This window comes from Pyxicephalus adspersus, chromosome 11, assembly GCF_032062135.1.
Source record: "Pyxicephalus adspersus chromosome 11, UCB_Pads_2.0, whole genome shotgun sequence".
NCBI lineage: Eukaryota > Metazoa > Chordata > Amphibia > Anura > Pyxicephalidae > Pyxicephalus > Pyxicephalus adspersus.
In genome coordinates this window covers 15,687,009-15,807,728 of record NC_092868.1, presented here as the reverse complement: position 1 = coordinate 15,807,728, position 120,720 = coordinate 15,687,009, and the positions used below count along the sequence as shown (strand labels likewise).

Here is a 120,720-nt window from a genome sequence, read left to right as displayed (position 1 = left end):
ATCTCATGAGCATGGACTTCTGCACTGTGGGACTTTCATAGAATCTCAGAAACCCAGGAGGCCGTGGTGGGATACAGTAAAGTTGGGTCCAAGGTAAGTAGGAGGAAAGCTTTATAAGTGGTTGATACATTTTAATATTTGGGGGACTGTCAGTAAAACTGACCAAAGTCTGATTGTAAAATTACATTTATGTTCTCCTAAATATAAGAAACTGCATAATTTGTCACCAATATGCTTCGATGTTGGGGGAATCCTGTAATCACATTGCTGGTGAGAAGGCACTGAACTTGTTTGCAAGAATGTGTATAATTTTGTATTATTTCAGAGGATAAATATAATTACATTACTACAAGTAGATGGGGTCCATGTTTATGCTGTGATGACTTCAATGTTGTACATATAACATGTCTAACTATTGTGTGTCAAATCAAATGTAGCTAATGTTTATTGGAAATTACAAACCTATATTAAACTGTTTTGTACTTTTGTTTTGTTTGTTTTATAAATAATTAGGTTTCTTTTGCACAGACTAAGGTATGCTGCATGCCTAAATGGTATATAATAGAAGTTAAAGAGACCCTGTCATCACACCATTCATTTCAAGAATAGTTGCCTGTAAAGCCTAACTTGTGTAGACAATTTTGGATGTGGTGTCAGCAGCCCCAACACCCTCACATCTGTCACTCAAGTGACACTCTAAACAATTAGAAGAGGAGAGGGCTTTGAATAAAGCTGTGACAGACATCCAAATTCTGTTACTGGAAATTATCTTTTGTTACCATTTTAGCAACAGTATATAACGTTATCTTCATGACTGGCGTATGCTAGAGCCTTTTCCCACTTACCTGTACCATTTTTCCCCTCCCCTTTTCTTCCCATCACTCTTTGCTTATAATTACACACTGACACCTGCAGGTATGGTAAAACGTGGCCCTAAGGCCATTTATTAACATAATACTTTAAATAACTCAACACATTACAACTATCAAATATTTAACCCTTTAAACTTTTTCCACTAACAATAACCCTCTCAGGTGGCAGGTCCTTGACAGGTATTGACTCCATTTTAAACACATTAACACCGGATCTGCGTTTACCATTGATATATTTTTCATGCTCCCAGGCGCCACTATACAGCCTCGGGAACGATATCAATCCCTCATCTCCAAACCAAATTTAACAAATTAACCCCTAGTTAACCAATTTTAGAGACCCCATACCAAAGATGGCTCTCCACACTTCATAAATTTCTACCCATGTACACAAAACCCCTGTCCTTGAGGACCGCACACCTCCTTACCCGATCCTCCCAAACTATTCACACAGGGCCTGAATCTCTTCACCTTCAAAACTGGCAAATTTCTGATCTCTACCCTTTCCTTCTCTATTTTATAAACTCCATTTTGCCCTCCCTTTGTTTTTCATTAATACCTTTTTTTCATTATTATCCTGACCTCTCTCTCTGATCACTCACACCCCCTTTATTACAAGAACTATTGGCCTATCCCCCTCAGTATCCCCCTCGCCTATTTTTCTTGTCGCAGACTTTTGGGGTCTTACGTGACAGTGGTCATTCTCAGTCGAGTTTTTAGTGATCTGCCATAGTAGATCATTAAACGACATTAAGGACAACATGGAGGACTGCTGTAGACATGGTAGATTCACATCTGATCAGGATTGTTCATCTTAGGTGACAATTGTCTAGCATGTGTACATAGGGAGGGTGCTATTCTATTCTTTATTGGGTATGGACATTTTTATTTGTTGAACTCCAGCATCTTGCAACCATTTTGCACTGCTCTACATTTTCACACCCTTCATAAAAAATAGATGCTTTCTTTGCAAAAAACAATAATTTTAATTATATCAACATTAATATCAGCTTAGAACTACACACATTAGTATACAGACTACTGAGCTACCACTCACACATGACACTGCATAAAGTGAGTGACAGTCCAGGCAGCTAATAGATTAGGAGGGAGGGCCATGGACAGCACCGGGGAGGACTTGATGATTTTGGTAGTCCATGCTGGAAATGAGATTGGATTAAAAGAGTTGCAGGTGCTTCTGATGAATATATGTGGAAAACAATAAGTGCAGGAAAAATACTTTAAAATTTTAGCTGAGGATATTACTCTCCACCAGTGGGCACTTTAAGGTAAGACTGAGTTTCAAACTTAAATTTAGTAATGAAAATTCTAATGTGACCATTAAAGTCTAGATTTATGGCTTCTTATACTATAATTTGTTGGTTCCATCCTCAGCTTGACATAGAGATGAGAAGACTACAGCAAAATAGCAGTAGAACTATCCTGTACAACTGATGTTAGGGGGAAGATTCTGCAGACAGGTCTTAGAATCATATCTACTCACTTTTGCTCTTCCCCCAATCATGCAATCCGGTACCCTTTCCTAGGTTACAATACACTAGTACCTTTAGCACCCTTTAAATATTAATTCTCCTATGAAAAGATTGGGGGGGGGGAGGAGATGGAGAGGTCCCATCATGTCAATCATTTATCTATAGCCATTATTCTGATCCATCCCTTTTTCTGCATCTATATGGTTTTTTTGTGATTGTGTTTAGACTTGCAAATCCAATGGTCACGATCATGAACTCTTAAAACCTTGTTTCTGTAAAGGATTGTAACATCTGTACTCTGATAACTGTGATCAAGGATGAATCTGAACAGATTTACCAGCAAAGAAAGAGACCTGATTTCCAAAAGGATGTTTGAAATAATGAAAATTTGAGAAAAAAAAAAGCCCAGCAGCTTAGAAACGGAAATCTCCTTGTCATTAATTACAACACAGGACTCCCTGGGGATAGCAGAAGTTGCAGCAAAGCATGCTGATCTGTCTGCCTGGATTAATTTCAAATACAGTTCAACCTGTAATCTGCTCTGAAAACCACAATATTCCCCAAATTCTCAGAGCCAAGAGATTAAAAGGCCTTTCTGTCTGGTCTTAATCATCTTTTACTTAAAGCTGAGGATGTGTTCACATTTAGCACTGTAAAATTTTCTTTTTCATGTTAGCACCTGTGCCAAGACTATGGATCCTAAACTATCTAGATATTGCTAACAAGTAGTAAAGAAAACTGTGAGGCTTTGCAGATGGATGACACAACCCAGCTACCAATCAATATGTAGTGGGTTAAGGGGTATAGAACAAGTAGTAGATGTCAGTCAGATAACAAAGGAATAGGTCCATAATAGAGTCAACAATCTGTTTCTTTACATATAGACTAATTGATAGTGTGTTAAGGCAGAATTTCATGGCCTTATTGTGCACACTTCCCAACTTCTATTATTAGTTTCAATACTCAAGCCATATTGTATATAATTGAAACCCCTCTATTTTGGAGTCACGCACAGGTACTTTCTTTTTCGTTGCACTCCACTTTTTGGCCTACAACTAACTAACAGACTTGCGTTTCCATTGCATCTACAGTGCTAGACAGTCTCTGTATGGTATAAAGCCTATTTGAATTGATTGTAAATCAAAGATTTTAGATCAGGCAGGTTCTGATATTCCTGTGCATAGCTAATGAAAGACATTGTACATCTAAAGTAGTCTCAAATCTTCATGTGGTTCATGTGCCACTACCTGGGCACTTTTTTACTTAGTTATCTGTAAAATTTGTATTCAGCCCTGGGTGTAATTTTGTTATAGCCACCACAAACAAGCACTAAAATACACAGATGTTGATGTAAAGCATTTTATTCAGGCAATCACAGCAATATTTCCATAATTCAGATTCTGTGCAACTTGAATTCTGATAATTCCCAAAGAACCAAAAACCTGTACCTCAAAACATGGCTTTATATACATCACATTCAAAAGCTGCTAACAATCTACTTATTTATTTTTACAAAATTTCTTCATCACCGGTATAAAAATAAATCCTTTTCCAACATTATTTCAGAGACAAGTAACTATATGAATCATATGGGTCAGTACTGAGGGTACAACATTGTGATTTAGCTGAACAAACCCCAGAGCATTTGCTGCTTCTATATTACAGTCTGAATAACACACATACTGACATGATTTAGTTTGCTCTCTTTAATGCTGAGCTCAAAAGGGAATTTCAGTTATGGTTAAATTCACCAATATAAATTCTTTATATTGTTAATTTTTTCATATAATACTAATAATATGATACTGGGAAAGTACTTGATACATCAACATGTTCCAACCAACTATGGTAAAATAAAGGGCTGTTTTGAAAAGAATATAAACATCTTTTTTCCATTTATAGCTGAGATATAACTTGCTACTGAAGGTTGCAATTTTTTTAGATCAATTTTAAAGTTTACCTAGTATGGTTAGGTTAGAACCTCATGCTAGATCAAAAGTAGTATGTGCAAGTGCTTTTTGGTGTCAAAATACACAGAAGTAAAGTTTTCTGCAAACACCATAAATAACTATTATTATTGTTAAATTCCTATTGCTGGATTCTGTATTTTGTCTAAAATTAAAGATTCAATGTAGCAATTCAACCACAGGCTTTTCAGGCATGTAGTTACAGATATTTCCAACAATACTTACACAATGAAATCTGGATTTTTTTTTAGCCACAATGCTTTTCAGTGCAGAAGTACAAAACTTACAGTTATGGTTAAAAATGTTTTTGAATTTTCATTATACCACTAGGTGTATACAGAAACAAGTATGTGCACAGAATAAAAAATGCATATAACACAGGCTATCCTAAAACTGCAGAATGATAGTTTTGTTTGAAATAGGCAGAGCTTGTACCAAGATTGCTACTATATAAACTCTTTTAAATGATAGTTATATATGTAAGTTAAGTTCTTTGAAACTGTGACCATAAAACTACCCCACTTTCATCTTCTCCACTTCCACTTCCGCTTCCACTTCCACTTTCATAGCCACTTCCCTCATGAGAACAGTGGCGGCACCCACATTGTGATGCTTCCAGAACTGTCAGAAGAGCTCTTGTGCCATCTGGGCAGGGCAGCTCGAAGTTCTTAGGACGTGTTGATGTTACAGAACAGCATCTACAGTGAGAAACAAGGGACCACACGCTGTCGTATTTAGTCTTGGAGTGGCAGTATCCACTACAAGAGGCAAGGATGACCTGGAGATAAATCATAGAAATGAAACTATTAGATATTCTCATGTATATTGTACAGAAAAGAGGTTTGCTCCCAAATCTAAGCAGAATATGGGATTCATTAAAGATTCAAATGTGAGAGGCAAGCATGACTGCATGGAACACAGCTTACCATAACCACATATTCCTACAAACATGCTTATACAGGTAGTCCCAGTGTTACATACGAGATGAAGGATTGTAGGTTTGTTCTTAAGTTGAATTTGTATGTAATTCAGAACAGCTACATTATTTTAATAAATGCAATTAGGACAGATGTTTGTCTCAGCATATTATTAGGCAACATGGCGTCAGTTACCTTATAAAAACGTCACTGTGAGTTAATCACAAACAAAGCAAAAAAAACTTTATGGAGCCTAGACAGTTTTTCTTGGTCAATAAAGAATTACAAGAGCTTAACAAGCGTTACAAGTCATGCAAATCCACCCCGCAAGCCTCCGTCCTGCACACGAACGAGCAGGGAAGCCCCTTTTATATCCAGGAGTTGTCTGTATGTCGGAAGTCCTTAACTCAGGGACTAGCTGTATAACTCTGTAATGTACCAAGAACCACCAGTGTTACATATTGCCATAAATGTCATGCTGGCCAACTGCATCAAAGAAGGTTGTTTGTCTAGTCAGGTTTGCAATGGCAAAAAATATCCATGTAAGACTTGCAAAAAATGCCTGCAAAACCATACTACCAAAAGGAAATTATGTAAACTACTTTGGCTTCAAAAGTAATGTCAATGTAACATTTATTTGGTGGCCTATTGGTGAAATTAGCAAATTGTTCTGTTTTAGATGGTGTGATAAAGGTGCTTGAGCTGTCGTGGTCAGAGAACAGAATAGCAACATAATAAACACATTTATATAAGGATAGTGCCAAGGGCTGATGTCTACTTACATTGGCACTGCATTTTCCAGATGTTAGTCTGACTGCTGTGTTTACTGGGTGGCATTCATCTCTCTTCCTCTCTAAACACAAGGTGAAAAAACAAGGCAGCATTATAATTCCAGAAATAATTTACTTTTTTAGGAGGTCGGACTGATGGTCTTTCCAATTCTGTTGCTCAAGGAGTTTGTATTACTTACCACATTTAAGCTTTGGACAACACTGGTTATTCTGGTGCACTGTTACCAGTCTCTCATCAGGTCCACAAGATGGAACAGTTTTGCAGGTACATTCTGTTGAAAAAGAATACTAAATTAAAAATACTCCTGTCACCATGTTAATTTAAAAAAAAGACTAAAAACAAAACAATACTAAAGAGCATACATAGCAAAGAAATAGGGTAATTATAAAGCCAGTAATTTTACAATCTGATAAGTTCTTTCCAGTTAATCACTTAGTCCCTAAAAGTTAGAAGAAGCCCTTGTAAGCGCCTTCTAGATAGAACAGGGCTGAGAGTGTTCTTCCCACCCCTAGGGACAATACACGGCCAACCACTGATCATTAGCACTCTTTTACGATGATAGAAACAAATGTGTGACCCATCGCTTTACAACGATAAAGTGCAGCCAATAGACAGGGAACTTCGGTGCATAACAGTAAATGTTGCTTTGGTTGAAGAGAAAGCTAAGTGCTTAGATGGGTGGGGGGTGCTGTACTTAATATATCTTATGTATCATATCCTACTAATCTGCCTCCAAAATTGCTTATCAGAGCAATGATAACAGATTTTGTGTGAAGTATATCTTTCCTAATATAAGGCAAAGTGTGTGTGCTTTCCATGGGCTACAAAGATAAAGCTCTTTCTTGCCTTTTAAATCTGTGTCAACGTAAGAGGCATTTTTCAAAGCCTGACCAAAACCAAACCTGCCCACAGGCGCAGTAAACTGTAATTTCTTTTTACTGTGCAGGCAGTGGTACAGCACACATCATCCCACCCTGCATTTATGGGGAGCATAACTAAATGCAAAGTAGCAAAGATACTAATTAGGTCACTAAAGCAAAGTGCACAAGGTGCAACAGGACCCAATTTAGCTGAAATATTATTGGTTGCTGTATGTTATAGAACATGTCCTCATTGCCCTTTGCTATTGCTTATGAATAACCATTATCCTTTGCTTGATGATCCTAGTACACTTCAATTTTACCAAGCAATCATTGCTATGGTTTGAAGAACTATTGACATGAATGTATTCAGTAAGGAAATATTCAGTTTTTCTATTTTTCTTTTCTCTGCACTTACCACATCTCTGTAGTGGGCAGCATGGATCTGTTGGATTAATACTTGTAACTAAATTTTCATAATCCTTGCATTCCTTGATTGGGCAAATTCTGTTAATACACGGGAGCTAAAGAAGAAAAAGCACATTATGTTACAGAAAGAGAAAAACACTTGGACCTTGCTGTTTATTAATTAAAAACAAGCTGAGCCATCACTTACTGTAGTTGTTGAGATGATGGTTGTTTTCTATAATAAGAATTAATATAAAACTCAGTAAGAAAGAAACATATCACAAATACCATAAAAAGCAAAAAGGTAAAAAATTACATCAAAGCCCAATGTTATCATATTCGCTAAGCAGTGTTTTTTAGAAACAAAATGACTAAACTCCAACAAGACTTTTTTTTTACCTAGAACCTTTGTCCAGTTTTTGCCGCAATATCCCTATTATCGAGATATCTCCACTGGAGACAGAACAACTAAAACCTGGCATTGGTTCTAACTTCTTCACAAAAAAAAGAAACTGGATTGAGTTCTAATTAAAAATAATAATTTATCTACAGAGGTTTATTTATAAATCTGGCATTCATCAAACATTCTGCAAAATCTTAAAGGTACATGAATGTGAACGCAATAAATGATTCTCCACTAGAGAATGCTTGGTAAATGTGAGATTCGCTGCTTTATAAATATGTAGTAAATGTTCACTACATAGGAAAACATTTCAACCAGCAACATTCCTATAACTTTTGAAGACCCCCAAAAAGAACTTCTGTTCTTCAGTTCCTGTCTATAAAGTATACGTTTTAGATGGACTTAAAGTAGTTGATGCAATAACACAAACACTTTAATTCCCACAATAAACAGAAATGCGCTTATTTTTGCTACAGCTGAATTGGTTGCTGTGCTCCATCAATATTGGCTATCCTTGGAGCCTGGCAGCTATGTGGTCCTTGGTGTAAATCCAGATAAGAACTACATGGAGTTAGTACAACCATGCCAGTAAATTATTTGGCTTAATAAAAAAGTATCTCTAGAGCAATGGGGTCAGTGGGACAGTGATTAGAACATCAGACTGACAAGATTTTTTTTTTTTTGCATAGGGTTGAAAATATACACCAAATAACCTAGTTGCACTTGTATTAATTATTAACATATTATACAGTCCTATACAATATAATTGGGAACATTTAAAAATATTGTGTTTATGATTGTGGTTGATAATCTGTCACATTTCATATTGTGAAGTAAAATAAAGAGAAGAGGTGCTTACAGCTGCAGCTGAGAACAGAAAATAGTCAGGCAGTGACTATTTGATTGCATCTGTAATTTTTGTTGCAAAACAGAGCCACAGATTCATGCTAACATTTTCCATGCAAACTTCATGTTTTTTATTACTTACTCCTGAGGATATTGGTTCAGGTGTTGGTGGAGTTGGTTCAGGTGTTGGTGGAGTTGGTTCAGGTGTTGGTGGAGGAGGTGATGGGGTTGCTAGAAAGTAAATAAGAATCTGTAAGCCCTATAAATTTGTAAATCACATTAAAACAAAATCCACATACTGTACATTATTACATTAGAATTCCAGATTTTTTTTTTCTGATGAGAAAAATAAGATCCCCTGCAAAATTATAATTACAGTGTAGAATGTAGATTCTCTCTTCATTTCCTGTACCATTGACACTCAAAGTATGTCTCTGAGCTAAACTTTCCTTTGCTGTGGTGTGTGTAATGTATTTTTTATATATATTTTATATACCTGCTGAGATCTACACAACTCCGAAAAAGTTAAATAAAGTATTTTTTAGAAAACATCACTAATCCTCAAAGAGCTAAGCTCAGTTAATTTAAAGCCATTATTTGTAATTTTTAGAGACTCTTTAGTCACTAGCAAGGTACCAATGGATTGGTGTAAGGCCAATCCAAAGGCCAGTGTGGTTCCTATCTTCAAAAAGGGAGCAAAGTCATTGCCAGGTAACTACAGGCCGGTTAGTTTAACATCCATAGTTGGAAAGATCTTAGAGAGTTTTATAAAGAGCCACATAGAGGAGATTCTGCTAGAAAATAATATTATAAGTGATAGTCAGCATAGCTTCAAGAAAGACAGAAGTTATCAAACAAATTTACTCTTTATGAGGAAGTAAGTAAACAGGTAGACAGTGGAAAAAAAGTTGATATGGTGTACTTGGAATTTGCTAAAGCATTTGACACTGTACCCCACAGTGGTGTACCCCAGGGTTCAGTGTTGGGACCTTTACTGTCTAACATTTTTATAAATTATATAGAGTTTGAGATTAAAAGTATCATTTTTGTGATGACACCAAACTATGTAATGGAATTAAGTCCATACAGGATGTTTGACTGGGCAGCCAAGTGGCAAATTACATTTAATATAAATAAATGTATGCACTTGGGAGCTAACAACATGCATACTTCATACTGTCTAGGGGGAATACATTTGGGGGAGTCAGAAATGGAAAAGGATCTGGGGGTTCTGATACATCATAGACCTCATACTAGCATGTAATGCCAAGCCGCAATATCTAAAGCTAGTAAAGTTTTTCTTGTATTAAAATTGGAATGGACCACAGAGATGGAGACATAATCCTGCCCCTGTACAAAGCATTGGTCGAACCACATCTGGAATATGCAGTCCAGTTTTGGGCACCAGTTCACAAAAAAGACATTGTGGAATTGGAGGGAGTGCAGAGAAGGGCAACTAAATTAATAAAAGGAATGGAGGAGCTCAGCTACGAGGAGAGATTAGCTGAACTGAATCTATTCTTGAGAAGAGACATATAAGGGGGATATGATCACCCTGTATAAATATATGTAAACTGTCCATATAGAGAACTCTCTTCCCAATTATTCACATTGAGATCATTACAAAGAATAAGAGGGCACCTTTTGCATCTGGAGGAAAAGAAATTTAAGCTCCGGATAAGGAAGGGATTCTTCACTGTTAGGTCTGTGAAAATGTGGAATCGGCTCCCTCAGGAAGTAGTTTTAGCAATTACTATAGATTGCTTTAAGAAAAAGCTGGATGTTTTTCTAGAAGCACAGAATATACCTGGGTATTAAGGCTTTAAATTAAAAATAACAGTGACTGTCAATCCAGGGAACATTGGATTGCCTCATGGAATCCGGAAGGAATTTTTTTCCCCTGTTAAAGCAAATTGTACCAGGGATTTTTTTTTGCCTTCCTCTGGACCAACTATGTCTTATAGGGTTTTATATCTAGGATATGTTTATTTCCCTAGTGGTAGAACTTGATGGACTTATGTCTTTTCTCAACCTAACCTACTATGTAACTATGTACCTATTCTTTTCCAACAGAAAAAAGAATATGAGCAAGGTGAACGATGATGGGGGGGTCAAGAGTTTATTCATAGTGCAGCATGTATTAAAACTAAGGCTGGTTCCCCAACGTTTAACCTGAGGTTTTAAAAGCCCATGCTTGAAATTCCCATAAATTCCAATAAACTTATCTACACCATGGGGCAATCAGTTTCCTTGGAGCACATTTTTGAGCATTATAACGCCCCTTGCAACGTTTTAAAAACAAAAATGTGGGGTTAACCCTGGTTGATTTCAAAGGGGACATTTATTAATGCTGGAAAACAAAATTGCAGTAAAACCTGGCAAAATGCGGCATACATGTTTTCCAGCGGTTTAAAGGCAAGCTTTAAAATGCCTGAATTTTAAACATGGGCTTTTAAAGCCTCCAGTTAAAACCCTGTGGAAACAGCTGCTTTTTTGGAAGTTTGTACATGAATGAATTGTTAAACATTATAAATAACACAGTATTATTAATTCAAATACATTCTGAGAATATTGACATTTCACAGAATGTCACAATTAACATCATTTTATTGATCCCTGAAAAAAAAGGGTTTTAGCAATGTACTTACTACATATGTATGAGGGACAGCAAGGATTTTCTTTGTCTGGCACCTCAACTGGCACTTCACCATCCTTACAGTCTGCTGGTAGGCACCCACTGCTGTCACATACCTGCAGGAAATCACAAAATCAGATAAATTATTTTTTTTGCAAATAATGTATGCATGCCTATATGAGCTCCCTGTGCAGGTACAGCCTTTACTGAAAAGGGTTTATGTCAGAGGTTCTGTAAACTTTAGAACAGATCACAGTTGTGCTACTGAGGCCAGTAAACAGCTGAGGCAGGATGTTTTAGTGTAGATCAGTTCAGGAAGCTATGAAGGGTGGTATAGTTCATTTTGTTAAAGGTACCCAAACATTCTAAATTCCAGAATCTTACTTTACTAACCCTTAACCCTTCACCGCATCAACCCTTACAGACCCACATTTACAGTTTTGATGCTAAGAGCTCAGTGCTGAATACCACTGATGTGGCACTCATTAGTTTTTATGCTATCCTATCAGCTGGATCACCAGGAAATAGAAAAATAACTCACCGGTTCAGAAGTAGTAGGAACCTGTAAAAAAAAGGGGGTAAATAAATAAATGAACACAATATACTTAATCATTGGCAGCATTACTAGAACAAATATGCTGAAAAAAAAAACACAATAAAAATTATTTCACATAGGTGTTGGCACTATATGTTTCCTGTGTGTTTAACTAATAGGTGCCAGTGCTTCTCAGCACTTCTGTATAGGTAGATGAGGCACACAAGGATACGGGGTGTCTATTGGGGAGGGCAGGAGAGGGCCATGCTTATTTCCAATGGAAATAAATCAGTCTTTGCATGTCACATTCACTCTTGCAATCTGTTGGGTAAAACCTTTGGATTATACTACTAAATAAATGAAGACAGATGACCGAAGAAATATGTGGTAACAAGCATAAATTGAATACAAAAATCAGTGCAAACCTTTTCAAGTACACATTCACGTTTAGGCTGAACTCCAGGTCACACAATAATGCAACTATATATTCATGAAACATTTTTATTGTATATTTCTAAAGGCCTTTAATTCCACCTGGTATTAACCTCTTGCATTCTCAGTACAGAACAAGAAGGCGATGTAGCTATATGGGGCCTGGCAGCACAGAAGGATGAGGAGTCCGGCATAATAATGTTTTATACAGGAATCAATAGCATTTGGCCAATATTATTAGGTTGTACATGATGTACTTTTTTAGGTCTGCAATCATTTTGCAGAAGACATAATTACATATATTATATTCGTTCTTCAAAGTTATATCTTCATTTTGCACATTTCTATGAAATGTACTTAATCAGCTTGATAATCAAATGTACCACAATGAAATTTTGCACATTTAACACTTTTTGTACTTACGGGAGTTGGTTTAGGCACTGAAAAAAAAAAAAAATATGTTATTACCACTTAGAACAAACATATACCATACATTACATACGTTATATGTACAGCAACTAAAAATTAGCAGTCAAACAATGAGATTAGAGAAAAGGTATTCAATGAGATTGCAGCAGTGCCACATGACCAATAGCAATCAAACAGATTTGAAAATGACCCGAGTCTAATAAATGATGGATGCAGATGGTTTGTAGCACAGTGCTATTTAAGGAGCCCCATGACACGTAAACACACAAGATACACTCGTTAATTCCACATGTGGGAAGGGGGGGGTCCTGGCAAGTTGCCCAATACTTGACTGGTTTTATTTGCTGTGAATGTTTCTAAAGTATTTTTCAATTATGTTCTAGGGAGAGAGGGTGAGAGGGAGAGAGGAGAGGGGAGAGAGGAGAGAGAGTTTTTTTCTGGAGTTTTCAACTCCGGAGTCAAAACCCTGTCACAGTAAAATGTCCTTCCCTCCTCTTATGTAAGTGCACTCTTTTCATCTAGTAGTGTCTAATTACTACCTGTGCTGGTCCAGATACTTCTCCCTTTCCATTATTTCCTTACATAACAAAGGGAAATACTAAAGAGTATATGGTGGGGATGCTGACATCACATCCAAGAATATTTCAGGTTTAAAGCAATGACAGATGACCGGGTTACATTGAATAAATTGTAAGCTTGTATATAAAAGATCCTCCTCTGCTTCTGTATAATGTATACTTTCTGGAATCTGATATGTGTTTTGCATTGCTATCCAATATGTATAGTAAATAAAGGATAACAATAAAATTATTACAATAATAATAATAAATTGTTACGGCTAGAAAGGGTGGGCATCTAGAGGCACCTGGAGCCATTTCTTGTACCCTATTTTTATAGGCAATGCTGGGCCGTTCTATCAAACCCACCCAATCCTATCTCCTGCACCTTCCTATCCATTTCTCCATAATTGAAACAGATTCTGAGACGTTCTTTGTTTGTGCCCCTTTGACTGATAATACTGTACAATATGTTTACAAAAACGAATATACTAAGGTCATCAGTATTCTGTACTTGTTTTTCTTGTTCTTTTTGCGTGCTAGTATTGTACTATCTACTTGCTATAATGTGTTTTGTAGAAAAAAAAAATCATAAAAGGATGTAACAAAACAATATTCTTAAAGTCATCACTTACTGCAGAAGATTGCCTTGCAGCAAATGTCGCTTGAGGGAACTTCAATCTTATATTCATTATCTTCACATACTGGTTCAGGGGGGCAGCTTACGTCTCTACACTCAGACTGCAATATAGAAAGAGTACAATACAATTTGAGTGGTCACAGAGCATGTTATGAAGCAAGAACATTACCACTAGGCTTTATAGGAAAGAGGAACTATGAAAATAGAATGCAATAAATTGCATTTGGTATTTTTACTGCATTGTTTATTCAGCACAAACAATGCTTAGTTGACAAAAATATATATCACAATGATTTAGAATCTGTATTTTGTTATTTTGTACAGTCCATATTTCATGAAATCCATTACTTGTGAGTATTTATTCTAAAAGTTTTCTGTACTGTTTTACCATAGTAGATACTAAAAAAAACTATTGCAAGGCCCCAACTTATTATATTTTAAAGTGGACCTACCACTGACAGATTAAGGAAGCCACCATTGCTAAACTCTTTTAGCTAATTTCTTGGATGTAAAGCTGATCTTTGGTGTTAGTGGTTTCAGTCAAACTCCCCCTAAATCAAACGTGGATAACTGTGATAAGTTGTGTGACTATTAGCTGAACATCTGAGCTGCATACTCATTCTGGTTCAGTGATTTACAAGGTCGGTCAATGGGTATTTTCTTTGGGAATCTCATATGCTTATGTTTAAGATTTATTGTAATTTGTTTCGAATAATTTTCAGAGTGGGCATCTAAATAGCTTCCAAATGATAGTAAAAGCTGCAATGGAACAATAAGGCCCTACAAAGGTAATATTTGTACATTCTATACATAAAATATGCCAATAGAAGCTAATTGCTACTTTTAGCTAATGAAGCTAATAACATCACACTGTAAACCGCCCAAAAATATATTTTAGTATTAGATGAACAACATTGGATTGGTTTCTTTACTCTACTTTTGGGGACTTTGGTGGCCATTTTTTCCCTCCCTAGTTACAGATACCACCTCACTACTTCCCATTACAAGAGTGCCCTTCTTACTGCACATTGTGGGATGTACAAGGAAGTATTTACCAAAATTAGGAAAAAAATTAAAAAAAATAGCATGGCACCCATTTTCAGCTTTATTATAGTCTATAATAAGCTGGTGCCAAAAACTATGATAGGAAATGTGAAATTATGCCAATGTAGGATCTCTTTAAAAAATGCCGATGTCTACACTAGGGATGAGCGAGCAAGATTTTTAAATTCGATCTCGCAGCAAATCGGGCTGTTTTTGCTTACCGAACATGTAAGCGAGAATGGCCTTGTTTCGCCACAAGTTCGTGTTCACAGGATAGCTGTGTCCTATCTGTGTACACATACTACTGAACTCATATGACCTCTAAATGGAGAATCTCCATTGAGAGGTCATATGAGTTCAGCAGGTTCCTACGCTCCCTGGGCTGTACCCATCGGAAGTTCAAGGAAAATTTTCCTGTCAGAGGCATTCTCGCTCATTCCTAGTCTACACAAAGTAAAGTAAATGCTTTGTGTATTTTTAGCTATAAAACATTTTTAACTTGTAAAAACTTACAGGAGGTGGAGTTGGTGGAGGTGCTGAAAAAGATAAAAAAAAAAGTTAATATATTAATTGGAATCAGAAAATGTAAAATACAAACATGGGAACAAAGCAAAGTAAAAGGTACAACAATAACCAATCATGAATACATTTTCAGTGATCTCACTTAGTAAACATCTAATTTGATGTTTTCACTCTGTTACTAAATGAAGGTCCCAACAAGTTTAGCATGGAAGCCGGATATGCTGGCATGAGCCCCAGTGTGAATGAGTAGAAAAATCAACTGATAAATTACATATGGCCTTGGAGAGCATCTAAGACCTCATAGTTCATTCTTTATCATTGTATAAATGCAGGCATCATTATGGTTTATTGCCAGAATAGACCATCTCACTCACAAGTCTAGTAAAGTTTAGAAAGCTGGTGCTCATATAAGATTTAACTAAAAATGCTGTGCTGTAATCAGATATTTTATTTATCCTGAATGGTTTCCAAGGGTATGAATTATGGTATTTCAAGGTTCAAGTTCAGATAAGGGTTATTAATACCCTCCTTCTGTAGGTTGATCACAATCACCCTGCTGCATTGAAGACACTTACGACATTCAAATTCTGGGCAACATTCGGTGTCAGGGTTTCCAAGCAGCACTGGTGGCCTGTTATCCCTACATGTGGGAATGCGGCATTCTTGTTGGCAAACTGCATGTAAAGAGAAGAAACTGTTAATTGTATCTGGAAGTTTACAACAAATCTATATTCAAAGAACCATTCAAAGCTTTTCTAACAATAAAGGAAAAGTATATCCAGGATATGTATGGTCATGTGGGTCTTAAGCACCTTAGCACTAACCCATCTGATGGAGCAGAAAGAGTTTTTGTTTTTCTAAGTCTACTTCACTATTAACTTCCTAGTTAGACTTTTCTGTATTGTACCGAAAGTGCTACCCCAGAGAAGCCATGGCTTCCATACACTTCATTGATAATGGCTAAGTAGCCTAAAATGGATGCAGGCAGTTTGAAATAATATTATACTCTAACTGTGTGCACAGCTGTCCCAGCCATAAAAATGATTGTTTGCATGGTGCTGTCTTTAAAAGAGGAATTAGATGGATAGATAGATAGATTTGTAATGAAAATAAATGACTTCTGTTTTTAGATCCTTTTACTGTCTGAAGCTTGTGCATAAAGTGGGCAGTTTGTAAACAAATATTATTTTCTGAATTTCTCTTTAAGTCATATACATACAATTTTTTGTATTGGTCAACTTACCACAGTCAATGACTGGACAGCAGCGACTGCCAGAAGCAGGTTCCACTACCACTGGGACCTCACCCGTCTTAATACAAGACACAGATGGACAGATCACGTCCTGGCATGGTGGCTTTTAGGAACAAACAGGCAATTATGAGTAAGTATACACATATTTTCTAATATCTAATTTCTGTAGCTTTAAACGGAGAAAACGATAATAAAGTGCAGTTGAATTTGAAAAAAAAATGTTGTCTTGTAGGAAACATCTAGAAATGTTTACTGTGCCTAAGCAGTGTTCCCAAAAAGGTACTCTTTGTCTTTGTCTCACAAACAAAGCAAGGAAAAAAACTTTTTAGAACCTAGACATTCATTAACTTCTAGGACAAGCTGTGCTTTGATATGCAAAAAGAAACTTCAGAGTCTGTCTTGGTCATTTAAGTTACAAGAGCTAGCAGAAGAGCTCAGTTATAGCTGTGTTTACCTAAAGATTTCAAAAGAAGTCATGCAAACCGCAAAAAAATATAGTACAAAAACAGAAAATAATGTTTTATACTGGTCGAAAAATAAGTAATTACTTACGGTAGTGGTTTCAGGTGGTTGTGTTGATGGTGCTGAAATGTAAAAAGAAAAATGTCAGCTCTACGTACCTATAGAAGCAAATTATTTTATGGTGCAGGATTGCTGAACTCACTATATAACCAATTAACAGTTTTCCTTTTCTCCAAAATTAAAAGCGCAGAAAATGTTTTAATTGCCTGCCAGTAAATCATGTTCTTAAGCAGCAGTATATGAAAGTTTATATTGCATGATTTTATGGTCCAGCTATGACATGATGAATAGGGAAAAATCCCCAGATGTCCTCCCTGTATTTCCTAGTTCTTTCTCCCATTAGAGGTACTGAAAACCCAGTAAATCTATTTATTTGATGAAAAGATTTGTTGAGATTTGACATTGAAAGATGGGTGTGCGGTGTGATTAGATTTGATGCAAATTATTATTTTCTCTTTTAAAAAACTTAGTGCAAAATATTTTGCTATCAATATGAAAATTAAGAGTTTAATTCAATTTTTTTTAAACATTGATGGCCAACAAAATTTAGAATTGAGTTTGGCAGAAAAATATATTTCTAAATAAAAAAGGTCAATTTTCGGACCTAAGCATAAACTAGTGAATAAGGTGGAATGTATTAACAATATTATTGAACTGTGTGAATAATTACTTTAATTATTCAATCATTTGCAATTACATAGCATTTTGTTTTTTACATGGTTAAATAATTAAAGAAACATTCACATGTTTATTAGGTATAGATTGACAATTCCTTTAGAAAATCCCTTTTTTTAATCACATTTTCACAGAAGGCTAATATTTACCACAATAATATGATGGACAACAATTTTCTTCTGGTTTGTAGGACACAACGACAGTGTTTTGGCCACAATCAGGAGCTGGTGTGCAAGGACTACATTCTATAACAAGAGAGAATAATATTTTAACAACTTAATGTAACACATAATGCTTTTCTTGGATTAAAGACATCAAGGTGCTTGTTTTGTCTTCCAAAACTGTCACAACACTATATACAACACAACACTTTTATCTAAGGGCTCCTTAGATGAAAAGAAAACATTATGTTTAGGTGGTTCTGTTGGAAAAAATCCTTTACATCCTTCCTCATTGAAAGATATAACCGGGATAAATAGAAATATCACCAAATCATTCATAATTGTCAGACAAACATTTTTTGACTCCTGAGCAAGTGAAAACTATATTTTTATATAGTTGGTGCCAGGAATAAATATTACGTTTTCTAGAGAGGTATGAATATATGTCAATTTTGGGGATTTAAAGAGGGACAATATATAAAGTTTCAAGAAATATTTTTTTTAAAGAATTTATTAGTTGGTCATAGATTAAAGGTTTTATATCAATGCTGAATTAAAATTAGATAATTAGATCCTAAAATACATAAATATGAAATAAATATTAAATATAAATTTATCTTGCATTGGTCTTCATGAAAACTTACCGCATTCATATTCTGGACAGCACGTATCTTTGCTAGGAACAGGTACTGCCTTTTCTCCATTGCGTAGACACTGAGGCACTATACATGTAACACCCCAACAATGATCCTGGAAAGTCACAAATAACATAAATAAGTTGTTGCATGGACATAGATTTTGTTAGGCTTAGGCCATATAAAAAAGAGAATTGCTGAGAGACTTGCCAAGGGAATTCATGATAACTTATCGATTGCTTGTTTACCTATGATACAGGTTCTAACCTTTTCCCACTCTGCAAAAACAGCTATTCAATCTGTTTCTTTTTTTGTCACAGAAAATGATCTTCCCAAAGACTCAATATAATCCATGAACTGCCAACTGTTTTTAAAGAACCTTTCCAGAATCTTTTTAATATTTTGTCCCTTTTGGCAAATTCTAAAGATTAAAAAATAAATATTTCTCTGGGACTGCTGACCTGTACACGTGATCCAGGCCATGTAGTGCAGCTTTTACCTAAAATTATGTCGTCAGTGGTAGTTTACTTCTATTATTCTACTATTCTATGCCATACCAGGTTCTATTAATTGTATTGCTGCATCTGATTTTACTGAACAACTACTTACTGGTACAGTTGTTGGAACTGGAGGGGTGGTTTGTGGTGGTGGTACTGTAATAAAGGAAAATGTATAAAACTGTAAATAAAATGATAATTGCAATAATATATCACACAGAATAAACTATGAAATTATATATGTAAAAATTCTTAGTTATCAAACCTATATTAGTTTGAACACTAAACATGAATTGTGGTACTATATCAAAAGACAAAATGTTGCTAGCATTGTGTGTTTGGAAAGTGACATTTTCTTCCATCCTCTGACTCCAGGATTTTTTTATAAGGCAGATAAACACTGAACATGACAGCACATTAATCACATTCATTTACCGGCTAAATTTTTCTAGTTGAATGTTTTCATACATTCCATGTACTACAAAGTAGAATTTTCTGTCAGTAATAAAGAGCCCAATTTATTAAAGCTCTCCAAGGCTGGAGAGGATATACTTTTATCAGAGAAGCTGGCTGATCAAGCTAACCTGGAATGGATGTCTTTAAAGTAATTTGCTTTTCGCTGTCAAATATTTTCAATCCTGTACCATATATATTCCAGGTTTGCTGGATCACCCAGATTCCCTTATGAAAGTGTATTCTATCAAGCCTTGTAAAGGTTTAATAAATCAGGCCCAAAATGTGAACTCTGCATATTTCCACCCTTGTGAGCCCTAAATCTGGACTGCAAAAATAGATACATTTGGGATATGTAATCCTAATTTATCCTAAAAGCTCTCTAAGACTGGAGAAAATGGACTATCATGGGAAAACCTGGGTTACATGGCAAACCTATAATGGATATAGTCCAGGGTTGAAAAAATTGCCAAATAAAGATGAAATATGACTTTGAATATGTTACATTTCAAAAAATTAAACTACCATCCCAAAATTCAATACTGCTGCTTTTCTATAGGCAAATAGGTATATGAAAATATATATGTAAGAATACATAATATTACAATGTCACGTCATATTTCATCTGTAGACATTATTTTGTATTTAATTACGGGTTACATCATTTTTTTCAGTCAATGAGGTCCTTTATTCTATAATATTCTGTGTAAAATATATTTATGCACACTCCATATACACACACTCCATGTATATATATATATATATATATATATATTTATATATATATTATATATATTAAATAAATATATATATACATATATATATATATATATTGCACACATAAAAATACTTACAACATTCATATAGACGGCAACAGAAATCAGCTGGATTTTCTTTCTCTAAAAGTGTCTCATCAGATTTACAATCTGGGCGTGGTTGGCAATGGTGATCTTGGCAAGGCTATGAAAAATAATTCCAGGCTCAAAGTTAGTTAAGTAAAAAATAATGTTGTCCAAAAAATTTTTGTACAAAAGACCATTCAAAAAGACCAGTGATACATGAGAACAGATTCAAGAATTATAAAAGATATCTGACCATTACCAAACAGACTGCAAAACTTTACAGCATTAAAAAAGCACAGAAACAACGGCTCTGATCTATTAAAGCTCCCCAAGGCTGGAGAGGATATACTTTAATTAGTGAAGCTGGGTGATCCAGCAAACCTGAAATGGATCTGGTACAGAATTGAAAACATTTGCTAACAAATAGCTAATGACTTTTAGGAAATCCATTCTAGGTTTTCTGTATCACCTAAGTTTACTGATAAAAGTGTATCTTCTCCACCCTTGGAGAGCTTTAAATCAGGCCCAGTATGTCAGTAACAAGTATTTGCAGTACAATTTGACCTGACACTTTTCATATAAGTAAAACCCAGAAAATTATTGTTCTTCTGACAACTGTTTTGCCAATAAGCCTGTTAAATACGCTCAATATTCTATGCTAATTAATATGGTATGATTATACTCTAGCTTATGTGTTAACAAATAATACATTCATTGTGTTGTAATACGAAAAAACATACCGAAACAGGAGGAGGTGTAGGCTGAAAAAAAAAAAAAAAAAGTATAAGGAGTTATTACTACAACTATTGATAATAATAACAATAGATATAACTCTATACGTAACACTCTTATAACAATAAGAAAATAACAAATTTCATTTTGTACTCACAATAGGTGTGGGTGGAGGAACTGAAAAATAAAAAATATGGAATCATTACTCATCATAGAAGCATGTTATTTAAAATTGCATTCAGTAAATAATAAAATAAATGAAAAAACAAGGAATTCAATAATGATTTACAATTTTGCTACATTTGTTTTGAGAATTCTGATGATCTTCAATTAACCATGACAATGTTATTGAGTGGCAGGGAAGCAAAGGGTAGATATGAAGAGCTGTGATGAAGAGAATATGTGTGTTAAAAAATGATTGCTGTTTTTTTCTTGGTTTACCCTGCATCAGGTTAACTTTACCTATTTTGTTAGTTGTGCATAAAAATATGAGAGGTGCAGTCATCATGGATTTTTTCTTTAGATCTATAATGCTTAATCTATATCACTAGGTCCCAGGTTCGAATCTTGGCCAGGGCACTTTCTGCATTGAGTTTGCATGGGTTTCCTCACACATTCTAAAAACATGCAGTTAGGTTAAATAGTTTTCCTCATAAATTGCCCTTAGATTGTTTTATTGACATATGACTTTGGTAAGGACATTGGATTGGTAGACCCTTTGAGAGACAGCTAATGACATGACTATGCACTTTGTGAAGTGCTGTGTTCGGCAAATATGCATGGTTGTGCACTATAAACACAGACACCCCCTAGCCCCACTATATTATATGAGAGATGATTAAGTCCTATCACAGTACAATGCTTTGGAATTTGAGTTTGGCGGGTGGTTTTTCCATTTTAATCATGACCATTGATGTGATTGTTTTCAATGGTGTTTATGTAACTTCTGAAGACCACTGTTGTATAATAAAGGGGGAAATGAGTCAAGCTGGGAATAACAGAGATTTCCCTAACCTGAGATATAAGAAGCTATAAGTGTACCCCTCTCTATACAAAATACAGTAAATTGATGGGTTACCACATGATATAACATTACATACCACACAAATAATCCTTGCAGCATTGACTGCTTGATGGAATTTCAACCTTAGTTTCATCTTCATTACATACACGCTCAGGTGGGCAATGCACATGGGAACATTCACGCTATAAATACAGAGAGAGACATACATTTAATACATTTATATGGTTAATTATACAAAATGTATTTATTTTATTATAGAGGCATCACATAAATTGAATGTGTTATTCCTGTGTGTGTTTTACTACAAAACAAGGTAATCTATAGATTCCTGCAAAGGACAACAAGGCCCATTATAGAAAAAAAAATTCTAGAGAGATAAAACCCAGCAAGTATTGAGAATGGTATCTTCTAATGGCAGCCAATTTGACAAATTGCATAGAACAGAGACTAGTATACAATGTTATAGAGATAAACCCCCTAGGGATTAGAGTTTTTAGCTGTTATCAACTTGAAAACCTGATTCTTTAGAATTGGTAAAACATAAAAAAGGTATTTATCCTCATAAATAGTTATCTCTATAACATACAATAAGTATATACCAAAAAGTCAATAACATGTATACATTACTTGTTGAAGGTAATTATAAAATGTAAAAATAATTTTGCCAATTTTACAAAATTAAAAAATTCAAACTGCAAAAATCAGTTTGATCAAGAGTTTAATGAATATATTGTATCTGTTGTAAATACCATCTACAATACCAACTTTTAGAGGGAATAAGAATATTGTTGACAAATCAGCCTATTTATGTTTAGCTTGAATTGTTTATCAGAAAAAATAAACTTACTGGTGGAGCAGTTGTACTAGAAATTACGGGTGCTAAAAGAAAAGAAAAAAACACACACAGGTTAATTTGTATCAAATATGCTGTTAAAGTAAAACATTATAATCATGAACAATATTGTTTTAAAAACACAATGATTTCTATTGATAAAAAAGACTTTCACTCAAAAATTTATTTGTGGGAATCTGTGTTTGAATGGCAATAACAGATTTCTACCTTGTTTTAGGGAATGTCAGATTCCCTGTTTTATAAATAGAGACCAATGTGTGCAAGTATAGTAATATTATTTGAGGTTATTATAAAGGGGTTGTTATTTTAGGGTATAGTTGGGTTATTAAACTGTATGTATGAATATTATATGTGTTATAGCAATCCATGATCCTTTCTAGTGAACCAGTAAATCCCAAAGTAATGCTTGTTTTATGCCTTTGCTCCCTAGGTGCACCACAGAATGCCCATGGTAGCCTTTTTCTGAAAAATAAACCAGCTCACTAACCAACACAAATGTAGGCTAAATGGTAAAAAAAAAAACTGGACATTTGGCACATTTGGATTCATGTAGCATGTATTCCATAGAAATCTGTGTTAGCACATTATACATTTTATAAGAGCAGAGAACTTGCTTATTTGTATACAAGTACACTTTTTACATTATTAAAACTGTGTGTTCTGGTATGTCCTCCATTTTTCTTTGCTTCTATTTCCTTCCACAATCCATAAGTATACAAGTGGAATAGCTTCTTCTGTCCATACTGAGTCTAGAGTCTATGGGCCTGATTTATTTAAGCTCTCCAAGGCTGGAGAGGATACACTGTTGATTCAGCAAACCTGGATTGCATTTCTTCAAAGATATTCTTGGACTATATCCATTCCAGTTTTGCTGGATCACCCATCTTCACTGACGAAAGTGTATCCTCTCCAGCTTTGCGGAGTTTAATAAATCAGGCCCTATGTATCTACATGACTGTTTTAGGGACATTAGGTAATGTGATAGGAACATCAGACTGTAAGCTCTACAGACAAAATGTTTTGTGTGAATGTTCCCATTGCAGAAAATATAATTATATACAAAAGCCTAAACGAGTGGTTCACAATCTCTTTCATGCTTTGAAGACACTTACAGCATTCATATTTTGGACAGCATTCTGCTTCAAGGTCTCCAAGCAGCCATGCTGGGCTGCCATCATCACATGTGGGAGGAGGACATACTTTTTCACACTCTGTAGGTAAACATACAACTTTTAGTACATATAAATATTTCATTTAATGAAATGCCTTGGTCTGACACAATATCATGATAGATTTGCACAATTACATTAAGTCTGGAAATCGTTAAAGGTGTTGAATGGCATTTTTAAAAAAATAGACACTAATAACAGTTTACATTCTAACAGCAATATGCTACTATTAACCCATGTTTGTAATATCAACATTCATGTGAAATGTATAGTTTATTTTGTTTTTTACATTTTTTATATGCTATTATAGGGTACAATTAATACACAAAAATTTTTTTTGTGAATCATCTTACCACATCCAATGACTGGACAACAGTGATCGCCAAAAGGAAGTTCAAGTACCACTGGGACTTCTCCTGTCTTTGAACAAGTTTTCGGTTCACAAACCACATTCAAACATAAATCCTTCAGGGAACATAAATACAATGATGTGTAAGTTACATAGTTACATAGTAGGTTAGGTTGAAAAAAGACCATCAAGTTAAACCACTTGGGAAATAATATATCCCAGATATTAAAGCCTATAAGACATAGTTGGTCCAGAGGAAGGCAAAAAAAACCCTGGTACAATTTGCTTCAACAGGGGAAAAAAAATTCCTTCCTGATTCCATGAGGCAATCGGATGTTCCCTGGATCAACAGTCACTGTTATTTTTACTTTAAATCCTTAATACCCAGTTATATTATGTGCTGCTAGAAAAACATACAGCTTTTATAAAACAATGTATAGTAGTTGCTGAAACTACTTTCTGAGGGAGCCGATTCCACATTTTTACAGACCTTACTGTGAAGAACCCCTTCCTTATCCAGAGCTTAAACTTCTTTTCCTCCAGATGCAAAGAGTGCATTGTACTGATCTCAAAGTGAATAATTGGGAAGCGAGTTATCTATATGGGCAATTTTTATATTTATACAGGGTGATCAAATTCCTCCTTAACCTCTCTTCCCAAGGGAGAATAGATTCAGTTCAGCTAGTATATCCGCATAGCTGAGCGCCTCCATTTTCTTTTATTAATTTAGTTACCTTTCTGTGCACTCTCTCCAATTTCACAATGTCCTTTTTGTGAACTGGTGCCCAAAACTGGACTGCATATTCCAGAAGTGGTCTGACCAATGCTTTGTACAGGGGCAAGATAATGTCTCCATCTGTGCAGTCTATTCCTCTTTTATTATAAGAAAGTACTTTGCTAGCTTTAGATATTGCAGCTGTTAATAAGTCTATGATCTACCAGAAACCCCAGATCATTTTCCATTTCTGACTCCCCAAAGCTATTCCCCCTAGACAGTATGAAGCATGCATGTTGTTAGTCCCAAAGTGCATAACTATACATTTATGTATATTAAATAATAAATAAATGTAAACATGTATAGGGTAACTACAGTAGTTATCAGTAAAATTTCAGTGTTCAAGGAGTACTACAATTTAGCAGCTACAAACTCCTTTTGGCAATCAGTGATGAAACATAGCCATTATGGGACAATACCAGAACTTTTACAGAATCCCAGAGTCCAGCAGGCATACCGGATGTCCCCTTCCCAACAGTACCTACATACACACTGACAGCATCATCTGGACCGTTGGACACTAAAGGTCTCTTTAGGCAATTTAATTACTGAAAATCATTGACTGGGTTTCCTTTATTTCATTTGAACCAATGCTGGAGCTTTATTTAAACTACTTAACACTGGCCTTCTTTATTCCACTGATACTACTGATTGGGGTTTCTCCCATTTACAAAACACCAATATGGATCTCAATCCTATTGACACCAATGATGTTTTTGTTAACTTACTGGAATTGGAGGTGGAGTTGTGCTGGGAACAGGCTATTGGAAAAAAGAACAAAAGCTGTCAGGTTCAAAAATGTGTAAAAAGGAAACAAATAGCAAAAAAATACCTGTTCATAAATCAAACCTAAAAATACAATAAAACATGAATATACAATGTCAGTAAAACAAATCCAGTATGAATTTCAGGGTAACTGGACCTATTAACCAACATCAATTATTAACCCTAAATCTATATCCAGAATGCAAATGTTCAAATATTCAAATTAAATAAAAAGCAAATAAATTAATGTAACAAATTCAATGCACAAGTGACTTACAGTAGGGGATACAGGAGGTTGTGGTGGTGGTGTCGTTGGTGTTGCTGGAAAAAAAATCATGAAATCTATTAACAAATATTCATTATTCTTAAAAGTCCAAAAAGTTTTGTCATTACCCACCCATGCACAGTTTCCTTCTTACTAACATCATAGCTTTTACAGAGTAGTAAACATTTTGATTTGTTCAGCAATTAATGTAAGAGTAGCAGAAGAAAATGTTTTTTTTTTTTTTCACAATTGGCATATATGCCTGGCTATTAGAGCCATGCATACACATGGATGTCTTTATTGCATCACAAAAAAGGTTGTTGATCTTGTGAAGTTACATATTGAGAACATTCTTGGGGCTCTGTGTATAAAAGAAGGGATCTGACATTGCCTTTAACCTTCCCTGGTGGGAATCTTCCAGGTCCATGAGTTCAAATGGCAGTAAATGATTCAAATCAGTTTGAAGGAATGTCAGATTCTCATTTAAAAATAGAGCCCTTGTGTCTAAGATACAATACTGAGTCCAGATGCTTAGCTTCTCAAGCACTAAGGGCCACATTGTGGTGAGGCATGCAGTCTGTTTCCTAGAGGTACCAGGGCCAATTGGGCAAAAAGGCATCTAAATTCTACATAAAATCCCCCAGGTAAAGTATACTTGCTACTTAGCCTGGTAGGGACAAAAACCTATGGTAGATACACATGGTTCTTTTTTTAAATTCCCTATTAAATGATGCTATATTATGATATACAACACATAATGAGAAAAACAATGCTTATAGCAATTGTAATACATGTTGGGGAAAGGATTAGGATTCATTTTTGAGATTATACTTACGACAGAAGAATGTTGGACAACACTCTTCTTCAAAATCAAAAGTCATGCCTACAGTGTCTCCATTGCAATCGGGAGCGGGTAAACATGGGCTACATTCTGTAAAAAAATTAGGAAATATAATAACTTCAACAACTACATATTCTCCTGAAATTATTAGCACCGGGCTGAACTAGCTAAAAGGGCATAAACTGGAACTTCAGTAAACAAGATTTTCCTGCAGTGTTATAATCCTGGTTACATAAATACATGCATGCTCTGAATTCACATTTCTTTTTGGTGATCAACTCCCTTCCATAGCTAAGAAACGGATTGGCAGTTTAATTGTTGTAATAATTTCCTGGCTCCAAAATGATACATTGGGAAGAAAGCTAATATTTCAGCCTCATTGAAGTCAATGTGGTGCTGGCTTTAAAAATGTATGCACGGATATTGTTCAAATTGCACTTACCACATGTATATTCTGGACAGCAAGGGTTTGTGCTGGAAACAGGGACGAGTTTTTCTCCATTGCGTTTACACTCAGGCACGCTACATGTAATACCCAAACATTCATCCTGCAAAATTAAAAATACAACTTAGCTCATAACTGTAATTTTGGGGATTGATCTATTGTGTAGGACTTGTTAAGAATGATGCAGTAAACTGGGAATATACCAGAAAAAAAGGTTCCTATTCTTATAATATTATAATATTCTAAAGTAGTGTTTCTCAACCAAGGTTTTGTGAAGCGCTAAAGTTCCTATGAAGGTTTGCTAGGGTAGCAATTAGAAAAGTGTGCCCTGCTTCCTGTCAAAAAGGTTGCCATTATGGTCCCTGAAATGCTCCTACATAGGGCAATTTCAGACCCTCACTGACTATCTTTTATAGTGACAAACCAATGAAATGAAGGTAGATTGCACTAAAAGTGACATAGACAGCAAGGATAACCTTACAGATGTCTTAATTCCTTCCCACTCAATCAAAAAACCTAACCAGCTAATTTCCGTCTTATAAAATCAGACACAAAAAGGATAGACAGGAAAAGGTAAGAGTTTGTAAAAGAACTGTATGATTACTTGGAACATTTACTTTCTGTCTTGTCTATCTGTTGTTTTGTTTTGTGCATAATTTAAAGTTAAAAGCATTTACACACTGGAATCTTATTAAAAAAAAGATGTTATTATTAGGATGTTATTAATTCAAATATTATGTTTTAACCTATGGTAGTAGACATACAATAATGACAATGAGCCTGATTTATGAAAGCTCTCCAAGGCTGGAGAGGATACACTTTCATCTGTGAAGCTGGGTGATCCAGCAAATCTGGAATGTATCTGGTCCAGGTTTTAAAACATTTGCAAGCAAATAGCAGATGACTTTGAAAAAACCTATTCCAGGTTTGCTGGTTAACCCCGCTTCACTGATGAAAGTGTATCCTCTCCAGCCATGGAGAGTTTTAATGAATCAGGCCCAATGTCTTTACAACAAACTGAACATGGAAAAGACACATGAAGCATGTGAAATTGTTAAAAACAACTTACACTAAGCTTGGGAAAAAAATAAAAAAACTTAGTTGACATTTTATATATTGTCTCAACTAATGTAAAAATGTTTTTAAAACCCTGATTTACATGCATTTATATACACTGTTCTTGTTCCAGTATTTGGACAAAGTTACACGTTCCTAGATGCTTTTCAGTTCATAAAGGTGAATCTGTTGATTTTATTATGGGATGTGTGCTTACCGGTTGTGTTACTGGAACTGGAGGAGTGGTGATGGTTGGTAGTGGTGGTACTGTAACAAAATATGGAAAAATAATATTAAAGAAAAAATACTAAACCTACAATAATACACAATTTCTAACTTACTAGACCATGTTCTAATTTAGAACATTACACTTGGTTATATGCAGTATATATCCATTTCTTACACTACTACCTAAAAGAAAAATACTTACAACATTCATAATTGGAGCAGCAAAGATCTTCTGGGTTTAGTTTCTCCAATATGGTCTCATCAGCTCTACAGTTTGGTTGTGGTGGACAGGTGTGGTCCTGGCAAGGCTGGGATCAAAAAACAAACAATCATTCTTTCATAATGAATAATGTAACCATTGAAAGTATTAATCCATTGTCAAAAAAGAGTTTTGTAGTTTCATAGTCTATTACATACAGTATAATAAAACTAGCGGAGCAGTATTATTAAAGAAGTAAAACTTTATTTTTGCCTATAGAAGAATTGCAGACAGCAGGAAGAATTTCAGATTTCTGTTGCATAAATAATAATCTGCATGTCAAACCTTACCTAAAAAGCTAAAACCAGGTTATTTTCATACATTATGTGTACCAAGCATTGCATTCAAAGGTGAGTTGATAAAAAATAAAATCTATATTGAGAGAGCTTCCATTGATGTCCTTTCCTCTAAAAATGCTAAACTGCTTCCAAACTTTCTAAAACTGCTAAGTACTAACCAGGACAAATATGCAGATAAGGAGACCCGATTTCCATTGTGTGCTTTTACTGGTTTAGTGATTTGGAAATAATTAAAGCTAGGGCATGCTCTTTCATTTCCCTTCAAGAAATTCCTGCTCAACTTACTGCGTAACCTAATTTATACACTTGCAGCTTTTGCATTACTCAATTACATTTTCAGCATCAAGAGCCCATTAAGAGCTGTTGTCTTCAAGACCTTTATATGATTCTAGTACATACAGTTCTGAACAATAACATGCCTATAATAAAAACACTTTCCAAATATCATTGAAAATAAAACTTACCAGTACTGGTGGAGAAGTAGGCTGCAAATTGAAAAATGTATTTTTGTTAATATTAGTTATAACTACAGGAAACACTGAATCAACAAATATAATTGATACTAATATTTAAAGTGTAAATCTGTACTTACAGGTGGTGTTGGTGAAACTGAAAAACAAATTAAAGTAAAGATTTGGCATTACTATTCATTATAAAAGCAATATATCCACAATGAAATAAAGTCATAAGAAATAAAGAAAATCACTGACAATAGCACAAGCCTATTGATTTAAAAATATTTGCAATTCCAAGTCCTAAATTGGAGAACTTGGACAACTTCTAATTTATTAAAGAATCACCGTGAGTATGTTAATTGAACCTCCATTCTAAAAAACAAGATACAGAATTTTGTAGCTTTTGTTATAAATGTCTGCAAATGCACAGAACATTTCTCCCTTTGCATACTATAATTGCATTCACTAAGGCTTATTTTAAATTAGTATTACATAATAATCTAAAATGGAAACACATTTTTTTGGGGCTCAAGTGACTTGTCTATTATATATTAAGACATTAGAAATATTTTACCACACTTAAGAAAATGTATGCTGTAGCCTGTGTGTCAATGTGCATATAGTGGGTGCATAGTAAATACCATGAGGATTTGGTAGTCTATGAATGTTCAATGCAATACAACAAGGGTACACAACATCAGTCTAGAGTGAGGATACAGACACATAATATTTATTATTTCTCCTACAGACAGAACATAGCATTAACCTATGTTGGGATCTACAAAGTTAAAATCGAATTTACATGAAAATCCTGGCTTGTATGTGGCCCTCTAGGACTGGAACTAGACATGCTGCATGTTAATATCTACAAACCCATTGTTATTTTGCATTTGATACTTGCATCTGTCTGTAATATTGCAGCAAAGCTGCAAAATAATGTTTTTTTCTTTCCAATTTAGGTAATTAACTTCCTGTATAAATACTTTTTTCTTACATTTTTTCATTATTTTATAACTTGCTGCCACTCATATAAAGGTGTTTTCAATGTATTTATTATTCAATTACGATATACCTTTACCAGGCTTTTGTGTCAAGAACATGTGGTGGGGAACCAGAACACGTGGTTGGGAACCATTTTTTTACATGTGGCTGTGGCAGATAGCATGGTGGTTCTCAAGAGCAACAAGCTGATTTTCCCCAAAGAGGTTGCTGTTGGATGATTCATGCAGCAGCCCCATGCAAATGTGATTACTTGCAGTGCAGTTTGAAGCCTGCAGTTGTGAAAGGACCCTTTGCGTCCAAACAAGACAAGTTGCAGTTTAAAATGTTCACTTGTATAGCAACACTGTTTTTAAACTAAATGAAAAAAATACATACCACACTTATATGATTTGCAGCATTCGTTGTCTGTCTGAATTTCAACCTTTGTGTCGGAGTCCTCACATACAGGTTCTGAGGGGCAGTTCACATGTGAACATTCAATCTACAGAATGGAATGACAGCTTATGAAGAACCATGAAGTAAAGATGTTTTACTACAAGAAATACAATTGAGGCTGGAAACTCAGCCCTCATGTCAGTGCATAATTTTCCTGATAAGTTTTCTGTTTTTAATCAATGGACACACATTTAGAATTAATTTGAACATTTGCGTATATGCATCCTGATTTATATCTATTTATTGCAGTGAAAACACATCAGGAAATAAAATCAAAATGGTAACATTGAATTCCAGACATTTGCTTTCTATTTTTGGATACAGTAGAAAAAAGGGTTACTATTGCATTTGGTTCGTAATGTCATGTGGGGGGGGGAGTTAACTCATTTTACAACTAGCACTGGAACAGTCAAGACATTTATATTATGACCTTTAGAGCACATTTAATAGTAAAAGAAAAATGAGCTTGTAAACCATCCAACGAAAACTACTTTACTGATTCTACATTTATAGTAATTATCATTTAATATTTTTTAAGTGAAATAAATCCCCTCCCTTATTGTACAGCAATAAATATTCATTTGACATTTGACAAAAACTTACTGGTGGAGTAGTTGGAACTGGATTTGGAGGTGCTGAAAGAGAAAAAAAACATCAATATGTCAATGTATACAAAATATTTAAGTAAAAAAAGTCAAAGTCAACGATATGGTAGTCTAATAAAGGGTTAATAAACCCAAAGTTGAAAAGCTGATATCAAACTGTCTTGGGCTACATAAGATTGGAGGGATGGAATATTGACCGCCTTTCGCACCTTTTGTTTGCAGACAATTTGATCAAATATAGCAGAAAATATTAAAAAAATATTCTTGGGCTATGCACATACAAATGCCATAATGTATTTTTGTATGTTGATCTTTGGGTAACAGTTGAAACTATTGTCAATGCTCTAATGGATTTGAGTCAATATGAATGTGCTAGGGACATAATTACGTCTACTGTAAAGCATTGCAGAATATAATTATTGCTTGATAAATAAAATAAACATATTTAGCAGTCTATTGGTAAAGATCTGTGGTATTCTCTTTCCCATTATCCCAATGAGAGCACTAAAAATAATTTATGCTACGATAGTATTTTACATTTGTTCTTTACATATTGCTCACAAATAGAAAACTTTAAATAAGTCACATGACTTTATAACTATGGAGAAGGTCTTAATGAAACTGCAGTGGTATGGCTACAATTAGGCTATATTGCTGCTTTTTTAAATGGATCTTTAGTTGGTTCATGACCACTCCACTGCAAAGAAGATACTCACGGCATTCATATTTTGGGCAGCACTCCAGGTCAGGGTCCCCAATAAGTAATGGAGGTCTGTCATCGTCACATGTGGGAGGGGGGCATACTTTATCACAAACTGAAAAAAAAACGATTTAAAAAGTCAATTCATGCACTTAATATCTAAAAGAATTCATCTCTCATTTTCATTTCAGGATTTTCCATTATAATGTTGTAAAAGCAATCATATCAATGTTAATATACTATTATTATACTTACCACAGTCAAAGACTGGACAGCAGCGAGTAGCAGAGAGATGTTCCACGATCACTGGACTTGCTCCTAGTTTTCCACATGTTATGGGCTCACAAACCACATTCAAACATGGTGGCTTTAATGAACAAACCAGAAGTAAAATGTAAGTGAAAAAATACAAGCAAGCATAACATCATCTATGTCCTCAGCTGACACTTTCAGGTATATAAAAATTTGGGTGATAATTCACATGTTGATTGTCAGTTACATACTAAAAGTGATGCCAATGGGTTTAAACACAGTATAGCTTTTTTATATATTATATTATATTTAACATCACACTCAACACTCAAATTTATATATTACAGTCAGAACTAAAAAATAAAATTTTAAAATTGTCTATGGGTAGAGCTTTCTGCTCTATGTAAACCAATTTAGTCCCATTGACACATGTGTCTTCTATGGTTCCCCAGTCTTTCTTTAGATGTGTCTTGTGTAAAGTGTACAACTTGTCAACTTACATTAGGAGTTATAGTTAACTATATATAGTTAAAATGCTCTACATTCAGGTTTATTTTCAACAGTATTAGTACTTTACACACAAAAGAAAAGGCTTAGCCAACATGGATATGTCCCCAGTGTTTAACCTGGGACTTTAAAAGCCCATGTTTGAAATTCCTATACATTCCAATGGGCTAATCTACACCAGGGCATTTTCATGAAGCACGTTTTTGTGCGTTATAGATAACGCTCCTTGCAACACAAGTTAAACACGAGTAAACACACCCAGGATTTTAATGAGAGTGTTTTCCTGTGTTTTTCAGCATTTTCCCGCATTTATAAGTGTTTGAAACGTAAACATGGGAAAACGAATAGACTTTTTTCTGCTTTTTACAGTGGTTTAAAGGCAAGCTTTAAAACGCCAAATAAAATGCATAAAAACACATATAAATGCGGTAGGAACGTTTACATGCGTTTTAAAACCGTCCATGTAGACCCAGTCTAAGTGTATTTAGGAATCTGTCTTTTGTATTCCTAACAAGTGACTTTTGGTGCAAGATTGTTCAACTTACTGGAACAGCAGGTGTTGTTGGTGAAGGAGTCTATAATGGAAATAAAAAAAATGTCAAAAGTAGTACACTATTTATTAATACATATGTAATTTTAAAAATAATCTGTTTTTAGTTGTAGTATACTTACTGGCACAGCTAAATGAGGAGATAAAAAGAGACAAAAAGATTGCAGTTAGTCACAATGTTAGTGTACTTTTAATTTATTATTTAAATATTTTATAATTCCCTTGAAAAAAATATCTACAATGAGAAGAGTTTAAAATTGGCTGTACATGTTACAATCTGATTGTATACTCTTTGTACCATCTCTTAGATTTCTTTACATAATGTTAACTAAGGAATTGCCTAATATATTCAATATACTGTATAGTCATGGAGATCTTCAAACAACATAGTTGTCACTTGATCCAATAGATATTGTATAATCACTTTGTAATATATATGGTCCCAGTGGCACGAGGGTACAACTATGCCAGGCTTGGGATAACTCCTAGATTTCTGAATGCATCTGTTTGCCTATTAAACTGCTTTACTTCAACAATGTATCAAAACATCTCTAAAAGGTACTTACGACAATTGTATTTGGGGCAGCATTGTTTATCAGGATTATAGTACATTAAAGGTTGGTATCCATTGCAATCTGGAACAGGCTGGCATCCATCACACACTGTAAGAACAGTACATGGCATATAATTATATACAGTAGAAGATATGGCGGTATGGTATAATATTTCACTTTAGAGGATAGTTGGAACATATTGACTCCATAGTAGCTTACAGTATAATTAACCTGCAGGCATACTTACACACATGTCATTTGTCATTACACTTGTTAGAACAGATTGTCTTGTGGGGAATTAAAACACTATAGGGCTCATACAAATTGAGTACACACAATGTTCTGTCAGTCATGGATATTATCCTCTGAACCTGTATACTATCTACACAACTGCCCCTGCAGTAAATGAAATGACTAGTCTACACTATGATTATGCAAGATGCAGCTTTTTTAGAATTGTATTTTTGTGCATTCAACTGCCTATATATCCAAGCATCCAGCAAACCTGCCTAGTGCCTAGACCATATGGTTCAGTGATACCCTACTGTTCCTCCAGAGGTTGCTTCAGGTTCCTCGAACTGTTGTTTTATGTTAATTTCCATGTAAATACAATAAAAAGGAAAATATTTTTTTTTTTTTTACAAGACTCATACAACAGGTAAAGCCAAGAAAACTATACTTACCACACTCATATTTCAAGCAGCAGGAACTATCATCCAGGCCAACTGGAACTGGATTGGAATTTTCCTTGGCACATTCAGGTATAGAACACTGAACATCCTTGCATGTATCCTGTTTTTATATGACATGTGTTAGAAATGTAAAAAAAAAAAAAATGTTTTTTTACACAAATTTTCTTTGCATCTTTAGAGTAAAATGAAATAATAAAAATATATCTTCAGAGGAGAAACACACCAATATCATAACTAGGGGATTAAAAGAATCCTAATACTAGAAAAACATGTATTATTAGGAGGAGAAACACACCAATATCATAACTAGGGGATTAAAAGAATCCTAATACTAGAAAAAAATGTATTATTAGAGCTATTATTGATAATAGTATAACTGATCAGAGTCATTATTGATTGGTATTAATGAGGATGAAAAATCTTGAGTGCAGAGGAATATTAAATAAAATGTTAGTCTAAATACTTACAGCTTGTGTGGTTGGCACAGGTATCTCAGGAGTTGGTTTTACTTCTGGTACTGCAAACAAAAGAAGTCATAGTAATGTATTTTGTTCTATTGCAGTAATTTTTCTTAGTTAGCAACACAGGTACATTCCATTAGTTTGTTGGGGTTCTATTGAAATTGAAGGAATGTGCAATGCACTAATGTATGCATGGTGTGTCGTTGGTCTTAATGTAAATTAGAATGGCGACCATAGCGAAAAAAAACGTGGAAAAAAGTCAAAAACAGCAAAACAGCAGTAAATCTTGAGACAGAGGCACCTAAAGTTATGTACAAATGCATAGCACCATGTACTTTTAAAAGGCTCACTTAAATTTTTAATGCAAAATGAAAATGTAAATGAAAATGAAAATATAAATCTACTTTTGTACATTAAAGATATATGATAGTAAATCTTTCTAATACTTTTATTACTTTTTTAAATTTTAAAGTTTAATTGCCATTAAATGCCATTAAATCACATTTTCAATGACATTTGTTCATTTATAAATGTATATACTCTATGTTTTGGGATGTGGCAATTCTTCAAAATCTGCTCATTAAAACAGGAGCAGCACAAGCAAATAAGCAGAGCTTTAAAGCATTGTTTATTACTGTTGCAGAATCAAAAGTTTGTATTAATGTAATGGGGAATGGTTCTGATGTGTACATACTGGTGAAACTACAGCAGTAAAGGAGAATACATATGTGGGACATAGAATCTAGGTATAATTTAAATGTTCCTCCTGGAGTTATGAATTAAGATTCAAATAAATACAGCTCCAAGCTTGATATGAGATTAGATTTTGTGCCTCCTTGAGGGACAGTTAGTGACAAGACTATGGACTATGGACTGTGAAATGATGTGTAATACATCAACTTTATATAAAAAAAGGTTAATACCCAAAATTATAATAGAAAATCTCAACATTTTTAAACTAAACATCAAATTAAAAAATGCTTAACTTACTGCATTCATAGAGTGAACAACACTTGTCATCAGGGTCGTTCTTAACTAACAAGTTCTCTCCCTCCTCACAAGTTGGTTTGGCAGGGCACTTATTGTAGTCACATACCTATTTACGTTAGGAAACAAAATGGATACATTTAAAAAAATCCAATATTACATGCAGTCACACTCACTGTTCAGTTTCATAAATTTTTTGCTATTATAATTTATTATAAAATTATTATAATAGTCAGGTACTGGGAGTTGGACTGTACCATTATAAGCAATCTCCAAACATCCATAACTATCACTTTATCTTTAGGTATAAGATGATACTGGTGCAGGAATGTGAAAGAATCTCTCAACATAAACTTAACTTGGGCAGCAAGGAGAGGAAACCAATTGAGGAAATCACACTTGTAGCTTAATCACATCTAGGCTGCAGGCGTAAGTATCCCAGCACATAATCTAGCCAAAATTCAACACTTTGCTTTAAGAAGAATCCTTATGCAAATACTTTTCTATAAACTCATCGTTAAAGGGAATTTCCAGTCAAAGCACAAATTCCCTCTCATGAATAAACACTGGTGCTGCTTTTACATGTTTTTGGCTTTGTGAAATGCTTTTTAAGATTTAACTTACAGCACCACTTTGTGGTGATATTTAGTGTTGTGTAACAAAACAAAACAAAAATAATAATGCTCTAGTCTTCAATGGCTAGGAGTAAACTTTGGCAGTTTAGGAAAAAACATGCCACGCTTCACTTTTTCTTTGATTCAATTTCATAACACAGAGCAACAGAGGGGAATTTAGCTTTTAGGAGATGCTTATCTGGCCTAAAAAACTGTGCTGTGTACCATCACAGTATCAAACATTGTTTTTTTTGTCCGGTGATGTCAATTGGAGCAGCAAGGAGCACAAAAAAAAGCAGCAGCCCCTGCTTCCCAGCTGTGCGACCTGGATACTTTATTGGCATCCCCTGCACATACTCTGGCTGTGCACAGCTGAAATAGATTCTAGAGGCGCAATAGTTCCTGAATCATTCCTGTTCTGTCATTGGCTGCTAGGGCTTAAAGCCTATCTGCTTGCAGTCCCCAGCGCTTGTTGTAATGCTGATCTGCTGCTGGAGTGTGAATTTGTAAGATTTACTGTTGCCTTGCCTGTTTTTGCCCTGTGATTATATACTGCCTGGAATGACCTTTTGCCTGTGACCCTGACTCAGCTTTAGTCCTTGCTTACCTTGTCTGGTGGACAGTTTACCTGTGAATTACCTCTAGCTCTGTATTCTGGGCTTGTTTCCATTGGAATCTTGGTACTGCATTATCTGTGGGCTCCTGGTCCACTGCCAGGTCTTTCCCAGACACTATGCCTTGCACACTGGATAAATGGGGGCAACTAGCCTCCCAAGGCTGAGCGGCATTACATTTGGGGGACTGGTGTCTGGTGAGTACTGTTGCTGGACTGGGGACGTACAGCAGACACATCAACTCAACAGTTTGGAATAAAATTAAAGTAAAGCAAAACTATGGAAACCATATAGTATGTGTAGATCTGTATCAACAGATTTGGTAGTGTGTTTCAAAGGCTTCAAACATGCATGTTTAAAGCAAGTGGAGACTAGGCTGTTACGGATTGGGTTAGGTAGTTATGGAGGCTATGCAAGGGGAAATATCTTCAAGTTACAATATTTAGAGGTCTCAGTCAAATGGGGAATTTATATTCAATCTGGAAATTCTTCTTATTCTTCTAATTCTGCTGCTAAATTACATATATTGTCCAGTGGCAAATTAAAAAGCAAATAACAAGCCAGAGACTCAGAATGTAAGAATGACAAAAATGATAAAACATACCTTAAATGTGTACACTTGGTTTTTTTTGCATGTGTCTAGAAAGCTTCAGTATTTGTTCAGGACTACACAATTATACTCCATATCAGAGTTTGTATATAGGGGTGCTTTTTTTTACAGTACTCTTTTATTACTATGCTGCTTATGTCAAATCCCAAACATAAAACAATGTGAATGTTAAAATGCTACTTGTTCCAAAAGTAATATTTTAAAAAGCATTTTATGAATTAGTACTGGGTAATAATGGAAACAAATAGTTATCCTACCTGTGCAGCGGGCTGTCAAAAAACAAAAGAAAATGTCCATTATTCAAACAGTAAATTGCAAACCAATAAATATAACACCAAATAACAGTTTATTATATCAAGTCATAGCATTCATATTGTATTCATATTTATGTTACTTAAACTTAATTCTAGGAAAACCAAATATTCTCTTTCATCTATGGTACCAATAAAACACATTTTTCTGCCATGCAGCCAGTGCTCTCCTGTTTCTCCTGACACTGTGGTTTGTGGGTGCAGGACTGCTGGTATGTACTTTTTAATGTTACCCTACAGGAAACTTAGCATATAACCCTAGCATTTTGGGAAGAACCCAACTGAAGGGGTAATTTTGATTCCTGGTGTTACACTTTTAGGTATTCTATGAAGATGAACACATGTGCGCTGAGTTGTTTTTAATGTCAAGACTAGATAAGTCACCAAGCTGAAACCACATTTAGGATGTAAATATAAACTCCCTACTCTTTATTACCTGCATGCTTGTTCTATGGCAGTGACTTACTATATACTAAACGCAAGCTTATGGTGATATCTCCTTTTCTCTATAAGATATTTAGAGGAAAAGAAAACCTAAATAAGTAGCTTCATTGAATAAATAACTAATTACATGCAAAAAGCTATATATAGCTAGGATACCATTATGTAAAATTCAGCCAAACATAAATTACTTACTGTTGTTTGTGGTGATGGATGTGGAACTGATAAGAGAATAGAAAAACATTAGCATTAGCTTAACATACTTTTGTTTGCATCCTAAAAATATTTATATTGCCTTTTTATCAATCTTTTTTCTGTATTTCTCCTTATGTGAATATTATTTCTCCAAATGTGGAGGCATCTTTTATAAAGGAACTGTAATGATAATGATCTCTAGTAGTCTTATGTAACATATCTCAAAGCTCTGACCATGTCTTGGAACATGTCTATAGTCTTTCAAGATTTTCTGTATTATATACAATGTTAAATATACTTAGTGGTTGCAGCACATGCCCTCCAATAAGTTTACTACCACTGTTGTAAATAATATGGATATTTTACTTACTACATTCGTAGCTCTTACAACATGGGTCAGTTCCAGGAACCTCAACCTTTGTGTAATCTTCACCACAGGTTACAGTGGCACATTCATAACCAGCACATTGATCCTATAGTTGACACAGCATTTATTTAGTATTTTTTTTACAATTTCATGTCACTGAAACAAAAACTACTCCCTGACGATATATATTAGTCCTCCTTGGAAAAAAAAAAAAACAATCCTCTGCTGATAAGTAATTAGGTAACTAACAGGGTCATAGTAGGTTCCTAAAAGGGTCACTCAAGACCCAAAGCCATGCTCGACCCTGAATTACCAGGTTGTATCTGTTATCAGAATATCAACTTTGAGTGGGCTGGTTTTTAAACATACAGTATGCAGTATATTGGGCCTGTTTTATTAAAGCTCTCCAAGGCTGAAAATAATACGCTTTCATTAGTGATAATAATACGCTTTCATTCATCAAGCTTGGTGATTCAGCAAATCTGGAATGGACCTAGCCCAGCATTCAAAACATTTGCGAGCAAAAAATATATTACTTTGAAGAAATCAATTTCAGGTTTGCTGGATCACCCAGCTTTTCCAGCTTTACTGATGAAAGTGTATCCTCTCCAGCCTTGGAGAGCTTTTCATAAATCAGACCCTTTGCATCAGAACATTGCCTAAATTATATGATTATAGCATTATATTGACATATTTTTTAATTAAAACTATAAGGAAAAATTAGTTTGTACATTCATACCTCAGTAGGTGGCTCTGTAGAAGGCTCTGGACGTGGTGCTGTGCACAGAACATAAATTAGTTAATTTTAGAATTAGAAATTCAGTGAAATATTTTTAGGAAACTGGCACTTACACATTTACATGAATGTTTTTAAACCTGGTATATGGAAACTATACAAAATATATTTTAGTCTTTAGCATAGCAGGTTAAAATTTGAAGAATTAAAAAAAAAGATTTACCATACTAGGTGCAAGGTGCTGGGTTTATTTGACACAAGTACAATCTTTTTTTTTTTTTTGTTACTCCTTAGATTTAAAGCAGGACTCTAGTCAAACTGTTCTGGTATAGAAACTTGGGACCTGTTGCTAGGGCAAAAGACTCAAGAAGATGAGTATAAAAAAATAACACAAGAAGGGAACCTATTCTACTGACATCTCAGATTTTCCTTTTTCTTTCTTTTCTCAGATATTAGGGGGATTTCCTTTTACCTCCTGTTTGTCTCTTAAGCAGAATTTAAAGATAAGATATACTTCCTCAATGGGTAAACAGACAGCAAAGGAAAAAAAAAAACTGCCAGAGGTTTATCACTTTTTCTATTCCAACAAAGATCATAACTAAACAGTGCAGTCTCACATCTCTGTTAAATTAGTATGTACCTCCCTGACCTCAGGTATCCATAAATTTAAAGGTATAAATGTATATCCCCTAAACAGGTCAAACGATGGAGAACTATTTCTCAAATATTAGACACACATCATGACTGTAATTCTAGGTATTCTCCCATTTTGTTCTCCCAGTGTTACTTACGGCAGACATATTCTGGACAGCACACAAGGTTAGGGTCTTCTGTCATAAATGGTATGCCATATTTACAAGTGGGAATGGGGGGGCATGTTTCACATTCTGTATGGACAATAAATATTACAATTACCGATAAATATGCATACAAAGGTACTACATACATTTAGAATCTGTGAAATGTGAATCACATACACTAGTAAACTATATACAAAATAGTAAAAAAAATAGAGTTTTGGGCATATGATCGTTAACATAATAAATAGGCCATCTTAGCATTCATAAAGCTTATTGTTGAGAGATGTGCTCAGGTATATTCATTCCTGACAGTGCAGAAAGCATGTGCAGATATCAAGTCACTTGAGATATCATTTACCCCAGTTATGACTGCCAGTGCCTGTACAGCAGACATTTTGTGTAATGTCAGCAAACTGATTTGCCATTTAATGATAAAGCTAAAATAAAGCCCCATTCTAATTTAATAACCCAGTATATAATGTTATTTGAATGCAAGGCATACTTCAGCTGCTTTAAACTTTACAACCAAGAAGGAGGCACCAAGGGATGAAATATTGCAATATTTGCTCCATATATTGCATTAATATATTATACTACAGGTAGTCCCTGGGTTACATATGACATAGGGACTGTAGGTTTGTTCTTAAATTGAATTTGTAGTCTGAACAGGTACAATTTTTTTAATAAATGCAAATAGGAGAGATGTTTGTCACAACATATTATTAGGCAGCGTAGTGTCAGTTACTGTATAAAATCCTCACTGTGAGTTAATCACAAACAAAGCAAAAATAACTTTACGGAGCTCAGACATTCAATAAACTCTGGAGCAAGCTGTGCTTTGATATGCAAAAAGAAACAACTGCAGAGTTTGTCGTGGTCATTAAAGAGTTACAAGATGCTACAGATCAGCTCAGCTCCTAAAATCATCCACAACCTCAGCTTTGTTTAGAAAAAGACTTCTTCTGCAAGTCATGCAAACCGCCCCGCTCCCCCATCAAGCCTCCATCCTGCACACGAACAAGCATGGAAGCCCCGTTTGTATCTAGGAGTTGTCCATATGTCGGATGCCCTTAACTCGGGGACTATATGTATAATATATGTATATTAACAAATGGAATCCTTAACACAAATCCTTATAACAAAATCCACCAGGCCCCATCTAATAAATCTAGCAGTGTTGATGATTCAGTGCTTTCCACTAAATTAATGAATACATGTAGGAACTCACCGCATTCCATGTGTGGACAGCAGTTTTCTGACCAGGGGCTAACTATGACATTAGCTCCTTTCTTGCAGTAAGGGGGTTCACAAACCACATGATCGCATGGCTGTGAGGAACACATAGAAAGAATAGCAGAAGGTATGAGTTGAAGGTATGGGTTGTTAGCAAGTCAAGAGTATAGTAAGTAAGATCATTGATTCAATTTCCTACAAGTAGCTGTTTTAATGTATAACTCCAAAGGCAAGATCTAGCACATCTTTGAGATATCTAATATTACTTGAGATATATCTTCACTTTCTATTGTGTCATATGTAAAGAAAGTAAAGAGATCCCTCCTGCAGAAACAACAAGAAAACATAAATCAGTGGAGTGGAGAAGTGTGTGCAATTGCAGAGAGAACAGAAGTTTGTGGGAAATATTCCAGTTTACACCTGTTTTTTAGTGACTGTAAAAAAGGGCATTTCCTCTGATTTTGAGGGAATTTTCTCTTATCCTGCTGTTTGTTTGGGAAAGGAAGTGATGGGAATTCCACCCAAGGAGAATATAAAGGAGGATTTTAACATATACTTCAATATATACTACTTTTTGTTTTGGTGTTTTAGATATGCGCCAACACTTAGAAAGAGAGGTTGTTGTTGGTGAACCAACATAAGCAATTATTGCATAAGCAATAATTGCTATTATTAGGATGTACTTGAGTGAACACTCAGGAATAAACTTTACAATATTTGCTCATACACCAACATGCAAAACATTTTGCAAACTGCAGTAACTTATTGCAATCAGGAAGTTATAGCTATCAGTTATGAAAGGCTGAAACAGAAATTCCTCTATTATTCTTCAATCTGGAGACAGTGAAATAAAGTATCTGATTAGTTTCTCTGGGGACAACATTACAAGAGACATCCCTGTAAAATTAACCTGACCTATTCAAGTAACTTTTGGTGTTGGCAGATACTTATGTTGGTGTCAGATCTATCCCTATGTCCAATTAGAGACTGGTTGAGTTGGGCAGTAGCATTCTTGGCATTTAACACTGGGGATTTGGAATAGTGCTAAGACATGGACATGATTAAGCCTTTTCTGGATTTCCATTTTCTTAATCACATTTTTGTTCAGTATTTTATCCGTTGTTAAATTCAAACTAAATATATTGTACCGTCTGATTTTTATGTGCATGGTTTAGCCTAAGATATAAACTAATATTACTACTGGGGAACAAAGCAGACATTGTCAAACTGTTAGGTAATCATGTTTATATCCACGAACCAAACACTTACTTTCCAACAGACCTAGATCTAAATAACAGACCTGTTTTTTTTGCAGACTAAGGGTTATGGCATCATCAAAACTAGGTAGTAGGGGGAGTGAAAAGTTTGGGCCATTGTATGACTAAATAGGGGGGACAAACTGAAATTTTATCAAGTAATGTGGCCATGTCTGTAACTACCCTTTGAGAATGTAAAGGCACTTCTATACAATGTAGAGAAATTTGTTACTTACTGGTTCTGGTGGACCTATGAAAATAAAACAAAAAATATATTACTAATTATTCAGTTTAATATAGTTTACAGTTTTATAGTTGTACAGTTGTGTTTTCCAATTTTCTATTTGTTTGATAGAAAATGTGTTAGAAGAAGATAAAAATAACTATTTTATTTACAGTTATTTTGCTGGCATTTTACTGATGAAAGTGTATCGTTTATCTTGTTCCAAAAACTTTTATATTATGACTGCTTTAAAATCCTTTTATGTATATGAATAAAAATCAAACAGAAACTTACGATTAGTACCACTGCAGTTGTATGTGAAACAGCACTGGGTTTCTGGATCAATAGTTTTGGTTAGCTTGCCATCGGGTCCACAATCTGGTGGTGGACTGCATGTGCCACATTCTGGGGAAAAACAAACAATTCTTAGCTATTACATATGCTTAGCCATATGTTGCCCCTTTCAAGCCAATCACAACCCCCTGTCCCTTATTACCCACCATCATAAAGGAAACATGTCATGACCAGATCATGAGGGTGCATTTAATTACTTAAATGAGTTGGAACAGTACACAGTCAGTGAAGTAGGATCTTCTGATCTGCCTACTTGTTGCCATCAATCAATAAAGCCACAGGTCAGCATGACAGCTTAACTTGTTCCAAAGGATGTCAGCTGTGACATTTTTTATATTCTTTTAGATAAACATTTTCATTTTTACCAACACTTACCACAATCAACTTCTGGACAGCAAGGGTCATGCCCTGTTTTGTACACCTTCTTGGAGCCTTGCATGAAACATTGGGGTTCAGGGGGGCAAACTTTGTCCTTGCATGTCTGCAAACAATAAACAAATTAAAATGAATTGCTTTTTTTATTGTGTTTGTATCTGTAGTGCTTATGTACACTTAGACATTTGTTGTCTAATGACTCTAATTGCAGCATATTCAGTGTCCAACCCAGAATTTTTTTTACACTGGGTGGTAAGCAATTGTAGGCAGGTGGCAGCCCCAGTATTGTAACATAACTCATCACTAACCACCCAAAAACACCTAGTTGGTTCCTGAAAAGTGCCAGGTGGTGCGCCCAGCTAAAAGGGACTGGGAAGAACACTCACTTGCTAGTGAATAATGTTGGGGGTTTTCATGAAAAACAGTAAGGTTCTCGTAAAAGACCTTAAAAAACTAGGTTATGTTGAGACTTTTCTTGTCACAGGTTCACAGGAAACAACTACATTTGTGTGCCTCTCCCTATAGTTAGATCCAAGCTAACTGTGTCAAGATGCAATTCTTTCTCCTGTGTTTACAAGCCCCTGTAGGCCAGTTAGCAGAATCCAATGTATGTTAACAGAAAACAATCTAACAGGGATGTATAATTGAGAAAAAGGTGAAAACCGGGTTTTCTGTCATCAAAAGATGACAGAATACATTCAATATTTAACTTACCTAAAGCAAATGGCACTTCATACTCCTAAATTCGTTGTTTTGTAGACACCTAGACATGCCTAGGCTTTTAGGTAGATATATAATGTATTTTTCCAATGAAATATTGCAATTATAACAGTAGCTCAAAAATGTTCCTATAATAGCACATGAGCTGTAAAAAAATGGCACCTCACAAAACATAATATCATAAATCATATTTTCAGGGTTTTTCTTTCCATATTGTTTTTAAACCACGTACAATGTACTTTTCAACTTTCTAGAAAGTTGTACTTTTCCAGAATTAAAAATTCCCTAGCACACCCCCCTTCTTCCATGCAAGAGAACACTAACGCTGCTGAGGATGCTAACATCATCATGGTGGTGGCACCCAGCAACAGTCTGGAGTATCTGGAAATTTTGGATGTTAACTCAAGGGAGGCTTTTACATGTAAATAACGTGCATTGAGTATATCAAAATCTTATATAATGTTTAGGTAAATATTGTTGTTGAAATTTATAGTCTGATGACAGGTTCACTTGAAGGCATTTTAAAAAGAAATGTGATGTGAAAAATGTGAAATGTGATCAGATGTGACAGTTGGTTATGACAGGTTGTAAGACACTTACAGGTGTTGAGAGTGGTATCACTGCTGGGGTTGTTTTTGGAACTGGTGGAACAGTTGTTGAAGCTGGTAAAAAGAAAAGAGTAGTAAGTCTTTAAAAAAAGCATTGCATATATCTGAGCAATTTAAAATTAGATTGTGAAACCTTTTTCAACATAAATGATAACAAAAAATGATATGGGGTCAATTGCTCTATTAGATTAAAAGCAACTGAAATATTATGCTAACCCCTGTTTTTTTAATGCAAATTTAATTATTGCCCAGTTGTTTATGTAGTCCTGTGAGTGAAATTTAAATAAATCGAATAGCTTTGGCAACTCACCAATACATTCGAACTCTTTACAGCATGGATCATTAGAAGCCACTTCTACCCTTTCTTCACCTGATTTACATGTGACATATTTGCATACCACATTTTGACATGGCTCCTGCACAGAAAATGGGAATCAGCATTATGTTAGAAGAACAAGCATGCATCCATATAATGTATTTATTGTCATAAATATGTTTACCGGTTCAGGAGTACTGTAGATAGGAGGAGGTTCAGTACCAGGAGGTAGAGTAATACCTGCAATAAAGTTGCACAAAAAAATTTCTAAAATAATTAACTATGGCCTATGTATACAAACAATGTGTATTGCATGATCTATGACAGCCAAAAAATAATAATAAAGTTAATTGTAAACATAGCAATGGTATTGTGTCCATTACATACTATACAAAATAAAAGTTTTCATCATGCAGAATAAGGGTCTTCACAACAATATTATTTTTTCTTTGTATATTTAAAGACAATCATTAAATTACATGTCAAGGTTTTTAAATGTTGGCTTCTACAACACAGAGAACATACAAACTACTTACAGTCCTTTAATTGTACACAGCGATGGGTAACTTCATCAAACACCATTCCAGGGGCACAGAGTGGGTAACAGCCTTCAACTCTACAAAAGCCAAAAAGCACAGTCAATTAGGTAATGCCTATTGTAAGTTTAGTCAGTGGTCAGTTAAAATAATCTATCAAAAGGAAAAATATGGGGCCACCATTGGTGGGAATTGTTTGGAAATGCTAGTTGTCTAGCTAATATGGCATCTGACTTCAGTACATTATACAGTACACTGAACCAAAATGTGTCTATATCAGAAACCTTAGAATGTTTAAATATTTTGTTCTGGATCACTGACTAATTATCAAGGCAAGAAGTTCAATTTTAGCAGTTCTATGTTTCTCCTCTACTAAGTTTACTCTAATTATGCTGAAACAATGGGCCTGATTTATTAAATCTCTCCAAGACTGGAATGGATACACTTTCATCAGTGGAGAATGGATCTGCTCCAGGCAAAACATTTGCTAGCAATTAGAAAATTACTTTTTAATCAATCCATTCCAAGTTTGCTGCATCACCCAGCTTCACTGATTAAAAGAGTATCCTGTCCAGCCTTGGAAAGCATTAATAAATCAGGCTCATTGTGTAAAAATTTAGACAAACTATTCCGGTGAAAATGCACAGGAAGTATTGTGTTTTCAGTTTTTGCAAATGTCCTTGCAAGACATGAAATCTAATATCTAATTTTCTGTTATTTTAAAATGTTGGATTAGCAGAGTGTTTTCCTATTATTGGGGGGCAGTTTTCCATTTCCATAAAGAGTTTTGGACCATAGCTAGTGTTATCAGCACTCTGGGCTTTAAAATAAAGTTTAGGGAAAAAAATAGTCCTCAGACTATGATAATGACATATGACTTTGACATTAGACAGTGAGCCCCTTTGAGGGACAGTTAATGATATGACAATGGACTTTGTGAAGCATTGCGTAATATGTCAGCACTGTATAAATACTGGTTATTAATAATAATAATTGACTTTCAGGTACATATTGAAAAAATATGCCATCACGCTTCCTCCTCCTAATCTGTCAAATGCTTACCAATCTTTTTAAGGGATTTATAAAACTTTGAATTTCAGTTTTAGCATATAGGTAAAACAATTGAAAGTCTTTGTTTACTTTTACTAAGCTTTAGGTAGTTAAGGAGCATAAAATGGCTACCACTTACTTAAGTGTTAATGTGCACTTGGTACCCAAAGGATCTTGGCAGGTTGGAATGCAGGGGTTACTACAAGCTCTGTATTTCCATGTGCAGACAGAAAATGATGGCAATCCAAAAGTTTCCTCTGTAAAAGAAAAGTACATACATTACCAATGTAATTTTAATTTTTTTTTTTATTTACATCAGAAACCTGTTCTATAGCTTTCTCCCACAGCTTTTGAAAAATGCCAGTTAATTTTTGGTAATATAGTTATTATAAAGTTAATATTTTGTTACTTTGGCATGATTTTCCTGAGTTCATAGTTAAGCCCTGCCTACCAGTATACCTCTGTCCAATAATAAAATGCCTTACTGGCCAGTTAGAGTAGTCTAAGTGAACAGAAGAGTTGCAGCTGTTGCAGCTCCCCAAACAAGTCAAGGAACATCAGGCCTTGGTACAAAAGTAAAATTACTTAGATAAGGCATACAAGGGGATTTTTGGCTATTAAAAGTAATAAAAGGCATCTTGTTATATCTGCTCTTATGCAAAATATATTTAAAACTTTTTCCCTACTCAAACTTATTCCCTACTCACAACTGATTTCCTTTCCAGAGGAATAGTCCTCTCCATTCTCCGCTAAATGCTATGTTATGTTATTATGTTCATAATAAAGTGCATTAGGTTCTAACAGCCTCAGCTATTTCAGATTCAGCAGTTATGGAAATAATAATATATTTACTTTGTGATATTAAAGTGACTTGTACAGCGTATATCGGGAAACTTACCAACCAACTGGAAGTTCATCTGAAGCATATTTCCTGACTTAACTCGTGACATAATTAATCCGTCACTATTAAGAGAAAGATAATGTCCTCGAGATACATATGATTCTAGAGCATCAAAGCCCTTGACCCAGCGACTTGGTCTCAGGATGAATGTGGCCTGAGAACGGAAGTCAACCTTTGGCTGCCACTTCTTTAGGCTTAGTGTTCCATCATCATTTTGCACGATAAAGAAGTTGTGGTGCTGGGCAGACTCCAAAGAGATCAGTTTTCTGCCATCTAGAGACAAATTAGATGTGTTAAAATATTACATATTTATTCAGGTTGAAAAAAGACCACAAAGCCTGTCAAGTTCAACCTCCAGGGAAATAAACATACTAGAAATCAGCACATCTTGTATAACAACATAAAACATAACTGGTCCAGAGGAAGGCTTGTTTCAATTTGCTTCCAACAGTGGGAAAAAATACTTCCTGATCCTGTGAGGCAATTACATATTCCCTGGATCAACAGTGGTGTCATTTCCTTACAACTTCGATACCTAGTTATATTCTGTGCTTCTAGAAAGGCAACTTTTCTTAATGTATTAGTTATGTGCTTATTGATACATACTAATGTTTATACTATATGTTATTTCAGCTGATGGTACTTTTATATAAATGCAAATCAAAAAGATGACTGAAATATTCAGGCCATGGAAAGATAAGTGCTTTCTAACAATAAAAGGAACACCTGAACAACTGAGAGGCTAATTTCTATGAAATGATGCTGCTCTGCAGAGTTGGTGAAACTTCTGAAGAGGTCAGAAGTCAATCATAATGTTTTACAGCTGGTGATCTACTTCACAGTCATCAATTATTGAAAAAATGTCATCCAAGCCATGGTTGCCACATAAGCCTGCCTACCGCTGCCTTTTACTGTCAAGAAGAAGATGCTATTGCTTGCTGTGGTACCCCAGCACTTTGTATCTGTGAGTATTTTCCCCCCAATATATACCATATATATCACCATATTTCTCTTATCATAAATTGTACAGAAAGAGCTGCAATGATTTCCTAATTTATCCTATGTTCTCCTTACTGAGAAGTTGAGCCATATTATAACATCCTACTGTTCATGTTTTAAATATTAAAATCAATAAATGTAACCCTACCTTTCTGATCACCACAAAGCAAAAATTTTGAACAAATGAATCACAAATACATCAAGTGATGAGAAAATAATAACTAAAAAATAAAAAATTGTTTTGTTGATGTAATATATATTTTCTCCTTGCAGGAAAAGTATATACATTTGATATTTGCCTTTAAGTTCAAAACTTACTCAATGGATCAACAAAAAGGCCTCGAGTAACCATAAAGCTGGCTTGAAGATTTCCAGGGGTATCGATATCTTCCACTGAAACATTGCCAGTATCATAATCAGCTACCAGTGACTTGCCATTGATCATCAGAAGTCGATATGGTCCTTCTCCAGCATCTGAAACAGAAATCAAGGTTTGAAGGTAATATAACTGCCTTTCATGCAAAATATGAATGCATTGTTAACTGTACCATGAGTTTTGAACTATAAAATGTATGAACATCTTACCTCTGTTATAATATTCACAAGGAGATGCTGCAAGAGAATAAAAGGAATATTTTTTATATTGTTTACGCACAGACCATTATAATTTCCAAATTATACAAATATTGTTTACTTACGGCATGTGTCTGGGCTTCTCCATTCGACTGTGACACCTTTTCGGCAGCAGGCACGGGCATAAGCTGCCAAAGTGGTGCAGTAACACAGACAGCTTTCACCCTCTCTGCAGGCCTCTGTCTCCTCCACACAAGCTGTATAATAAGGTTCCACATTGACCTGACATGAGGACAGAAGTGATCCAAGCATTAAGAAAGTTTTATGGTCAAAACATATTTAAAATATTTACACAGAGAGGTTTTACACAGACCCCAAAGCTAAAAGTCTTATGCTAAAAAAAATGCTAAAAAAGTGCCATACCTATGTGAGATGCAAAACCTTTCAACCTACCCCCAGTTATCTCTATCTCAGATAGGATTTCTCTAAGAATAAAGAAAATAACTGCCTTTACAGCAATTATTTAGAGGTTCCAAAAATAAAAAAAGAGGTTACGTGTTATTTAGTCTGTGCCTAAAAGCACTGGTAAGCATTGGTAAATAAAATGAAAAATCAGTATTCTGTATCCTGAATGGCTACTGTGCGTACCCTATTTACCCCTCTTAACTAACAATCATTATAAGTAAACATTGTTTATTTATAATATTAATTGTATTTTTCTAGCACATGTATTTTAGTAAGTGGAAATAAATTAGAAAAAAGATTCTGTAATTATGACAAACATCATCTAGGGGAGTAGGTTAATATATGTCTTGAGGTGATACAATCATTAGGCAATGGTGATTGCCATGGACCTTCCTTACAATTTCAGAGTGACATTTGTGTACAGTTATCTTCTGCCAATGAACATAAACAATAAACATAATTTTTTACCACATTATGGCATTCAGCAAAGTCATCACTCTTGAGAAGGCTGCATCGATTTTCAATAAACTTCTTATGATTCTCAGATGGAGGAGAAAGAGGGTTTATATCATCGGGACACTATAGAAAAGAAGACTTATTAAAGTACACATTACATTTTTATATGACAAGAAGGTTGGTGCTAAAAAGATCACCTACCTCACCAATCAGGAAGCGAGAGGCATATTGAGCCATGTTGCTAATTTCCATCTCAGATGTTGTGGTTCCATCTGCATCACCGCACAAACCTTGGACTTTTCCCTGTGTCAACAAAACAAGAGTTTTATAGTACAAAAATGTAAAATGACAGCTGCAAGCGGTTAGGTTGCTAATGATTATATTGACATTTGATGGTGGTCCAATTGGACCCTTTCTAAGGTAACATCCATGATTCCTTTAATGAGTCAATCCTATCAGTCCCTTTGTAGAAATGGAATGGAATGCCTGGTTTTGCCTGTACTTTCTGCAAAACTCCTTACACACTGTGCATTTTGTCAATACATTTGTATTCAACACTTGTTATTTTGTGTTTTACATGGATTGCATTACTCAATGTGCCCATAACTCTGGATACCACACTTTTTTTTTACCACAATACACAGATTGTACACAGTTGTTTACTGCAAATTATTTATAATACACATTCATTGCCATGTGTTGTGTTAGTGCAACAAGATGTTATAAATATCAGTGCAATGCACTACACTGCATACCACATTTTTGGTGCATTTGCAATAATTAGCAGCACTGTGTGCATTTTACAGTAAATATCTAAGTGTAAAATGAGACTAATAATGCCAACACAACATTCTGCTAGTGACTATTTTCAGGAGTTTAAATCAAACAATGAGTATTTTTATTTTTGTAGATCTTCTGCAGTCTTAGTGTAAAAAAAAATCCCCATTTCGCCTATTCCTGCACTTTTGCTTTAAGTCACTAAGAAATTCCCTCGTACCTGTAGTTTGGGCTCCAGCTGAATAATAACATCCAAGTGTTGATCGTAGTAAACAGAAAGCCCTTCCAAGAAATGGGCAACTATGTAGAAGCCAGTTCGGTATGTTCTAAATTCGGTCCTTGCACCTAAATTATGTACCTTGAAGAAAGAATACATGTGGCAAAAAATTACAAAACATACTCAAGACAGTTTAGGCTTGAATGACATATAATCACCCATCAGATGTTTCTTTTTAAAGGAAACTTCAGTTACACGACTAAAACTGTTTTACCTGCCTAATTAATTGTAATGTTTTGGGCATACTATTGTCATTCAGATAAGCATGCCTTGTTATCAGGAAATATACAGTAAGGAGAGTTGGGCTCATATAAAAACATATTTTAATGCAGCATTAAGCAATGTAAAATAAGCAAAAACATTGCAAAGCACTAAAACAGAATACATTTGTTGCAGCTTTAAAGTACTTCAAAGATCCCTTTGAACTGTTTTAAAAATTGCAGTTGTTCTAGGTTTTCAAAAGACTTTGATTTGGGAGCAAATGCACTAGTTTGTGCTGTTATGAGTTTTATTATGATGTATTGTTTTGTTTTTGCAAGCCATGTATGTAAGTTTTAGAAGCACATTTCAGGACTAATGAAGATTTGCACCATTGCCTGTCCTTTTTGGATTATCACTGTAACAGGTTATAGATTGATATAGTTGCTATCTGATTGTAGATAATAGACCTTGTTGGCCCTCTTTCTGTGAATTCCTCCTAATAACTGTTAAAAACTGATATCACACAGACATGAGATGAGAAGCTTCCCAAATAGCGCACAGGTAGCAACAATCTAGTCCTAACCCTCATCTTTATAAAACTGGCCTTGGATAGAAATATGGAGGAATACAATGTAAGAAAAAAAAGAACCCACAATTACATATAAAATTACATCAAATTGAATTCTTTTGCACTAAATTGAATTTAGCAAACAACATGACCTCTTTAAAATTTGCCCGTCATCAAATCACCATGTGTCTTGTTGCAGAAACACTTACCACCTCAGGATCAGAGTCACTGAGCACAACTGTGGTTCCTCCAAATTTGATGGTAATAATCTTTTTGATCAAAGCTCCACCCAGTTCCTCATTCGGGGCATTTTGCATGACAACACTAAATTGTGGGCTTTCACCTTTCAGAGACTAAAAAATAAAATCAAACAGTATACATTAAATAATATTTTTGCAAATGTGGTATATATTTGCCACGTTCCTACAGTGTTTCAAATTTAGAAATAGTAAACTTTTATGAAAGGTTTGTCAAACACAAGTTTCTTGATGGCAAGAGGGTAGACAATAAAGTGTGAGTGCTACCACTCCAGAGATCCTTTTTTGAAAAAAAAACTATTCTCTGATGGTTACAGTACATTTTGACTGAATTACTGCAGCTTTATTTATCATTTACAATTTTTTTTATTACAATTCAACACTGAGTAAGTACATGCATATATTTTTCAACTAACCTCAACCAGGACAATTGCACAGTGCCTTGTAGCAAAAGTCTTCCAGACACCATCAAAAAGGAGGAACTGAGATCCAGCGTATGCGTTACATACTCGGTTACATGGGTTGTTGGTACACACAAACTTGCCATTTTCACATGTGCTGAAAATAAATAAAAAAAAAAAAAAATGGTTATATTTCAGGTTTTGAGCTTTTATTTTTATATAGTGTGTATACATTTCATGAGGTTTACCATCTGTTTTGACTAACAGATTGTTGTTACTTGTTATTAAACCTGTTTTAAATAAAGCATAATAAATATATTTTTTATATAAAAAAATAGTGAATATAAACCTATTGCAGACAATTGGGACCAGTGCCACACTAGGTCATCTTGAAACAATAGTTACCAAGAGATGTTTTTACATAGTACATACATTATCATTATTGTATTAATTTAGATTATGTTATTTGGTCAGTCCGTTATGACATATTTTTTCTTAACAGTTGTAGCACAGCCTGAAGCCTGAAGGTCATATACAGGTAGACTTTAACGTGATGAGAAATCTGTTTTTCTTTTCTTATATTACAATATTCCTGTGATTCTTTATCTTCATCTGATCAACATACAAATTTGGTGTATTCTTGCTTTGTGAAATATGAATGGCATTTTTTTAATGCAATAGATGCTTTGCAGATTTTTTTCAGTAAGGGAATTTTCTATGATAACGGGCACATCACTTCCTAGAGAGTCAGCTTTCACTCTCTAGTTGACCTCTGCACATTTGCTGACTTCATCACAGATTCTGCATGTGTCTGTCCAACTATTTACATTCATTTTTACCCGTAGGTATATTTACATAGAGAGAGGTGAAATAACGCAAGTGTTTGCTTACCATGAGTTACAGTCTCGTGCCAATGTTTCACCAGGGTTGTACACATCATCGCCATGCACACAAGGGCATTGATTTAGTGGCACACAGCTTCCATCACTACTTCTCAACAGACTAGAAGGTAAAAAACGTTTAATTAAAAAAACAGAATGTGTAACATATTGTTACATCTTCTAGTTATAGATGATAAATGCCTTCAATTTATAAAAAGCCTACCCAGTCTTGCAGACACATCCTGGCTGGCATTCCAATGTGCAGACTTGGTCCAGTACTGCCAAGTTCTGACAAGTTGGCTCACATGACTTGCCATAACCCACCAAACAGTCTAAGAATATTTCATCATCGGAGCATGTCTCCACTTCTGCCAATTAAACAAAGAAAAATTATAGACACTGAAATCAAACACAACCAGCAATTACAATAGCTTTTTGTTTAAACATAAAAAAAAATTTGGCACATGTTAATTATGTTGACAAACTAGGTCTAAGCATTTGTGGTGCAACTGTGTCTGCAAAATTTTGGAAGTGACCTTTTTTAGAAGTCTTTCCTAGTACTTATGCTTTTCTAGTACTAATGCTAATGTCTAGGCATCTCAATACACAGAGCTTGCTGATTGGATAATTAAAGATCAGCAAGCCGCTAGCTAATATTTATAAAAATCTGTGCTCTCTCTCCCTCCCTCAGTTAGCTCCTCTTCCATTATCACTGCAATAGGCAACTTGGTCTAAATCGTGCTTCTGCATTGTATTGTTTCTTTCAGCCAACAAAATCTTATATTTTATATAGGCACCTTCCCAACTATAATAGGCTACGCCTATGCTGATAGCCGACTTACAGTTTGTCACATGTACTGCAGAAAAATGAGAACCATTTCAATGAACTTCAGGCACACAACAGGCCCAAAGCGCTTATGGATTAATTTATGCCAGTGCAGCAACTTACCAGGAGCTGGGGGTTGTTCAGTTTCTCCACACTGTAATACTCTCTCACAGGGACTAAAAGACAACAAGATGTTACATGTAAATAGACATATAACTAAATATATTTGCAAAGCATATGCTAAAAAACTCTTTGTATTGGCTACATAAAACTTGATTTAGGGGTAAGAAGTCCTCTACAAATAAGCAGAATATTGTTCAAATAAACTTCATACCATGTTTGTCCATCAGGCTGAGTGATGGTCTCTCCCAGCTTGTACACACGATTTTTGTTGTAGCAAGGGCACGAATCTCTGAAAAAATTACAAATAAAGTTTTAGCAGCACGGAAAAAGGTACATACATTAGCTTTAAACCTAGTTGTCATGTGTTCATCTCGGTGTCAAACAGTCCCACTACTTTGTAAATCACTGCAGACTGCAACACTAGACTTGAGAGGGCGCAAATGGTTGGCAGGTAGAAAGTTAAGAATGCCAACATCACTACCATCACAGTTTTTTAGACATGTTAGCAACAAAGACAAACACTGAACATGCATGAATGTGTGAGTAGAAGCTATCAGTAGTGTGTGCTCCTGCCATTATATATAATTTAGTTTTTTTTTTTAGTTCAGTTATATTACAATAAACCAATACTGTTTTAAAACCCTGTTTTACAGCACCCATGGCTGTAAAACGCTGTCTTACACTTACAGCCATGGGTGCTGATTCAACTTCCAAGCTACCCTACACTCATACATAGCAAATGAAGGAATTCTGTGTTTAACCCATTTATTTAACAGAATGATGAAAACCCTAAGCCTTCCTGGATTTCTCATTTACCCCTAGATGGGGCTAAACTTGGTGTACGACATTTGGGTTTTTCCTGCTGCCAAATTTCTAGAGATGTTGTTGCTGATTGCATGTAGCATGTAAAACTATAGTAAAGTTATAAGTGTATAAAAAATGGTAAAACTTAGGATATTTATACAAAGAAAATAAATGATTGAGACAAATCTCAATGATTTTGCTACATTCCTGCTATATATCCCACATTTTATGTATGTGATGTTCCAGTGGACAGTAACAATCTGTAACTGAAACATAACTAAAACAAGAAACAAGATCTTGTTGTGCTGAGGTAATTATGGAACTGCTGTTGCTGACTTCTCTTTCTAAAAATTCTAAAAGTTGCCTGGCTTTTATGCTAATCCTAAGCCAATGACCCAGAACAGTTCTGGAAACACACCATAAGTCCTGACTTCATTTGATGGATTTGTGTATAAGGCAGGAGACACTTGGAACAAGGAATCAGAACCAGCTAAGCAATTAGCATTTTTATATGGAAACCAGTAATGGCATTGTTTCAATCACTACGGGACTATGAGAATACTAAATAAATAGAAGAATATACACTTCCAGTGAATGATAATGGGTGTCTTCTTACCCGCTGACACATTTATCGAGGGAGGCATCATAGTAGAGGTCTGGAGGGCAGATACAAGCTTCATTCAGAGGGATTGCTGATGAGATCTTCTGGAGCCTAATGGAGTATTCAGCGCAGTCTTGCTGAGTGAATGTATCACTGGTAGTAAAGATCATATCACCTTTGCATTCCGGAGCTAATAAAGAAAAAATGACATTGGCCTCATAAAGCTAGTGGAACATAATGGAAATAGAATAACTTTTCATGAAGCTCACACCAATTATATGGAAATGCCATAATATTAGTGTTAAACTCAGGATGATAACACTGGAAGGTAGAAGTCATTACCACTGAGCCAATCTGATTTGACAGATGTTTGTCCCTCACATAAAAGGTACACACACATCCTGTTCTCCTAAAACAATTCTTATCCTAAACAAGAGTAGTTAGGTTGTAATGTATAACCAGTAAAAAGAAGGTTGTTAGTGATTCCTGGTAAGTAATTACTAGGACAGAAAAAATTAAATACTAATATTATCAGATATAAAATGTGAACTAAATATCCTATAATATTGCTAGATTTGTAAACCAAAATGTGACAAAAACTCCTCCATGGAACTTAGACAGGTGGCCTTGGAGAAAAAGTGTATAGTCTAACATTAAATCAAATTTCATTTATTTAAATAAACTTATTTAAACTTACCACAGTCTGTGAATGTAGAGCTAACAGGGACAATAATTCCTGCATGGGCACAGCGATAGGCATAGTCTGCCACGGCAGAGCAAAGTCCAATAGATCCACCATAGTATAAACTGTTAGAGCAAGATGTCTTGTAGTTGTGAGTGTCAATCAAAAGGGCACAGTCTTCAAAAATTGAACTTTCGAAGGCATCAGAGCAAGTCAGATCAGCTTGCACTTTTTTACCTGTATGGTTAGAAGAAAATTGAATTAGGCACAAAGCCAAATAAGAATTCAATTACTTATTAATAAATATGACATATATATTATGTGTGATATTGTTAAAAAGATATTATATTAAATAGCAGCATTACTATAATTTTTTTAATAATGGGCCAGATTTGTTCAGTTACAGCAATGAATTTAGGATAACTATGTCTCCAGGTGAACAGATAAACGCACAGCTGAAGAACACATATATGGACTGTTTTGGTCATGTCGAGGGTTGAACTTGTGGTCGCCTATATCAAGTGAGTTTACCACAAGTGTGCTAAAGGATTTTTTACTCTGCCCATCCATTTTTGTGAATCATATAACCTTGCAGGACATCCCAGCCAGGAGGGGGGTACCCTATTTACAGTTAATACAGTTGTGCCCCAACTCTTAGCTAACTGGATAATGAAGCAACAGTACACTAAGTTACTAACCCTTCATCTCTCAGCATGTCTGTACATGTCTATGCAGCAGAACCTCATTAGATCCAATAGTACAAATACTAGCAAATTAGTAAAATTATAGATTAATGGTACAAATCAAAGTTATCCAAAGGTTTGTTGTTCAATAATTTACTCCCCCCTCCCAAATCAAAAGTTTTCTATGATTACCTCTGTCTTCTGGTGATTTTTCACCATCTGAGCACTGGAATTGTGTCTTCCAAGATTTACTGAACAAGCCGGATACAGTTTCAGTAATATCACTTGAGCTCCTGTGTTTGATTAAAATATAATTCATTGGTAAAATAAATATTGTACAGTAAAATGGAGAATATTGCACACAGCCGATTTTTAAGTAGTTAGCATGACAATCCAACTAATTAGATCAATTGGTAAATTGTGTAATTTCAGCTTCAATTTTTGGACTTTCACTTTGTGATAGAAGGTGGATAGCTTCCTCTTGAGCATATCTGTCACCAAAATTATGAGGAACCACAAAGTTTCTTTTTTCAGCTAAAACTATGGAAAACGGTTCCTAAAGAAAGTATCACCTTGCTACTTCTGATATAGACAAAGACTCTGAAAGAAAATAATTCTTCCTACCTGTAGTCATCATTACGATTATCATTGTAGGTCCCACACAAGCCACTGGTTGTATCTTTGTAGCTGGCATCAAGGATAACATAAAAGCGGTTGCCGGCAAAGTCATACTGCAGTTTAAATTGTTGACTGACCACATCCAAGAAGACTGAAGAACTTCTCAAGACTGTAATGGTGTCTAAATAGAATTAAAAATATAATGTGAATGGAAAAACGTATTGCTGATTCGTCAAATCGTTATATTGTTTGACTGAATGTAAGATGTGATATTATGTGATTCAAGGTGATAATAAAATACTTGTTAGGAGTTAATGTGTATATCCAAACTTTTTTTTGGATAGTGTAGGGAAACTTTAAAATGCCTTTATGGTTTTTTTGTTGTGTTTGTCCCTGTTGGGTGATTAACCCTGTCGCTTTCTCCTGGTGACCATTAAACTGAAAAAGAAAGTGATAGGAAATCTAACATTTTTGAGTTGTCAGTAGGACAATTGGTAGGACAAAATGGGTGACTGACAAATGTTTAAATGCATAATTTTCCTCACTTTGTAGAAATTTTATATAATTCCTGTAGCATCTCTAATAGTGAGGGGAAATCTCCCCAATGGGATACAGACAGAAAATAGTCATAGTTTGGACCCACCAATGTTTAGGTGGTCTGGATACAGTGACCATTTTTACTTTACATTATGACATTATTTTAATGTCTACATTGTTCATGTCTTAGAAAAGTTAAACTAATAAGAATATTTGGCGCTTTGTTGCCTTTTTTTAAGTTCTCTTCAGGTGGTCTTGTGATTCAACTACCCCTACAAGGGTATTGTAACATCTGGAGTCTTTACTGAGGGTATAACAAAAAGGGAAAAATGGAAACATTTGCCCAACTTATTGATTGGGCAATTTGCAGTAGCAGTCATGCCTCTACTCTCATCTCCTTTTAAAAGCTCCTTTTAAAAGTTCACTACATGTTCACAGGTGCAAGGTCTGATTGGCTTAAAGTTTTATACATTCCATTTCCAACATAAGTACTGTTGTATATATGATTACAGAAGAGTGGTATCAAGATAGTTATCAGCACACGTTTTTGTAGTTTTGTATAAAATACATTGCAATTGCTTTGGTATAAATACCTAGCTGCATTATTGTGTAAAATATATGCATGTATTTATATGCAGATTTTTTATATACCTGGCATTCAGATTCTTAATATCAAAAACTGCATGAGACATAATTATTGTGTAAAACATACCTAGAACAGAATAGGGAAGGTATGTCTTCTCTCCTGCCACCAATATGCTCCCATCTGACAGCAACTTAATGCTTGCCTTTGATGGAATGTACACATCAACTGACTCAATACAAACTGCTTCTGGATCCTACAATAGAAGATCAAAGTTTTGATATGAAATTAATTTCGGTTGTATAAGAGTTGTATAAGGTTTGTGTTTTAAACTATCAGTATCATCACTTGCCTCAACATCATTCCCAAGTTCGGAGCAAACTTTATTGTTCAAGGTGATAGTAAAGTCTTTTGTTTTAGCTAAAACATAGCTGCAAGTTCCGGGAGTCTCATATAATGTGCCATCAAAAGTGCGAATCATTTGAAATCCAGTAACAGAACAGATACCTAAAAACAATCACAGGTTATTATCACCTTTACAAATTGTAATTTATACCCATTCTAGTAACTGGGAGACAATACCCAATTACCAGGAACTAAAATAAATAAACTATATTTAATACTTCCAAGGAACTGTTGATATAAATTCCTGTGCTGTCACCCAAGACAATGAATCCAACTAAACTTAAATATAGCACTGCTAGCAGTAACCCAGGTGAAGAGCTGTGTATGATTATATATAAATATATATATTCCCCCATAAACAAGAAAATACTGATAAACCCAAAGCCTGGATTCACACTGTCATTGGATGAACCACAAAGGAATGGGCTACCTTAACACAAATTGGCATAGTTATGCACCATAACAGTGGACTCATATTATCTATTATTAACATATCTATGTATTTTAACAGAATAATCACTGTGTTTTTGTGTTTATTCCCACATAAAATACTATATGTTTTTCAGAATTTTATTAGGATGTATATATAGAGCAGTAACTGTATTCACTGAACATTGACAGCAAGTATATCAATCATTGTATTTTAAAACTCAATTACTAGAAAGAAGACCTGCAGCAAATGTTTGGCAAAAGTCACATTAATAATAACTACGATACTGTAGTCTGTTAGCAGTCACTGAATAAATAGAGAATTAAAACTATGTATACTATTTTATTTCACCTTGTTCCAGGCCAAACACTGTTTTATGTAAATAGACATCACATGGGCTAGTAAATAACGTGTATTGACTGGTGCACTTTAAGGCCATTCCAGTTCACATTAATATAAAAATAAGTAATTTTCGAAATGTAAAATTGTAAAATATTTTTGGAACTTTATAAATACAGCACATAAGCATTACCTGAACAACTCAGATTTTTTACACAGGTCAGTGCTCCATCATTGCATGTACTAAAATATAAAAGACACTCATTAATGTGAGAGCATTTTTATTGTGTGAGATATTTAATATAATTAGCTGAAATTTTAATAAAAACCTTGTTTTACTGTTTTTCTGTAATCTAATTTCCACATTGTGGCACAAAATGTACATTGTAAATTTAAAGACTAGAGCTACGTACACACTTCCAATTATTATCGTTGGTAAACGAACGACGAACGATCCTGCACGATATCTGCGAACGATCGTATAGCACTGATCCTGTACATACAGATAACGACACGATCATTCGCAGATATTGTACACACGATAGATGAGATCGTTTGAGCGATACAGGAAGTGACGTGCAGCACAGGAAGTGAGCGAACATTCGTTCATCGCGCATGCTCAGACCATGAACGATCACTGAACGACCGTACACACCATAGATGGTCAACGATCGTCATCCAATGCGATCCGCCGGTCTGGTCGTTCATTTCCAACGACTATCCTCGTTGGTCGGCGTCGTTGTTTACTTTTTTTACGAACAATTTTTGGCCAATCGGTCGTTCATCGTTCGTTCGTCGTTCATTTCCAACGATAAAAATTGGAAGTGTGTACGCAGCTTATGTATGAGCCAACTTTCAGATGCATTTGAATATCCTAATTTGACTATACAAATCTCAATCACTGGCTTCCTTCTATTTCCTCCCAATCATGTGGTACCAGTGTAAAATGTAGCTCTTTAGTTTAGATTTAGTAGATATGGCATATGATAAAATGTAAGATTGAGGTCAAGTAGCAGGCATTATTGAGGAGAATAGATTTACCTTGCTCTGCCTCCTTTAAGATAGCGATTGGTGCCCTAGCAGCCTATCCCTAGCCTTGAACTGGAAAATGAAAATTAGTATTTATTAGGGCCCTGCAGTTTAGCTCCTGGGGGCTAAATGTGCCTGTTCAGGTATGAGGTATTACTTGATGTACCTCCTAGATTATTGCTTTGAGTTTACTTTGAGGTTACTTTATTCTCTAAATAGCTGTACTCATGTCTTTTATGTTTAGGTCTACATGGGGGTGCTGTTGGCATAAATTAAGTGATATACCTATTGCACAATTAGAGGCCACTTCCAGACATTCAACAAAAAAAAAATTGGCCTACCATGTGACACAATCAAGCTCCACAGTTTGTTCATTGGCCACAGTTTCTTGGTTGAAGGTACAAGATTCTCCTTCTGAAGGATTTAGTGGTGCTGAAAAATAAATTTAAAGCATTATAAATACTATTGAATCATTAAAAACTATGGACCAAAGAAGAATAAGTAATACTAAACAAGGTTTAAGGAGTGATGTTGAAACACAATGCTATTTGCATCTAGTCATATGCATATAATAAAAATGTCTTGGATGTACAATTGCCTATATAAATATGAATGGTGTAAGAGTCACAATTTTTTTAATGCAAAGAGGCATGTATTTCATTGTCAGTTCTGTGGCTAGCCTAAAAATGTCCGAGTAGCTTCTAACCCCACAAGTTATCCACTGGAGTAAGTTATTACCAAAAATCTTGTTTGTGAATATCCAGCTTGTAAATGGGACCATCAAACAATGTTTTAAACAATGTTTTTTTGCTATTCAGAAACTTCAAAAGTATTTTACTTCTTACCTGTTGAGGTAACAGTTTCTGATTCTACAATCTCAGGTTTCTCTTGTACAACAGACTCTGTGGGTTTTAGAGGTTCCTCAGGTATAACAGGTTCTGTGGCTTTCAAAGGCTCCTCAGTTACAAAAGGCTCTGTTGGTTTCAGGGTCTCCTCAGGTGCTACAGGCTCTGCAGGTTTCAGAGGCTCCTCGGGTACTACTGGTTCTGAAGGTTTTAGGGGCTCCTCAGGTTCCACAGGCTCTATGGGTTGCAAGGGCTCCTCAGTTACAAAAGGCTCTGTTGGTTTCAGGGTCTCCTCAGGTGCTACAGGCTCTGCTGGTTTCAGAGGCTCCTCGGGTACTACTGGTTCTGAAGGTTTTAGGGGCTCCTCAGGTACCACAGGCTCCTCGGGTACAACAGGTTCTGTTGGGGGGGAGTTTATTTATAAGTTTTTTTTTATATTTTTTGTTTATAAACCCACCCTCCACTAATCAGACTCCATTTGCCATGGATAGATTTTTAGAAATTAGATCTGGACATGTAGATGGCATGAAGGAAAAATACACCTTCACTCGACTAGTTAAGCAGAAAGTATTTACATGTATTACATCAATCAAAAATTTAAAAAAAAGGTCTTTAAGTTAACAATTTTCATAGGGGTGTACTTGCTTTTTCATATATGCAGAGAGGTCATAGCTTTTTTGCCAGTGTATTTTAACCCCTTTACAATGTAGTGTGCATCCATACAAAATAATAGGTCTCATAATTTGAACTGTATTCATGCACCAAGTTGGGGCTGTTGATATGAAAGTATGATATTTATGTGCAAACTTCACTGTGCAGTGTCCTTTTGATGCACCTTTCAGATTTCGGACAAGTATCATAATTTTATTTCATATAAGATAAGCATGGCATTGTCCACTACACTGTAAATCTAAAATGCAAATATCTAAATAATAGTAATTAAAGGATTATAGATGTGCTTTTTTTGTTCATACTTACTCCCATCTCCTTCAGTTCCCTTTGAGTTATCTTGATATAGTAAGTGAGCAGTTACAGGTTTGATAATCGGCTCTATAGTGATTTCTGGGTTATTAGTTGAAACAATGCCACTGTCCAAGTCTATGTCTTCAAAGGAGGACTTTCCAAAGTCTTCTTTTAAATATAAATAACAATAAATTAAACTGTGCAGTTTTAGAGTTAGACTAATTGCATTATTTCAGTAAGGTAGGTATGTAAAAAATACATATCTATGAAAAGCTATCTTGTTAGATTGATTTAGGGTCAGATCACATTGTTTAGGTTTCGTGAATTAGGTATGAGCACATGTTAGGGGTTAGCAGAAAATCTGTAAAGTAATATTGGGAAATCTTAGATTTAGATAACATTTGGCCAGAAACTTACGATTTTTTTCTTTAGAGTTTTCCTTCTCGTTTGATTCTTCACTTTCACTGTATTTTCCTCCGTGCTTTCCAGGTTTCTCACGGCTGCCAGAGCCAGGTCCTATTTAGATTTTATATAGAGTAACAAAACAGATTAAATTAGTTAAAGACCAAGACTTGTCTTTATTTTTAGCTTTAACAAGAAAGGGAATGACTTAAAACATGTTATTGCTGTCACCCATTTAGAAAAATTCTCTTCATTATGTCTGTTTATTGGCTAATAAAATAAAAGAACAGCTGAACAGAACTTCCCTCATGAAAGGACACAAACAGCAATAAAATAACATTTCAATTAGATAGGTCAAGTCTTAAAATCTATTTAAGGATTGAATTGTCATCCATTTACCCATTTTTTTCCCTTACTTCTCATTGCCAGCAGTAAGCGAACAAAAATATTATTTACGGCAATATATACAGTAAATTAGTGAATCTCAAAACAACAAAAAACAAAACATTTTTCTAGTTTTGATATAGTTGGCAGGGATTAGAACTCATCTAGGGTTTTAGCTGTTACCCATGGTTCTGTTAGAGAAATTTGACCTAATTCCTTTCCTACAGACAACGGGCCTGATTTATTAAAGCTCTCCAGTGAGTCTGGTTGTTCCAGTGAACCTGGAACAAATCTGGTCCAGGATGCAACACATTTGCTAGCAAAAACAAATGACTTTGAAGAAATTCATTCCAGGTTAACTGGATCACCCAGCTTCACTGATAAAAGTTTATTCTCTCCAGCCTTCAAAAGCTTAAATAAATCAAACCCAATGGTTTCACCAAACAGGAAGAAATGCAAATTTGCAACCAAGACAAAGGTATAGGTACAAAATTTGACAGGGGTTCTAGCTTTCCAATACCCATCTAAATGTTTATTTATCACCTAGTTGCTGTCTTCTTATTTTATTTTTGATAAATCACTGTCAGCAAGGCTAGAAGTAACAGTAAACCTCTTAAATAAACCAATAGCGGTAAAAACCTGCCAAGAGTTCTCGTTCCCCACTATAGCTGTCATTAGAGGAAAGAAAAATAATCTACTAGCAATCATTGGAATCAATGCTTTCTTTCAAAGCCTATATTAGATAGATCTTTAAAAAAGATTTAAAAAAAAACATACTGTGGAAACAAACCCCACATAAAAACAGAGCATAGATATGGTTCATTAAAAAGTAGATGAAATTGTATGTAACCTCTCTATAGTTGTTCCAGACAGATGATAGTTTTTAAGTTAATTGATATTGAAGATATTTGTTTTAAGCATACATTGATGAAGAATATAATTATCTAAAAAATGTACCCTTATTTTCTTTTGAATTTTCTTTTGAATTTTCTTCTTTGGATGAATCTTTCTTTCCTCCTTTGATTTTACCATGTTCTTCATCACTACCTTGCCAACTTTTACCTCCAGGTTGTGATTCACCTAAAAAATAGAAGATATTATGAAATTTACAGTATTGGGCTTCAGCTTCTCAATTCATGAATCGATTAATTCTAAGATAAGTGAGAATAAACTTTGCAAAGTGAATATGCTCTATTCTGTTGGTAAATTATTTAATGTACAGCGCTGCGTAATATGTTGGCGCTATATAAATCCTGTTTATTAATAATAATAATAATAATAATAATAATAATAAATTACCCTGGTGTGTTTCGCTAAGAAACCATAAAATTTATATATGTGTGTGGAGATGACAGAGGGAGGGGAGGATAGCATTGGTTCTATAGTCCAGCAGGCAGGGCTGACAACTGGAGATTTCAGGGTCAGCTTATCTATTCCTTCAAATGACTGACTTTTGTCATTCAGCTGCCTGGTATAAGAACTATGGTTTCAATATAGATTGTTTCCAATTGCTGGGAGAAAACCTAGGAACCTTTCAGCCAAAAGTTTGTGACTGACACCAAAACAAATACATTGGTTTATTAAAGCAACACATTTTAATTTTTATTTATCAAACATCTGAAATTTGTGTTTTTAAAAACTCAACTCCCGGCAAGAAGATAAATAAATATTGGAAATATTAGAAACATTGTATGCTTTTGGCTTTCTAGCGAGATAGCATCCAGGTTCTTACCCTTCACTGCAGCAGCAGATCAAAAGCCAAGAACTGACCAGAATGCAACACAGGTCGATAATGATGTATTAACAACACATCAATAAGGTCACCCCTTCGCTCATATCTCTCCTTTACCATGTTAATTATCAGCACCTATGCACTGTAGAAGAGTATCATTGGCATCTAGCACGATACCCCCCTTCTTCATGCTGCTGTGCAAAAGACAAATTACCAGTTGCATGCATATTTTCTCCTAATTAATACATATCTGCTTGATCAGCTTAAAGGAAAAAGTTATGGAACAGGTTAAGAATAAAGCAAATCAATTGGTACCTAACTGATGCCTTTTGATTCTATCCCTGCCCACCTGGAAGTTTTTTTGTGCAACCCACTCACTAGTGTGTGTTCCAGCTCCTCCTCTTACATTCACTATTAAATAAAATAAATAAAAAATCCAACAGGTCTAATTACTTCATCAGTTAAGAAATCCATACAGCATACTGTGCACATATTTTTTCTACATTATAGGTAATCTTTTTTTAGACAGATATTGGGTGCCTATTTATATATTATTGTTTATGATATCATTTTTAAACTGATATTGATAAACATAGCACATACAGCACATACCTTTATTTTCTTTGGAATTATCCTCTTTGGATGACTGTTTCTTTCCTCCGTTTTTGTGAATATTGATATTGCCCTTTACTTCACCACTACCTTGTCCGGACAGTGAAGATGGAGAAACAGAATGGATAGTCCCTCTCATCATGCAGAGGCATTACTATACTTGTCAATGTCAGGAATCAGAACTAAGATTTATGAAAATTTTGAGAACTGATCCCTGCTCAAAAAATCAGAAATCTGGGTTGGAATGAACACTAACCAGATTTCTCTGAATGCCTCCAGCAGAAGAAGATGTTGAGGAAAAAGAGGCGGCTTCATCTAAACTAACTAGGACGAGGAAAGAGTAAAATATGGCAATGAGACAGCATGGATTGGATGTTTAGGAAGGCATGAAGGCAGAGAAGAACTTGTTTTGCAACAGTAAGTGCAATGTTAAAGTAATGATGTCATTTAGCCTTGTAATTAAGGAATGTGATATTAAAATATCACTAGGCTTTAGCAGTGAAGGAGTATGCAGAAAAAAAGGAATTGTGATTAATAACATGGATTGAGATTACAGTTTAGTAAATTATGAAGTTGTCTGAGATACAGTACGCTGGGAAAGCATAAATAATTAAAGCTTTAGTTATTCAGTCAACAAGGCTAATGCTTGAAGAACAGGTTCCCAAAGCTTGCTTCTGAAAATATGTAACAAATATTAATAAGTTAGCCAACTGGAACTTGCATCAAAGATACAGCAACCAGACCTTTTTCTAAATGACTGTGTCTAAAACATGCAGAAGTTATTGAGGTCATAGCATTAATTGTCAACAAAAATTATTTACACATCATTGTGACTTTGGGAGGACCAGGTCCAAGGTGGGACAGTGAAGATGAAGAAACAGAATGGATAGTCCCTCTCATCATGCAGAGGCATTACTATACTTGTCAATGTCAGGAATCAGAACTAAGATTGAAATTTTGAGAACTGATCCCTGCTCAAAAAATCAGAAATCTGGGTTGGAATGAACTCCAACCAGATTTCTCTGAATGCCTCCAGCAGAAGAAGATGTTAAGGAAAAAGAGGCCGCTTCATCTAAACTAACTGGGACGCGGAATGAGTAAAATATGGCAATGAGACAGCATGGATTGGATGTTTAGGAAGACATGAAGGCAAAGAAGATCTTGTTTTGCAACAGTAAGTGCAATGTTAAAGTAATGATGTAATTTAGCCTTGTAATTAAGGAATGTGATATTAAAATATCACTAGGCTTTAGCAGTAAAGGAGTATCCAGAAAAAAAGGAATTGTGATTAATAACATGGATTGAGATTACAGTTTAGTAAATTATGAAGTTGTCTGAGATACAGTACGCTGGGAAAGAAAAGGCCTTGTAGAAAATGCCGAAAAAAAAAATATACCCACTCTCTTTGTCCTCATGGGGTCTAAAAACATGGATAAACTAGACCTAAATTTTAAGGAAATAGCAACATACTGAGCTAACCTTTATAACTCAGGATTGTTGCGCTATAAACCTTTACAAAAAACAATTCAAACATGGTGATTATACTCTGAAAATAACTGCCAAGATTAAGGTATATTTAAATTGCACTTTCAATATTTTTAGACTTGCAGTTTTCATCTATACTTAGGGATCCTGCAATAAAGCTCCTGGTGCAGACACCCTCTGTTATAGGGCTAAAACATTTTATCACTATCCACCAAATATACTCCTGCAATTTTGAACTCTCAGTGGAAACAACAAATACCTGTGCTATAGAACATCTACTCTTCTTGACATAATCAGATAACTCACAGTACACAATGACATGCAGCAGTTGCTAAAGTACATGTGGACACTAAGTGGCCACATAAAGACTGCGGTAATTCAGTAATTAAAAAAGTAATGCATTTCAGTCACTAATTTAAAAAAAGGAGGTCATAAGTTAAATCAGATTTTCAATAATACTATATTTTCAAGCACTGTTCTTAAAGAATGTATACATAAAATAGCTAGAGATCACTAGGAACCAGCCATGCTTCACAGTAAACACCAAAACACTTCACAGTATATAAACATGAAGAAAATAACTGTTTTATATTACCAGGTTAGCTCTATCTCTTTATAATTTGAACTAATGAGTAGTAAATAGTAGTTAGGTAGCAAAATGTTTGGTAGAATGAGAAAGCTGTTTCATAAAAATGAATAAGTAAATTCATAAACACAACATACCACGTTCTTTTGAACTGTCCTTTTCTGAGGGATTTTTGTGTTCACCAGATGTTTTCTTAAATCCAAAATTGCCTCCAAATTTAACTATATTAAAAAAATATATTCTTTATTGTAATAGAATATTGTCTGTGAACATTTTTGATTTAATAAAAATGCATCTTGTTCCTGTTTTGGGTTATCCTACCTACTAATATACGTTTATAAGAAGCAGAGTATCACCAGGAACATTTTTAAACCTTTTGAAGTGGAGAGATTATGTTTAATATTTATTTGGAATTAATAGGATGAGAAAGATGATCCATATGAATGAGTAAGTGAAGTCAAGACCAAACAACATACCATTTTCTTTTGAGTTGTCTTCTCTTGAGTCATCTTTGTTCTCACCAGATGTTTTCTTAAAACCGAAGTTGCCTCTGAATCCAACTATCATAAAAAAATGCATTGGTTGTTGCAATAAAATATTATCCATGAACATTTCTTGAAGCATGAAAAAGTAGCTGTAATTGTTCTAACTGCTATTAAAACTTTAGCTGTGCAAAGTAATTTCATGTTTTTATGTTGTTGAATTCATCAATTTTTGTGAGTGAGTTTTTGAAAAAAACATATTTCATCACAAGTTGATATCTCTATTGTGTGGTTACTAAAATGTGCATTTGGTTTCAAGTTTATAAGAAGCAGTGTATCATCGGTGACATTTTAAAACCTTCTGAAGTACAAAGATTATGTTCTATTTTATTTAGAATTGGGGGAATGAGAGAGCTGATACATCTGAAATTATAAGTGAAGTCAAGAACAAAAAACATACCCTGTTCTTTTGAATTGTCTTCTCTTGTTCCCTTGTTCTCATCAGATGTTTTCTTCACACCAAAGTTAACTCTAACTCCAGCTATAACACCAAAAAAAATGCATTTAATTTGATGCAATAGGATATTGTCCATGGACATTTCATGAAAGATGAAGGAGCTGCATTTGTTTTGAGTCCTTACTCATAGCTTATAATACTTTAGCTGTGAACAACTGTAACAAAAATATTTTTGTGTTGTTGAAATTATGAATTTTAGTAATTTGTAATGATGTGAAAAAATATACTAAATCACAAATTGATCTGTCTATTGTGTGTTTTTTTTTTTAATTTTCATTTGATTTTAAGTTTATAAGAAGTGGAATATCAAAACATTTTTGTGGAGATTATGTTATCAATAGTATGTTATAGAATCAATAGTATGTGAAAGCGAGTGAGTTGGCCTCTCCTGAATAATTTTTGTGTTCACCAGATTTTTTCTTTAAGCCAAAGTTGACTCCAAATCCATCTATATTAACAAAAATGCATTGATTGTTGCAATACTATGAACAATGTTGCAAGTCCATGAACATTTCTTGAAGGATGTTTTAAAGTTTTACTAATTGCTTTACTTTAGTTATTTTTACAAATTCCAAAATATTAGTCGTGAACACTTGCAAACAAAATTTCATATTTTTGTGTTATTGAAATGTTCAATTTTTATGAGAAACTCCAAAAAAATTATATTTTATCATAAGTTCTGTATATCACAAGGTTACTAAAATAATAGTTTGGTATTAGGTTAATAAGAATCAGATTAGGAACATTTGAAAGCATTTTGAAGAGCAAAGAGTATGTTCTATACTCTAATCTATAGAGCTAATCTATACATATGAAAAGGTGAAGTCAAGAACAGACAAAATACCATTTTCTTTTGAGTTGTTTTCTCTTGAGTCATCCTTGTCCTCACCAGATGTTTTCTCCACACCAAACTTGCCTCTAACTCCAACTATATTGAAAAAAAAATGCATTTTTGGTTACGATGGGATATTGTTTATGAACATTTGTATGAAAAATAAAAAAAGGAACTGTTCTTGTCTTGAGTTTGTACTATATGCTATTAAAACAATAATAAACAATAAAGCAAAACTAGCAAGCATGGGGTGCTCTATAGTAATAATGTAGGGAAATGCCCTCTCCCAAATATTATATTATAATATATTAAATGAAAAAAATGGGTTACCCAAAGGGATTTAGTGGCATCCATTAAATGGTAATTTATGTATATCTATGAATAGTATATCTATTCAATCCATAAATTGTATAAATGCAAATGTTTAAAATGTATATTATACAAGGAAGTACATTAAAATACATTTCATACTTTCATAGTAAGAACCATGTATGACAATACAACCATTATGATTCAATATATATGCTGCAATTTATACTAGTCACTATGTGACTGATTTTAACATCAATTACTTTGCAGGTCTGAATATAGGGTTTGATCAGAAAATTATCTTTTTTTAGGTTGATCAACTAAACCTTTGTTTCATATTTTATATTATTTGTGAAATTCCTTGTCTGTAAACCATAACCATACTTTATTGTATCACTTCTGGCTGGCATCTCCCAGGTGAATTATGTTTAAAAGAAACAACATAAATAATAATTACAACAAAGAAAATATAATGACTTATTTTTTTTCTATTACTCATAGCTAATTACATTTTTAACATTAATTCAAATTAGAAATACTAAAGTTACTTTTGTTCTATTTTGCCATTTTAATGCCCAAAATGCCCCCCTAAGTTTAGGTTCAGGTTGGCATCTCCCAGAGTTTTTTTTATCATTCAGTTGCCAACTTTTATGTCATTTACTTCTGTGTTAAGAAAGGGTCAAGTAATTTGAATTTATCCTTTAAACATGCATGCTGTACAATATAATTCTTCTCCAATATATTCCACCACCATTTTGAAATGACTTTTAATTAGAAATACTAAAACTATAAATTAGTTTTGTATTTATTAATAACTTACATTTTCCTCTTTCCTCTGATGATTTCCCAAAACTACCTTTAATTTCATGCTGTCCATTGATTTCAAAAGTCTTCGTCTCCCCACCCTTACCAAATTCTATTTTGCCATTTTGGTGACCAAAAATTCCCCCTAGGTTCAGGTTGGCATCTCCCAGATTTATTTTGCCACCTTTTATGTCAATAAGTTCTGTGTTAAAAAAGGGTGAAGTTATTTAATACTATCTCAAAAACATCCATGCTGTGCAATTTATTACTTCCGAATTATATTTCATTACCTTCTAAGTTAGTTCTAATTAGAAACGCTAAAATTACAAGTTAGTTATATTAATAGCTTACTCTTTTAACCTCGCTCAACCTACCCGGATGATTTCCCAAATCCACCTTTATTTCATGCTTCACATTGATTCAAAAGTCCTTGATTCCCCACTGTTACCAAATGTATGTTTTTTTTTATTTTGGTGAGCAAAAATCCCCCCTAGGTTCATATTGGATTCTCCTACATTTTAGGTATACTGTGTTTCTTTAGAAGAAAACTGAGAAGATGATTTTGGCCCCCAAGCATTCATCATTATTTTAAAGTTGGCTAACTAAGCCACATCCAGTACTCTCCTCTCCCTGTGCTTTTTTTATAGCAATTTAATAATTTGCCATTAAACTGGTAATATTCCCAACCTCAGGAAAATACTCTATCATGCAGGAGACTTTACAGGTCTGGAAATGGATATTTCCATACAATCCTTTTATCTGCTAATCAGAAAATCATAATGCCACATACACATTTTAAAATAGAGTAACAGGAAAAATCATATTTTATCATATAAGGCATCCAAAGTATTGGGAATTTTTCACAACAATCACAGGTGATACAACAATCACAGTTGAGAACAATCACAGTTGATACAACCTACCATATATATGCAAAATATAACAACATGCTTTTGGCTTTAGTAGACCACTCTTATGTATAAATCCTTACCTTATAATATACTCCTATCTGAAATTGTCCCCACCCACCAGGTAGCTCCCACCCCTTAAATCGTTTTTGTAAGTAATCTTACATATAGGGATAGACCAATTACCAGCTACATCTAAAAATATCATTATAAACCTTTAGCCAGTTGCAAAACTAAGGCTAACAAAACATATGTAATCCAACTGTTGGACAGAGATAATAAAAACAGAGAATTTTAAAAAAGAAAATGGTTGCTTTGCAAAATATTAACTCTAATTTTCTCAGCAGTAGAATTTTGATACAATTCAACATGATTTGGTTCTTTTAGAATAAAAACCCAGGACAAATTTATATTAACCTCATTTCAAAGGAAAACATTATTGAACACTGCCTTATATGACTCAGTTTTAATTAAAATATTTGACTTTAGTGAAATATGTTTTCTTAACTTACGCTTTCCTCCTTCCTTGTCTTCTTCAGCTGATTTCCCAAATTCTCCCCTAATTTCACTTTGTCCTTTGAATTTCATTTTGTCCTTTGTCTCCCCACCATTACCGAATTTTATTTTGCCATTTTGATTACCAAATAAACCCCCCAACTGTAGGTTGGCATCACCTACTTGTGATTTGCCACTTTTCAGGTCAACATGATCTGTGTTAGGAAATAAAAAATCATTCAATTGTTTTTTTATGTAGTTTTTTCAGCAACAAAATTAATTTGCTCAATAATCTATATCAATGCAAATGCCCTGTTTCCTATTTATAAACTTATCAACTGAAATAAATATTTAAATATCAGAAAAGCTACAACAGGCTGATGTTTTAAAGCTCTTCAAGACTTGAGAGGATATATTTTCATTGGTAAACCTGGTTCCCCCATGGTAAAAAGTTGAGAAAGGTTGGCATAAGATATGACTAAGGTTGCATTATGTGGTGCTACTGGATCATATAGCAAGTTCTATCATTTTGTTGTTATTAGACTCGATTATTTAGGCTTCTTTTACAATTGCCACAAGCCCACTAGCCCCTACCCCTGAATTGGTTAGGTTACAAACAGGATAGAAAATTATCACCTACATCTAAAATATGATAGGATACCTATAGTCAGTTGCAAAACTAAATATAACTATAATCTAGAAAAAAGCCAAACCTGCTGGCCAAACAGAAATAATAAAAAAGTCACACAATAAAAAAATTACAGTTTCCTTTTGGAACTGTACAAACTACACAAACAAATGCAGAAAAAAAGGCAGTAGGGGACCACTTTACAATTTTTTTCCCCAAAACAAACTGTCATGCGACAGTCATTTGAAGTTTGTACATAGCTTAACGTTGCAGTCCTTGATTGACATAGGCCTTACCTGCAGTAAGTTCTAAATATCTTTTAGGTACAACACTACTAAGCTCCCACGTGCACACAGGGAAGATTAGTGGTCTTTTACAGAAATTATTCAATTTCACAATAATGTATACAATTAAAATATCTAATTTTCTATTTATTAGCATTAACAAAGGACATATCTAAATATCATTTTAACAAATTTACAATGTATGTTGTACAAATCCAGTATTAGGTCCCTGTTTTCTCATGATTTCAAATGTCCTTGTATCTCCACCATCAACCCACCCCTTTTGTAATCTGAATACATCCAATTTTATTTTCTCACCCTGTGCTTAATTTCATTTGGAAATTATCTCTTTGTTACCATTGTTAGTAGTTAAAATGACTTTTTTGTAGCTTTAGCTGACCTAACTTATCACTTTCTTTATAAATGCCTTACATATATTTCATGTATGTGTTCATGGTGACTCTGAGGTCAACAAGAAAAATCCCATAGCATTCCAATCCACTTGGAACCATCTGCTAGACAATTGATTGGGCCGCAATAGAATTCATGATTCCTTTTTCGGACTTATATTTTTAATCTAACCTGTAAGGTCCCAAAACTTACATTTTTCTTCTTCTGCATTGCCCTTAGAAGCTATTCCAAAACCACCCTTAGTGTCTTGGTTTCCACTCAGTTTAAATCTCTGTCGCAAACCACCAATACTTAAATTCCCACTTAGATATGCAAGAAAATCCTCCAAACTGATAGTGATATCACCCAGTTGTACATTGCCACCATTCCAATCAATATGATCTGTATAAATGATATGACATTCAGGTAATTTAAAAACATTCAGGTAATTTAAAACAATGTTCATTAATTGACCAGGTTACTAGATATGGTGTATTTTGGTAACCCAAGACAGCAAAGCACCTATTCACAACTAAAATGGTTACTAAATTATTATTGTTTACACCCTAAAAAACTCATGTCTCTCAACCCGGTGAGTGTACCTGATTTCCTGTCTGGTAAAATGTTGTATTGAAAGAAAAATTCAAGAATATCTTTTTAACAGAGGCATTAAAATGAGTAAAACCTACAGGTTTTATAACTATTTCCTTAAAATCAGATTTATTTTTTTTAAGGGAAAACAAAAATGGCAGTTTACAGTCTATACAAATAGGTTTTATGCATCCTTGTAAACAGCATCAGTTTGACATTGGTTTGCTTTTGAGATTGTTCAAAATGTATTACCAGGGGCATTTTACCTGCATTTGAGGCTGATTTTAAACTGCATTTGACCTGCTTCATGCGGGTTTTGCATTCCCGTAGACTTGAATGAATGTATAAACCCATCCAATGCAAGGAAGAGCCCATTGACAAAGGCCTTATAAATGTTATTATTTAGACGTGAACTACACATATTATTGAACTACACCTTATTTATTTTCATTTGATAATTTCTCAAAAGTTTCCTTAAGGGCTCTTCCTAAATATAGTGTAGATAAAATCCAGTTGCCTTTACAGTAGAAATTCAAAGCAGTGACTCCCTTTTAAATGGCTCCATGCAAGTTTGCATCAGGGACAAAGTATCTGAAAGTAAACTGACTCTATTGTAGACACCCTTTGGAAAACCAATAATGCTTTGAGAACCCAGTTAAACGGGTTCAATCTTTGTAAAACAAACATTTTTGCTATACGCTCTAATAAACTGATATTGAAATAGCAGATAAAAAAATAAAGTACCTAAATAAAGTTGACAACAATGCCTTTTAGTTTCTTTTCAAATTAATTATTTAAAATACTTTAATGGTCTTTATATTATTGCCTTTAGATAAAACTCCAAGAGTGCCCTGGAATGCTTGATCTGCACTAAATACATTTTGTCACCATTCCAAACAATGCTTTATCATATACAATACACAATGTTAGTGTTTTATCACTCATTTATTGCATAATAAAAATTTGGCACTTTCCCACATGGAAATTATTACTAATGTTAGTCTTTTAATTACAGAATGTGGTATTTGTCAGCAACTTACATTTTACTCCTTCCTTATCCAAATTAAACGTTTTTTCAAATTCACCATCAAATTGGGCTCCACTGATTTGGAATAACCTTTTCAAGTCATCAGTACTTAATTCTGTTTTACCCCTTAGTTGTCCAAGCAAATTCCCCAAAGTGACATCACCCACTTGTAAATTGCCACTTTTTAAATTTAAATGATCTGTTTTAAAGAGGAAAAATGTCATTATTTATTCCAATCTCAAACAAGCATCCCAGAAATTAAAAGAATTTTCTTCCCATAAATTAAAAAGTTGTAACAGCTGAGCAAATTTGGGAAACTACACGTCTATTCCACATTGTCAGCTATCATGACTCTGCCCTTTTGGAAAGATTACTGATTATTTGAGAGCAGGCCAAATCCCACAAAAAGATACTCTAGTTTCTTACTAGAGCACCTTTAGTGAGATTTTAGCTACCCCCCGTAAAGTTTAATATATAACAAGAAATAGCTATTTCATTTCAACTTTATAAAAAACAAGAGGTAATTAGTTGGTAATTACCAGATGTCAGCTGTCAGTTCAGTTTTTACTTTCATAAGTGATTAGTTATTTTCACTGTACATTAATGATGTCATTAAGTTGATTGCTCTTTAATCCTAATACTAAACCTGTAATATGGCCCTTTGCCTAATGCTAATTTCTGAACACTGATGCTTGCTGGTTTACTTACAACATAACTTCAAGTTATGACTTCGGGCAAGGAGGTTGTGGTGCGTTTACTGCTCCCTGTGCCAGGAACCGCTACTGCTTGGGAAGATGCTACATGTAGCCCACAGCAATAGAAATCCACAATTCTAGGCTACCCAAAATTACCTATTTTTATTTTAGCAGCAGAGAATTTTGATAGAATATCTAATTTTTTTAGTTCTTGTACTGTAGAATGGATAATTGGGCTAAGATTTATTTCAACTTCTTTTCAAATAGCAACATTATTGGCCACCACCTTATTTGAGGTAACTTAAAATTAAAGACTCTAATACCTTACACATTCATCCTTTCTTATCTTGATCTTTTTTTTCTAACTTACATATTAAACCTAGCCTATAATGCTCCCAAACTTACATTTTCCACCATCTTCATTGCCCTTAGAAGCTATTCCAAAACCACCCTGAATGTTTTGGTTTCCACTCAGTTTAAATGTCTTTCTCAAACCACCAATACTTAATTTCCCACTTAGATATGCAAGAAAATCCTCCAAACTGATAGTGTTATCACCCAGTTGTATTTTGCCACCATTCCAATCAATGCGATCTGTATAAATAACAATAAAACATTCAGGTAATTTAAAACAATGTTCATTGAATGGCCAGGATACTAGCTATTGTGTATTTTGGTCACCCAAAATAGCATGGCACCTATCCACAACCTTAATAGTACCTAAATCACCACAACAGTGATGACTAACTTTTTGTACCTTATTTGTCTTCATTAGATAATTTCTCAAAAGCCCCCTAATTTCAAAGTAATAAAACATAAAAATCATATATATGTGATTACAACTACTATGCATTGTAATCAAGTGAAGAGTTTATCATTTCCACAATCAGAAGCTTTAATTCTCATTAGTCACTAAGCCAGAATGTAAACTCTTTTGAGTCCAATTTCTGAACATTAATGCTTGTAAGGTAAAGAGAATCTGTAATGGGTTTGTGTTTTGTTTCTTAATATATTTAGTGTAGTAAAGGCCAAATTATTTTTTAGTAAAGTAAAATTTTAATACTGCACATTAATATTTTTTTTATCAGAATCTCTTTAATTTGTAGTGGATAAGCGCCAGTTTCCTTTACATATCAGTAGGAATTTACAGGAGTGACTCCTCCCTTAAAATAGCCCCATACAATTTTCTACCAGGAACAAAGAGTCTGGAAGGGAAAAGATTCCATTGTAGACACTCTTTGGCAAACCAATAATACTTTATAAACCATGTTCAGTGGGTTCAATTTTTGTAAAACAAAGATTTTTGGTATACACAGTAATAAACTGATAGAAAATAGGGGATAAATACATAAAATAACTAAATAAAAAACTTTTCTAAATAAAAGAAACTTTTTGTTTCTTTTCAAATGACAACTTTCAATAACTTTAATTTTTCCTTATTATTGCCGGATAAAACTCCAAGATTGTCTTGGAATTCCTCATCTGCACTAAATTTTTTTGTCATAATTCAAATAAGTATGATCTATACACTTTTTGGCACACTGAAATTATTACGAATTATAATATTTTAATTAAAGAATGTAGTAATGCCAGCAACTTACATTTTCCTCCTTTCTTATCCAAATTAAACGTTTTCTCAAATTCACCATCAAACTGGGTTCCACTGATTTGAAATAACTTTTTTAAATCATCAGTACTTAATTCTGTTTTACCACTTAGTTGTCCAAGCAAATTCCCCATTGTGACATCCCCCACTTGTAAATTGCCACCTTTTAAATCTAAATTATCTGTATTAGGAGGAAAAACATCATTATGTAATCCAATCTCAAACAAGCATCCCAGAGTTAAAAAATTCTTCACATAAAATAAAAATGAGTAACAGTTGAGCAAACTTAGGAAAGTACACCCCCATTCCACTGTGTTGGATGTGATGTCACCATCTTTCTAGAAATACTGCTGATGAATTTAAATTTGCCCAAAAAAAACCCTCACGATAAGATTCTCTAACTATAATGTGCTGATATTGAGTTGGTAAACTACATACAACAGTCACTTCAGTTTTTACTTACAAAAGTAATTGGTTATTTTTACTGTATATGTTAAAATGGCATTTCGTTCAGTCTTTTTGAACCTGTGATATAATACTTAACCCAATTATTGTCCACCCAAAATGACCTGTTTTTATCTTAGCAGCAGAATTTTTTATCAAATATCTACTAAATTTGGTTCTTGTACTAAAGAATACACTTCTCCCCAAAGAACAACAATAATGACCACCACCTTATTTGAGTTACCTTAAATTAAAAGAACTGACACTATATTTTAGAAAAAATGTTCTGTTAACTTACACTTTCCTCCTTCCCAATTTTCCTCAGATGATTTCCCAAATCCTCCTTTAATTTCTTGTTGTCCTTTGATTTCAAATGTCCTTTTCTCCCCACCATTACCAAAATGTATTTTGCCATTTTGATTGCCTAGTAAACCCCCCAACTGTAGGTTCGCATCACCTACTTGTAATTTGCCACTTTTCAGGTCAATTTGATCTGTGTTAGGAAATTCAAAAATCATTCGATTGTTTATAACCATTGTCCTTTGCAAAACATAGAATTTTTCATTTAGAGATATCAAACAATTAGTCAATAGTGTATAGCAAAAAAAAAAAAATCTCATTTTCTTTTTATCAGATTTAAAAAAGGCAAAGTTTAAATACTATTTTAAAAGTAGCTACATTGTGTGGTTTTCATCACCCTTGACCCCTTTAGATTGTTTTGAAAATTCAGTATTAGGTCTCTGTTTTCTGATGACATGTTCTATTTTTGAACAAATGTTCAATTTTATTTTCCCACCGTTGTGTTAATGCCATTTGAAATTCATCTCATTATTACCATTGGTATTAGTTAAAGTGACTTTTCTTTTTGCTAGTGATGACCTAACTCCTCACTTTCTTCATAAATTCCCTATATAAATTATATGTATAGGTTCATGGTGACTTTGAGGTCAACAGGAAGAACCAAAGCACTCTGTTGGGCATATGCTATCCTGCAAACTTGAAGGATAGCAGCTTGTCTTTGTTATTATTATTATTATCCAGTATTTATATAGTGCTGTTAAGTTACCCAGCACTTTACTAAGTCCATAGTTATATCACTGTAGTAGCACAGATAGTAGCACGGCTTTAAGCCCCTAAAAAGAACTAAGATTTAATGAACCACCTGCTAGATATTTAGAGCAGGCAACAGTAGAAATTGTGATCTTTTTATTAGACATATATGTAACCTAACTTGTAATGTTCCCAAACTTACATTTTCCTCCTTCTGCATTGCCCTTAGAAGCTATTCCAAAACCACCCTGAATGTCTTGGTTTCCACTCAGTGTAAATGTCTTTCGCAAACCACCAATACTTAATTTCCCACTTAAATATGCAAGAAAATCCTCCAAACTGATAGTGATATCACCCAGTTGTATTTTGCCACCATTCCAATCAATGCGATCTGTATAAATAATAATAAAATATTCAGGTAATTTAAAACAATATTCGTTAAATGGCCAGGTTACCAGCTATTGTGTATTGTATTCGCTTATCCACAACCTAAAAGTAACTAAATTACAACAACAATGATGACTAACATTTTGTAACCTATTTGTCTGCATTGAATTATTTCTCAAAAGTCCCCTTAATATCAAAGTAAAAAACATAAAAATTATATATTTATGTGATTACAACCACTATGCATTGTAATAAAGTGAAGAGTTTTTAATTTCTTGATACATTTTATATAGCGAAGGCCAAACTAAATGTTTTATTTGCAGAATCTTCTTACGTTTAGTGTAGATAAACGCCAGTAGTTTCCTTTACAGTTCAGTAAGGATATAGAGGAGTCATTTCTCCCTTAAAATGGCTTAATACAAATTTCTCTCAGGGACAAAGTCTGGAAGTAAAAAGGCTCTATTGTAAACACTCTTTGGAACACAAATAATGCTTTGAGAACCCAATTTAGTGGGTGCAATTTTTGTAAAACAAGATTTTTGGTATACACTGTAATAAACTGATATAAAATAGCAGATAAATACATAAAATAACTAACTATAATTGACAACAATGCATTTTATTTTCATTTTAAATTACAACTTACTTATAACTTTTCTCTTTATTTTTGCCTATGGATAAAATTCCAAGACTTTCCTGGAATTTCTGATCTGTACTAAATTCATTTTATCATCATTTCAAAAAAACAATCTATACACTATTTGGGCATACTGAAATGATTACTAATAATAGTATTTTAATTACAGAATGTAGTAATGCCAGCAACTTACATTTTCCTCCTTCCTTATCCAAATTAAATGTTTTCTCAAATTCACCATCAAACTGGGCTCCACTGATTTGGAATAACCCCTCACAATAAGGTTCTCTAGTCTGCTGATATGACTTTAGTGTACTGATATTTAGTTGCTACTCTACTTCAGTTTTTCCTTTCAGGAGTAATTCAGTATTTTCGATGTACAGTGTTTTTTTTGTAATAAAAATGCAACCCACATTTTGTTAATCCTCCAGAGTCCAGACACTGTATGCCCCCCCCCCCCCCCCTAAATATTTCCCCAGAGAACACTCCATGCAGAGGTATCTGAGGAAAGAGAGTGAGGAAAGCTTTTCATGAGGGCTTTAGAGTTGTCCTTCTCCTTTACTTTTTTCCACAGCCCAGCCAGCATTTATCACTGCACTGTTAGCAAAATGCTCTGAATCGCTGTGTCGGCGGGAGATTGTAAGGCTCATTTGAACAACTAGCCCTCCTTAAATATGTCACAGGTCAGGCAGCTCACGCTGCACTTGATGACACTTTCCAAGCTCCTAGGCCGGTCAACCACTGTCCAGTATTGAAGCATGCATGTGAAGCCTGTATTTATTTTCTGACAGCTGTTCCCCTTCACAGACTTTTAGGGACTTGGAAAATCTTTCAAAAAAGGTGCCGGAATTCCATTTGAGGGTGTTCAATGAGAAAAAAAAGCCCTGAATTTATATTGGAAAATGTCTTTTAATTGAATGCCAGGATGTGTTCATTCAGTCTTTATGTTTATTACTGAGTCTGTGATTGTGATCTTTTTATTTGATATATATTTAACCTAACCTGTAATGTTCCTAAACTTACATTTTCCTCCTTCTGCATTGCCCTTAGAAGCTTTTCCAAAACCACCCTGAATGTCCTGGTTTCCATTCAGTTTAAATGTCTTTCGCAGGCCACCAATACTTAATTTCCCACTTAAATATGCAAGAAAATCCTCCAAACTGATAGTGTTATCACCCAGTTGAATTTTGCCACCATTCCAATCAATGCGATCTGTATAAACAATGATAAAACATTCAGGTAATTTAAAACAATGTTCATTAAATGGCCAGGTTACTAGCTATTGTGTATTTTAGTCTCAAAATAGCATGCCACTTATCCAGAACCTAAAAAGTTACTGAATTACAACAACAGTGATAAATAACATTTTGTACCTTATTTGTCTTCAATGGATAATTTTTCAAAAGTCCCCTTAATATCAAAGTAAGTAACATAAAAATTATATGTTTATGTGATTACAACTACTATGCATTGTAATCAAGTAAAGAAGCCTTACTTCGGATTGGCCACCAAGGCAGAATGTAAACTCTTTTGAGTCCAATTTCTAAATGCTAATTCTTGTAAAGTAAAGAGAATGTACAGTGGGTTTCCGTTTATTTTCTTTATAGATTTTATATAACGAAGGCCAAACTAAATGTTTTGACTTCAGAATCTCCTTATCTTTAGTGTAGATAAACAACATTTTTCTTAACAGTTCAGTAGAGATTTAGAGGACATAAGCTACGTACACACGTAAGATTTTTATCGCCCGATAATCGGCCAGATATCGGGGGATAAAAATCTGACGTGTGTACGCAGCTTAACTTCTCCCTTAAAATAGCGTGTGTACGCAGCTTAACTTCTCCCTTAAAATAGCTCTATACAAATTTCTATCAGGGACAAAGAGTCTAAAAGGAAAAAAAATTTCATTGTAGACACTCTTTGGAAAACCAATAATACTTTGGAAACCCAGTTCAATGGGTTAGGTTTTTAGTATACCCTGTTATAAACTGATGAAAAATAGGGGATAAATACATAAAACTACTAAATTAAAATGGACATCAATGTATTTTAGTTCATTTTGAATTTAGAACTTTCAATTATTATAATTTTCTCTTTATTATTCCCTACAGAAAAAAATCAAACCAAAGTTCTTAAAATTCCTGTACATTTTGTCATGATTCCAATAAATGTGATCTATACACTATTTGGGCACACTGAAATTATTACTAATAACAGTATTTTAATTGTAATTAACTTACATTTTCCTCCTTCCTTAGGCAAATTAAATGTTTTCTCAAATTCACTGTCAAACTGGGTTCCACTGATTTGGAATAACTTTTTCAAATCATCAGTACTTAATTCTGTTTTCCCACTTAGTTGTTCAACCAAATTCCCCAGTGTGACATCACCCAAATGTAAGTTGCTACCTTTTAAATTTATATTATCTGTTTTAGAAAGGGAAAAAATCATTATGTAATCTGAGTTTAAACAGGTATCCCAGAATAAAAAAAACATTTCTTCTCATAAAATAAAAAGTATTAACAGTTACAACAATAATTAGCTACTATATTGTTGTGTTTAATGTCATTGTCTTTCTGGAAAGATTCCCGGCAAATGCCGAGCAGGCCAAACCTCCGTATTCCCTAGGTTCTATCCAGTAGGAGTGTGTTATCACTCTGGACTGGGCACAACAAGTGGAAGATGGTTGTAAATAACTGTAAATTAGCCTTTTTGTTCAACAATATATATTCGACAATATCGACAGTTTATCCTTGATAATATAGGTGGATCTACTTTTTTCCATCTCCCATGTAAAAAAGGGAAAGGCCCCCTCTATCCAACTTTCACCCATGCCAAGGGAAAGTTCTTTCATTTCAACCTGTTCAAAATCCTGATATTTAGTTGGTAAAATACATTAAACTGTAAATTCAGTGTTTACTTTCAGAAATGAGTATTTTCATTGTACAAATTAAAATGACATTAGTTGAATAACAAGAAATACAATTGTTCAATCAGTCTTTATTTTAATACTTCAACACCTGTACTTTATCCTTCACCCAACTCTAATTTATGTTCCCTTACCCTTACATATTAACTTACAACATTACTTACACTTTGCACCTTCCTCATCTCCATTGGGTGATATTCCAAGACCACCCTTAATTTGTTGATTTCCATTTATTTCAAATGTATTTGTCAGATCCTTGCTTGACATGGAACACATTTATAGTATGTTTTAAATATCCTGCAAGTGAAATACACCTAGGCTTACCCATGCCCAAAGCAACAGGAATACGCAATCCTTGGGCACCCAAAATGACCCATTTCTATCTTAGCAGCAGGAAAAGAATATCTAAATTATTTGGTTCTTGTACTGTAGAATGGATACTTGGGCTAAGATATATTTTACCTTGTCTCCAAATAAAAACACTATAATTTAGTAAAAAATATTCTGTTAACTTACACTTTCCTCCTTCCTTATTTTCCTCAGATGATTTCCCATATCCTCCTTTAATTTCTTGTTGTCCTTTGATTTCAAATGTCCTTGTCTCCCCACCATTACCGAAATTTATTTTGCCATTTTGATTACCAAATAAACCCCCCAACTGTAGGTTGGCATCACCTACTTGAAATTTCCCACTTTTCAGGTCAATTTGATCTGTGTTAGGAAATTAAAAAATTATTCAATTGTTTTTTATCCAACGTTTTTTGCAAAACATAATTTTCATTTAGAGATAATATCCAATTTGACATTAGAGTATAGTAATAAAAATATCTCAGTTTCTCTTTTTTAACTATAACAAAGCAACTATTTAAATAATATTTAAAAAAAACTACAGTGTGTGGTTTCCATCTCCCCTGTCCCCTTTAGATTTTTTTACAAATTCAGTATTAGGTTTCTGTTTTCTGATGACTTCAAATATTTTTGTACCTCCACCATCAACCCAACCCTATAGTAATATGTGTGCATCCATTTTTATATTCTAAACGTTGTGCTTGATGTCATTTGATATTCATCTCATTATTACAATTGATATTAATGTAAGAGTCACTCTTCTTTTAGGTAAAGATGACCTCATCACTCTCTTCATAAATTCCCCATATAAATTCTATGCATATTCAATGCATATGTTCATGGTGACATTGAGGTCAACAGGAAGAACCAAAGCTCTCGTTTGGAACCAAAGCTATCCAGTAAACTTGATAGTCCATAGTTATATCATTGTCAGATAGTAGCAGGCCTTTAAGCCCCTGAAAAGAACGATGATTTAAGGAACCACCTGCTAGATATTTAGAGTAGGCCACAGTAGAAGTTGTGATCTTTTTATTAAACAATTTATTTAACCTAACCTGTAATGTTCCCAAACTTACATTTTCCTCCTTCTGCATTGCCCTTAGAAGCTATTCCAAAACCACCCTGAATGTTTTGGTTTCCACTCAGTGTAAATATTAGGAGGAAAAACATCATTATGTAATCCAATCTCAAACAAGCATCCTAGAGTTAAAAATAGCATTTCCTTCCCATAAAATAAAAATTAGTAAGCATATTTAGGAAACTGCATCCTCATTCCACAATGTTGGAAGTGATGTTGCCATATTTTTTGAAAGATTGCTGATGAATTTAGAGTTAGCCCAAATAAGCCCCTCACAACAAGGTTGTCTCGTCTGCTGATATGACTCTAGTGTACTGATATTTAGTTGCTACACTACTTCAGATTTTACTTTCAGGAGTGATTGGGTATTTTCGATGTACACGGTGCTTTTTTTGTAAGAAAAATGGAACCCACATCTTGTTAATCCTCCAAAATCCAGACACTGTCCGTTTCCCCCCCCCCCCCCCCCAAATATTGTGCCAATCTCTTTCCCCAGAGAGCACTCCATACAGAGGTATCTGAGGAAAGAGAGTGAGGAAAGCTTTTATGAGGGCTTTAGAGTTGTACTTTTCCTTTACTTTTTCCGCAGCCCAGCCAGCATTTATCCCTGCACCGTGAGCAGAATGCTCTGAATCGCTGTGTCGGCGGGAGATTGTCAGGCACATTTGAACAACTAGCCCTCCTTAAATGTTGTCATAGGTCAGGCAGCTCAAGCTGCACGTGATGACACTCCAAGCTCCTAGGCCGCTCAACCACTGTCCAGTATTGAAGCATGCATGCGCAGCCTGTATTCATTTTCACTGACAGCTGTTCCCCTTCACAGACTTTTGGAAAGCAATATGTGTGCACCTTTTTTTTTTTTTTTTTTTAAACTTTGTGCTTGATGCCATTTGATATTCATCATATTAACTTTACTAAGTCCATAGTTTTATCATTGTCAGATAGTAGCAGGGCTTTAAGCCCCTGAAAAAAACTAAGAACCACCTGCTAGGTATTTAGAGCAGGCCACAGTAGAAATTGTGATCTTTTTATTGGACATATATTTAACCTAACCTCTAATGTTCCTAAACTTACATTTTCCTCCTTCTGCATTGCCCTTAGAAGCTATTCCAAAACCACCCTGAATGTCCTGGTTTCCATTCAGTTTAAATGTCTTTCGCAGACCACCAATACTTAATTTCCCACTTAAATATCCAAGAAAATCCTCCAAACTGATAGTGTTATCACCCAGTTGAATTTTGCCACCATTCCAATCAATGCGATCTGTATAAACAATGATAAAACATTCAGGTAATTTAAAACAATGTTCATTAAATGGCCAGGTTACTAGCTATTGTGTATTTTAGTCTCAAAATAACATGCCACTTATCCAGAACCTAAAAAGTTACTGAATTACAACAACAGTGATAAATAACATTTTGTACCTTATTTGTCTTCAATGGATAATTTTTCAAAAGTCCCCTTAATATCAAAGTAAATAACATAAAAATTATATGTTTATGTGATTACAGCTACTATGCATTGTAATCAAGTAAAGAAGCCTTACTTCTGATTGGCCACCAAGGCAGAATGTAAACTCTTAGTGTAGATAAACAACAGTTTCCTTAATAGTTGAGTAGGGATTTAGAGCACTGACTGCTCCCTTAAAATGGCTTTATACAAATTTCTATCAGGGACAAAGAGTCTAAAAGGAAAAATATTCCATTTTAGACACTCTTTGGAAAACCAATAATGCTTTGCGAACCCAGTTCAATGGGTTAGGTTTTTAGTATACCCTGTTATAAACTGATAGAAAATAGGAGATAAATACATGAAATTACTAAATTAAAATGGACATCAATGTATTTTAGTTCATTTTGAAATTAGAACTTTCAATTATTATAATTTTCTCTTAATTATTCCCTACAGAAAAAAATCAAACCAAAGTTCTTGGAATTCCTGATCTGCGCTAAGTAAATTTTGGCATCATTCCAATAAATATGATCTATACACTATTTTGGCACACTGAAATTATTACTAATATTAGTATTTTAATTGAAAAATGTAGTAATGCCAGCAACTTACATTTTCCTCCTTCCTTAGGCAAATTAAATGTTTTCTCAAATTCACCGTCAAACTGGGTTCCACTGATTTGGAATAACTTTTTCAAATCCTCAGTACTTAATTCTGTTTTCCCACTTAGTTCTCCAACCAAATTCCCCAGTGTGACATCACCCAATTGTAAATTGCTACCTTTTACATTTAAATTATCTGTTTTAGGGAGGGAAAAAATCATTATGTAATCTGAGCTTAAACAGGTATCCCAGAACAAAAAAACATTTCTTCTCAAAAAGTAATAAGTAATAAAGTATTAACAGTTACAACAATAATTGGCTACCAAATTGTTTGGTTTAATGTCATTGTCTTTCTGGAAAGATTTGTGGCAAATGCCGAGCAGGCCAAACCTCTGTATTCCCTAGGTTCTATCCAGAAGGGGTGTGTTGTCATTCTGAACTGGGCACTACAAGTGGAAGATGGTTGTAGATAACTGTAAATTAGCCTTTTTTCAACAATATATATTTGATAATATAAGTGGACCCTACTTTTTTCCATCTCCCATGTAAAAAAGGGAAAGGCCCCCTCTATCCAACTTTCACTCATAACAAAGGAAAGTTCTTTCATTTCAACTTGTTAAAAATCCTGATATTTAGATGGTAAAATACATTAAACTGTGAATTCAGTGTTTACAAATTACAAACACTGTACAAATTAAAAAGACATTAGTTGAATAACAAGAAATGCAATTGTTAATTCAGTCTTTATTTTAATACTTCAGCACCTGTACTTATCCTTCACCCGACTCTAATTTATGTTCCCTGACCCTTACATATTAACCTACAACATTACTTACACTTTCCACCTTCCTCATCTCCACTGGATGATATTCCACGACCACCCTTAATTTGTTGATTTCCACTTCTTTTAAATGTATTTGTCAGATCCTTGCCTGACATGGAATACACCTGTAGTATGTTCTAAATATCCTGCAAGTGAAATACACTTAGGCTTACCCATGCCCACAGAAACAGGAATACGCAATCTTTGGGCACCCAAAATGACCCATTTCTATCTTAGCAGCAGGAAAAGAATACCTAAATTATTTGGTTCTTGTACTGTAGAATGGATACTTGGGCTAAGATATATTTTACCTTCTCTCCAAATAAAAACATTAATGACCACCACCTCATTTGTTTTACCTTCAATTAAAAGAACTAACACTATAAATTAGTAAAAATTATTCCATTAACTTACACTTTCCTCCTTCCTTATTTTCCTCAGATGATTTCCCAAATCCTCCTTTAATTTCTTGTTGTCCTTTGATTTCAAATGTCCTTGTCTCCCCACCATTACCGAAATTTATTTTGCCATTTTGATTACCAAATAAACCCCCCAACTGTAGGTTGGCATCACCTACTTGTAATTTGCCACTTTTGAGGTCAATTTGATCTGTGTTAGGAAATTAAAAAATGATTCAATTTTTTTTAACCGATGTTTTTTGCAAAACAACATTTTTCATTTAGAGATATTATACAATTTGACATTAAAGTATAGCAATAAAATATCTCAGTTTCTTTTTATTGGCTATAATAAAGGAACTATTTAAATATTATTTTAAAAAAAGCTACAGTGTGTGGTTTCCATCTCCCTCGTCCCCTTTAGATTATTTTACAAATTCATTATTAAGTTTCTGTTTTCTGATGACTTCAAATGTTTTTGTTTCTCCACCATCAACCCAACCATACAGTAATATGTGTGCATCCATTTTACATTTTACGTTGTGCTTGATGCCATTTGATATTCATCTCATTATTACCATTGTTATTAGTGTAAGAATGACTCTTCTTTTGGGTAATGATGACCTAACTCATCACTCTCTTCATAAATTCTCTATAGAAATTCAATGTATATGTTAATGGTGACTTTAAGGTCAACAGGAAGAACCAAAGCTTTCGTTTGGAACCAAAGCTATCCTGCAAACTTTAAAGATAGCAGCTTACCTTTGTTTTTTTTAATATTATCCAGTATTTATATAGCGCTGATATGTTACGCAGAACTTTATGTAATTGTCAGATAGTAGCACGGCTTTAATCCTCTGAAAAGAATGAAGATTTAAGGAACCACCTGCTAGATATTCAGAGCAGGCCACAGTAAAATTTGTGATCTTTTTATTAGACATATATTTAACCTAACCTGTAATGTTCCTAAACTTACATTTTCCTCCTTCTGCATTGCCCTTAGAAGCTATTCCAAAACCACCCTGAATTTCCTGGTTTCCATTCAGTTTAAATGTTTTTCGCAGACCACCAATACTTAATTTCCCACTTAAATATGCAAGAAAATCCTCCAAACTGATAGTGATTTCACCCAGTTGTATTTTGCCACCATTCCAATCAATGCGATCTGTATAAATAATGATAAAACATTCAGGTAATTTAAAGCAATGTTCATTAAATTGCCAGGTTACTAGCTATTGTGTATTTTAGACACAAAATAACATGCCACTTATCCAGAACCTAAAAAGTTACTAAATTACAACAACAGTGATTACTAACATTTTGTACCTTATTTGTCTTCATTGGATAATTTCTCAAAAGTCCCCTTAATATCAAAGTAAATAACATAAACATTATATGTTTATGTGATTACAACTACTATGCATTGTAATCAAGTGAAGAGTTTATCATTTCCAAAATTAGAAGGCTTCTGAATGGCCACAACCCAGAATGTAAACTCTTTTGAGTCCAATTTCTGAATGCTAATGCTTGTAAAGTAAAGAGAATGTACAGTGGGTTCTGTTTATTTTCTTGATATATTTTATATAACGAAGGCCAAACTAAATGTTTTGATTTCAGAATCTCCTTATCTTTTGTGTAGATAAACAACAGTTTCCTTAACAGTTTAGTAGGGATTTAGAGGACTGACTCCTCCCTAAAATGGCTTTATACAAATTTCTATCAGGGACAAAGAGTCTAAAAGGAAAAATATTCCATTGTGGACACTCTTTGGAAAACCAATAATGCTTTGCAAACCCAGTTTAATGGGTTAGGTTTTTAGTATACCCTGTTATAAAATGATAGAAAATAGGGTATAAATACATGAAATTACTAAATTAAAATGGACATCAATGTATTTTAGTTCATTTTGAAATTAGAACTTTCAATTCAATTTTCTCTTTATTATTCCCTACAGAAAAAAATCAAACCAAAGTTCTTGGAATTCCTGCGCTAAGTACATTTTGTCATCATTCCAATGAATTTGATACACTATTTTGGCACTGAAATTATTACTAATAATAGTATTTTAATTACAGAATGTAGTAATGCCAGCAACTTACATTTTCCTCCTTCCTTAGGTAAGTTAAATGTTTTCTCAAATTCACCGTCAAACTGGGTTCCACTGATTTGGAATAACTTTTTCAAATCCTCAGTACTTAATTCTGTTTTCCCACTTAGTTCTCCAACCAAATTCCCCAATGTGACATCACCCAATTGTAAATTGCTACCTTTTACATTTAAATTATCTGTTTTAGGGAAGGAAAAAATCATTATGTAATCTGAGCTTAAACAGGTATCCCTGAATAAAGAAACATTTCTTCCCATAAAGTAAAAAGTATTAAGTATTAACAGTTACAACAATATTTTGGCTACCATATTGTTGGGTTTAATGTCATTGTCTTTCTGGAAAGATTCCTGGCAAATGCTGAGCAGGCCAAACCTCTATATTCTATTCTATCCAGAAGGAGTGTGTTGTCACTCTGGACTGGGCACTACAATTGGAAAATGATTGTAAATAACTGTAAATTAGCCTTTTTTTCTACAATATATATTCGACAATATCGAAAGTTTATCCTTGATAATATAATTGGACCCTACTTTTTTCCATCCCCCATATTAAAAAGGGAAAGGCCCCCTCTATCCAACTTTCACCCATGCCAAGGGAAAGTTCTTTCATTTCAACTTGTTAAAAATCCTGATATTTAATTGGTAAAATACATTAAACTGTAAATTCAGTGTTTACTTTCAGAAATTAGTATTTTCATTGTACAAATTAAAATTACATTAGTTGAATAACAAGAAAAGTAATTGTTAATTCCGTCATTATTTGAATGCTTCAACACCCGCAATTTTTCCTTCACCCAACTCTAATTTATGTTCCCTGACCCTTACATATTACCTACAATATTACTTACACTTTCCACCTTCCTCATCTCCACTGGTTGATATTCCAAGACCACCCTTAATTTGATGATTTCCACTTATTTCAAATGTCTTTGTCAGACCACTACTACTTAATTGTGATTTTCCATTTAGGTGACCAAGCAAGTCTCCAAGCTTTACATTGGCATCACCCAGTTGTATTTTGCTGCCTTGTAAATCAATCAGCTCTGTTTTGAGAAAAGATTATAATTTAAATATAGCTGCAGCAATGTTACTATTATTAGAAAACTAAAAACCCAGCACCATTTAAAGTATTACATATAATAATGGTTATAGGGTGGGAGCTTACCCTACCCAAATTATAGAACTTACTTTTGCTTTCATCATTCTCTTCTGCAGATGACTTTCCAAATCCACCCTTAATTTCATAATTTCCATTTATTTTTAAAGTACTTGGGTCCCCACTGGTTTTGATCTCTGTTTTCCCATTTTGACCAAACAGACCCCCCAACTGTAGTTTGGCATCACCTATTTGTATTTTGCCACTGTTCAAATCAATTTGATCTGTTTAAGAAAGGAACAGATAATTCCAGAATACCCAAATAACATTTGAAACACCGAACAGATACAAGGCTAAGTAATTTGTTATAATGACTTGTAAGGAGCTTGATTTTTCCTTTGCCACACTAACATTCCACCACCTTAAACTAGAACACTGATCCTTTTAAACTCACATTTTGCATCCTCCTTTTCCTCTTTAGATGAATTCCCATTTACTCCCTTAATTTCATGCTTTCCATTAATCTGCAGAGTCCTTGTTTCCCCTCCATTTCCAATCTCTATGTTCCCATTTTGCTGTCCAAACAACCCTCCTAGTTGTACATTGGCATTGCCCAGGTTCATTTTGCCACCTTTCAAATCTATTTGATCTGTTTTAGAAAAAAAAGTGATTCCATAAGTCTAGTAAATATATGTTTTCAAAACTACGGACAATATTTGTTACCTTTACACCAATAGAAGCTAGTTAGTTACCTGCTAGAAGCACCAACCAAAACCTTAGTACTATCCCACCACCTTCCAGGGTAATATAAGCAGAAAAAGTTATGACTGACATTCTTGTCATTCTCTAGTTAGGAATGATGACCCAAGTTCCATCACATTGACTTTGTTAGTAAACCAAAAGTTCCAGCTACACCAAAAAAAAAAACCCACACCAGGAGAGAATTTACATAAAAATGTTCCAAAACAAGGAACTCACATTTTCCATCCTCCTTGTTCTCCTCGGATGTTTTTTCAAATCCTCCCTTTATTTCATGTTTTCCATTGATTTCTGATGTTTTTGTTTCCCCACCATTACCAAACTCTATTTCCCCCTTTTGTGGGCCAAACAACCCCCCAATCTGTAAGTTGGTTCCAGCCTGCTGTTTATTTCCACCTTTCAGGCCAAAAAGATCTGTTTTAAAAAATGATAGAGTTGAGCTTGTATTAAGCAGTTGCAAAAACACTTTTGTTTATCTTCCATTATCAATACTTAGGTGAGAATCATATATAACTGTTTAGTTATACAATATCCCGTCACCATCTGTGTTTGTCAATTTTTTTATAAACAGAATAATCCGACACAAAGTATTTGCTTTGTTTATTGCCTGAAATGTATATTATCCCACAATTACGCTAAAGTTTAAGGTTTGATGGTAAACCTACACATTTAAATATGTGTTGCCACTTTGTTTCTGTTGCATAGTTTAGGTTGTCAAACAAAATCCTAATTTACTAAATCTGGATAAACTGTTATCACCTAATTTTCTGGATCAGGAAACTAAATAATTTTAATTACATTTGTTAACCATATAACAAAAATGTTATGTAAAAAAAAATCTAAATCCCAAGAACAAATTTGCAATGTGAAGCATGTGGCCAGAACATGGTAATAAAGAGTAAGATTTTTGCAGGTATAGTTGGATGTGAATGTTGGTCTAAATAAATTATGATTGTAACCTGCAAAACAAATATTTCGTAACAGTTGATATGTTAATCATATTTTTGTTCTTATGTGGCACAGTGGTGGTTTCTGATTTTATTAAAGCCAACAATGTATTAATGTTTTAACATTTTAGGATTCTTTACTAAACAATACACGTGAGAATAATTTTATAGCGGAATAAATGACAAACTGTGTATAAACCATCATGCCTTCGGATGAATGATTGAGGTGATTAGGTGATATAGATGAACATTCTTATGCACCTACTCAAAACTAAACTCTATATACCTTTCTAATATATTGTACAGCATTCCCAGTGGCAGGTGGTGATCAAGGGTGGTTTATTACATGATTCTCCTCTTCCTCCTGACAACCTTGCCACCCAACTGCTTGGAATGTTAACTGAACCCAGAAACAATTTCCAATCTCTAGTGCTCACCCACTCCCAATACTTTCTTGTAAGCTGCCCTGATGTTGCATGCTATACTGGACTAAAGTTCAAGTTGAGAGAATCATGTAAACAAAATGATGCAGCACTCCACTTTTTCACCTTTCAGAAACAAAAATCTAACAGGTTTTCCTCTTCTAAAGAAACTTTTTCTTCATTTCTGTTTGTACTGCAGATTTTTTCCTAAATTTTGTATGGTAAAGATTATTTAAAAAAGCTTTAACTTACCTCTGTTGCCTTCTTTTCCATTTAGAGATGCACTCATGTTGACACCACTGACTCCACCAAGCTGAACGTTGCTGTTGACTTAAAATAAATAAAAGTAAAAATGTTATCAATAAATGTAAAACAATCAGATATTTCTGCTTTTTCAGAATTCAGAAAACATGTGCAAGTACCATTGTATAGTTGTTGTTGAATTTTGCACCATTTATGCTCAATTTTTTTAGGTGAAGCTCAACACTTTGCATCAACCGAATCTAGTCCCCTTATTTACCCTGCCTAGAGATCTTTTATATTTGTATTTCCCTAACTGGTTGACAATGCTGTTTCTTTTGCAGTGAAATTGTGAAGCAGATTTGTCACCTGTGGCAGGGTATTCTTAGAGGGACTTGTAGCTTTAGTCTTTGAGCAAGTAAATAAATTAAAGCCTAACTCCAGCTAACACGTTTTAGTAATTGGTTTAGTAGTCATTTTTCTCAGCTCTGTAACTGCTTTTTTTGGACACCTTGGCCTATGTCGGAAAATGGAAAAATTGGAAAAAAGTTAAACAAACCTGCAGTAATGAAGCTAATGCAAACTGTATAATATATGTTATTTTCTAGTTTACCCACAGTTACACTTTCGGAATACAATAAGTATTAATTTATAGAAAACCATTAACATAATGACTTTTCAATGGGCTCTTTAAATGGGACCCTACATGAAGTCACAATCATGGGACATGCATAGAAGTAATTAGTAAATCTACAAACAGAGGACATGGAAAGAAAATCCTGGTGTGTTGCATAGTAAGCCTATTTGGTAGTATAGCCCTGCCAAACATTTGAGAGCAATCCTCATGTTTGACATACAATTTAACCTTGGGTGATAATCAGAGCATGTATACGCATTATTATTGGATTATTGTTGGAAGTAGGTTTGTGAGTAGGTTTAAATTATTACATTTAAAATAAGAATGTTCCTATGCTTTTAAAAGACCAAGAAGACCAAAGACTAAGGAACTAAGTTTAGCTTATCAAAATCTAGACCTGGCATTTACTTCTCCTTACCTTTTCCGCTTCCTCCAAACTCAGGGATCTTTACTTCAACACCACCGCTAATTACTGGAGTCTTTACTTCAATGCTGGCACCACCTTTGTTACCTGTATATGGTATAAATATAAAATTCTTTAGAAACATCTCTTTTAGGGGTATTGATGTATTGGACATGCTGCTAGATAATGAGACTGACAAATATAGCCCCTACCATCTCTAAATAGTCAACTTGCACATTTCTTCCAATTACCTTAGCCAATTCCAAATATGGGACCCCTTAGGTTTCTGAGTAGGTTTATAATGTTAAACTTAAAATAAGAATGTTGCTGTGCTTTTGAAAGACTAAGCTGACAGGCTGGGGAAAATACACTGAGAATGATTGATATTATTGATCCTCCTAATAAATTGGAGGAATTCACTGGTAACATTACCCCCTCTTCAAAAAATCCTAGAATTTGGTGTCCTATTAGGGTATAAAACTAACACTGCGTAAACTGAGGACAACCCGATAATTCTAGATGCAGTCCTGCTACAGCGGTTTTAGGATAATTTTCTATATTGTTGGAAGCAGAATGGTAATAAATATCTTGGAGCTCTTTTAACCCCTATGTATCAAACATTTTATAAAGCTGATTATCTTTCACTGTTTCAGGAAATTAGGGCACTCTTACACAAACGGCGGTCCCTTCACCTATATCTGGGTTTGGGTGTATTGCCTTCATTAAAATGTCCATTTTACCCAAACTATTATACCTGTTTGAAATGTTACCAGTGAATATTCCTTGGTCTGTGCTTTGTCAGATGCAGGCGGTGTAAATGAATTTTAATTGGGGATACAAGCAACATCACCTTCCTAGGCCTATGTTTTGTAAAGTCCATAAGAAGCTTGGGTGCACTGGATCTACTTAAGTACTTTCTCGCCTCTTACCTCTGTCAGCTGGCTTTTTGTGTTACCCTGAGAGCCTATAATAGGTGGATGGAGAATGAGAAACTTTGGATAGCACCAGTGCATCCCAACTCTATGTTGTAGAGTTCACCTCACCATATAGCGGAATCCTCCTTGCTGGCACCTATGAAATTTACTACAGAATGGGCTACTCTGCAAGGACAAATCTAGCCTTGCGTGCCCCAAATCTTTACTTCCATAATTTCTGTGCAACCCTCTCTTTCATGTATGACCTTATGTTTTTATCTCATGCATGTGTCATTGTTGTAGAATTTTCTCTAAAACTTTTAATAAAAATTTTACATTTTGAAAAATGAAAGACTAAGTTAACCAAGAACTAAGGACTAAGTTTAGCTTATCAAAATCTATGGAAGCCTTAACTTCAGCATTTCCTTTTTATTTTAGCACCTCCACTAATTACTGGAGTCTTTACTTCAACATTGGCACCACCATTGCCACCTGTAAATTGTACAAATCTGTCATTCTTCAGAAACATCAGCTATTTATGATTTAGTGGTGTTTGGGACAGCTGCCTGGATAATAAGTGCTTAAAATGTGCCCCCCATCTCCAATGAGTTTCACTTTGCAATTACTTCGATTTACCTTTCCCAACTCCAAGTATGGTACTCTTCACTTCAGCACTTCCTCCAATCCCAGGGGTCTTTATTTCAGCACCTCCACTAACTACTGGAGTTTTAATATCAATGCTGGCACCACCTTTGTTACCTGTAAATTGTAAAAAAGTATCATCACTTGGATTGCATTGCAACTAAAAATAAAATGTAGCTACACTTTAGCTTTCTCTCTTAGAAGGTAACCTCTATCAAATTGAAGGTCCATACAGTAAAAATAACTATAGTTTTAAATTTACTATTCATCCTATTTAAAGTGCTCTCTACAGACCTAAGGTCAGACTGGGTAGCAACTAAATTTTAAAATAAGTAGCCTATGCTAGCTCATGTGACTTTTTCTACTAACTGACTGAGCCGCTAAGCCACAGCAAACTGCAGATATATACCTTTCTAAAAAGTTTCTAATGCAGAGGCTGTCTGGTTGGTGCTTGCTTGCTGATCTGAGGTCTGATGTGGGCAATATATATGGGACTTAGATGATGAAGTTGGGAGCTGGCGTAACCAAAATTAAAGCTACTGTTAAAGGATAACATTAGGTTTATATTTGGTAAAGTACTTACCAACAGATATTTTTCAGTAAATATTTAACAGCGGCAAATAATGACGTTTAACATTGGTAGTACTACCTACTTGGTTTACAAATGTCAGCCATGTATGTGACTGACATTCATTTATAGACCTTTAAGCTGTGTGCTTTTTTTATATTGACATCTCATTGCTAGACAAGGAAAATAGTAAAATAGTAGTTAAAACATACCTGAGTCCTTTGATTTTACATCAAGCATTTTCTGTAGATTGCCTCCTAGGTTTAAAGATCGGACTCCACGTTTTAGGATGTTTCCCTCACTGCTTTCAATGACATCGGGGTCATCTTTAAAAATAGCGTGATTTTGGATTTCAGGATTCGATTTCTTGGCTGATATGTAAAGAAAAAAAATGTTAGCAACAGACGAAGTGTACTAAGTTGAATTTAATAATATATTATTTATCAAACCAAAAAATTGTAGAACATAGGGTTGACACTATTCTGCCACTATGATGAAAATCTGAACATGTAATAATTCGCCAGTCTTCAGATTCTTCCCAGGCTGGTCCTTTCACAAGTAACAGATCGATCAGATCAGACTATGGCAAAACTTTAAGCACAGTAGTAGTAATTGAAATCCTGGTTAATATTGATATTTTTTTTGGGTGGATGGGTGGTGGTGGTGGTGGAGGGGGGGGAGTTAGAGGTCTTTTTTTATGTGTATTACAACTCAATGTCAGTGGGAAGTCTGTGTACATTTTAAAAGTAATGCATCCATTTTTGGCATTTGTGGTATCTGGATTTATTTGACTAAGTGACAGGCCCAAGGCTGCCCTCTCTCTTTCCAGATTTCAATGCTGATCTCATAAACACAAAAACTGTCAAGTAATAAAGGTGTTGTTAGGATTACAAAACTAAGAATACTAAAGGCTTTGTTGTTAGAACTCATCTCCAGCAGCCCACAGAGATTGTTATCAGTTACCAGTGCAAAGCCTGGAATAGCCTCAATGACTGTAAACTGCTATTACACTAACAAACAGGTTTAAAAAGGAGTGCCAAACCAGTTTGTTCAATAGTTCACTTTATCTGGTAGCAACAAATACAGCCATTTTTTTTTTTTTTTTTTGCATTTTCTACTTTTTCACATAGTGTTTTTGAGTGCCTATATCTATATGTTGAGCCTAGGGAATTCAACTTTCAATGTGAGCTGCCTGACATCAAAACCATGCCATGGGTGGTTAAGGTTGCTTTTTGAGTTTTGAGGCTCAAATGTGAAATTCTGGGGCCTCCTGCCTTGTTTTAGTTTCAAAACAATTCTGTTCAGACAATAGACACACTTCTTGTTTTGCTTGCATTATTATAACACCATAAATGTAGAGATTTAAATTGTTACCCATTCTCATTTTACCACCTCTAAACAACTCTGATCCTAAACAACAACTTACAGATGCAGTTAGCCTTGACAACGCAGTCTTTAATTACACCATTGTCACATTCACTGAAAATGGAAAATACAAAAATATTAAAAAATGAAATACAATTAAAAATATAAAGCATCACTAAAAATAAAATAACATGATTGTTTGTTGTAATTTTGTGTATAATACCTGTATTTAGTAGGATGCACAAGTGTTTTAGTTTCATTATCATTGACAATCCCCAGCCTCCAAGGCAAAAGTCATAAAACATTTATGGTCAAACAGGTTTATGGGTCAATAAATAGTGACACGGGGTAACCCACAACTCCTTTTAACCAACCTGGATAAGCACCAAGTAATCTTTGCCGCAGTTGCAAAAGTTCAGGAATGCTGAGCAACACCACATTTATTTTGGGAGGTTAGTATCTCATTTGACACCAAATCTCTCAAACCCTCCTTAATTGTTACCTGTTTTTTATTTAAATCTAACTTATTAATAGTAATGAATCCTGATCTACAGGTTTAAAGGGTCTTTGTTAAGGTAAGGAACAACTGTAGGTGGAGATTTATGCTGTAGGTGGTGGCCCCGGTATTGTGACCTAACTTTTCAGTAACCACCCAAAAACAGCTGGGTGGTTATTGAAATGAGATGGGGGGTGCACCCAGCTATAAGGGGCTGGGGAGAACACTGTTATATATCATGACTTGTAATGGCTCTGCAGATCTGACAAATAAACTCCAGGTCCACTATGCTGAGAGCTGAGAGCTAGTTTTTACTTGTTCACCCCACTTAGGGCTACAAGACAGAACAGTGATTTCAGTTGCTGCAACATCATTTGATCACCTGATCACCTTTAAGACCAATTATAGTAGCACTCGATCACCCCCCCCCCCCCCCCAACTCTCACACACACACACACACACCACTAATGCAGTGTTTTATTGAATCTGTTTGGAAAAGTTCAGGGGATTTTTATAAACTCATAAACACCAAAAATTAAAACTACGCCCCTTTGCTAGGTTCACCTAAAGATCTGTGAAACCACACATGCTGAGGTTAGAGGCAATTATTATTAATATGTTAGGGGTAGTATCTAAAATTCATTTTTAACTGTTGATCTGCAAAGTGTTTTATAGTGCAATGAAGGAAAAAAATGCTCTTGCAGTAAAATGATTAAAGAAAGCTCCACTGTGATTGGCACTGGTTTAATTAAAGTATTGTTGACTCTTTTTTAACCAATTTGCAACAACCTGTCTGGTTGTGCCTTCTTTTTAGGATATTGTGCCTAAGCACCATCTTGTGGCTATTTAGGGGTACTACAAAAAAGAAAATATACACTAAAGCCAGATACCTTCCAAAACAGTGTTCTTTACATTTTTATCATGTCAGTATCCATTAAATAATTTCAGGTCTTGGGGACCCCCCTGCTACAATTACTATATCCTCAGCTTACATTATACTAGTGGGTGGTCAGTGAGAGGAATGCCTCCTATATTGTTGGCCACTGGAAAGAATGTCATTCTTACAGATCTGTGTCGGAAAATGTTGCCTAATGATTTTAGTCCTAAAAGAAAGATTCATGGTTAATGGATCTAGATACTTACCAGATCTGGCAGTCGTTAGTCACTGTTTCTCCATGGTTGATCACCTCCCCGTTGAAAAAACATTTGGCTGTTACAAATAAAATGAAATATGTTAATAAATTTATTAGCATGAGAAAAGTACTCTCTGTATGTTGATTATAAAGAACTATGGCTGGATCATTGCTTAAATCCTTTAAACTGGTTCACACAGGAAGAAAACTAAATGTAAAGATATCAGAATATGAAAACTGACTGTCATTAAAGCGTACCTCAACACCTCCAGACAGATAGACTGCTCTGCAGGATTGAAGGTAAATGTATTTTTTTTTTTCGTTTTGGGTTATTTTTGGGTTTAGTTCCTCTTTAAGCTCTATTTAAAAACATGGAAAATTTTAGGCACTACAGCTGGCCTTCACTAAAAAATCGACATAATCAATAAATCATTCATAATTAGTAATGTAAAGGTCTTTAGACATTTGTTAAGTTAATTGGCTTCCCCCAAAAATTGACCTAAGACTGCATTAAAGATTAACATACATAATGTACACATTAACATACATAAAGACATTAACAGATGACTGAGGTAGGAACATTAGATTTTGAGCTCCTTTGAGGGACAGCTAGTGACATGATTTTGAACTTTGTAAAGCTCTGCGTAAAATGTCAGCACTATATATATACTGTGTAGTAATAATAATAATAATACTAATACATATAAGTGACCACTGCACCACATGCTTTTGGATCCTTATACCTACAAGACTCCCTGTACATGTTTGGAGCTGCTCTACCCTCTGTTCATATTTAATTTTTAGTGGTCGATATTTAAAGTAGTGAATCTGACAATCACTGAAACATTCACTGGTGGAGATACAATTACTGTAATTGAAGCACATGGACCTGAAAGTTTACAGCTAATGTTAGATTTACTGTTTGATAAAGAGACCCCTAATGTTTTTGTTATTTTTCAATTTATTTATTTTTTTGTAGAGGAATTTAACATTAAACATTAGGCTATACTGTTTATGGTTTTTATTTTTAATATTTATATTTATATATATATATATATATATATATATATATATGATTTTGCTAACTCCCCACATTTTTAATATATATATATATATATATATATATATATATATATATATGATTTTGCTAACTCCCCACATATGTATAAGGTTTTTTTTATTTATTTACATTTATTTATTTTTAATGCAAGGAGGTAAAAGGCATAGAATTCAATTCACAACATTTGAGGATATTGTTTTTGTTTGTTTGTTTGTTCCTTTGCCTGCCTGACCACAGATTTTTAAAGTAGAACTTATGTTCCACATTAAGTTAAAATGGATTATTGCCTAAAAATATTTTATGCTTATCACTTACCACTAGCAAACAGTGAACTGTATAAACTCAACTCAACATTTGTAAACCCCAAAAAATCTAATTGAACAAAAAGTGTAGTGTTTTGTATGTATATTTATGTCTTCATTTTTGCTTTTCCTTTTTTTAGTTAGGAAATCTTAGGGACAAATAGTGACATGACTGTGGACTTTGTAAAGCGCTGAGTTATATGTTGGCGCTATTTAAGTACTGTGTAATAGTAATAGGGCCTATTATTAAAGCAGTAAATCTGACATCTTATGGAAGCATTTTAGCGAAGACTAAAATTGAATTAGAAACTGCTGACATTTCCCTTTAAGGAATATGCACTTTTTTAACATGTCTTTGTACTTTTCAATAACAAACATACTGGTACAGTTCCACCCTTTATATATTTGCCGGATCACTTTTAGTGTAATTTATTGAATAATGTCAAAGGTACTCTAAGCTTTTAAGAGAGATGGAACTGTGATGAAAACAGGGCAGACAATACAAAAAATCTTGATTTAGGTCCTTCACATGGGATGTAAATAGTGATATTTACCTAAGACTCATTGCTGACAGGAATACCCCACCCTTTACCCAGTTCTTTATAGTGAAAACTCCCTGTTGTTTTATGTGAAAGTATACAAGTTTCTTGTTCATAGCAACATAGCAAACACTTGAAGTTGTTTTGTTAGGAAAGCAGAGGTATTTTATAACCTGTAGTAAGGTGACAGCTAAACACTCCTGCTCCAAATAAAAAAAAGGTGTGAATAATATCAAGGCTAACTTTAGAAAGTATCACTTTATTGAAAGAGTAATCAAGCTTTTAAATAGTTTTCCAGCAGATTTGGTGAGTACCACAGTAAGGCGTAATTCATTTAGGGCCCTAGCTGTCAGTGGTTACCCAACTCTAAATGAACGAGAGTTCTCTGACATTCATTTAGAAGTTAGGCATATATTCCTAGGGCTAGTTAAGGTTGAGTAAGCTTTGGCTTCTAGGACTAGCTAGGGTTAATACAGACAATTACTGACTGACAGTTACTGCTAACCATCACTAATTGATGGCACTAATGTAAATTTTGTAACAAATTGTTGCCCAAAACATATGCAGTTTAATATTGAAGATTTAACATGAGGACACGGTGGCCATGGTTCCATGGTGGCCTACAAACATGCACTAAAAATAATGTGCATGTGACCCATCACTAGCATAACCCACTCAAAATATAAAAGACTTTAAACTGTAAAAAAATTAAAAAAAATAAAGACCAAGCCCATGTTTTTTTTTACTTTTTGAAAAAACTCACTGTGGATGTTTTGATTCATGTAATTGTATTAGTATTTGTATTGATTACTACTTTTTATGTTAGCAGTGATGGTTGTATTTTGTGCCCTAGGTTTATACTAACAGGTAATATATAGCTATACACATTATCATATTATTATGTAGAAACAAAATGTTTAAAAAGGTAGAAATGCAGTAGACCACTTGATCTTTTTCTGCCACAACTTTTCTATGCCTCTATGTTATTGAACAAGTTCCTTCTGAACAAATTCCTCATCTATATAGACATAAATGATTTTTTTTGGTTTTCTTAGAGAAAATAGGTGGCATTCCATCACTCTTAAGCAAACCAGGAAACAAATGATTACTTTTTACTGATAATAGCTGCACTTAAATAAAGGTCTAGTACCGGTAATGGAAAAATGTAAGTATAATGTAATTTCAGCAATACTATATTTTTAACTTTTAATATAGGGGATTCTTGTTACTACTTTTTTGCACCACAAGTTAGGCACTGTACAGAATATTTACAAAGATGTGTCTAGGATAGTTATATAAAATCAACAGTTGTAAAAGTTTGATAAAAAAAGATAAAAAAAAACCTTCATATAGTATTAATTTGACAAATATAACTAAGAACCAAAATCCCTACATGACTGCTTTTCTAATCTGAAAGAATCAGTAGACATCAAATAGTCATTGTCTGATGTATCAGATATGGTTGGTGGTATGGACACAGAATGAAAACATCAATGCTCACGTCTGCACTCGTGTATGCTTCTATCAAGATCTTTATACTAATCAGCTACTCAGCAATCATGTTCTCCACAGTCTAAAGCCAAGGAAAGCATTTTAAGTGGCGTGTGTAGGTAATGGCTTCTGTGGATTTTTTTTTAAGGGCCCATTCACCATGATAGGATAAGTAAATAGGTGGTAAAGTGTTAGTGCTAAACATTACTACAGTGCACACACCTTTGTGTGGCACCTTTCCAGTGCCATACACTCAGAGCACAAATGTGTACCATCTTTGTGTTGCACATTTAAAAAAAGCAGGTAGCTCTCTCACATCACTCTTTAATAAATATGTATATGCTATACAACTAATATAAAGAAAATATAATACAAGGAAATATTCTCAATGTTGAAACAAACAAAAAACAGGCAGATGCTGTAAGCATTCATCATTAAAAACTGAAAAAGCAGCCTATTGGGTAATGGCTTTCCAATTGGTCATTCTAGGTATGAATAGTTCTGGTTTCAGGAAACAGTGTAGAAGGAATAAGAGAGAGATAGCAGGAATTCCAGTGAAGGAATTTAAAGCCATTGTAACAACAGAGAACCGGTCTATAACTGTACAGGTTTTTGTTATCTGAAAGCACCTGTTGTTGCTATTCAGCCTGAGTGGCCATTGTTAGCGTCAGGGTGTGATTAGACCTGTCAAGTTTACTCACCGAATCAGAGGAAAGTTATTTAGGTCTGTGCAATAAAAATGTATTTAACAGGTAAAAGTCATGAATTAAAGAATTCTTTTGTTAAAAGCTGTTTGGAGGTCTATGGTGATACCCAGGAAACACATTTTACGAGAACATGAAAGTCTTTTTGCAGGAACTAATAGGTTTAATAATACAGAGGAATTTATAAGAAGCCATCTGACCACTTTCTATAACTGCTAGTTGCCTAGCTGCTGTACTGATGCTGTACTGGCATTAGTGTATTATGAGTTGTAGACTTGGATCAAGTATGCAGATCAAGAAAGTCAGAGAATTACCCTGATTTACATACTAGTTATAGGTTAGAAAATCAAACAATTAAAGCCAAAATATCAAAATAACAGCCAAGATGCTAGCATATTTAGAATTAGGGGTCAGCAATTGGAAAGTTTAAACTGCAAATCTTTTTACTTGATATTGTAGTAGATACTGAAAATTACATGTAACATTTAGCACTTACGTTAATAACTGTTTAATATTATATAATATGATAAAATTTCAAATTTGCATTAAATACACAATTAAATTAATCTGGTTAAGCAATTTTACACTTGTGAAAGTGTAGCAGGTAGTGTTTTCTAGCCCTCTGATGGCTAGTTCCTACAACTACAGTTGTACTAACTTTTCCCCCACTTCAAAATGGCATATCCTTTTTTTCATACCGAGGAGGCCCTGTACACTCTCTCCAACCTACCAGAAGCATGAATGCAAAACCTAGCAAGCCCCTGCTCCTTTTCCAAAATATGCTGGCAATGCTGCAACATGCTTTACAAGCTTAATGTCATGGTTCAACCCAGTAATACATTGTTTGCATTATTCCCCCTACCTCATCTCATGACAAAAAGAGAAAGGAGGAAGACATGTTTGGAATCCAACCAGGCTGTTGGCCATGGAATATAGCTGTACCCTTAACACCAACTATAAGACAACAGTCATGCTTTGCATTCTTCAACTCCAATTAGCAAGTTCAGGAATCTGCTACCATGCCATGGTCATATTGGCACAAAAAAAAAAAAATTAGTTCAATTTTTGATTTAATAAGTAAATGTTATAGAAACAATCAAATTAAATAAATAATGGAATAAAAAGTAACAGCAGCCTACATTTTACGGTGCATTCATCAGACATTGAAGTCATATAGTTAGTCTGTTGTTCTCCAATTGCTGCACTCTCCAAATTGTAAACTTTTTCCATGAACATCTAACTAATCTATTAGGGCTTAACTCTAGCCAACTTCTTATATTTGAGTTTGCATAAAGCAGGAGAGAATTTTGTTTTATGGCGTATGTATATTATATGTTGGTCGTATATGAAAATAATAAAAACAATAAAAATGTTAATAATAAAAAAAACAAACAACCTCTTTCAGGGAGTGAATCTCCTCTATGTGATCACAAAAGGAATCATACATTTTAAATAGAGTGGCAAAGGGTCAGAAGAGTCACTTTTTTATTGCAGCCATGTCTTCCTTTCCCCTTTACAACTGTACCCCCTGTGTTCTTGGATGGGTGTCACTGAGGCAGGAACTGAAAATCTCCCTCAATAGGTTAACAGATAGAACCCTGAAAAAAATTTCAACTCAATCTAAAAAGTATGGCTGCTACATTTGTAGTGCTAAATTGTAGATTTACTCACAAAAATTAATTCATTATAGTGCAAAAGTTCTGTAATTAGAATCCAACAGGAAGAAATATCTTTTTTCATGTGATGCCTCTATACGGGCTCAGCAAGTGTGTAACTTAAAGTAAACACAAACTGACATGCTACGAATGAGAGACAATATGAGACTAAACTGGATGCTCAGTGACGCCTGATTTCTGTAGAAAGACAATCTCTGCAGTTTATTGTTTGTAGAACAAGTTAACAGACTAACACACCACAAGGCATTTTATGGTGTGCCATAAAAATATAATATCTGTATATAGAGTTCAGTCTTCTCAAACTTTGCACCAGAATGTTTTCTCAAAGTTGCAGATCTGGTCACCCTACCCATACACTGATCTTCATTCTCCTAAGACTAGTTAATTTAAGATCTTTTTAGTTTAATTCCCTGACTACCGAGACAGACAGCTGTGTAAGTACTATTAAAGTGTTATTATAATATCTGACACATAATTTAAAAACTGTATATAGTAGGGCAAGTATAAACTGTGATTTAAAAAAGAATGATAAGCTTGTGAATGCCTGGAACAAACAATGATAAATGCATTCATATTAAATTATTACCAATAATAAATTAATTTGTCCAAAGCCCAATGATGATTTTTTTTTTGTTCAGATTATCCTTTAATTATGTACATTTACATTTCTTACATTTTATTAGCCTTTTATTGGTATTGATCATTGATCGATTGTATGATCATTGACAAGCATTTCAGTATAAACTGCACTTGTCATTCTTGTTTGAAGCATTGCTCTTTGTAATACCCTGTTAGTAGTATGTATGTAATATGTATTTTAATAGAAAATTACCCTATTCCATAGATCACATATATTTCCATGGCTCAGAGGAATATAACAGTGTTACTACAGGTTAGGTTTTGAAATGGGCTTTTGTGTTATATATAGTCTGTTTGTGTTACAAACAAAACTTAGATTTAGACTTTCAATACTGACAGAATATCAGTATTAATATGAAATTCATATCAGATAGGTATTTGTAAGCACAGGCAGTTCTTTGAATTTCTCAGAATGATTTTCTCACACTATTTTTTTTGCGGTAAACTATCTCTCTTGAATTAAGAAATATTCATTGAGATGTTCTGGTAAATACTCTGGGTAATTTTTTTTTTTCTGGTAATAAGAATTCCACTTCAACCTGACTGGATCAAAAACTCGATATTAATTTATATATTTTATAACTTTGTAAATATTATGGGTTAATCCCCTATTATACATTCAATTAAAGACAATGAACCATTTAATTAAACTTGATCCAGAATCAAACTAATTATTGACAATATGGAATTATATTTACCTTTTTGTTGTGCCGATGCTGTGTTGAGTAGACAAACAGCTGCAAGAACCAGAATTTGGAGGACACCCATGGTGTCAGCCCCTGAGATGGATTCAAGTTGAGGTAGTAACCACTTCTTCTGTTGCTTCCACTGTTGGTCACTGTGGCTGTGCTGTCATTACTGTCACCAACCCAGAAATGTCCAGTGACTGTAAAACCTGGAGGAATGTGGGTCTGAAATGCTGTCACTTCTTTTTATAAGGTGGACTACTGGAATGGGGGAGGACAGGTAAGACAGGTTCCTCCACCACAAGGACAGCTCTTAGCACCATAGAAAAGAAACTGCACTTGGTATTATGATGTAAATGTTCCACTAATTAAAAAACTGTTGTGTGTTATGTTTGTGTTTTTTATTTTCTAATTCCGAGAAATTTTGTGAGTAACTGACTTTTCAATTTGGATAGTGAAAACTGGTGGCAATCAGCAGTATAGAGCAACTTACATGGTTTTAATCTGGTATTGTTGAAAACAATAAAAACTGTTGTTTTTTACATAATAGACGAGAGAGAATGAGAAATTAAACTGTGTTTATGTGTATATTGTATTATAGTGAGCACTATAAAAGTAAGAGAACTATTATACAAAAGCTTGTTTCGATTAATGATGAATACCCAAGCTGTAAACTTTGAATAAAAATTTTGTTTATGAATTGTGCCTGTATTGCATTACTGTTCTTTAACTAATCCAATTATAGATTTTATAGCATTTAAGTAAAACCATTGCAATATTAGCCATAGCGAGGGCCCATACTCATGGTTTCTTTATTTAACAGGCCTGATTTATTATAGCTCTCCAAGACTAGAGAATATAGACTGTCATGGGAGAATATGGGTGATCAAGCAAACCTGTAATGGTTCTGGTCCAAGATTGAAAACATTTGTCAACTATTAGCAAATGATTTTTAGGAAACCCATCCCAGATTTACTGGATCACCTAGGTTCTCCTTCAATAGTCTGTCTTCTCCTGTCTTTAAGAACTTTAATAAATCAGGCCCAATGTTGGAGCTCTATGTATCAGGTACATCAGAGTCAGTAGATTTATTTTCTCAACACACGTCTTGATATTTTCTTACACATTCCCAATGCACATCCCAAAATTGATGGGATTAAAGGTGCAGACACCAGGCAGCATGGTGGCTCAGTGTTTAGCAGCGCTAGGTCCCAGGTTCGATTCTCAGCCAGGACACTATCTGCATGGAGTTTGCAGGTTCTCACTGTTTTTGTGTGGGTTTTCCTCCCACATCCTAAAAACCGTTAGGTTAATTGGCTTTCCCCAAAAAAATTGACCTTAGACTGTTCTAAAGACATATGACTATGGTAGGGACATTAGATTGTGAGCCCCTTTGAGGGACTGCTAGTGACATGACTATGGACCTTGCACATATGTACAGCGCTGCGTAATATGATGGTGCTATATACCTACTGTGTAATAATAATAATAAAGTGTATTTCATATAATTTTGCCCACCCCTTGTATAGATGAGAAAAAAACTCCATCCTAAAAAGAAAAAACTTGCCCCTGCTAATCTTCCAAAAAGGAGGACCCATTTGGAAAAGCCTTATAAGACAATTTATGCTGATCAAGAACATGAGAACATGCAGATGGTGAATCCCTTTTAGGACACCCAAGGGTGCAGATCTTAAAGAAAGTTCTTTTCAGTCTGTGCTGCAAATGTAGTTCAATGCCTGTTTCCAGCTTTTGGGCACCACATATTTAGCAACTTCCTGACTTGCCTTAACACAAAGTAGAGATAAATATTCAGATGCATATCTGCCTAATGCATTAAAACATATTTCACGTAATTGAAGTATGTACATAAATGAACTAAAAGATTTGAATAATGCATTTACAGTGTTCGTATGATTTCTATCCTACATTTGGAATATGAACGATTACATGCAAATAAAGAACTGAAGTTAGGTATAAGGTATGTAGTGCAAGTTGGTTCATTCCCAGCTGTAATATATAGGTACACCAACATACTGAATTCAAGACAGATACATCAGTGAGTAGATGTGAGCATTGGCTAAAAAAAAAGTCAAAAGTTTTTAATGTAAAGCTTTAAGCAAAAAATAAAAATAAAAAACCTGTTTTTGAGGTAAGTATTGAAATAAAAAGGGTGTGACAGAATACCAAAAGCCTAAAAAAACTTTAGTAAGATAAATAAAACATGGCATTTAAATTATATATGTTTTTCTACCTGAAATTATTGTCAGAAAACCAATATCTTAGAAGCCTAACTAGTTATCAACCCCATCAAAGCATGTCAAAGCAAGTACAACAAGGTTTTCACACCATGATTGAAGAACCTGGTCTAATTTATAGCTAGAGGTAACATGGGATCAGGTTGGCACTTTGTATAATAATTCCTACTTTTCTTTCTGCTACAAAAAGCATTAACTCTATAATCTGAATCCTTTTTTTTTTCACCCTACTAAAATCAAATATCATCATGAGATCATTAGGTGTAACTGGAGTGTGGAGCTCATTAGCGTTAATGAAATAGAATTAAATTATGTGCATGTGAAAACATTTATAAGCTTATTTTTATAGCATAAATAAAAAAACACTACAACACCTATATAGCAAACCATTATGTATTTATTGGACCAAGGGCTCTGGAGTAGCTGTGGTCTGACCCTGGTTCAAAGCAAACAAAAGTTGGCATGGCTTTAGTTGGACATCAGCGTCAGAAGAAAGGTTTGTGAGGCTATACAAAATGCATTAATTGGTATATTTGACCTCCAGTTGACATGCTTCCTAAATGTCTTTACCATAGATTTGGATGGGAATACCAAACACATTGGAAGCAAAAAAAATCTAAGGCTTCCCTTCCTACCACCAAAATTTCAGACCCTTAAAATACTTACCTTACTCATGATGGGACTTTTTGCCTGTTTTAACTGCCTCATATTAGTTCCATGCTTTCACCAGTGGTTCTAAATATTTCCTATTGTATTTAAAATTATGAAAAAAAGGTTAATACACAGTGAAACAAAGAGACTGGCTTCTTTTTCTGCAAATATTTATTATTTGCCTTTCATGTTGACCCTTTGGCTATACCATTCTGAACCACTATCCATACCATATCTGTAGATAAGGACTATTGAGATAACATTGCCTTTCATGATCCATGATCTCCATTTTCTTTGGTCAGTATTACATTACCAGTATTACCAGTATTACCTATTATAAGCCTGAAGGTTAAATATATTAATGTGAATTGAAAAAAAGTAGTATACATTTGTCTAGCCTGTTCTTCAGTGTTTGGATGGATCAGATGATCTGTAGAAGACATGTAATCTATCACAGAGCAGTAAGTGAGCCCTGTTCCAGGGATACACCTTGAAACACCAAATGTCAGTTGGAAAGGACTTAAATAGCTGTATAAAATGTCATTGATGTTGGACAGTGACAAGTTGATCTGCACAATATTATTTATTTACTTGAAATTATCAACATTTACTTTTAGTGCAAACCAAGACAATTTATATCAATAATTACTGCAAAACTGGTAGGTCTATGGCATTTTAGTAAGGAGTAGTAAGTAGTCCTGTCTTGCAGTGCTGGGGTCCCAGGTTTAACCATCATAAAATTCTCCAGCAATCCACGTGACTTTTTAGCAAAGAGGGAATCTGTTGCATGTTAAAAAATCAGTTTACCTGCTTGTTACGGCAAATATCCAACCAACAAATCACATGGCAGAAACACAATGTAGGCATGTAGAAATTGTTAACATGGTTATTTGTGTATCTCAAAAACTGCTGATCTGCTGGGATTCTAACACACAATCATCTCTGGGGTTTTAGAGAATGGTCCGGAAAAGGGAAAATGTCCAGTGAGCAGTAGTTATTTACTTGGAAATGATGCCAGTGGTCAGAGAAGAATGATAAGGCTGGTTCAAGCTGATAGAAAGGCACACTGGATGTCACTCCTGTCTGCTACGAACAGGCACCTTTGGCAATTTGCATGGGTTCACCAAAATTGAACAAGGGAAAATTGTAAAAATGCTGCCTAATCTGGTGGGTCTCTATTTCTGCTGTGACATTTAGATGGTGGGGTCAGACTTTGGCATCAACAACTTGAAAGCATGGATCTATCCTGCCTTGTATCAACAGATCAGGGTGACAGTTGTGTAATGGTATGGGGGATATTTTCTTGGCACACTTTGAGTTCCCTATGTAGGTATTCCTTCCTTGTATTTTGCTGCCCATGTGAATCTCTTCATGAAAGCAGTGTACTTATCTTCTGATGGCTACTTCCAGCAGGATAACACACATAACTTTATCAATCTCAAACTTGTTTATTAAACATGACAATTAATTCATTGTACTCAAACAGTCTCAACAGTCATCAGATCCCAAACCCATACAGCACCTTTGGAATTTTGTTAGATGGACAATTCATTTAATGGATGTGCAGGTGATATGACTATGATGTCAATATGGACCAAAACACCTTAAGGAATATTTCCAGCAGGGGGAGTGTGTAATATGGCATCTACATATTTAGACTAGATGGATTTTCAGGTACGTAAGTCTAAATACTGGAAAGCCTTTTGTTAGGAAAGCACTTCAATAAAATTCATGTTTTACAGCACATTGCTGCAATGCATTGCAGTGCCTAACTGAAAATAAGATGCATTGAGGTATTGAATGGCACCTTATTATACCTTGCATTTAAAACATACATACATACAAGTACATTGAGACACAAGAAAAAACAAGTCCTTAGCCAGTTCTACGTGCACTGTGATGCATTTGCAGCCTATCCAAATAAATAGGCTGCTTACTAACATGCAGTATTCCATACATTAAAGGTGAAAGCTGTAAAGGGACTCTTAGTGTACAATCAATGGGTGCATTCTACACATATAAATTTTATTTGACTGAATGTCTTTTCCCTGCTTGAGGTACTTAATGCAGGGACAGCTCTTGTAAAGCCTTGACTAGGGTACCTCAGATGAATCCATAGCTGCTAAACGTTGACCAATTAATACCTTACCCCACCAAAATATACGACTAATAACTAGCACACACACAAAATAATTTTGGAAAAAATTGGCCATAGCAGCCCTTTTATTTAACACAATTTTTTATAACATTTTCTTTAAAGATAACAAAACACCATTTTATATAACCAAAAAACATTTTCAGTCTGATAGGAAGAACACCCTCCTTTTTAGTCCATGAAAGTCACACTATAACATCCTCTTTTTCTCAAGTATCTCCGCTCCACATCCCGGCCCCCAGCCGCCCTTACACCGCCTCGGGGGCAGTTAGCGGGTTCTACCTCAAAACCTAGCCCCCACAACAACCAAGTGTCATGCAAGGCAACCTATACCAGAAAGACCCATACCCTTATGGGTCCCACCCCCCCGTATATTCTCCATTTCCCAACTCTAACTTTCATGGACTTATAATAATAACAGACCACTCAAGCTGCCATGTCAAAACCTCTTCCAGCTCATAAACTAGGGAGGAAGGGTGGGAAGCTCTCTGTTTCCAGAGCTAAATGCTATCCCCCTCCTTTCGCTCCCCCTTTTTATTACCCCTAAGACCACCAATCAAATCCTATAATTCTCCCGCACTTTATTTTTTTCTTTCCCGCACTTTTTTTTTTTTGTTATACTTAACCCTTGCCTCTATGTCTTCTCTTCTCCCCCTGTCATGAGGGCCTCCACCAAATTAGCTTCAGGCCTACTTTATGGATTTGTCTGCATTTGTGCAGACTTGAAAAAGGAAAAACACACACAAAGATATTCTTCTTTTATTTAAAAAGCAACCAAGTTTCTTTGATAAAGAAATGTGCCAAATGCAAAATGCATGTGAACTGAGCTCATTCCTGTTTGCTATTGTAATAAAGATTACAATTTTGAGACTGGGTGTTTGGTGTGCCTATTGCTGGTAAAACTGATCGCCAAGTTGTCATCACTTGAGAAGTGTGGGTTGGTGTCACCTGTTGCGGCATGTGAAATATTTACCATTAAACACATTTGTTTTATTTCAGACTATACTGCCATATGAGAAGGATACTCTGTGGGTATACAGCCTATACAGGATTATTTTGAGGCCTAGGCTCTAAAACAATGCCCACCTTTCATTTGAGTTATGCTTCTAAAGGCACTCTTTGCTAGGCAACTTACCTATTTAATTGGCCCCTTGTCTAAAACCCCAGAGCTAAATCCTCAACAAGGCAGGAGTCTGGGGTGAGGTAGGGGTTTAAGGACTTCAGCTACAACAATAATGCTCCTACTTGACCATCTGGTTACCATACCCACCACATTTTTGCAATGGTACTGAGGGACACCTATCAGCACAAAGAAGGGTAAAGATACTTCTCTATTTTAGAAGATCACAAGGAATTAATATGGAAACATGATTAGTTAAACTCTCAAGTGCTTTTCTTTCACACTAATTATGCTAATATTGATTTTGAAAAAATAACATGGAGAGGTTAGATGACTTTAATGTAGTACAACACTTTTGGTTGCAAAAAAATAATTTTTAGAGAGGTCTACCTATCAGATCAAAATTATGGACAGTCCCTCCCCAAAAGATGGTTAGGTGCTACACTTTAAAATGCATTTGTAGGGAACAGGAAGGAAGAGATACATTTATAGGGTTTAAAATGCTTTAATCTATCTATGTATCATCCAGTATGGCAGTTTGATCACTCCTGGGCTAGAGAGATCCTGCTTTCTATGATGTGCAGTGCCTTCAAGTGGAACTAAAGTAAGAATACATGATCAGGCAGGTTCTTATGACAGAAAGGGACTATTGAATTCCCTTCTGCAATACTCCCTCCAAACATACCAGGTTGCCCTGGGTTTCTGGAAAAAAGCTGAACTTTGTATGCAACGCATTCCCAGCTTTCACCGTGCAGGATTTACATCATTGCATCCTGGCCAGTCAAGATAGCTGAACATTGCAAGAAGGAAGTGAGAAAAGAAGTAGATGGCGATGCCCTACAATGGAATGGAGACAGGTGAGTAATGCAGGGTTCCACTTTAACATAAATATCCTAACTTCAGGGTCAGTGTTCAAATGTCAGGGAAGGACTGAGAAGCTTTGCCCTATCCAACATATCTTATTAACACTTCTCAGGGAACGATTGCTTCCTGCTCTAAAGTCTAGTTCTGCCAAGCCGCTCTTTAGCTCTTCTGCATGGATATAGGATTTAACCTGAGACCGTTGTTCTATTAGTTTTGCATATCTTGTTTTGTGCATTTTGTCCCACTTCAAATAAAAACAATACAAATATAAGCGTAAAACACTTCCCTATAAATTTTTGTATTCTTCAGGAGTGCTTACATCTTAATAGCTCTCATGTTTCCTGCTTCATCCTTGAAGCATTAGTCATGTTCACCTTTGAAAGGAGTAAAACTGTAAGAACAGCCCAAACCAGATGGAGTTAGGTAAAAGCTGCTAAAGAATGTCTACTAAATATACTGTACATATACACGTATATATTATGTTGAATTTACAGGAAATGTTTTTGTAATCCAAGGAGCTTGGGACCTTGGGAAATGTTTGTGCTGGCTATTCTGCATAACTACGTTCCTTCCATTTCCATCTATAAGATTTCAATACATAAATATTGGTACAACTTGATTTTTACTTGATTTCGTTACTTGATTTTATTACTTGATTTCATTTCATTTCATCTTCCAGTTGAAGAAGTTGTGTATCAGATTGAAGGATTGTAAGACCAGTCACCAACCACCAACTCAAAAACTAACATAAAATTGTTTCTATCAAGATGACATGAAAAAATGTTAGATTTTTTTTTTTATGTTTTATCTTCCCCTGGCAGCCCTTATATAGTTGAAACACATGGGGTAGGAAAAAGATTTGTTGTTGTAAATGTACCTGAAAATACTTTAATAATACTACTCTTTAAGTATAAGACTAGTGCATCCATGTTAGCATAGAGCTAGTGTAGATGATCTCTGTCTATTTTTTAGGATGTTGAAAACAAATAAGATTTATTGATTTTATAAAAATACTCTACAAAAGCCTGCTCTTTTCTCTCTCCCTCTCTCTCAAACTACCTTCAAATTATTGCAACTTCTCTCGAACACCCTGTTCATGGGAAAGGGAGGGAGAACATTGTAGAAATAAAAACAGCACAAAAAAAACAAGAGAGGTTCTAACAACTTCATCTGAAGTTAGGCTTTATTACCCACCTTAAACCAGTAACCGCCAATAAGTCAATTGTTATACATTGACATGGCATTTACTTGGCATTTACTACAGTATGTTTGCAAGCAGTAGCAAACATTTGCGTTGTAGATCCCTAAATTAAATTTAAAGAAAAAAAAAAAATAGAGGTACAACGTCTCTTTCATAAGTTTATAGATAGTGTTGCCCAAACATGCCTTGGTCCAAACAATGTTCAACTAAACAGAGGCTCTTGAAACCGAATGTTACGGATAAAAAATAGCAATGAACATTTTTATTGGCTTGAAATCATCAGGGGCAGAATTTAAGCATACTGGAACATGAGAGGGAGGTTAAATACACATTTAAGAAACACCCAAATAAAACTGAAATTATGTTTTGGGCTGCATACAGCAGACTTTTTCTACCTGTCCAGTATTTCTGTTCTTCAATACATTGCTCTTATGCAGCAGTCTACCCCACAATTGTGTTTTATTCCCTAAAGCACTTGCCGCAGACACTTTGCTTTCACATACAAAAAGCAAGCTGTAAAAAATAAAAATTCTTACTGAAGAACCCTAAATGATCTTGAATGAGTCAAGAAAACATGAGAGTCGAGAATTTAAAAGTCATTCACTGAATAATTGCCTCAATGTATTATAGACAACAAAGATTAGGCTACAACTGCCTGGAATAATTTGTCTTTAGTCTGTCTTTAGAACAACTATAGTAATTTCATAAGGTAATATGAAAAGTTTTTTTGTGATAAATTGTGTTTGGTCTGTTTTTATATTTCTTAACTATAGTCTGTTTTAAGCTTCCTTCACTAGAAGTTGTTTATAGAGATTGAATCAATCTTTAACTAGTTTGCATAGCTTAAAATACTTGTTGTGTTAGTCATTACTGAAGGTAGCCTGTGGACATAAATTTGGCTGTCTTTGGATAGCCATTGGCATTGTCATGATACAGGTAGATATACAAGTTTCCCAAGTTCTCACAGAAAGGAATCCTATTTGTGGGCAAAGGTTAGCAATTTCTCCCTTATTTGTCCTTCACATTAGTCCTAGTCTGAATAATTCACTGTAGTTTGACAAATAGTAATGCTCCTACAGAACTCGCTTCCAACTGGTACAAACACCTATAGTGTGGCTAAATAGAACTTGGCTATGTATTTCAGCCAATTCTATATGCTGTATGTCGGTGAAGCTGCCCACAGGAAAACGGTCAGAAAGAATAAGGATAGTGGGGCTGTTGTACCTTAACATTTTTGATAACATCGACTATGTGGGAAAGGATCTGGATCTGCAGTACACAAGGATTGTGTTGTAAATCTGTGGCAGTCCTGTGAAATCTGGGAAGTTGGGGTATGATTGGTACAATTTGACGACATTGGATAAAAGCTACAGAACCAGGTCTGGACACTGATCTGTGCTTTGCAGTAAAACATAAAAAAAGCTTATAATAGATTTTCATTGTGTTTATGTGAAATACCAGCAAAAACAATATTTTTATACATTTAATTGAAAAGAATTTCTCTAAATTTTTGAGTCAAGGTGGTTATTACTCATTTCATGTTATAGTGACTTGCATAAATGGGATAATTAAACACGGTCTGACAGAGGTGCTATCAATTACCCATACTACAAAACTGAGTTTACTGTTGTCTGATTTCCTCTGGCTTCATATTCCATGATGTCTGTGTGAACTGAAATATAGAGCTATAAAAACAAAGAAAGTTTCAAATACTAAAATACATATTTTATCTAGAATATTAATCTGAGATTATAATGTGTCTGTGGTTAAAGCTGAAACCCTCTCATGTGTACATGTGTCTATATGTATTCTGGTACAAATACCTGACACATTAATGTTCTCTTTGTGACTTTAGCCAACCATCTGTACTGTTAATAGACTGAGTCACAAAGAAGCATCTGAGCAGGAAATATCATGTACAATGGCATATTGATATGCTTTACTGCACATACTTTTTGTTATCTTAGTCTTTATAAGACTGGTAGGGGGTAGGCCACAAACAATATGTTACAGGAAAAGATACACCGTATAATGTAATAGTCTAAAGCATAACATAATCCCCTACCAAACCATTGTTATCCTTTATGTACGGTAAAATATTACCTAGTACTTTACGGGGGTGCATAACGCTTAAATCTGACCTGGGGTTTATACATGAATATCTCTACTGCATGCACGTAGGCAAACAAATATGATGCCAACTAGCTTGGGGCATATTCATCCACATTACAATACTGGGGTAGGGAAATCCACATAATGCTCTTTCTGTGTAGCATTTTCTCAGAGATAAGAAATTCTTGTAAAACTAGAAAAAACTATGAAAAGTTCTTAAAATATACAATTTTTTTCTTCAAGTTAAAACTGTGAGTGCAGGAACCTTCAAGGCTGGTTGAAAAGAAAGACAACTTTTAACTAACTCCTCCCAAATCTCAGGAGACCCAGTTTCTGCTTTGTGTGGGATCCTACGCATTAATGCATTGCCCTTTAATGAAACATGGAATGTGCAAATATATTGACCACTGTTGTCCTTTGAGGGCTTGAATGCATGACATCCCGTAACACATGTACCTAAATCAAGAACAAAAACTGATATATGAAACCAGGTCTTTGGTGGATTGGGTTAATTTTTTTGTTCAGGCTTTTTCTCTTTATTTTTACCTGTTAATATTACCACTTTCTGTTCTAGGATGATTATAGAATACCTCCCTTCCCCCCTTTTCCAAAACATAGGGGAGGTGTTTTAAAGTTTTGTTTAAGCAATCTTTATGATCTTTTCCCAGTTTTCCAATATTTTTTATATTTGTCTCTACCTTTTCTTAGAAATGAAAACGCAAACCAGCATCACAGAATTATATGATGAAAAAAGTTGAAAAAAATAACAGCTTGTGAATAAAAATAAAAAAAAACGAAAAAAGAAAAATTGTAGTTCAGGAAAAGATCTGGGTATACAAGGGAGATACAAAATGAATTACTATATTTCTAGAAGCACAGAATATAACTGGGTACTGAAGTTTAAACGGAATGATACCCGAGACTGTTGGTCCAGGGAACATCCAACTGGTTCACATGATCAAGAAATTATTTTTTTCCCCTGTTGGAACGAATTAAACCATGTTTCTAAGGAAAGGGGGGTTGGCTTCCTTTAGAACAATATGTATATATGGTTTTATCTGCAATATGCTGGTTTTTAGTATGCTTATTTCCCTAGTGGTTATACTGGATGGACTTATGTCTTTTTTCAACTGGACTGACTAACTGAATGCATGGATAATACTAGCCCAGTATTTCTGGAGTTTTGTACATCTCCTTGTGTAAAGGTGCCATTTTCTTACTAGTTTTACCATTTTACAAATGTTCAGAGGTAGGTTAATACAATAAATCTAGAATGACTGCATTAAACATGGTTTAACATGGTCAGTATATTACCGGTCATCGAAAAAAAAACATAATTTAAATGTTTTTTAAGCCTCTTGTGGTAGTAGGGGTGCAGATATTATTGGTGAGGACAAATAATGTAGTCAGAAATAGTTGCATTGTTTAAATGATTTAATTGGTCCTGTATATTGTGTTAAGTTAATAACAATAAAAGGCAGCACGGTGGCTCAGGGGTTAGCACTAGGTCCCAGGTTCGATTTCCAGCTAGGACATTATCTGCATGGAGTTTGCAGGTTCTCCCCGTGTCTGCGTGGGTTTCCTCCGGGTACTCCGGTTTCCTCCCACATCCCAAAAACATGCAGTTAGGTTAATTGGCTTCTCCCTAACAATTGACCTTAGACTACATTAATCACATATGACTATGGTAGGGAAATTAGATTGTGAGCTCCTTTGAGGGACAGTTAGTGACACGACTATGGACTTTGTACAGTGCTGGGTAATATGATGGCGCTATATAAATACTGTATAATAATAATAATATTAAAGGACTTGTTAACCCAACCTGTTCAAAAAGTTAAGAAAAGGATTTAAAGTTCCTGAGGTATCCACATTGGTAAAAATGGGTTTTGAAAGCTGAAATGTTTTGCAGTATATTAGCACTACCATATAAGCCTACCACTGATAAGGGTAATTTTTTACCAGGATTGCACGTGGCTCATAATGTCATCCATTGGTGCAGAATGAAAGAACAGAAACATGGAGAATATGTGAAAATTAGATCGTAGAGGAACAGAAAAGGCAATTATAAGCATGAACAAAGCCCTTGTGCCAATTCATTTTGTTTTCAAAAGTAATAACAATATGCAGGATCTAAGTTAAGGAGTTACAGGTTTCCCAAAGATAAAAGATTGTCTGCATACACAGAAATAGGGTACCAAACAAAGAAATAATTAGGACCTGCCACAAAATGGGTAATTTTAACCATAATAACCATGGGTTCCAAATCCAGGGCAAAAAGAAATGGGGAAAGTGGGGAGCCTTGCCAGGTGTCCTTGTGGTATGATAGAAAGCAAGGTTGAAAGGCCAAAAAAAGCATAAGTGTCAAAACTAGAGAATCACATTTAC

General features: G+C 34.6%; 2 protein-coding genes across 2 annotated transcripts; both read right to left on the bottom strand.

The window, feature by feature from the left end:
- Positions 1-3,710: 3,710 nt before the first annotated feature.
- LOC140341249 (uncharacterized) lies at positions 3,711-67,501 on the bottom strand. Its single transcript, XM_072426815.1, has 81 exons — positions 67,363-67,501; positions 65,976-66,098; positions 64,650-64,748; positions 63,270-63,668; positions 62,766-62,856; positions 61,589-61,638; positions 60,574-60,728; positions 60,351-60,477; positions 59,108-59,282; positions 58,676-58,776; positions 57,816-58,037; positions 57,134-57,308; positions 55,925-56,002; positions 55,714-55,766; positions 54,988-55,132; positions 54,775-54,885; positions 53,899-54,040; positions 53,435-53,578; positions 52,400-52,537; positions 51,604-51,705; positions 51,415-51,525; positions 50,607-50,763; positions 50,494-50,520; positions 50,227-50,382; positions 48,907-49,182; positions 48,148-48,265; positions 46,959-47,038; positions 46,607-46,662; positions 46,417-46,522; positions 46,099-46,160; positions 44,779-44,884; positions 44,344-44,454; positions 44,063-44,076; positions 42,566-42,665; positions 41,329-41,424; positions 40,541-40,578; positions 39,805-39,907; positions 39,435-39,460; positions 38,745-38,756; positions 36,653-36,758; positions 35,669-35,718; positions 35,193-35,301; positions 34,522-34,617; positions 34,078-34,085; positions 33,951-33,980; positions 32,902-33,013; positions 32,663-32,761; positions 31,945-31,976; positions 31,282-31,387; positions 30,042-30,058; positions 29,914-29,934; positions 29,094-29,199; positions 28,881-28,930; positions 27,605-27,710; positions 27,157-27,252; positions 26,334-26,377; positions 26,020-26,052; positions 24,521-24,632; positions 24,111-24,209; positions 22,993-23,024; positions 22,222-22,327; positions 21,279-21,298; positions 21,130-21,150; positions 20,402-20,507; positions 19,207-19,250; positions 18,607-18,712; positions 17,951-18,046; positions 17,157-17,188; positions 16,596-16,707; positions 15,928-16,026; positions 15,344-15,366; positions 13,782-13,887; positions 12,584-12,600; positions 11,735-11,755; positions 11,207-11,309; positions 8,701-8,789; positions 7,518-7,544; positions 7,320-7,425; positions 6,220-6,312; positions 6,032-6,102; positions 3,711-5,110 (listed from the first exon to the last, which is right to left on the bottom strand). The coding sequence occupies exons 1-81, from the start codon at positions 67,499-67,501 to the stop codon at positions 4,817-4,819; spliced, it is 7,680 nt and encodes a 2,559-aa protein (XP_072282916.1). The 3' UTR covers positions 3,711-4,816.
- Positions 67,502-67,588: 87 nt separating this feature from the next.
- Positions 67,589-108,056, bottom strand: LOC140341248 (uncharacterized). The gene is made up of 12 exons (XM_072426814.1): positions 107,987-108,056; positions 100,888-100,954; positions 99,310-99,362; positions 98,096-98,254; positions 97,310-97,432; positions 95,775-95,867; positions 94,732-94,809; positions 71,277-71,360; positions 70,376-70,456; positions 69,910-69,993; positions 69,571-69,654; positions 67,589-67,686 (listed from the first exon to the last, which is right to left on the bottom strand). Exons 1-12 carry the CDS (start codon positions 108,054-108,056, stop codon positions 67,589-67,591), a joined length of 1,074 nt encoding a protein of 357 aa, XP_072282915.1.
- Positions 108,057-120,720: the final 12,664 nt, after the last annotated feature.

Bases quoted from the DNA above. Each gene is read 5' to 3' on its own strand.
- LOC140341248 (XM_072426814.1), bottom strand. From the start codon at position 108,056: ATGGGTGTCCTCCAAATTCTGGTTCTTGCAGCTGTTTGTCTACTCAAC. The intron at 70,457-71,276 runs GTATTTTGTCTG...TTGGTGTTATAG, and splicing joins AAACAACTCAAAAGAAAATG to CTGGAGTTAGAGTTAACTTT. The intron at 69,655-69,909 runs GTATGTTGTTTG...TTTTTAATATAG, and splicing joins AGACAACTCAAAAGAAAATG to TTAAATTTGGAGGCAATTTT.
- LOC140341249 (XM_072426815.1), bottom strand. From the start codon at position 67,501: ATGAGAGGGACTATCCATTCTGTTTCTCCATCTTCACTGTCCGGACAA. The intron at 27,711-28,880 runs GTAAGCACACAT...TTAATTTTGCAG, and splicing joins CAGTTCCAGTAACACAACCG to GATGAATGTTTGGGTATTAC. The intron at 5,111-6,031 runs GTAAGTAGACAT...ATTTATCTCCAG, and splicing joins CTGGAAAATGCAGTGCCAAT to GTCATCCTTGCCTCTTGTAG.